The 121,896-nt window shown below is 38.2% G+C and overlaps 2 protein-coding genes across 3 annotated transcripts; one reads left to right on the top strand and one right to left on the bottom strand.

Moving 5' to 3' along the window:
• Positions 1–37,486: 37,486 nt before the first annotated feature.
• LOC146003853 (BTB/POZ domain-containing protein 6-B) lies at positions 37,487–63,724 on the bottom strand. The gene is made up of 5 exons (XM_083142323.1): positions 63,633–63,724; positions 58,508–58,638; positions 54,419–54,555; positions 50,218–50,422; positions 37,487–44,900 (listed from the first exon to the last, which is right to left on the bottom strand). The coding sequence occupies exons 2-5, from the start codon at positions 58,628–58,630 to the stop codon at positions 43,944–43,946; spliced, it is 1,422 nt and encodes a 473-aa protein (XP_082998449.1). The 5' UTR covers positions 58,631–58,638; positions 63,633–63,724; the 3' UTR covers positions 37,487–43,943.
• A 312-nt stretch (positions 63,725–64,036) lies between these two features.
• On the top strand, positions 64,037–119,082 carry PGAP5 (Per1-like protein PGAP5). Of its 2 annotated transcripts, none has more exons than XM_083142324.1 (10): positions 64,037–64,051; positions 69,511–69,639; positions 72,238–72,380; positions 87,297–87,367; positions 95,311–95,452; positions 98,638–98,804; positions 103,974–104,056; positions 109,898–110,020; positions 112,196–112,336; positions 116,277–119,082. In XM_083142324.1, exons 1-10 carry the CDS (start codon positions 64,049–64,051, stop codon positions 116,436–116,438), a joined length of 1,164 nt encoding a protein of 387 aa, XP_082998450.1. In that variant the 5' UTR covers positions 64,037–64,048; the 3' UTR covers positions 116,439–119,082. The 2 variants fall into 2 exon arrangements, with proteins under 2 accessions (XP_082998450.1, XP_082998451.1); XM_083142325.1 differs by lacking the exon at positions 64,037–64,051 and adding an exon at positions 64,119–64,187.
• The last annotated feature ends 2,814 nt before the right edge of the window (positions 119,083–121,896 follow it).

The following is a 121,896-nucleotide window of genomic DNA, read 5'->3' on the forward strand; positions in this document are numbered from 1 at the left end:
AGAATTGGTGTAGAATAATTCTAATACATCTGGCAACACTGGATCTGTCTGGCAAAGGCGATGTCTCTACCATGTACGGATAAGTCGAACTCAACGTACAGCGCAGCGAACGAAGTTCTCAACCCCGAAAGCACACACAAACAAGCTATGTACAAGTTTCACCCTCCTCCCCTCTTGAAACGGGAACAAGACCAATGAGCTAGCCGATTGCACTGAGTCACCTGCAAGGAACACGGAATACGGCACAAAACGAATCTGTCTTTTGTATGGGGGAGGTGGGTCGGAAAAATCCGTAAAGCAGAAAAAATTGACTGCTCGAAATTATTCGTAACCCATTCAACACATAACATTCAAACTCTTATATCTAAGAGTCACAATACAAAATTTGAAATACCCCACGGATCCCTGACGTCATAGGGTGCTGTGCTGTAGAGCGACCCGTTCGACTAGGGCCATAAGGAAGCATGATTCACTCTGTCCCTCCCCTCCAAGCGGGGGCGATCATACAGACAAACAACTAGAGTACGTGGAAACAGGACTGCATGCTCTTTTCCATGTGGTCCCATTATAACCACTCCGTCACGGAAGTCGGCTTTAACGCGCCCATTCCATTATTCATAGTTGCATTACAGCATTCGTGTAAAAAAAACTCCTAAACGGATCGGAGCGTGCTGTCAAAAGCACCACGCTCCGGAGCGGAGTGCTGTTGCCTCACGCTCCGCTCCGGATCGGAGCGTGCGTCTAAAAAATCTGAACCACTCCGCTCCGGAGCGGAGTACTGCTGTATCACGCTCCGCTCCGGATCGGAGCGTGCGTCTAAAAAATCTGAACCACTCCGCTCCGGAGCGGAGTACTGCTGTATCACGCTCCGCTCCGGATCGGAGCGTACGTCTCAAAAAGCTGAACCACTTCGCTCCGGAGCGGAGTGCTGTTGTATCACGCTCCGCTCCGGATCGGAGCGTGCGACTCAAAAAGTCGAACCACTCCGCTCCGGAGCGGAGCGTGTCTCTCAAAAAGCTGAACCACTCCGCTCCGGAGCGGAGTGCTGTTGTATCACGCTCCGCTCCGGATCGGAGCGTACGATTCAAAAAGTCGAACCACTCCGCTCCGGAGCGGAGCGTGTCTCTCAAGAAGTCGAACCACTCCGCTCCGGATCGGAGTGCTGTCGTACCACGCTCCGCTCCGGAGCGAGGAGCGGAGTAGAAATGACGCTTCGAAGTCGCTCCGGAGCGCTCCTTTAGTACGCTCCGCACTCCGCTCCGAAACCCTGCCTGAAAGACACATAAGTGATGTATTAGAAAATTATAAGCACAATATTACGTTCACATGAAAAGTATCAAACATTCTAAAATAAGAATTTGATCTTGCCTGAAAACCCGACTCAAACAGACATTTTCGGATGATAAGATAGGTATTAATTAACCTAACAGAACCTCATACTAGATAATCTTTATTCAGTATTTTAATTTTGTTTAAGCACACATTGCAATTCAAATTGTACTTTCAATTTTATACATCCCTCGTTGATAATACGTATTTACCAAAAAAATATATGTATATATGATACACGTGATTTACTCATTCACTATGTGTTGTATTTTGATCATTGGACATAGTAGCTATTTCTAACTTTTGGATGAATGATGAACTGATGAAATGGATGATGGGATGAAAGGAATAATATATCCATACTTCAACCAGGTTCGAAACTAGGAATCCTGACTTCGTAGCACGATATTCTGACCACTTCGTCATAGAGACCGGCTTCACAAATTTATTTACATACCAGTGGCGTGCATACAATGTAAGCTACCGGAGCATTGCTTCGGAATGCAATATGCAATAACGTAACAATATATTATGTCATTATAATCACACGATTATTCCATAATATCTAGATAAAACCGTTCCATTTCTTCGCTACACATAGAACAAATACCAGCCCAGGAAGGCCTTAACTGAGGTTGAGCCGAAGCGATCTCCCTCTCGCATCAGTTCAGCAGTGGCAGACAGTTGCGCGCGCACCTGAAGGTTACGGTCCGTGTATATCTGCTACAAACGAAGCTAGCATCGGACAGGGAGTTAGTTTACTCTATACAGAAACAGAGTGTGTGTCGGAGTGTTTCAACTCGTATTGTTTTTGGTTTTCCCCAGTTTATAAAATTCTGCTTATAGTAAAATTGATATTAGGTCTAATTATTTCAATATCTATTATTTTAATTTAATCTATTACCAGCTGTGATTTTTATCAAGGCAAGCCTGCCCCTTCATTTACTATTGTTTACATAAAAATTACATATTCAGTGCTTCGGCTATCTAAATGGTCACCGCACGCCACTGTTTCATACTAACCTCTCGCCCCACGTCACATCATGTCCTTAAGAAAGTGTTGAGAATTTGTAAACAACAGCTGGAAGCCAAGAGTTATTTTCGTTTATTATGTCGCCAGAGCTTCGTTATCCTACACAAAGGCTTGCGATGCCTGCCTCGGAAGGGAACTCGTTCTTGTAGAAAACTTTCTTAGACTGAAGATCGAAAGTAGATACTTCAGACTGCTTTATACATAACTCAGTTCTGCGCAATTCTATTTTATGCGTACGTTACGATAGGTACCGGCAAAACATAATTTAATAAACGTGTTAATTAAGCCTTATTTGTACGTAATGCATTTATACGTAATTCGGTGTTGTACGCACTAATTTTCATAAAATACAATTGATTTGAACGTAACCAAGCTACGACAATGTCACGGAAGTGACGGCCATGGACAACAGAAAGAGGAAAAGTTACACGCTTTACCAGCAAGTAAAATTTATACAGGAAGTGGATGTTAATCCACATAAAATTATGAACTTAAATAGCTGCAGATTTAGGCATCGCTTATTCCACACTCTGCACAATAATTAACAAAAGAAATGCTATTTTATACAATTTTTTTAAAATTTGGTATTAAAACTGTAAAAGTATAGTGTCTACTGTAGTATTTTAGTGTCAATGTGTTCACTAATAAAGTGGCAAATGTAATGTATTAAAGAATGAAACTTTTAGATTCGTTAATTTACCACTTTATAACAGAAATAACATGTATTATGTATATCTTGTTCCTCAAAATGGATAAAATCATATAGTCTCATTTTGTAGAGCAGAACGACAGCTATAAAAATGATATCATATAATCATTGCAGATTTAGGCTAATAGTTCCCAAGATAATGTACGAAAACCCGCGAGAGAAAACAAACTTCTGCATTGAATAAAGGCATTTTATCAGCACCTTATTTTTTACCCTTTCCAAACAACACAAATGAAGGACCAGAAGAAATCAATTTCGCTTCAATGACCCTGGCGATGTAAATTATGAGTCATTCCATGCCAAATCAACACAGATATGTGCAATTTCCAACCTGACCATCTCCGATTTTCATGAAATTTGGGGAGTTGAAACTATGCATGGAACTTAGTATCTATGAAAATTTTGAGTCTCGTGAGTCTTGTAATTGTTAAATTATTCAAGGTCAAAGTTCGCATAAATTGCCCTTTTTGAGCCCGCTTAACTATACTAAATGTGCTGTAACTCCGCCCCTATTTCGCCTAGGAAACTCAAATAAAGCTTATTGTACAGGGAATTGAATAAGCTTTCCAGTGATATATAACAAGCCTACAGTTGGATAAAAATATAATTTTGTCACGTGACCTTGACTTTTGACCTTGAATATCTCAAAACATGTCATCACCAAAAATCGTGAAAAAAATATATTTGGTCCCTCATGCCATACTCTAAAACATATCAAAAAAACATTCTGGGACTGCAATGCGATCAGAAGATACAAAATAATATGTGTAACTATGTGACTAATAAAAGCCCCATTATATGAACTATGACGAGTCAAAAGTCCTTTAACACCACCTACAAAATGTAAAGGAGTTATCCTGGTCATGAAAGAAATAGGTTAGGCACAGGGAGATGTGTCAAGCGCAGGTCCGGCATAGTGTTCACCGCCATATTGAATTCAACGTAAAAATTTCAAAGGAAAGGGGGTGATGTGATATATCAAATCAGACTAGAATTTCACGAGAAATGAAGCGGCGAAGGATTTTCCAACGTATCGTTAGCCAGCAAAAAGTTATGCGCCTATCTTTCACTTACGATATATGCACATTATAATATTGTCAATGTTTCTGTGAGCACACTCGTTGACGTTTCTCACACTCACATAGAACATTTGGCAATGCAGCAGGTGCAACAACATCGCAAGCAGCAACTATGCCTTCTCTCAGATAGTCAATATCAGGGACTTTTAGTGCATGCACCATTCTCTTCAAATGTTTCTGAAGGTAAAAGTCCTCCTAAGATGTTAGATCTGAGGAATGTGCAGGCCTTTTAATAGATCCCCGACTGCCCATCAATCTACCTAGAACTTTACCATGAAGAAATTTCCACAATGTGCACATAGTGTGGTCACACTCTGTCCTGTTTCAAAACTCTGGAAAAGTGCCATATCCCGTAAGCAAGGATGAAAAACCTGTTCACTTAACAAATCCAAGAAGCCCTCACCATTTAAGGTTCCGTTGTTGAATATAGACCAACCATTCCAGTTCTCCATACACTATACCACATCATTAGCTTACCAGCAACAACCATTCGGCTGGGCAAATCAAAGGTATTGCATATTATTTTTATTAACTTCACCGTGAACATAAAAATTAACCTCGTCCCTGAAGAATTTTTCATTCCAAAATATGTGTCACGTAATTGTTTGAGATACTTTTTTTTCCAATATTCTTCACTATACAACTATTTGGTGAATGTCGCTGATTAATATCATATGCAATGGTGCGTATACTTCTTTCTCTCCCAAGATGCCAGCGTGATCTCGATGAGTTCCTAACACGTTAGGAGCATTTTCTAATGCTTGTTTTTAACACCTCGAAAAGGAGAAAATGGTTACAAGCATGCAGTAATAACTTTTTGCTGGTTAAATATACGTTGAAAAAACCTTCACCGCTTCATTTCTTGTGAAATTCTAGCCTGATTTGATAGCTATATCACATCACCCCCTTTCCTTTGAAATTTTTACGTTGAATTCAATATGGCGGTCAACACTATGCCGGACCTGCGCTTGACACATCTCCCTGTGCCTAACCTATTTCTTTCATGACCAGGATAACTCCTTTACATTTTGTAGGGGGTGTTAAAGGACTTTTGACTCGTCATAGTTCGTATAATGGGGCTTTTATTAGTCACATAGTTACACATATTATTTTGTATCTTCTGATCGCATTGCAGTCCCAGAATGTTTTTTTGATATGTTTTAGAGTATGGTATGAGGGACCAAATATATTTTTTTTCACGATTTTTGGTGATGACATGTTTTGAGATATTCAAGGTCAAAAGTCAAGGTCACGTGACAAAATTATATTTTTATCCAACTGTAGGCTTGTTATATATCACTGGAAAGCTTATTCAATTCCCTGTACAATAAGCTTTATTTGAGTTTCCTAGGTGAAATAGGGGCGGAGTTACAGCACATTTAGTATAGCTAAGCGGGCTCAAAAAGGGCAATTTATGCGAACTTTGACCTTGAATAATTTAACAATTACAAGACTCACGAGACTCAAAATTTTCATATATACTAAGTTCCATGCATAGTTTCAACTCCCCAAATTTCATGAAAATCGGAATTGGTCAGGTTGTGGGCTGTGTTGATTTCATATTGAATGACTCTTATGTATTTTCAAAGCGACGAATTAACTCATGTGGCCGGATAGTGAAAGTCTGACATCTAGCGGACAAATGATGAACTATGAGGAAGCTTTCCTGCATTTAGTTCAGGATATTCTCCACAGATGGCAAGAAGTAAGAATGCGCATAACGCATGGACGTATTGACAATATTTCTGTTTCCGTACGTTACCTGTTGAATGAAACCTCAAAGATGATTAATGGTGTATTTTATTCTGCACTTTTTAAAATTACGTCACTTTTCTGCCTCGTTTGTTAAATCACGATAAGGGTGAATGATGAATTGATGACGTAGATGACGCAATGCATGTAATGAAACGTAAATACCTAAACCAAGCAATAATTAACTGCCAGAAGGATGAGCTCCACTCAGCGCAAAGCTCATCGACTGGATATTCACAATGTCAATTTCATATTCATGTATACTATGGATATTCACTGAACGTACAGTGACGAACAATTCTGAGTTGTAGAGACTAGACTCCATTGACAGTCAGTATGTTATTAAACCCAGATGTCCCCTTGACTGTACATGAGATATCCAGTCCAGTCTCTCTCTCTCTCTCTCTCTCTCTCTCTCTATATATATATATATATATATATATATATATATATATATATATATATATATATATATGGAAAGTGGGGGAATCGTGCGCACCACGTTTCCGAAGATACGAGCCAGAGAATGAGCTTTCGATTCATGCTATAACCCAGCGGGCGTCTCAGGAAATACTACTACATTGGGCTTTTCGCGCCAGTTGTATTGTGTTGTGTGTAGCGAGTGGATGTTTGTTTTTGTGTCCATGGTTGTTATTTTGCTGTTGACGAAAATAAGGAGGTATGTCTTAAATTTTTACTCTAGTGTTTTGAATTATGCTTGTTTCGATAGTGCATGATCATGTCTATACACGTGTCTACTTGTTATGAGATTAACATTTTTATATTTTTTTTCTAGAAAGTAAATTTTTGTAAGGTTGGTGTGGGGCAATGGTGCGCTTCGGAGAAAGGGTGCGCACGATTCCCCCGTATATGTAATTGAATGCGCACAATTTCCCCAAACGACATTAAAGGTGAAACAAGTAGTAATACCCAGGTTTTAATTTTGTTCACAGATGCCAAGAAATTAGAACAGAAAAACTGAGAAGAACTCCTACTCTCAGGGTAATCTGAAAAACGCTCTGCACGCTATCAAAAATGAAGGAAGAAAAATAAGGGAAGTTGGCAGATGGTTCAACATACCTGAGTCTACTTTACGGAAAAAGCTCGTAGAAAATCGTGATCTGCCTACTCCAACCCGGCTTGGAAGAAAATCAACGTTTTCTGGTGTTTTTGCTGTCAACGCTGCTGGATCTTATATTCCTCCAATGCTGATTTATCCGCGGAAACGTATGACACCTCAATTACAAAGAAATGGTCCTATCGGGTGTTCTTACAAGTGTTCGAAAAATTGTTGGACAAACGCAGAATTGTTCACTGAGTGGCTAGTTCACTTCCAGAAATCTGCAAAACCCACAGCAAGTGGCCCAGTGCTGCTTATTTTAGATAACCATGCAGGCCATATTTCAATTGAGAGTTATGAATTCTGCAGGAATAACCACATTCATATGGTATCTCTGCCACCGCACACATCACACCGGTTGCAGCCGCTCGACGTAACATTTTTCAGTCCATTGAAAAATGCATTGTACAGGGAATATGATCTTTATTTAACTACAACTGGTCATGAGAGGGTGACAGAATATGATTTGGCTGAACTCCTAAATCAAGCTTTCATAAAAGTTGCAACAATGGAGAAAGCTGTTTCAGGTTTCCGCTCTACAGGAATATTTCCCTTCATTCCCGACAAATTTCAGGATCATGATTTTGCTCCTGTTCAGGACGTTGCACTTGTTATCGCTGAAGATTCTTCCTCTCCTAAAGGTTCGAACAAATCATGTGGCATTCCGAACAGTGCAGATAAAGACTTAGTGGAAGAAATCATCCATCCAAATCCTGATAATAATGTGCCTTCAACATCTGCTGCAGGGACAAACTCTTTCCTTTCCTTTGTCCCAATGGGATTACGTCAAGGAAAAGGGAATAATACCAAAACTGTAAAGAATTCTCGGCGAGCAAAACAACATTCAGAAATTTTGACAAGTACGCCCATTAAACGCAAGTTAGAAGAGGCCCAAAAGAAGAAGCAAGAAGGAAGTAAGAAGAAGTTGGACAAAATAACGCGACACTATAAACGTCCGTGTGGAATGAAAAGCATCAAGAAGCTGATAAGGAAAAGGCAACTTTCAGAGTCGTCTGAGTCAGACACCGAGGATCAAGAAATTGTTTTTGATGACGATGAATTGGATGACGTAGACTTAGAACAGGGACAAGGCAGTGCTTTGATTGTACAAGACACTAATGAACGTTGCGGAATTTGCGGTGATTTTGGGAAAGACGATGAATTATGGTATCGATGAGTTTCTTGCTGTGAATGGAGCCATGCAGAGTATAGCTACTGGTGTCGATACAGCCAACAATTACGTGTGTGATTTTTGTAATCGAAAATAACATCGTCTTCCCCATTAATTTTATTTCAATTTTAAATATTGAAACAGCAATTCAATTGCCTTCTACAATTGTAAGGCAACAAGTGGCAGAAAAGGCGAAGTAAAATAAAGCATGTCAATGAATCAATCAATCAAATCTTATGCATCATTTCTCTCTGCAAACACATCAAATATGATAAGCAACATAGGTGTGTGCTATGATATCCATTTTATAAATTAAAAGTTAAGTTTTAACCCTGGCTGTTCGCATGATATCGTTTCCATAGCATGTTATATATAGCTCTAAGAATTTTAAACGGCAGTAAAAATAAATTACATTTGCAACTGCGAAGCTATCAAAGGGATTGTATACATTAAGGACAAAAGATGCCATATTTCGATTGCTTGTAACATCGAAAGAAGAATTAGACGAGCAAATAGTGACTGAGAAAAGTTGCTTGGCTTGATGTCCTGTACACACTGTGAAAGTTGTCGGCGTTCATCAGGCGGCACCCTATGAATATAGGTTCAAGAAACCGAATAGTAGAAAAAGGCTGCAGTCAAATAAATACCATTGAAAATCTCTCAAATTAAATTCTATTGATTTTCTTATATTATAATATTACATTGTGTCTGAAGCAGACGTTGTCTGTTAAAGTACCTCAGACACAACCTAATTTTTTGACAAATAATTTGTCAACTCTTCTGCTATGGAGTGGATTCTCCTAATTTATTCATATATCTTAAGCCATTCTGTGACTGGAAGAAATCAGTATCAGCAAGAAAAGAACTGATATTTGGGGTTTGTACGCTTCTGCTCAAAAAGTGATGGCGATAAGCGGCCCAGAGACCTTGTGCCGCGGAAATGGGGTAAGGTGAAGCAGGCCCCTTATATCGTTCGGTTTCGTACCATAGTCATTAAGGAAGGTATTTTTCATAATGTAAACAGGATACAACATTTCCCTCTATAAAACTTGATATTAAATATTAATGATGACACTGTAATCCAAGAAGTCATTGATCAATCAAGGGATTCCTATTTGTTTGTCGGGTGTCAAACACAGTATTTCAACAACACAAGACTTTGCAAAATGGTTAACGTAACCAGTAGGCAAACATTGTCTGTAATGATGCAAGAGTCTTTCATCTGAAGCAAATAGAATCCGTGGTGGTCTAAGGGACCCATGTTTTAACGTTTTAGCAGGTAGTCCTACAACAAATGTATTACAATTTTTTACACAATTAATCAAAGTGTAGATAATATGTAGTAGTTGTATTTGTACTATTATAAGCACCACTTACAAGTGTAGAAAGTATGAACCCCCCTCAAGCAGAATTGCCTACACTTAAACCTAGCTCAACATGCCCATATGAGCTTTTTGCTCAAGTGTGGAACCCCCTCTAATCCAAGATTTTTGTACAAATGCCCTCGGGAATTTCTCAGAAAGTATGACCCCCCTCAGATTGATTTGCCTATACTTATAAAAGGCACTTCTGTGAGATTGTTGTCCATAAACTTGTCAAAAATATGCCCCTCTTGATATTTTTTTTGCCTACACCTAAAAGTAGGCCACACACACCCATATTTACTTCCGGTCTATTTTTGGCTATTTCTGCTTATTTCTGGTCTATTTTTGGCTATTTCTACCCATTTCTGCCCACTTCCGGTCCACTTCCGGTCTATTTCCGGTCTATTTTTGGCCATTTCTACCTATTTTGCCCACTTCCGGTCCACTTCCGGTCCACTTCCGGTCTATTTGTGGCCAAGTTGTGGCCTATTTTTGGTTTATTTATATTGCATCATGCTGTGCAACAAATTATTATCCAATAAATTATTAGATACGTGTTGTTTTCTGATTGGTTGCTTATGACATAATGTGATTATGTGTTTTATTCTGATTGGCCTATTGTTTCAGATGTGTTGTTTTCTGATTGGTTGCTTATGACATAATTTGATGATGTGTTATATTCTGATTGGCTTATTGTTTCAATGCGGTCCGTGCTTAGGGTATATAAAGAGATTTTGCATTGCATATCAGCCAGTATTGTAAGAGCTGTTGAAGAGAAAGGGTGTGTTGTTGCAGTGCTGAACCCAACTGATATTTTTATCCAGCATAGAGTTTTGATTTGAACCCCAAGAAATTTTATATAAATACCAAAGCCAAAAATATTAACACACATATACACACACATATACACACACACACACAGTACAGTGCTGAACCCAACTGATATTTTTATCCAGCATAGAATTTTGATTTGGACCCCAGGAAATTGTATATAATAAACAACAACAAAAATGCCGAATCAAAAATATTGTAATCAATGCAATAAGAATATATCCAGCCCCAATTGGGCCAAGCACCAAAAGATTTGTGACCCAGACAAATACAGAGCTCCCACAAAAATATGCCCCAAATGCAATAGAAAATACAGCATGCAATACTTCACATATACACATAAAAATACTTGTTCTGTACAGTCATCAACATTGCCCCCACAACCATCCACATCTGGTCTGAAAAGGAAGCATGAAGCACCTGTTAATGCTGGAACAGCAAAGCAGCCACGCTATGAACCCATCCACAGCAGTTTTAATGCCCAACTTAGGGATTATCGGTTTGTATCAGAGCCAAGATGTGGTATTAAGAATTTTTTGAACAGTAAAAAACCTAATATGCAGGCAATTCTAAATGCACAAAATGGCTCTTATAAGCTGTCCCTCAAATTATTTACACAATATAAGAAACCAAATGGCACAAAATTTACACAGCCCCACATAACAGAAACTGTACCGGTATATTCAAATGCAAATTCAGACACAATAATAAGCAGTTTAATAGATCAATTAAATATTAAACACTCTGAATTTGCAGCAAAAGAGTCTGGATGGAGCCTATGCGGCTCTCCACACAAGTTATATGTTAATATTTCTGAATTCAGCCCATTACAAGGATCTACATATCTGCCATTACCTGCCAATATTAAAAACATAAAAGCCGTGGTTAATATTAAAAATAATGATGAGAAATGCTTTTTGTGGTGTATTTTAGCTGCTTTGTATCCAGTTTCAAGAAATCCTCAGAGAATAAGTTATTACTAGAGCTAGGAATTTTAGGTGCAAAAATTTGCCAATAAAGGTGCAAAAAAGGTGCCAATTTTTGTACAAAAAAGGTGCTAAAATAGGTGCTAATTTTCAGATGTAAAATTTATTTTGAGCAGTGGATATATATATATGATTCAACTTGTCTGGATAAACTCATAGAGTATTCTCTGGTTTTAAATCGTTTAATATAACTAATTTTTTTAATATAATGTATTTCTGATACATTAGAAAGCAACATAAAGGAAAACATGCTTCTTCTTACTTGCTTAGAATTAGTCATCTAGAAAACTGTTAAAATAGATTACATTCAAAATTTCTATGTTCTTCTGAGTGAGGCTACATCTGCGGTCACTAAGCAGATACTTGTAAGTTGAAAAAGAACATTCAACGTCAACAGACACAAGTGGTGCGTATTTTGTTTTCAACCGGTAATCCACATCCTTGTTGGTTGAGACTTCTTGAACATCAGGGTTTTTGGCTAAACTTTGTTCTAACTTCTCTTTCCCGACTCCTTGCAGCTTCCGTTGCACATTCATCAAAACAGCCCACTGTACTTCCTTTTCAGGACACTGCTCCTCCAGTTTTGATTGCAGTAGTAAGGAAAGAGAAGCCATGTACAATATAGAGTTCATCTTGCAATTCCTGTTTAAGTGCAAGCACGCTATAAATGTCCTTGCTGTCTCACTGAAAAATTCATTTGTATTTCTGAATTGTTGTCGCTTCCCATCTTTACCATCTCGTAGTTCTTTATTCCTGACGTGCTTCCCACTTTGTAGATGCTGCACAACCCGAGTGCGTTGGTGTTTGTCATCAACAGCAATAGAAATATCACACACATCACACCTCAGGACAGATACATCACTCTGAATGCCGTCACTGCTAAACTGTTTAACAATGTCCTGCAGTTTCCCAACATTTACTTTATGTTTTGGCATGGTGAACAAGCAAATCCGATGAATCGATCACAGACTGCAGTTACCTTGCTTGCTGAGACGGGAGAAGGAAACTAAAACAAAACAGCTTTCCTACAACAATTCGTAAACAATACAGCATAGGACAAAAAGAGCACAACTTCTAGCAATTGTAACACGTCATTGTTGGCACTGTTTAAAGTCTGCACGCTTACTACATTAACGTCCAAGAACTGAAGAAAGCAGATTCATTGTTGTGTGGTAAACAAGAATTGAGTGCCAAGAAGCCGTGCCTCGAATGTGGGTGGGTTTAAACAGCGTGCGAGTTGTATTAAAAAAATTATAAAGATGCAAAAAGGGCGAAAAGGTGCAAAAGGTTCTGAGATTGTGAAAAAGGTGGAAAAGGTTCTGAGATTGTGAAAAAGGTGCAAAAAGGTGCAACCGAAACACCATGAGTAGAGTTCAATACGTGCTTATTTTGGGGATGAGTCACTTTTTTACCCATTTTCACACAAAAAAATTTAAGGTGCAGCACCTAAAATTCCTAGCTCTGGTTATTACAAACAGCATGAACATGATTTTGATGAAGCAATGAAGGGTTTAGAATATCCAATGACTGTTCAGAATATTGATAAATTTGAAAAAAAGGCCAGGCACATCAATGGGAAACAATTATCTATTAATGTATTTATTTGTTCTACTGGCCGTGGCAATTGCTTGATAGAACCTCTCAGAATCAGTACATTTGATGATGATTCTGCTATTCCAATTGATTTGCTCTTAATTGAAGGGGATGGCACATATCATTACACTCTGATACATAATCTTGAAACTTTAGTGAGAACACAACTAGACAAATCCAATATAATATTCAAGTTGTGCAGAAGATGTTTAACTGTATTTGATGGCAGGAAAATGGTGAATGGGGTTCGGGAAGAGAATGCAGAAATTGCCAAAAACAAATTAATTGAGCATCTGAAATACTGTGGGAACCATAAACCTGTTCATATGGTGATGCCCAATCCAAGTGAAAAAGCAAAATTCAAAAAATTTGAAGCCTTGTTGGAACACCCAGCATATATTGTCTGTGATTTTGAATCAAATCTCAAATCTCTTGCATTTTGTAGCCCAGATCCTGAAGAATCTTCAATTACACCATACCAGCTACATGAACCTTCCAGTTTTTATTATGTGGTTGTACAGGATGGTGTTGTTAGTAAAAAAGATTCACACATGGGGCCAGATGCCATCAAAATATTTGCACATAGAATAGAAAATGAGTGCCATGACATAGCATCTAATATTTTATTAAAATCAAAACCCATGTTGCCTTTAACAGAGAAACAGATTGAAGATTTCAACAATGCAGAAAAATGCCCGGTATGTGATTCTGAATTTTCAGATACAAAAATCAAGGTGAAACACCATTCTCATACAGATGGTAAATTCAAAATGCACTGTGTAATAGCTGTAATATTAAGATCAAGAGACCAAAATTTGTCACCATATTTTGCCATGGAGCATCCAATTATGATTTCCATCATTTGATCAGATATGAGGGGTTTGACAAGCAGAATTTAAATATTTTAGCTGAAAATGATGAAAAATATATATCTATTAGCAAAATAATTAAAGTTAATGGTGTTCCTATTCACATAAGATTTCTTGATTCTTACAGAATTTTATCTGCTAGCCTGGCTACACTGGCCACTCAATTATCTGATGATCAATTCAAAATTACATGTGCATTGTTTCCAAATCAGGACCTGAAATTAATTAGGCGGAAGGGTGTATATCCATATGATTATGTTACAGATTTTTCTAAATTTGATGAATGTTCCCTGCCTCCACAAGAACAGTTTTACAGCAAAATCAGAGGATCTGGAATCACTGATGATGATTATCACCATGCCCAATTGATGTGGAACAATTTAAAATGCCAGACATTTGGTGATTATCACATGGCATATTTGAAACTTGATGTGACCCTCTTAGCAGATATATTGCAGGCATTCAGAAAATCATCAATGCAAAATTATGGACTGGACCCAGTGTATTTTTTCAGTGCCCCGGGCCTAGCATGGGATGCAATGTTTTTAAACACCAAAATGCCATTGGATCTGATCCAGGATCAAGATATGTATCTGTTTATGGAGGAAAATATAAAAGGAGGTATGGTGCAATGTTCTCAGAGATATGCCAGAGCAAATAACAAATATATGCCTGATTATGATCCAGCACGGCCATCAAATTATATAGTGTATGTAGATGCCAACAGCCTCTATGGTTATGCTATGATGGATAAACTGCCATATGCAGGGCTTGAGTGGGTTGAAAATTTCAATATTGAAGATCTTCAGCACTTTGATGACAGTAATTATGGCTTATTCTTAGAGGTTGATTTGACAATTCCAGATCATTTACATAACAAATTTTCTGATCTGCCCCCAATTCCTGAGGTTCAGTGCTCACCTGGCTCTAAACAGAGGAAATTGATGATGACACTGGATCCAAAACAGGGTTATGTCATATATTACAAAAACCTCCAGTTCCTGATGCATCATGGTGTTCAAGTGACCAAAATTAAAAAAGTTTTGAGGTTCAGGCACTCAAGATGGTTGAAATCATACATTGATACAAACACGGAGCTTCGAACATCTGCAAAGAGCCAATTTGATAAGGCCTTGTTTAAATTGATGGTTAATTCTGTGTATGGCAAAACAATTGAAAATGTCAGAAAACATACCGATGTTAAAATAATTACTGACCCCAGCCTGAGCAAAAAATTGGTTGCAAAGCCTAATTTCAATTATAGAAGAATTTATGATGAAAATATGGCACTTTTCAACATGAAAAAAACAAAGATTAAGTTTGATAAACCTATTTATGTAGGGGCTGCAATATTGGAATTGGCCAAATCACATATGTTAACATTGTATTATGATGTGCTGAAACCTTTTTATGGTGATAATATAAAATTGATGTACATGGACACGGATAGTTTTATTCTTGATATTAAAACAGAAGATGTTTATAAAGATATGACCCAGCCTGAATTGTTTAAATATTTTGATACCAGTGAATTGCCGGGCCATCTGAATATTCAACCCCACAACAAAAAAGTGCCTGGCAAGTTAAAAGATGAGACACTTGGTGATGTTATTGTAGAATTTGCTGGGTTAAGTGCCAAGATGTACAGTTTTAAAACATGTAGTGGTGTTGCTGCTAAAAAAGCCAAGGGTATTGGCAAAGTAGCTGTGGAAAAAGAGCTTGAATTTGAAGATTATAAAAATTGCCTCAAATCCCAGAGTTTAATCAGAACATCAGAATGCAGAATCCAGAGTGTGGATCACTTGTTGACTTCAAATGTTGTAAGAAAAGTGGCTCTGGACCCACATGACGATAAGAGATGCATTTTATCATGTGGCATACATACTTTACCATGGGGTCATTGTGATTTGAAAAATGGCAATCAATGCCCAATTACAGAGCATGACTTGAAATAAATAAACATGCCTATGAACTTATTTGGGTTCAAAAAACAAGGTATTATGGACCTGCCAACACCACAACCCTCTTCTGATATAATATCTAAACTGAGTGGTTTGTTAATTATTCATCTGAACAGCATATTTACAGATGTTGATGATGAAACAGGCAAAATATTGTACATATTTAACAATAATTTAAATCATTACCAATTACCTGTAGGTGGGCAATTCCAATTTATTACAACTCCTGAGGGTGATGTTAAAATTTCAGTAGGGAGAAATATTTATAGAATTAAGCACTCAAACATGATTTCTGGCACTGTTTATACTGTTTCTGCTGGTGACTGCTTATATATTGAGGTCCCTGGATCTTATGATAAGCTTATACCCTTTTTTATAGAATTAAGAATCAGGTATTCAATAATAAATAACTACTAAACAAAATGCCTAATGATATTTTTGGCCATACAAGACATGAAGATCACAGTGATGAGATTCTGATGCTTGATGTTAGAGTCAAGAAATTAAGAAGTGATTTACAAGCTTTACAAACCACACTCAATGCCAGTCTTCAATTAGAAATTACAAATTTGCAATCACAATGCATGGACCCTCTTCTTAAAATTAATTCTGAACTCAAATTGTTGCTTCAGAAATATACTGATTTGGCCACATTGGATAATTTTCAAAGTTTAGAAGAAGCTGTAGCAGCTCTTCAAGCCAAATTTAAGACCCAGGCTAACAACTCTGAGCAATTGAAACAACAATTAGAGGAGCAGATAAATAATGTCCAGACACAGCTCCAAACAATTGTCAAAAGCATAAAATCACAAGAAGATTTTGATCTCGTGATTTCCACTCTAAAGGAACAGATTCAGTCACTCCAAATACCTAATCTGGACCCTCTGAACAATGCCATAGCCGAGGTTAAAGAAAAAATTGAGACACTTGAAAATTTTATGAACAATTTGCCATCTTCTGATGCTTTGAATGCAATAACTCGGAGTGTTGCAAATATTAAGCTGCAACTTGAAACATATGAAGATTTTGGAAAAATTCAAAGTTCCATAACCCATCTTGAAGGTACAATAGCAGCAGTGCAAAGTGATTTGGCAAATGTACTTGAATCCCAATTGCCTGGGATTGTAGATACCCTTGTCAGTGTCCAGCAACAAATCACAAAGCTTGAAAATCTTAACACTGAATCTGAACTGTCTCATTTTCATCACTTGATAGATGATATCCAAACAAAACTTGAAATTTTACAACAATCCACACCCTCTCAGGCAGATATAGCCCTGCTCCAAAATGCTATGCAAAATGTGGCTGATGCTTCTGAATTACACAATGTAAAATTGGCACTTGAATCTTTGCAAAATACAGTATCAAATTTGCCTACATCACAGGAACTTAAAAATATTAAGAGGGCAGTGAATAGGATATTGAAATCAGAAGATATCAAAAATATCCAAGCAGAGATCAAACATCTCACACAGACAGTTGCCATTCTTCCAACCAATCAACATATTAATGAACTGCATGCCCTGTTTGAGGATATCAGAAGGCAAGTCCATGATCTTACAGCTCAAAATTCAAAATTGGCAGTTGTTGAAAATTTGCAACAAATTGTAGCTAATATCAAGCAAAAGCTAGGGACCATGGAATCCAATCAAGCAAATGCTCTGTCTGTTTTTGCCACCCAGCTACAAGAGATTGTGCAACAATACAAGAGACTTGCTGTGGACATAAAAATCAAGCCAGGCCATGATGATGTTGTTAGGACCATCAATGAGCACCTTGAATCTGTAACAAGCAGATTGCTCACAGCAGAAAAGGAAATAACAGGCATAATTGAAAATCCTAAACATACAGTAATTCTTGAATTGTACAGCATCCCCAACAAAGAATATGATTCTCCATTTACACCAGGTGGCAAAATATATATGCTGTCTCCTGCACAATTTTATTACCAGTTTTTTGTTGGGGGCACACTTAGACCAATCAAGATCAAATATTGGCTACAGCCACAGGCACACCACTACCCTACCTTATCAATAACAAATGCTGATAACAAAGTGAAAATCACCAAAGTAGAATTAGAGGATTTTACAGACCCCAATACATTAGAAACATCCTATGTTGAAGATGATGGCTCTCTGGAATTTAAAATACAAATAGGGGACAAATTATATTTAGAAAATCCTGCAGTATCAGCTGCTGAACACCCCATAGTTGCAATATTTTTGTTTACATATTATGTCTAGACAAATTATTGTTGATGAATTACACAGACAGGCCAGACATAATTTTAAGAGACTCCCAGTAGTCACAAAAAGCATAGATGATTTATGGCAGGGGGACTTGATTGAAATGTCAAGTGGGCAGTTGAAAAACTTAGACAAAATCAACAAGGGCTACAAGTATCTTCTCACTGTAATAGACACATTTTCAAAATTTGCCTGGGCTGTGCCACTCAAATCCAAGACTGGAAAATGTGTTACAGAAGCCATCAGGACAATCATCAATCAGAGTGGAAGATCACCGCGCTATTTGCAAACAGATAATGGCAAAGAATTTTATAATTCAGTGTTTCAACAATTTATTAAAAGCCAGGCAATAAAACATTATTCGAGTTACAGTGACCTCAAAGCCTCAATTGTAGAGAGATTCAACAGAACCTTAAAAAATCTTATGTATAAACAATTTACACTGCAGGGTAATTATAAATGGGTTAATATTCTTCCAGAACTTCTACAAAAATATAACAACTCGGTCCATTCCACAATCAACATGAAACCCTCTGAAGTAACTTCATCTGATGAGCAAAAATTGATCAGCACTGTTTATTATCCTAAATATCAGCCAACAACAAGAAAGGCCAAATACAAGATTGGGGATCAAGTAAGAATCAGCAAATATAAGCACTTATTCAAAAGGGGCTTTACAAGAAACTGGAGCAGTGAATTATTTACAGTGGTTCAAGTTAAACCCGGGACCCTTAACACATATATAATAAAGGATCACCGAGGAGAAATTCTCAAAGGCCGGTTCTATGAACAAGAGCTCAGCAAAACTAAACAGCCTGACACATATCTCATAGAAAAAATTATCCGCAGAAAAGGCAACAAGTTACTTGTCAAATGGCTAGGACTTCCAGAACACAGCTGGATCGATGCAAACAAAATAATAATATGAGCACCTGGGATGTTATAAAAAGGCTGCCAGAACCTGAACAACAAAATAAGAGAAATGGCAACTTGTTACCTGATAATATTAGGTGTCTTATTGTTGGGCCATCTGCTTGTGGTAAAACTACACTATTAGTTGATAATTTTTTATTGGCACCCAACTGGTTAGACTGGAAAAACAGGCACTTGTATATTTTTTCTAAGAGCTTGGAACAATTGAAATATCAGCAGCTGATGAAGCTATATGATGGATTGGATATTGCCACTTTTGAACCAGATGTTAAGCCACTTCATGAATGTCTCGATAATTCTGTTGTTGTGTTTGATGACATTATACTGGATAATCAAAACAAGGTTAGAAATTTCTTTACACAGGGCCGGCACAAAAACATTGATTGCTTCTACCTGGCACAGACTTTTTCAAAAATTCCGAAGCAACTGATCCGAGACAACAGCAATTTTATATGTGTGTTTCATCAAGACCATACCAACCTCAAACACATACATGATGAATATGTAGGTGGGGACTTGAGCTACAATGATTTTTCTAAGTTTTGCAGCAGGTGCTGGAACCAGGACAGTTATGGGTTTGTCACAATTGATATGACAAGAACACCCAATAGTGGCAAATACAGAAATAAAATCAACAATTTTCTAGACATTGAAACATAAATAAATAACCATGAAAAGGCCAATCATTGATGATCTTAAGTTAAGAGATTATCTTGTAAAAAGATTTAAGGGATGGAAATCAGAGAACCGTGGAATTTATGAAAAACACAAACAAACAGAACAGCCTGTAATTGATGCTATTAATAATTTAGGTAAGAATATCAAAACTGTTACAGAGCAAAATCAAAATTTGCTCACAGAGCTTGTACCTGTAGCTGCTAGGAACATATTAGATTATCCATTCACTCCACTTTCAAGTATTCATACACCTAGTCCTATTGCTCCTAGAAGAATTGAGGCTAGTCAGGATCCTATTGAATTGGGTCTTCTTGCTCAAAAATATTTAACCACACCTAAAGACAATAAAGATGAGGTTTTTGGCTTATATGCTGACACAGAGCTTGATGGCAGCATCATACATAGAATTGGCAATTTCAGAGTAACATTTATGGGAGATGATATAATTGTATATTCAGAATCTCGACTTGGAGAAAAAGGTGCTTTTGTTAAGTATCTCGGAACACCTGGATTATGGGAACTGATGACTAGGAAAAGGCCTGGCAGCTATACAGATCAAGACTATGAGGATTACAAAGAAATATTAATAAAATCAGATGCTCTATACCAGAACAATGATCCCACACAAAAAAGAGTCAAGTCTAGCAGTGGGGCAAAATACAACAATTTAATCAAGCCCATGTGGTCTCAGATCAAGACTGGCAGTGGAATCAAACAATACAACACCCTGCCTAAAGAATTTGTGTGGGTTGATGATGTCAGGAAACTTGTAGATAGGTTATTGGTGATAGCTGGGGAGGAAAATGCTGGGAACCACAATTTTTACAATGAAAAAGTTGGAATTATGGACATGATAAGCACAAAATTGTCTAATTTTATAGTGAATGACACTAAGGGGATTGGATATCTTATAAAAATTATTAATACTCTACCACCTAAATTTTGGAATATTTCTGAGGGTCGGGGCCTTGTTAATGACATTATAAACAAGCTGCCATTTGAACTACATATTCCAGGTTATCAGTATTGTGGTCCAGGCACAAAATTGGATCATAGATTAAACAGAGGTGATCCTGGTGTTAATCCCTTAGATGCTGCTTGTAGAGACCATGATATTGCATACAACACACATTCTGATCTTGACAAGAGACATGTTGCAGACAAGAAATTAGAAGAGGCTGCATTTGGCAGATTTGTAAGCAAAGATGCTTCTTTGAGTGAGAAAATAGCAGCATTGGGAACCACCATAGCTATGAGCACCAAACAAAAATTGGGGTGGGGGTTGTAAATATGTATATAATAAACCTACAATGAAGGCCAAGGGTGTTATGTATCAAATACCTTATGCTGGTCTCAAATCTCTTAAAACTATTGACAGTCTTTTAACCAAAAAGCAGCGCAAGAAAAAAAATTCTTGTATTGCCAAGGGCCATGGTATGAAATTGTTACTTAGTACCCCCCAATTAAAAAAATTACAGCAATCAAGAAAAAAATCACATGTGGGGGGATTTATATTTACCATCCCTGCCATCTTAGCTGCTCTCGGGGCTGTTGGGAGCTTGGCCGGGGGATCATCTGCCATAGCAAAAACAGTAATAGATGCCAAGAAAAATAGGGCAGAATTAGATGAGCAGAGGCGCCATAACCTGGCCATGGAGAAAAAAGGCAAGGGTGTTAAGAGAGCCATGAATAAGTTTAAAAAAAAACAAGAGAAGCTTACAAACCAAGATATTTAAGCTTTAATCAAGCCACTGGGCATCAAACATTTTAGAGGTGTGTACATGTCTGATTCTTTACCAGAACAACCACTCAACAAAGAGTGTGGCATTGTTAATTTGGATGAGTACAAAAATCAGGGCACTCACTGGATCTGTTATCTTAAATATTTAAAAGATGAGGCATTTGTGTTTGATTCATTTGGAGGTGTTCCACCTGAAAATTTAATAAAATATCTAAATTCAGCTAATCTTTATTACAATAATGCCCGTGTTCAAAACTTCAAAGATGTTAATTGCGGACATTTGTGTTTATCTGTTCTTAGATACATGTCTCAAATAAATAAACCATCAATTGAAGATTTTCAAAAAGCCTTGTGGTATCTGAAACATCATGGGGGTATTTCATCTCACCAGCCAAAATTCAATATTGAAACTCAAATTACATGATGACATAGTGTATCCAAAAACAATAGCTCTCAGGGCATTTTATGGCATGTACCTCATCCCCAATATTACACACCACAACAACACAATTGCAGTTGGGGATGAAAAAATTGTTATTACTCCAGGGCAGTATAATCTATCTACTCTAAATGCTCAATTACCCAGAGGTATAGTGTTAAGTCAAAATTCTGTCACTCACAGAGTAGAAATTGTATCTGCTACAGAAACAGTGGATCTGGGTACTATAGGAGAGCTGTTAGGATTTGAGAACAACACAAAACTTGAACCAGGCATCAAACACACTGCTATGAATATACCTAAATTCTTGGCCATAGAGACTCTGAATATTCACTGTAATGTAGCAGAGGGTATGATCACCAAATCAAATGGCATAGGCACTCACAAACAAACAGGCATCATTGCAACATTCAAACCTAATTCTGAATTTATGGAGCCTATTATCTACAATCCATCCCCAACATTATATTTTCCTGTGTGCCATAATAGAATAGATTATATTGAATTGATGCTCACTAATGAAAAAGAAGAATTAGTTGATTTTGCTGGAGCCACAACAACTGCAATCATAGAGATTAATATTTAAATAAAAATACATACAAGAAGAAAATGGAAAATATTGAGAGTTATGAGCTACAATCTTTCCCCCCAAACAGGAGGACATTTGCAAATTTAAATCAACCCAACACAGAGATTGAGGTTGATCTTGATGTGGGGGATGGATTTATACACCCCCACAGAGCAGATCTATACATCAAATTTGATGTTGTAAAGCTCGATGGAACAGATTATCCGGCAAATTCAAATATAAGATTGGTAGATAATTTTGTGCCACATCTATTCTCTGAAATTGAGATCAGAAAACATGGTGTTGTTATAAACAGAGTGGATTATCCCGGCATTACCTCCACAGCTTTGGCTACATTAAAATTATCCAAAACCGAGGCTTCATACTACAAAATAGGCGGATTTGAGGCTGGTGATAAGATATTATCTAAGAACCACACTGTGCTGTTCCCTATGCGCCTGTTGCCAGGATTCTTCTCAGATTACAAAGATATTATGTGGAAGGGTGGGTTAAGAATCACATTTAGAAGAGCTGCAAATGATAACAATGCTTTGATGAGGTACAGTGCAATAAACTCTACAGGAGAAGCTCTGCCTAATACCCTACCAGATGCAGGCAAATGTATTATTCAGACTATGGAGTTAAGAATCCCTGTTGTTGAGTATGAAGCCAGTTATGCTCTTAAATACAAAGCTGATATAATAAAAAATCCACAGATTTTTTTACAATTTTATACATATCAATGCGTACAGAAGCCCGCATCTGGTACATATTATGAGTTTGATGCTACAAATTCATTCTCCAGCATACAATATGACATGCCTGATTTTGTAGTGGTACTGTTTCAAACTGGGAGACACAATAATCAGGAAAAAAATTCAAGTAAATTTGATAACTGCAACATCAAGAACATATATTTTAAAAATGGCAGAAATGAGGTATTTCCTAGAGAGAATTACAATTTAGACATGTCCAAGGATGATTTCCTCAAAGATGGAAGAGAGAGAGAGAGAGAAACCCATAACAGGGGAAGAAAAGGAGGAGAGGGGGGAGGAGAGAGAGAGGGAGAGACGGAAGTGAGAGAGAGAGAGAGAGAGAGAGAGAGAGAGAGAGAGAGAACAGGCTGGGGTCAAGAGAAAAAGAAAGAGGAATTGAGAGAGAGAGAGGTGGAGGTGTTGAAGGGTTCCCGGGGCGGAAAGGAGGAAAAATGTTGGTGGGTGGGTGCGGAAGGTGGGAGGGCTCAGAGTCTCTCTCTCTCTCTCTCTCTCTCTCTCTCTCTCTCTTTTCCATTTCCCCTCTCCTCTCTTTCCCCTCCTCGCTGGTATGGGGTGCAAATGCCCCCCCCTGGCTCCCAGAGAGAGAGAGAAGGAGAGCGGGGGAGGGAGGAACCCCCCAGCCCCCCCTTCCCCTCGGGTGTTCATCTCTCTCTCTCTCTCTCTCTTTCCAAGAGACCCGTTCCGGTCCCGGGTTCATCATCCCCCCCCCCCAAGAAAAGGGGCGGAGGAGTGGTTTTCTTCGTCTTCCCTCCCTTCCTTTCCCCAATAGGGAGAGGAAAGAGGAGTTCGAGGGGGGAGGCGAAATGGAGGAGGAGAGAGAAGGCTTCCTTCCATTTTCTCGGTCCTGTGGCTGGGAGGCAGGGTGTTGATGAGGGTGGGTGTGGGTGTAGGTGTGGGTGGCCGCCCACCCCTGTCGCCATCCCTCTTTCTTCTCCTGATGTCCCCCCGCCTTCTTTTCTCCTTCTTTACAGAGAGAGAGAGAGAGAGAGAGAGAGAGAGAGCGAGTGCTAAAAGAGAGAGAGGGAGAGAGAGAGAGAGTCTTCTTTCTCTCTCACTCTCTCTCTCATTGGAGGGGTGGGGGCTTTCTCTCTCTCTCTCCCCACTCCCTAAGCCCCTTCCACTCTCTCAATGCAGGGGAGAAAGAGAGAGGTTGAACAGAAAGGGGAAGGTCGAAAGAAAGAAGAAAAAAAGAGAGAGAGATGGATGGATGGATGGATGGCAACTCAAGTGGCGGGTGGTGTTGTAACCCCCAATCCTTAGACAAGAAAGGAAAGCACTCTCCCCTCTCTCTCTTGTGTTTAAAAAGAGGAGAAAAAGAGAGAGAGGGAAGATGAAAAATAAAGAGAGAAGGTACCCTCTCTCCTTGAGCTCCCTCCTTCTTTCCTTCCGCATCTAAGTTTCTGGAAAGAAAGAAAGAAGAAGAAGAAGATGAAAGGAAGAAAGAAAAAAGATTCCCTGGATGGGGAGGAGGACCTCGTTCCCTTTTCAACTACAGTGGGTGTGGGTGGGTGTGGGTGGGTGTGGGTGGGTGTGGGTGTATGTGGGTCTTTCTACCCCCCCCACCCTCCCCGATGCGTGTCCACCCACCCCCCACCCACACCCACCCACACCCTCCCACACCCACCCACACACCCACACTACGCCTCTCTCTCTCTATCTCTCTCTCTCTGAGGGGTGATACTTGTGGGCAGGGCGGGCGGGGAGGTGGTTGCAGAGAGGGATACAGAGAGAGAGAGAGATACCAGGGAAGTTGCCCCGCCCCTGACCGCCTTTTACCCGACCAGAAGGAAAGAGAAGAAGGGGACGACCCTGGCAAAGAGAAGAAAGAAGGAGAAAGAGGAGAGCCTCTCCACCCCGAGCCCCCCCCCCAAACACTCTCTCTCTCTCTCTCTCTCTCTCTACCTCGCCCTTCTCTTTCTTCCAAGGATAGAGAGAGAGAGAGAGAGAGAGAGTGGAAGATAGGGAGAGAGATCAGAAGAAAATAAGAAGAAAAGAAGAGGAGGGAAGAAAAGAGAGGAGAGAGAGAGAGAGAGAGAGAGAGTTTCTTTCTCTTCTCTCTGCCTCCCGCCCAATAAAGAAGAAGAAAAAGAAGCCAGAAGAGAGGCATGTGGGGGTGGGTGTGTGTGGGGGTGGGTGGGTGTGTGTGTGTCGGAGATCGGTTGGGTGCAGGGAGGTGGCGGCATTTTCTCTCTCTCTCTCTCTCTCTCTCTCTCTCTCTCACCCGGTGGAGGCGATTAGGGGGCGTTGGAGAGGTTACCCCTTTTTTCACTCTCTCTCTCTCTCTCTCTCTCTCTCTCTCTAGAGGGGGATTGAAAAGAAAGTGTCCAGTAGCTTCTTCTTTCCTTCTCTCTCTCTCTCTCTGGGTGTAGGTGGGTGGGTGTGGGTGGGTAGGTAGCCATGGGGTCCAGGAAGGGGGGTCAAGGGGGGGGGCAGAAAGAAAGCAGAGAAAGAGAGAAAGAGAGAGAGAGAGAAAAGAGAGAGAGACTCTTTCTCTCTCTTTCCTCTCCCCTCTCCGCGGGGGGGGGCGAGGAGGCAAGGGGGGTAGTCGAGTGTGTCTTCTTCCCTTTTCTTCTCTATCTTTTTCTCTTTTCGTGGTTTACTCTCTCTCTCTCTCTCTCTCTCTCTCTCTGGAGGAGGCAGTGAGAGAGAGAGAGAACACACACTTAGGAACCTTTTTCTTTCCTCGAACCCGGGAGCGCGCCTCACTACGACCCCGATGCCTTTCTCTCTCTCTTGTCCCGACTGTCCCACTCAGCTGAGCACGGGGAAGTTCGACCCCGATGCCGGGGGGGCAACCCCCCCACCCCACCCCACCCCAGTCGGTACTGGCACCTCTTTCTCTTTTGGCGGGCGGGGCAAGTAGTGAGGCGCAAGGGGCACAGAGGGGCAATTTGTCCTTTCTTCCTTTCAAGCTTTCTTCTGTCTTTCTTTTTCTTCTTAGAGAGGTGGGTCCCGGATCCCCCCCCCCAAAGAGTGGAGAGAGAGAGAGAGAGAGGGGGGGGATAAAGAAGAGAGAAAGAAAGAGAAATCGAGGAGGTGTTCCACGGAGGGTGCCCCCCCTCCTGAACGGGGGGGGGGCACCTTGCCCCTCCCCGCCGAAGAAGAAGAAAGAGGAATGGGAGGGATAAGAACTCTTTCTCTCTTTTCCCCCAAACAGGAGGACAGGTCTTTCTCTATCTTATCCTCCGCCCACATTTTCTCTTCTTCTTTCTTGCCTTGTTTTTCTTTTCTTTTTCTCCTTTCTTTTCTCTTGTCCTCTTCCTCCCTCTCTCTCTCTCTTCCTATCTTTCTCAGGGAGGGAGGGAAGATTGGACGGACCTCAAAGGAAGAAAAGGAGAAAAAGAAAAAAAGGAGTGTTGTCAAATTATATGAGGCATTTTCGGCTTTCAAAAGGGTCACTACTGGCAATACTGACATAGACAATTTCTGAACCTCTTCCTAACGTCAAGTCTGTCAGTTCACACACTCTCTATTCGATTAAAACCTCCCTTGAAGAAGTAAAATCTCTCCTCTCCTCTTTACCGTTTCGCCGGTCATTAGCCCCTGATGAAATTCCGACAATTTTTCTTCGTAAAACTGCTGACTCCTTGGCTCACCCTCTGTGCCTCTTACTTAATAAGTGTTTTTCTACAGGTGTGTTTCCCGGCTTGTTCAAACGTGCCAATATTGTACCTATCTACAAATCTGGAAACAAAAATTCCACAAATTCGTACAGACCGATCTCTCTTTTGTCACCTCTCTCCATTGTCTGTGAGAAAATAATTAAAGACAGGTTGCTAAAGTTTACATCTCCCCTTATAAATACTGCTCAGCATGGTTTCCTTCCAGGCAGCTCTTGCTTGACCAATCTATCGGTATTACTTTCACATGCTACTCAATCTATCTCAAACAATTCCCAGCTTGACGTTATATATTTGGACATCTCAAAAGCCTTCGATAAAATAAATCATGATCTCCTTCTTCATAAATTACAATCCAGATTTAACATCCATGGAAAATTTCTATCCTTACTACGAGACTATCTGAGTGCACGAGAGCAGCGTGTTATCCTTCCTGGCACCTCTTCTAGCTTTCTTCCTGTTTTGTCTGGAGTTCCCCAAGGGAGCGTCTTAGGCCCACTTTTGTTTCTTCTTTACATGGATGATCTCCCCGACAGACTGTCCTCTCTCCCTATAAATATACTTCTTTTTGCCGATGACTGTAAACTCTTCACAGAAATCTCATCAGAACACGATGCTTTAATCTTACAGCAAGCTCTTACAGAACTGCTTGTGTGGTGTCGCCAGTGGAAACTTCAATTGAATCCTAAAAAATGCTCCTGCCTCACCATTTCCCTAAGAAGAAACAAACTCGATTCTGCTTACTATCTTGAAAACAATCCCATCAAAAAAGTTTCCTCTCAAAAAGATCTCGGAGTTATCATCGACGAAAAACTAAACTTTAATGAGCACATTACGAACACTACTAAAAGAGCAATGCGTCTTCTCGGTCTTCTGTACAGGTTCACTGAAATACAAAACCAATCATCAATCAGCATATTTTACAAATCCCTTATCTCCCCCATTCTTGAATACTGCTCTCCTATCTGGACCATGGCTTCAAAAACAAATCTTTCCCGGATTGATTCTGTTCTCAACTTTTTCCTCGCCATTGCTCGCCACAGAATACCTTCTCTGAGGCACCTTCAGAAAACAGACATTATGTCTGTCTTCAATATCCAACCACCACACACTCGTCGCGAATTAGCAGACATGAAATTCTTGCACAAAATCATGAATGGTAAAATTAAATCCGAATTTCTGCTCAACAAATTTCATCTACGTGTTCCCACACGGCCAACCCGCAACGTTAAGCTATTTCACAATCCCACCACAAGGCTCTCCCTTCTACAGCGGTCTCTTTTCTACAGGCTTCCTCACTCATATAATAACCTGCCTCCAAATGTGGACATATTCTTGCCAGAAAAAAGTTTTAGAAAATTGTTAATGACATATGTATAATTTTTATTTGTTTTCAGTGCCATCTTGTACTCTATTTTGTTGTTGTTATTATTGTTGTTTTCCTGTTGTTACTGTTTCAGTGTAAAATGGTCATTCAGTACTGTATCTGAAACTTTAGGTAAAATAAATAAAAAAAAATATTACACACCAGATGAATTCAAAGCACAGAGACCCATGTTTGTAATCAACACTTCAAAAAGAAAACAGGTTGTGGTGAATGACAGAACAAATATTAAAATTATCTGTGAATTCCATGAGGCATTACCTGATGACACCATATGTAGTGTTATTCTCATAGGTGAAAAATCATATGTTTATGATGTAAGAAATGAGAGAGTCACGGAGCAATTCTAGAGGGTCTCTGCATATTGCATTGTTTTAATATACAATTTGAACCTGGTATCCAATTGAACTTAAACCGGAAGTAAATATGTATGGGTAGGTGTGTATGTGTGGCCTACTTTTAGGTGTAGGCAAAAAAAATATCAAGAGGGGCATATTTTTGACAAATTTATGGACAACAATCTCACAGAAATGCCTTTTGTAAGTATGGGCAAATCAATCTGAGGGGGTTCATACTTTCTCATGGAATCCATGAGGGCTTTTTTACAAAAATCTTGGATTAGACAGGGTTCCACACTTGAGCAATAAGCTCATATGAGCATGTTGAGCTAGTTTTAAGTGTAGCCAAATCTGCTTGAGGGGGGTTCATACTTTCTACACTTGTAAGTGGTGCTGGTTATAGGTCAAATCCCACTACTATATGTAACCATTATTATTTAATTAATTCGATTTTTCTTGCATAACACAACACAATGGTGTTGTTGGATTCTCGTTAGATTCCTTTGTGCGTAAAAATCTTGCATACTGGAAACTAGAGGGAAACATTATGAAGCACGATTTATAAAGGACTTCCTTAATCAGTTCTGCAGAGAAGCCCAAAGCTGTTGGTACATATTAATCCTCTATTAACATTATTGACCTGTAAATAAAAAGTAGATACAGTCCCGATTAGGCTATTTATGCCAAACTTTATTTTTATATTTTTTGGTAGTCCGATAGGTCATTATCGAAATATTGTTATTTGATGTTGCTCGAACTTTTTTTTGTTCGTTGGAGTTTCAAGATATCACTCCTTTCCTGTTACTTATCACTTTTGGAAGATGGGGCAAGTGCCCTTCTGTACCTTGCTATATCTGCCAATGCAACACAATATATTACAAATTTGCCCCCTCTAGGATTGACTTCGCCCCCCCCCCCCACCACCCCTACTAAGAATTTCTGGCTACGGGCCTGTTTAGCTTACTGTTCCATAATCAGATTATCTTATCACATCATATTGACAAGGGTTAGGTGGCAGAGCAGCCCTTAACTGAACTGTAATAAAGTACATTTATTATTACCATAATACGACACAATGTTAAATAGTACAGAACATATTGAGTGAATGCAAAAGAATAAACCGTAGTAGAGTAAGAGTTTAGGATTAGAAATTCGTAGGTATCAGTCTTCGGGGATGCAGGACTGTGCCTATCACAGATTACATCAATTTGTCAAGTTGAAGATATTGTAGTATTCGAAAAAACGTTTTAATTTCCCGTCAGGGATTTTTTTTACACAATGTACAACATCTACCTTGTTTCTTGAATACATTGGGTAATTTATTGTGTAGTTTTAAACCTGTGGGGTCAATGCTGTGTTTTGTTAACTGTAATCTTATAGTTTCTAAATGAAAGTTGTTTCCTTTAAAGTACAGCGCCTTGAATAACGTAGTGTGGAAAACGACCCAAGAAACTAGTTCCCCAGACGGATGACAAGCATAGATGGCAGTGCGATCGAACCAGGTACTAATTTTGTTATGAAAGTAATGCGCCTTAAGCCCCTATCACACGGAACTGGATTTCTAGTTGGAATGCTCTAGTTGACGCTGGACTGGCTACCCATTTGCTAGTTTTCGCCTCACACGGTACTTGTTAATACCGTACTTGTAGATAGTCTTTCGTTCCCATAATGGCGGCCGCGCGAGATGTAAACAACGTATCACTTCACACTTTTAAAATACGGTAACTGTACAACCGAGAAAAATATCGCATCGCATTAAATAGTTTTAGGTAGAGAAGAACGGCGCTGATAAAATACATACTTTACAACGTTTACTATACACGTATGGAAGAATATTTTAGCTTTTTCAATTGTAAACATGCCTTTCGTGTTGTATGCACTCGGAAGCCACAGACAAAAAAAGGCTACTTTACAAACTCACAGATTATCTTCACATGGCCAAACTTTGCTCTGATTGGCTGTTCCACAGAATCTAGTCGAAAAAGTTAGTAGCAATTAGAACATGTCCTATTCCTCAAAACCAGTCAAGCAGTCAGCCAGGCGGCCATGATTCCTACCCAGAAAGTCAGTTCATCGCCAACTAGGGCATTGCAACTAGAAATCCAGTTCCGTGTGATAGGGGCTTTAGTTAGTTTTTGGAATATATTGTGTAGATTTGTTTGTCTAGAAAGGCGGTAAGTGAATTGATGGAAACAGTTATATTTGTGGAGTGATTTGCAGTCACGAAATGACATTAATTTGGAAAGAAAAGTAAAATAAAATTAATAAATAAATAGCATGCGTAACACAAGAAGAAATATCGTAAAGTGATTCCGGACGTCAGGTGTTGGATTGTGTACTAGAGTTTTATTTTTCTATGTTATTAGAATATAAATAGTATCCTGAGAGATATTTCATACCGAGGCGACAAACCACAAGTGTCGCTTGGAAGCGAGCAGTCCGTAATCAATGCAGCCTTTCCAACCGTAGGGACACAAGCTCTGACGGCACCGTTTCCTAAAGGAGATTTTACACCAAAGCGACACGCGACAAACGATACGAGGATTTCACAGCAAAGCGACACGCGAGAAACGATACGAGGATTTCACACCAAAGCAACACGGGTCCTTCGGTCCAAGGCAACTTTCATACCGAAGCGACACATGTTGCTTGGAAACGAGCCAATCAAGAGCAACATTTCACATCGTAGCGGCATGACGGGAAGCACAGGCCAGCGTTCGGTTGGTGAAATCCTCAAGCGATAAGTGTCGCGTTCCCCTTGTCGCTTTGGTGCGCAATCTCCCTAAAGCAAGACACTCATTGCATCGCACATGCGCGAACAACAAACCACGGCAACACGTTGCAAGCTATTGAGGAAATGGCCTAGTTTGAGCGACACGTGTGGCTTATCGTGTCGCCTAGATCTGTTGTTGTAATGTGCGGTTTGTCATGTCGCCATGGCCGTAGGCAAGAAAAATTTTCGGGGGGGTTCATTCATAATTGTTTCCATGGACGTCGCCAGAAATTTGAATAATAGAAATAATAACAATAATTATACAATAATAATTAAAATTTCATAATAATAAAACAATTTAATCCAAAATAATAATAATTATTATTATTATATCCTTAAGGGGGCTTACTCAATTCAGCAGATGAGTGAATATCGAGCACAAGTTTATTATTTTTTTTTTTTTTTACGTTTCGTACAGTGTGTACTGAAATGCACAATTATTATACTTTGTTATCAAATTTTAAGACACCTTCAAGAAAAAGCTCTAAAATTTAGATAGAAATTTTAGTCCTAAAGTTTTTGTTGTTTGACCTTATAACTTAATTTTTCGAATTTTGAAAAGTGTGGAACCAGTTACTTACTCTCTTTAAAAACTTAGCCTGGTGCATGGATTGTAACCTCAATCGCGAACGTAATGCGCTACGAAACTGGAGATCCTAGGTTTGAACTCCTATCAAGGGGGATTTTCAACTTTATCGGACAGGGAATTTAAAAGTTGGAAAGGGAACAATCATAAGGGAATTTTCAGTGTATATTCCTTGTGACGCAGGAACTAAACTGGAAAGAGGACAGCAGAAATGAAAATGGAGGGGTCACGGGTGGGCTTCGATTCCGAGAATAAATCCTGTTTCACTCAACTTTCAGAATTCCAAATATATGAAAATTTTAGCTCGATCGTTTCAACATTGTCTCCTTGTATTTTTGTGATGCTTCGAAAAAAAATTTTGAAGATAGTTACAGATTTTGGTTTCTGAACTTCCATTAATCCAACATGTCAGATGTTTCGGGGGGGGGGGTTTGAACCCTAGAAACCCCCCCCTCTAAATACGGCCATGCGTGTCGCCTATCTGTTGTTCGTACAATTAGCAGCGAACGCTTGCCAATAGACTGAAGGCACCATGTCGCTTGTCACTTAGTTGGGAACTCCCCCTGTAGCGCGTCGCTTCCGTCTGAGCACCCTTCCTTTAAGGAGCTTTCCGACCGAAGTAACAAGTAGCACGCGATTACGCAACATGAACGTGTCGTTTGCTGTTTGGACACTCATGTGCAATGAATGCTATTTTACAGTCTGGAAGTGTGTGTATTGTGAACATCCCGTGTCGCTTGTACCATTGGTTTGAAAGTTTCCTTACACTCATGTCGATGGCACTAAGAAAATTTTGTGGGGTTTCCCTTGTCGTTTCATGGAATCATCATTATCATCATCTCCGCGATTAGTTTAAAGCGGAAGAAAAGAGACAGTAAATATCCAAAATACAAATGCTTCAGTGTGTATATCTTGAAAAGAAATGATGATGATAATAATGAACCTAATTCATACACAAAAATTTAGTTGCCAAGAGCATTCCACGCGTATTTTTTCTCCCGTATTATTAATGAAAGTGTAACGATAACAGGAGGTGGTCGATTGTCTAGAATGTTCGTTAATATCTTCGCGACCACTGTACCAAATATCATAGCAATTATCACATTCATAGAAATGCTTCATGTAAAAGAATCAGACGTTGCAGCGAAAACTCCATTTACTTCCATTATAAGCAGACGAATACCAAGCACCGGGTCCAACACCAGCGCCTCTAGCGGATCATTTTCGAGTGGAACCAGCCAGAGAGCGCAGAACCGTGCCGTTTTCCACACTACGTTATTCAAGGCGCTGTACTTTGAAGTAACGGCACTATTACTGCTCCATCTAGTTCGACTGCCTTAATATTAATATTCTTGTGTGTGTGTATAGTATTTCCTCCAGAAATGAAATTTTCTACTGCTCTAACTTTCCAACCATACTAAGTTGAATATTCAAAATATATCCTCTACCTCTCTTAAACACATTTGGGAACTCTAATACAGGCACTGTAAGGCATGTGCAATATGCATAGTCCTTTGGGATTGAGTTCAAAATGCCAGTCACATTCTTCTGTATGGTCTCCACATCGTACAAATGTATTATACTACTATCTTCAATTTGGGGTACAGGAAAAAGTCAGCCGGAGCCAAATCGAGTGAGTAGGGTGAATGGTTAATCAATGTGATTGAGTTTCCAGCAAGAAACTGTGACACAGTGAGCAATTAATGTGCTGGAGCATTATCATGCAGGAATGGTTGGTGGACAGTGTAGCAAGAACATATTCAAGATTCTCCTCGGTGTTGCTTGTTGACTTCCCTGTCACATTGTCTTCCAGTGACTCACTACAGTTTTTAAAAAGTGCATAGCACTCGAACACCTTGTTATTGTTTAACCAGTTCAAGGTGGCTACTCACAAGGAATTTCTGGAATTATGCATGAATTATTGGCTCTGCGAATTATGTGTGCATTCTGATTGAATTTTTCTACGTTGACGTGAAAAGTTGCAACTTTTATTAATCCAAATCCCATTGAATTTATACATATTTATAAATGCCATGAGGCACGTTTTTCAGTTTAGCTTCTATTTTTATTGAAGAAGGAAAAGAAAGCTGCATGGGAAATAGAACAGAATTCTCTCAATATGTTAACTTTTCTAGTGTCCTTGGCAGAACAATCTATTTGAGAGACAGAAAATTATTGCAAAATAAGATACCTTGGAGTTGATTAGTTAAATTTGAGTGTGTAGGTTAGTATATCCCGTAACATTTGAGACGTGTTTTCGTAGATGTAGTTAGAGTCTATGTGAAATGGAAAATTTAAACTCCGCACCTTAAATTAAATGTTTTAAATATATATACAGTTTAATTGAATTGCATTAGATTTTTGAATTCATTGGAATCACACAAACCTTTCATATTTTTAATATATTTGTGTGTGTGTGTGTGTGTGTGTGTGTTTGTTTGGGTGGTGAGGCGAGATTGAAATAGAGAAAACATCTGCTTGTACCCTTCAATTTTTGGAAAATTCCCCTTGAAAACGGGGGATTATATTTGAATTTTATCATGGTCCTCCAGTGGCCACCCTGCAGTTGTTTTGGTATGTGATTTACATTGCATCATCAGAAACGTCTCTGTTACACTTTCTCCACATTTAAAATGAAATTTGATTGAGGCTTATTTTTTCCATTTTCACAATTGTGAGGACAAAAGAAAAAGCACACACTTTCAACTGTCGCAGTTCACTACTGAACGAGTCATATAGGATGTGCAGAAAGACTCATACTAATTAGCTCTAGCAGCGACACAGAGATAGCACCACCTGGACATTACAGTTCCAGAACACTTGAATGTGAGGTGTATAGTCTCCCTATCAAAGTAGAATATTTGAAGGGCTCTGGTGTAAAACATGATAATGAACTCTGAAATGACCAAAATGTCACTTAAGAAAAAAGATTATTAGAAGCTATACTGTAGATAAATTGTTTTCGTGTTGTGTTTACCAATTTCAGAAGGCTTCACCGAGTCCAATGCAAATTCTATCGGGTGTCCCACTTAAAAGTGGTACGACTCACTGACTGCTTTTCATACTAGTTGAATTGTTTTTTCATATGTAAATACTGCAGAGTTTCAAGACATGTGTCATCATATAATTACATTTTGACATCTTATGTTAGGTTAGGTACACTTACTGTGTAAAACTGTAAAACTGTCTGGTTTATAACAAATGCTGAAAGTGCCATCCACCAACATTCAGGCATCGCTGCGCTCGCAGTACAATGTTCTGAGAAACACGTCGTAATTCTTCAGGGGAGAAGTTATTTATCTCGTTTGTGATGTTCTCTTTCAGTTGGTCTATCGTATGAGGGTTATTAGCGTACACTTTTCCTTTCCGAGCTCCCCATAAATAAAAAACACAAGATGTTAAGTCCGGCGATTGCGGAGGCCAAAGGTTTTTGCTGACAAGCCTGTTTTCGGGAAACACTTCACTTATACGGGTCATACTCTAGTTGGAGGTGTGGGCAGTGGCACCATCTTGTTGAAAGACAAGTTAACTGTGCATAGAACGACTCAAATATCTGCAGATATCTTTCGCTGTTGATAGTCTCTTCAAAGAAAATTGGTTAGATAATGCGTGTTCCCGACACTGCACACCAAACGCCTATCTTCTCTGGGTGAAGAGGTTCCTCATGCACGACGTGTGGGTTATCCTGTGACCAAAATCTACAATTCTGTGAGTTGATGTAACCAGAAAGATGAAACCAAGCTTCATCTGTCATGAAGAAGAGCATAGGATCCAAGTAACCATCAGCAATCGAAGATAACATCCAGTTGCAATAAGTAACTCGTTTAGCTTTGTCTGGTTCTTTCAATTCATGCACTACGGTCATACGAAATGGTCGAAAATGGAGCTCTTTTAGTACACGATGGCATGTTGTGCGGGATACACCAACTTGTTGAGATATTCTTCGTATCGATTTCTTGGGGCTTCTCAATATGTTACTGCGAATTCTGTCCATTACCACCGGGCTCTTCACTGTGGGACGCTTCTTCTTCAAAACATTACTAACGGATCCTGTAGTCCTCCATTTGTTATACATCTTTTGAATTGCATTGGTTGTGGGAGGCTTCATACCGACGTATTTCGCCACAAACATTTCTTTAGTCTCTTTAATGGACCCTGTCTTTATGTAAAATTCAACAATATCTATCCGGTGATCAATTGCAAACTGCACCATTTCTCCGCAAACTTTTGCACAACAATCTCCGCAAACAATCACTTTTAAACTGTTGAACGCAACTCAACAATATTCAACAATTACGTGTGACTTCAAGTAATGCGATATTTCAGTGTAGGTAACTACATTAATCTGATTCCACCCATTTATTTGTGAACGCCAGAATGAATGTTAGGCGTACCACTTTTAAGTGGGACACCCAGTATAACATGGCCATTTCACTCGAAAATTGAAGGATGGCATATTTTACTTTGCAACTCGAAAATAACCAAAATGTAATTTACCATGTTTTACACCCGAGCCCTTCATTTGAAAATTTCTATTTACTTATAAAATTTACCAATTCTCTTATCCAGGAATGTTCTTTCCTTGTTCCTCTCCACAATACAAGCAATGAAAAGGTCTTGTATGCTGTAAAATGCAGACTATTCAGAAGTATTCTTCTCTATGAAACTTCCACACAGCTTCCAACCAATGTTGATATTTCATCATAAGAGTCCACCCATTAGTTCTTAGTTTTTTTGTTTTTTTTTTAAGTATGCAATCGTGAATTTACACTAACCACCCGCACCCCACCTTTTCTTTTATAGTATGTTCTGGATGGCTTCACCATGTGTACTGCTGTCACAGGGCAATTCTTGTGATACAGAAATACTGTTATTCTACAGCTCCATAATTTTTTTCATGAAAACACAACTCCTATATGATCACACTACTTTAAACTCATTGAATCAGCCACATTAACTGGATCTACAATATGAAATGCAATGTTGGAGATGACACATACATACAAACTACAGAATCACAGTCTACCACAAGGTTCAACCATTGGCAATATTCATATTCAATTAATAAGAAAGTTATTCAAAATACATACTGCTATGAGAATTATGTAATGAAATTAAATGTAACTGAATCTTACACACAATTTTCTAGTACTCGAAGTGGAAATTCCTAGCTGGGAGATGCCTGGTCGAGTTTCGGGATAGGTGGGGGATCCCTGTATGCATCAACATGGAGACAATGCAGTATGTGTGGATGGCGGAGATGATCCTTTATGAAAATTTTATTAACTGGGTGACAGTATCCTCCTCTCCCCCTTTGAGCACTGCTTTTCTATTAGCTATTGTGGTTTGAGACTAAAATTTTAAACTTCCCATAATTATATTAATTTTTGTCGAAAATTTTGATAGTCCAGTATGTTTTTTTTTTCAGTGCAATGAACTTGTGAATTCACCATTAATTTTCTGATAATATTCTATGCAATACTGCAAGTTCTGGTAATGCACAGAGAAATATAATAATGAGCAGGATATTTATCTTCTCATAATTCAATGACATATTTGCATCAAATATCAAACAATGAACACACAAAAATGTATATAAAACAAAGAAAATGTTAAAAGTTTTATTTGTACTTATTTTACTGTACATTCCAAATACATCTTAAAAACACTCATAAGGTTTCCACATGATAACATAAAACCAAATTTCAAATATATCTAGGAGTAACTAGCATCCAGTCTCCCACTTTTCAAACACACACACACACATGCGCACATAATTATTCTGAAATTAAAGAAAAGTTATGTTATTTCTAAATGGTGAATACTCTTAAGTGACTATGATGAATTGCATGATATATATGCTGTATGTATGTATGTACTATTCACAATATTCACATAAAATGTGTATGTTGTAATCAATAAGTGTGAACATCCCAACACAGGAAAGAAAATATGTTAAGACATATATCATATTGCTGTGCATTTTGTTTTATGGGTTTAAAAGATATGTTGCTCAGAAAGTCACAGGCTTAGGAGTCTAACATTACTACAGTAAAATGTACACTTAAATCCTATTATACACAAACACCTAATAAACTTCCAATCCCTTAAATAAATGAACTAGAAATGAACTAAAAAATTCAGTTCTGTTTCCCCATAGGTTGTGTGTTCTCTTTCTGGCACCAGTATCATTGAGCATATCGCCCACTGAGATGCAGGGGAACGGGATAACATAACTTCTCTTGTCAGATTCTATTGAAATCAAATGGTGTAATGCCCACATCAGCAAAATGCACGGAATTTTCATGCCAGAAGTCTGCAATTTTTTGTAGCCGAGCATGGAAGGTGTTCATCACGGTGGCGTGGTTCGGAGAAAGGTGGCATGCTACGTGTGTGACCTACCCTCGGAAAGGCACATGGAATTTTCCACTCAGAGGTTTGGGGTGGCATGTTTCCGGCATCTCAGTGGGTGTTAAGCTTTATTCTCCAGATCAGAATTGTGCTAATGAACCGGATGGTTTACACATGAGTTTTCCTCCATCCCTACTTGCAACTATATTTGAAGGGATTTTATTGTGACATTTTGCAAACAGGGATAAATTAGCACCAAGCTTCCTTGTTTTAATCACCAAACCACAACATACTGACTTAAAAACGTGGTTTCCTTTATTCTAAACTGAGTACTAATCCAATACCAAATAACATATTTTTGAATGATACTTAAAGTATTGCAGTTGTAAGTTATTTCAATGTGCAAAAAAGCCAGAAGTTGAGTATGTTCTCTCTAATATTACTTTAATATTAACTATACATTTATAAACAGCATATTGATTATTAGGAGCTGCAGTGGTCCGGTCGATAGGGTGTCTTGATTGTGACACAGGAGACCAGAATTAGGTTCTATGGATGAGTGATTTAAGGTCTGAATTTTTCTGGCCTTTTCTTTTCATAAAGGAGCTCTGTGGGTCCACCTAGCCTCAAATAAATGAGTATTTGGGGGAAACCCTGGAGGGATAAAGGTGGCAGAAGTATGGTGCTGATTGAGAATGTGTGAAGCTCTACCTCCACATCCCATTATGTGCCTTCACGGCATTGTGCAATTAGCATGGGGAACTTTAACATGTAATGTTTTGCAAACGTCTCATATGCATCAGACCCAATCGAGTAGGAAGAAAAACACTTGCATATTACATAGTTTGTTGCATGAAAGATTCTTGTATCAAATTATTATTAGTATTAATATTGGGGATGCAGAGCTCAGAACATGGAGGTGTGCAAGCTTACGACAAAAGTCATCTGAGGGTCAAGGTCTAAAAGGTGGATTTTGATTGCGTTTGACAAGGGGTCAGCGTTTTTAGTCCAGTTACCCTCAAGATGAAGGTTCAACGATGAAACTTTTCAATCAAGAATTGCTCACAGAGATATAGGAAGTGCTCTTTTGTCTTATAGCCACACATCAACCCATCAACAAGAATGATAATCACTACTCTCTGCATTCAGATTAATTTAACAAATCATCTCCTTACAAGATTAGCAGTATTGTACAGAGGAACCTGTTTTACAGGGCTTCTGCCACTCAAGAACTTATGATGTATGAGATGGGGACATAAAATAAGGGTTCCGCTGTGGTGTGTAACAACCCTCCCAGACTCATCACCTACTTCTTAATTTATGTACACATTTCATAGTAGCCTAATAGCCCGTTAACCCTTAGATGCTCAAGCTGTTTTCCCTGGTGTTTGCGTGAACACCCAAAATGTTTTCAGCAGGAAATTTAAAATTACGCAATTTTTTAAATATAATTTCATATGTTGGTAATTACGAACAGCACAGTTACAATTCATTCATCGTTTTGTTCAGCATGGATTGGGCTACAAGACTATGTTTACAAAAATTCTACATCAAGAACAAAAAATTGTCAAAAACTTTTCTTTAAAGGAAATGTCGAATCTGGTTGGCTCCCACAGAGGCATTGCTGCAACATAATAGTTAAAAATTTTACATGTTGCTATTGTAGATGGTAGGGAAAGAGTGGGGTAAACACGATCCTTGCTCAGCACTGTATACTGAGTTCCAACTTAACAGGAGCACTGCATCAACTAGGAAGTCGTGCGCCTCCAAGAGTAAAAGACATGCTCTCTTTCCTATAACGCTTGTCATTGGTTGTAAGTACAGGTAAGTGAACTATCAAGCTGAAGCCGACATAACAGAACCTAAGTCTGAGCAAGGTGAACGAGTATTGAAATTGCCTTCCCAATTTTACAATTCCTTGTAACTATCCTGTGTATCATTTAAATATGTGTGGAACGTTACAGCAGCCTTTTCTGTAACGAAATACCTATCTCCCAGTATGGTCTCTATCCTACAGAGATAATAGGTGTGAGGGAAGCTGGAGGCTGGAAACAAACACCTCTAGCCAGTGACTATATCTCAGGGGAACAAGAGACTAAACTATATATGTGTCTCGCTCACATTGCAATTGTCATTGAGACTTTCATAGAAAATTCACTATATGCACAATAAGGCTAATCGGGACTGAACCTACGGTTTAAAGTGGGATCTGAACCACTATGTTCCTCCACCGGGATCTAACCAGGACCCCTTGATTACAAGGCAGCAATGCACTCACTGTGCCATCAGGGAGGCCTAAGTTTAGACATAAGTCACATAATAGAAGGACTCTTTACATCCACTACAATATCTCCTTCTCACAATTTCTACAGCATCCACCGTACCCATTTTCCCCTCCAACTTGAATTCTTTTCAACACTTTCCCTAACTTTTCAAAACTTTTAACAATACAGATAATGAAAATTATGTATGCTTCTTCAACAATCAAAAATCTTACATGAAGTAGCATACTGAAAACGTACAGAACAACGGGATTGGAAGTTTACATTTGAACATGATTAAACAATGTGCTCCTAAGTCCTGTAGTCTCCCTTGAACCTTTTCTAACCATTAAAATATGCTTAGCTCATACACTTAATGCCATAAAGTGAACTATGAACTGAAACAAATACATCATTTTCACATCAGCATGAAAGTCATATTTGTAAGATATGTTGCTTTTTAAAAATTGTCCGTACTTCAAATACTGTCATGAAAAAGATTCTCAGTCATTTTTCACATAGTATTATGACCACATCCTCTGTAAAACAGTAATAACATTTTTATATTTTATACAGATCTACATCTTTGGTTTTTTTGTGAATTAAAACTAAGCTGTAAAGTAAACTCTCCATAAAAATCTCTCTATATATAGCAAATTAACAACAAAACACTAGAATATTACAACCTATGAGTATTAGTGACTGTTACAAAGCATTAATTGTGGGACATTGATAAAATCAAGGAAAACGGCAAATCAACAAAAATAAAAATTCAATGATTGGTACTTATGTATAATTAATTATACCCTAAGCATATCTTAAGGTGAACATCTTTATCTGACTTTACATAACAACAGAAGGGGCCATATTGAATTTTGAAGTATGTCTAACGTTAACCACTGCATATGTTACAAAAATAAAACATATTCTTTCCTCACATCACTGGTAATTCATGTATATTGTACAAGGCTTTATCTCTTAGTCAAATTTTAGCTTGCCTACAATTAAAATTCTAGTATTTGAATTTTCAATTCAAAACTTCATTTACCCAGAAATATTTTCAGCATTTCTCACTTGTAATCAGCTACATTGCCAATAAGAAGTACACAGAATTTAATAATTTGAGATTATGTACTCGATTGCACCACTAAGGAAAGGCAAATTTAATTGTCATGTTTGAGTAGGTATTAAGACATTGCTAATGTTGAGAAATAGGGGATATGTTTTTAATAATAATAAATAACTGTATGTGTTCCATTCATTATTTTGTAAGCAAGTTGTGACTTATTCACCGACTTCCTCTTGCATTAACAGTTAAAACACATGTACAATTCAACACAAAATATCTGTTGTTCATAACAGTAACCATAGATATTTCAAAGTGAACATTTAGTGATATCATTATGATACAACAAATATATTCATATCAACAAATGAAATGAATAAATCTGGACAATACAATCTCACAAAAGATCACAGAAATTAAAACCATTTGACATTGATATCTGTCATTAATTCTGTTAGGCCTCATTTTTCATTGAAATCGCGGAACATAATGCTATTGAATTAGCAGATTTGCTAGTAATTCATTCAATTATTCTCTGATCAACAATATGATTTACAGGAAATTTAGAGATCAGTACATTCATGTTATTTTCATAAGTCATTAATAGGTGGAATCAAGCTGTTATCTCAGAGTTGCTAGTAAGGGTTAAAAGCAATACTGATGCAAGCTGCTAGAGATACAGTTACTGATTTTAAAAAGTAACTCAGTTCCAGTTATTGGTACTTGAAAAGTAACTAAGTTACATTTACAGTTACTTTCTGCTGGAAATTTTCTTGCAAGGAAGTTACTCACAATCAGTGATCATTAGCACCTTCCTTGCGGTGATGTTGAAGGGAAGTGCTTCCAAAAAGAAAACACATAGATACAACCAAAAATTCGTTTCATCAAAAATAATAACTATAAAAAGACTTGCCGCAGAATGAAGCTAAGGAAAACAATCTATTTATAGGCTCAGCTTCAAATAAACATTCGCTATTAAGTAAGGTAAAAAGGTAAAGTTCCCCATGCATATAGCACCATGGCATAAAGCACATGTGAGGGTAGGGAGGGCCCCATACATTCTCGATCCCTGCCATTTTGGAGGTGATGTGATCAGCACCATACTCCAGTGCTTTATGCAGGGACAAGGCCAGAAAAATTCCAACCTTAGGTCACCCATCCTGAGAATCGAACCCTGGTCTCCCGCATGGCAGTCAGATGTCCTACTGATTAGACCACCAAGGCTCTAATTCTATATTGCAAAAAAATATTTTTCAGGAACCGACAAAGCATCAACAATAAGATTGTTTGATTGCCAATTGCCCATATAGACTTATAAAAGTCCGAAAAAGTGACTTATGAAGTGACTATAAAAATGACTTGCCCCAATACAACAACTGTTAATTTTGAAATATTCTCCATATATAGACACTTCGCAAAAAAGGACCACTTTTAAAGATTTTTATATGTAGATCCGCAACAGGTAATGGGTTAAATGTAATGAAAAAAAATATGAAGACTTACATGTATTTTGTGCATGTTTCTGCCATGTAATCTAAGTCTTCCTATATTTATATTGTTACACCAAAGGAAATGAGGAAACAAGGAATCAGTTTTCAGAGAAAGAGAGAGAGAGAGAGAAGGGGGGGGGGGAGAAAGAGTAAGAGAGCAAGTACTGTCAGATGTTGTAAAAACTCAAGATTAGCTTAATACATCATCCTACTAGATCACAGTGTCACAAAGGAAACAATCAACTGAGAAGAGAGAAATTGCAGGCTGCACCTAAAAAAAAGAATTCTAAAATCTTGTTGTTTAAAGTATTAAGAGTAAATATGAAATCATCCGAGAATACAGTGAAGTCTCAATTTTGCATTTTTCAGGAGACCGAATTTTAAAAATGCAGGAAAATGGAAAATCGACGAAAATTTATAACATTTTGCTATGTTGGTACCATAGAGATTGAATGCATAATGCAGGAAAATGTAAAATCCGGAAATGCAAACTCGAGGTTCCACTGTGTATGCATAATATTGTTCCTGTATCTGATGCTGGAGTTCACACTGGTGTCAGCAAGAAAATAAGAACAAATCCTGTGAATCAGGACAAAATCAAGGATACAGCCAGTATCCAGCTGCAGGATTCAGCAGCCAATGATGTAACACCAGTATGGAGACTGAAATTATGATATTATTTGTTCTACAGTAAGAAATTTAGCAATATTATGAAACCCGTTCATGTCATGTATTTCAGAATATCAATGTGAAATGCATTCTGTACCCTTGGTAAATTTTAAACTAATACTTCACACATTCGATGTTTTAGACACTGTAACACTCATCCTTTATGAGATTATTCACACATTAATACAACTACATGTAATCTTTCACACAAGTTCACGTATCGGTGATTAATAAGAGAAAACGATGGCTCTGATGATTCCATCTCGAACGGAATCACCTGGCTGTCCCACACAGAAAGTGAACAAAACATTATCACATGTCATACGGCGTGTGCATACACCCATCGGATACCAGCCAACTTTATTCAGAACGACACCTATGCGGTAGATCTTATTACGCTGGATATATATTGGCCTATTAAAATTTATTTCCACAAGGTCATTGTACTTGACTCGAGACGTCATGTGGGTGTAGGTCAAGCGGCTTGTGTCAGAATCTAACAAATGAGCATAGAGAAGCTCTGTATATCCGTTACTTTGTCCCAAGGGTGGAAGGCCCACTCCTGCAGCAGATTGGTCGTGAGGAATATCCGTGACTTGCGTTGGTACCTGGACCCCGAGAACGCATATGTTTCGATCGACAATGAACGTTAGCGAACAATCTAAGATGCTGGTGTTCAAACAATGCGGCTCCTGCATTATACTCCTGTAACAATAAAACTTATTTCCATCTTTGTACGTTCTGCTGGCAGGCAGAATTTGACCATCTTCCCGCAATGACGTTGAGGAGGAAGGGAAAACCCGTTCGCGAGATCTGATTTCTTGACAAATGCCTTCCGGGATAGGCCATTTACCAGGAGATGAAATGTTCATGAGAATGGCAAAACTCTCCTCTTGCGTGAGCAGAGATGAAAGAGCAGGCCCTTCGGCAAACTGAGTTGGAGAGAGAGAGAGGAATCGAATTTTGCTAAGAGCTGCTCCAAGAACAGTCCTCTGGTTGTTCCCATCCTTAGGAAGACCTTTCCTCTGGCATTCTTTTATGGCCCATCGTTGAGCAGCTTCGAAAAGCTCTAGTTCGGAGTTTATGTTCAAGCAGTTCTGTTCCAATACGATGTTTAGAGTTGAGAGTTCCACATCTTCAAAACTTGCTTCCTTCGTTACTGCCTCTGTTTTATGGCATATTATCTGAAACAAAGAGCCAATCATTAACATTTATAGATATATAATTAACCCATTAACCTTTTGAGTCCCAAGACCATTTTCACAAGTAACCCTCTCGGTCCCGAGCCGATTTTAAGCAAAATGCTGAGTTTCAATTAAATGAGTGTAGATCGGAGACTAATTGCCCTAGAGAGATGAGTGATATACCGTTGTAAGCGGAATGAACCAGAGATTCAGACTTTATGAAATTTATGCAAATGCGGCATATATGTGGCAGGGGGGAGGGGGCTAACTCTCAAAATTCCGAAATTTCGGGGGAAAAAAATTGGTTCCCCCACCCTCCTCCCTAGAAAAAAGTACATGACAGTGTCGACATGCACATGGAAATGATCGCTGACATGTAAGGAACACAAAAATATTTGCATTATTATCATATGACCAATGTAACTTGAGTTGTCCCCCAAAAGGAATGGTCGGTACGCCACGGATTCAAGCTTCAAAATGCAGCGGTACCTTGAAATGACTTTAGCTCAGAGACTATTTGCCCTGGAGATATGAACGATATACCGTTGGACGCAGAATGAATCACAGATTCAGACAATATATAATTTATGCACATTCGGCGTATATATGGAGGGGGAAAGGGGGGAAATCCCCTGAAAATACTTTTTTTTTTTAAAAAAAAAATGGGGTTTCTTTTAAAAATTATAAGGTGTACGTACTGGCAACATTGGGCAGTACGAGGTGTGGCTGACATCTGGTTATGTTATTCAGTCAATGGCCAGATGAAATAAAAGGTTTGAAATTTATTGAACAAAAAGATATGTACATTAGTTTTTTAAACAATAAATTTCAACTCGATAAATACCCATAGAGACCATCGACGCATCATCAAAAGTTATTGCAAGCAACTCCATGACTCTCTTTTATCTATGTTTCTTGTAACTTTTCCTGCATACTGAATGTTCATGTAGAGCATAATTCTTTTGTTTAATGTTTAAAAAATATCCACATAGAAAAAGTTAATATCCAGCAAGGTTCATGTTTCTAGCGCTATTTGTATGAAAGTTATGTGTGTGACTTTTCGGATATATCCTGTATATCCAATTTGGCAATTATTTTAAACATTTTCCTCACAAGTAAACTAGGTTTTCTAAGTATTTGTTGCATGAAATTACAAAAACACAAGCATTTATATTTTCTTGTCCTTGGATTGGTAGCCTCACAAGTTTGGTCATTGGTTAGTCTTGATTTTTCTTCCTTCTTTCCTATTTTATTATTAGTTTGAATATATTCAATGAATGTTTTCCCCTAATGGAAATCCATGTAAAAGCTCAAATGTAGCCTACACATTTTGTCTGTAAGAAAAATCACACCACAGCAAAGCAGAAATATAATACAGACTGTACCAAACCTTTTGTCCTGCAATAATGAATCATTGTTTAAGTATTAAAAACACATACAGGAGTTGGACAAAATAATATGAACACCCGATTAGATGGGCACCCTTTTCGGAGTTGTGTGCTGACTGCACTGGCATGCACGGAATGCATCTTTTGTCTGTGTTCTATGATCCCTCTGCTAGAGGTATGAGCCAACAGTAAGCCTGTTCATGGCTTCGTGTTGTGTTGTGCTACTATTATGTCTGACCTTACAGACTTCCAACGAGGGCATATTGTTGGTGCATCGATAACAACGGTCACAAAGTTAGTGGCAGACAGCATACAACGTGCAGGGGAAAACAACGTCTGCAAAACAGAATAGTGGCAGAAAGACGAAACTGACAGAGAGAGACAGGAGGGCATTAAGGAGGATTGTTGGCTCTCAGAGGAAGACCACCGCAATCAAAGTGACTGCTGAGCTGAATATGTGTGTCGAGAATGCAGTGTCAACAAAAACAGTGCGCCGAGTACTGCATAAACAGAATATCCATGGCAGAGCCGCTATTGCCAAACCTCTTGTAATGCAGGACAATGCCAAACGGAGACGTCAGTGGTGTCAGGAGCACAAAACCTGGACTACCGACCAATGGGGACATGTCATGTGGTCCGATGATTGGTCCGTAGTCCGACGAATCAATCTTCACAATATTCCCCACCAGTGAACGTGTTTACGTATGGCGAACACTGGCCGAAGCATACCATCCAGACTGCCTGGTGCCAACAGTGAAGCATGGTGGCAGTAGTGTAATGGTGTGGGCAGTCATTTCATGGCATTCACTGGGTCCTATTGTCACACTGAAAGGAAGAGTAACTGCCAAGGTGAATGAAGGCAGGGAATACCATCTTCCAGGATGATAATGCCCCCATTCATACTGCTACTATTGTAGCATACACTGTCCAAGTTTGGTTTGATGAGCACGATGACGCACTTACACATCTTCCCTGCCCTGCACAATCGCCTGATTTCTATATATTATCGAGCCATTGTGGTCAGTATTGAAAACCAGAGTATGGGCCCGTTTCGCTCCGCGAGCCAATCTCAAGGAATTGGAGCAGTTTCTTGTTGAGGAATGGTATAGCATCCCACTGAACTACCATCCAGGATTTGTATGCATCCGTTCCCAGGAGGATTGAGGCTGTTCTCAAAGTCAAAGGTGGCCCCACACCATATTAGGTGGGTGTTCATATTATTTTGTCCTACAAAATTGAATGACAGACCAAAAATTGATCAATGAGCCACCATGCCAGTATGATCTTGTTTAAATCGCCTGATGATGAGTAAAACTCCATTCAAACTACTGTCTAGATTTCTTGCACATTAACGTACAATGCTTCAATGTCTATAAGTCTGATGTAATCTCTCTGCAAACACAAATACATAGTTTTAACACAAGCAGCACATATTTATAGCACTTGGAGAAGAGCCAAGAAATTTCATATTAAAGGATGGGAAAACTAACAGTTAAAAAGTATGGAAATTATGCATATCCAGAATTTAAAATACATAAAGCTGATGTGAGGAAACATACTGATAATGTGCTGATTGCTCACAATTAAATACCAACTAAAGGTTAAAAGATTAAAAATCAGTAACTTACATGTGTGAGCATGAGATTAATCAAACTACGTTTCGAAGGTTATACTACCTCCTTCTTCAGGTTGAAACGATGTTTTCAGACACCTGACATGGTGCCTCGTTGAGAAAGTGATGGTTGAGGATTTAGGTTAAAATGGTATAGGAAAGACACTTTCTAAAAAAGAAATGTAAAATACACATACTAAAACCGCGCAATACTCTATAAAAACAAAAGAAAGTTCAAAGCTGATGAAGGCGAACTGCCGATTGGTGCTCGCGGTATGCAAATGCACGGTGTCAGCTCATACATGGAGAAGGAAAACTCCCCCCCCCCCCCCCCCCCCCGATCTTTCCTCAACTGGGGCTCGTGAGTCACCAATCCAAGGTGAATTCAACTTCCACCTCGGCGGCTTTCCTAACCTCAGGGGTAACATGGAAGCCCAACTCGTCTCTACTCCCGGCGGCTTTATCCCATTTTTTAAAAAAGTTTATCCAGCCATTTTCCAAATTCCCATCATCCCTATTGAGTTTATTTATTATCCGTGCATATATAGGCTGCCTCATACACATTCCTGTCCAATTTATTGTTAATCTTCCTAATGACTTCTCTTTTGGCGATCTTATGCTGGTTAACTAATACGTGTTCAGTTAATCCTGTCTTGGGTATACCCTCCTTTACATCTTTATCGTGCTCGCCCCACCTAATTTGCATACTCCTCCCGGTTTGTCCCACGTATTCCTTTCCGCATTCATATACTATCCTGTACACTCCCTTTTGCTCTTCAGGGTTATCGCGCCTATCTCCCCTCCCTTTCTTATAAGACGTGAAGTGTTTTTCAATGCTCCGAGGTACGCACACACCACATTTTATACCGTATCCCCTTACGGATTTTTCAATTTTCTCGGAAACACCCTTAAAATATGGAATCCCGACAAAATACGGGGTTACCCATGGCCAACCCTTCTTTTTGTCGGAAGATTTTATCGTTAACGTAGAAGTAATTGTACCCCCTAATGAGAAAGAACCACCTGACATATTCCCAGGCGACCAAGATTTCAACATTTTGGTCTATTAACCATCTATACAAGCAATCCCCGGCTTTGTCCTGGGGGACACTGGGATACAGATTAATAACATCGAAACTACAGATTGTGTCTCATTCCTCTATGGTAAGTTCAATGGTTTCTTTGACCATAAGACATCCGCGACATGGAAAAAAGTAGCTAGGAAAGCAAAAAAGATTGTTAGACAAGAACTATAACAAAAGGATAAAGATGAAGATGAAGATGAAGAAGAGGTTATTTGGATTTTGAATTGCAATTAATGTCATGTAAGCATACTAAACTAAACTTCGTATCTCTGTCATGTACGAACACAGAGGTTAATTTATGCATACACGTAGGTACTTCATAATAATAATGATTATCACGAGAATTTATAAAAACAACTATTTAATACTAAACCTACAAAACCATTTCTAAGATGGCTGAACTTACAATTTCGTAATCAACAACTTTACAAACTACTGAGTGTTGACTCAGATATTATGCACACTTAACAGGCGCAACAGCCTTTGAAGAGCCAGGGCTTGCCAGAGCGGCTTTTTCTTTTCGTGACTGTGTGGTCAGCGCAACGGGTTCCATTGCCGCTGTTATCTGGCTTTCGTGACTGGAGCTTTTTTTCTTTTCAAGTAGTTCCCCAATTGTCCTGACAACACAGGATCAATGCCAAAATCTGTTGCACCAAAGGTGAGAGTCCTAATCACTTGGGGCTACATGGGAGCCCCTTCACGTAAGCATAATGCATCTTACTTAACTCGGTGAACCGGCTGCTTAATGAAAATATATGTTTTTCATAATTGTAAGTCCATATGTAACTTCACTTTTGAACTGATTGAGTTTGAATTTTTGGGTGCATCAGCACTTAGGCTATTTTTCACCCATCAATTATATGGGTCCCAGCCCCTTACCATAACTAAAATATAACATAACTATAATGCCGGAGGACTAAAATATTCTCACCAGGGTTAGAAGTTGAGGCTGTAAAGGGACACTCAACACACACAAGGACAAAACAACACACACACAATCCTACAGAGGATTATACTGGCCATAGGTCCAGATGCCAGAGCCTCTATAGTGTGCAAAATGCAGTCCAGGGTGTACTACGTGGAAGTGAGGTTATCATTTGGGTGTATTGCATGGAAGGGTCACCCCCTACACCAGTTTCATTTATATATTTACATATATAACACTTCTTAGTACATATAAACCTGTTCCCTGGTTATCACCTGCTAAATAAACAAATATTCAGTTTTCTCACCTGTAAACATTTGTCCATCAAAATAGGTTCTTCAAACAATTTTGCAAATTCGTATGCTCTACAAGCATTCTTGGCATTGAGATCCTGCCAAAGAAACTCTGTGCATTCTTCCACCAAGTGGGGCAGCATATACTTCTTGGCAGCATAACACAATTCACATGCTTGATCAAATGACTGCAAGTTGATATTATCCGTATAAATATAACTGTAAAAAAAATAGTAGTGTTACACAATATTATTCTCCATATTGTTTATGATATGACATAACTACAGTGAGCATTAAATGGGAGAATGTTTTAGGATTTCCACTCTCTAATGTACAATAACCGTGTGTGTCTTATACAGAATTATTAACCAAGAGAGGAAATTATTACATCAGGTCACAAAATAATAAAGAAAAACATGGAGCAACAGCCCGTGAGGGCCAGGGAAGGGCCTACCTACCGACTGCCGGCCTCACTGTGAGATCATCCAAGTTATGGGGTGACATGTAGTCAGCACGACAAACTGCCAGTCGTTGTTGTAGATTTGGGTTATGCTACTCATTTGCAGCTCTCCAATTTCCTCATGATGGTGGGTGGCCATCGACCCTGTATATAGGTTGGAATCTCAAGAGAAAAGTTGTTACGCTTTCCCCAGGAGACTCGAACCTGCACGTGTCCCGTAGCCAGAGCCGAAAGCATGATGCCTTAGACTGTATGGCCACGGTGCGGGACATTATATCAGGTCATACCATAAATAATGTTGCTTTCCCCACACATGCTTAAAACAACCTAATATATTCCTGGAACACATTCTTCAATCATTAAAATAAGTTATTCCAGAATGTGCTACTTCTTGAAATCTTTCAACAAGGGTTTCCTTGAAGAAGTCTATGAATCTCAAACCCAAATAATTCAAGTAGTATCCTTTGCACTCTGCAGTACTCGGAAGGATCTTCACTGCAAGATGATGTTGGTGACAGAACAGATCTGATGATCTGATCTCGTCTGTCCAGTGTTTGCAACCATGTTCTCACAGCAGCTGGAGATTACATCAAGGTGGTCGGAGATCATGCAACCAGTTATGGGGTGACGGGTGGTCAGCATGACAAATTTCCAGTTGTTATAAGTTTCCATGACCAGGTTACACTACTCATTCATAGCTCCCAAAATTCCTCACAATAGTGGGTCGTCACCAGTCCCATATGCAAACCGAAATCTCAAGAGAAACGTTATGCTTCCCCCAGGAGACTCAAAACTGTGTGCATCATGTAGCTGGAGCACAAAGCTTGCACCTTAAACTGCATGGCCACGGTGTGAGACATCCTCATAGGTCAGATTCTTAACAGTATTGGACACAATATATTGGTAAAAATTACAGATAATTTTAATGATCTGATATATTCATAAATAGCCTCTAATTTATTGCAAAATTCTGCTATTTTGTGCAAATTTTAAAGTATAAGGGAGAATTCACACCGAAGAGACATGTGACAAACGATACAAATGTTTCACACCGAAGAGACAAGCTGCACACGACACTAGGCTAGTTTCTTTGCTCGGTTAGCTTGATGTAATTGCATTAATCAGTTTATTAGTCACCCAAAAAAACATAACAAGAGACACTGTTCTGTATAATTCACATTGTAAAATTTGTGCAAGTTATTGAAACTCGGGAGAGGCATGTTATGCATGAGAAAAGGGAGAAATCATATGCACTAATCTCAAATTGGTTACCCTAACTTTCCAGCCCCAATAAAGCAAAGACCTAAACACTAGAGAAATGGTTCTCAACCTTCGTGAAACCATGTCTCGGTGTTTCATAAAGGACTTTACAACTTTGTAATTATATATATACATTTATTCACACAACCAACCTACAGAGCTGGTTTTGGTGTCCTTTTGTAGCAAAATACATCAAGTTAGTAAGGTTCAATGTGACTTCTAATGGTAATTTGGCAGACACCCCACCTGAAGTCTATTTCTTGCCAAACACACTGCAGCATATCAGGCATAACTTCCTCAACTGTAGTGTAGATTCTTGCTCTCAGATCAGCGAGTGTAGCAGGTAGGGGTGGTCTGAAAACTTTATCCTTGATAAATCTACAGAAGTAAAAATCAAGAGGTGTCAGGAGGTCTGGTGAACAAGGTGACCATGGAATCAGCCCACCTCGACCTATCCACTGATTTGGAAAGCAGTTACTGAGGAAATCCCAGATGTCATTGAGGTAGTGCGCAATCTTGCTGGAAGTGAATATGGCGTTCTTGGTCATCCTCATCAATTTGTGGTATCAAAAAGTTTTCCAGCATATCTAGGTACACTATTCCATTAATTGTTCTCTCTTGGATAAGAAAGGGTCGAAAACTTTGCTCTTGCTTAAGACACCAAAAAAAGTTACATTTTGGGCTGTCACAGATATGTTCTATCGATTGTCATGGATTTTCACTGCACCAAATTCGACAATTGTGTGTATTCATCTTACCACTCAAATGAAAAGTGAACTCGTCACTGAAGATTATGTTGTCAATGAAATCCTCATCTTCATTCAACCAATGTAACATTTAAACGCAAAACTCCATACAAGCGATCCCATCTGAGTCTTTTAGTTCTTGCACCATTGTCAGTCTGTACGGTTTGAGATGCAAGTGTTTTTTCAACACACACACACCAAACAATTGTATGCGGAACACCCATCTCACGAGATGCATGCCGGGTCGATTTTGTAGGACTGCAAAGCATTACCTCACTTGCTCAACGACATCAGTAGTCACAGGTGGAAGCCCTGTAGATTTCTTATGGCATACATAACAACCAGTCTCAACAAAACACTTATGCCACTCATAAATGGTAGGCCTACTCTACCATACTTGGTACGAAAATTTCATTGGAACTGTTGTTGCAGACTTCCGATTCTTCAAACCCGAACAGACAGCAAGCACACTCGAGACCAGTGAAGGCAGCCATTTTGGTACAACTGTCGCTAGCACTAGCGGTGGTGTGATTCGGAACTAAGCTACTACATGAGTCAAAACTTGATGTATTTTGCTACAAAATGACAACAAAACTAGCTCTGTGAGGCGTGTGAATAAATTTATATATAATTACAAAGTTGTAAAGTCCTTTATGAAACGCCCTGTATTTTAAATCATTGCCCGGATCCCAAGAATTTTCCTCGTAAATACCTCCCCAGTATTTAAGACTTTATACATGAATTAACTAAAGGTCCAGCCCTGATTAGTCCATTTGTGCATAAAATGAACTAGAAAAAAACCTCACAACTCAAATATGAAATTGGGATTATGTTAGTTGTTAACCACTTTCAGCAGAATCTTTTCCAGCTCAGTATAGTTGATACGAGTTTCCGGTACTGGTCGGTCGCAGCCCGGCAGTTTAGAAACACTGCAATTGATTGCTTTACCATGTTGACTGGTGTATTATAGACTAACGCACCTCCATATGCTGGCTTTTTCAAATAAAAGCAGTCACTTAGTAAACAGCATCTCTGCACGATGTTAATGGTAAACTAAAGCCGGTAGCTGCATCAAAAAACCTGATAAAGTGAAATCTTAAAACATTGTACATATCGATACTTTATTACATCAACAAATTAGAGCTTCAAACATGTTGTAAGGCCTCCGATTGGGTTCTCTGAAAATAGCTCATTGGTGTGATGCATTTACTGCGCATACGTGAACAACAAACTCAGGCGACACGATGCACGGTATTGAGAAAACGGCACAATCCCAGTGACACACAAGCGACATGAGACATGTGCAGCTTGTCTTGTCACTTCAGTTCAAAAGGTTCAATTGAATACTGAGTGCTCGCATGCAAGCCACACGTGTCTCTTGCAGCATGTCCCTTGTCTCTTCGGTGTGAATTCTCCCTAACTCTTCATATGTCCTGTTTTTGTAAAGTAAATAACTAAATGTGTGGTTTTGTTTGCACATCAAAACCCATTGCAGTTACCTGGTAACTTATACAATAAATAAAGAGGTGAATTAACCATTAAGGGTATAGGTTTGCAATTTTATATAATATCTATCAAACATCAGTTATGAGTAAATTTTGTATTGCTCCATCTTCAATATATTTTTAATTTAATGATTTCCTTATGCAATCTGAGGTGAAATTAAGCTCATATAACAAATGCTGTTTTGTATCAAACAAATGTTTACAGGTACATACTAATAATAAAGTATAGATATACAACTCTTACTCAAGCAAAGCCTTAAAAGCATCTGGCTGAACATCCAATATTTGTATGGGCTCATTCTTCTCTGCCATTCCTCCATAAAACATAGCTTCAAAGACTGGGCTTGACATTGCCAGGAACAACTTATGTCCTCTAAAGGTCTGTAAGGGGAAAAAAAACTTGAAATATATACCAGAAAACCAGAATAATGTATCTAAGGTCATGTTTCTTGATGTGGGTGAAGAAACAAATCAATAATTTAAGGTAGATTCATTTAATTCTCCAATCAAAAAATTCTTCTCTTTTTATCTGGAGTAAAGTCAGGTAAGTTACTGTTTCATATTGTATATCTGTATCGCCTTGAATCAAGTTTTTATATGATCCTTGGGCATCTCCGATGGCATAATGTTAACATTGACACCTTGTAATCAATGTCCTGTGGAGGGACAAAGTCAGGGTTGCTACTCTAGGACCATGATAAAATTCAAGTATAATTCCCGGTTTTCAAGGTGAATTTTACAAAAATTCAAGGTTACAAGCAGATGTTCTATATATTTCAACCTTATTTATTATCGCCTCTCAACACCCACACACACAAATATAATAACAACATAAAGGGTCTGTGTGATTCAAACATATCCAAAAATTCTAATTCAATTTAATTAAACGGTATATTTAAAACATTTAATTTGAGGTCCGGGTTCGATCCCCGGCCAGTTCAAATCCGGAAACTTCTCTAACATTGGAAGCGGCCCCGGGTGCCCACCCAGCATCGAATGACATGGGTACCTGGGGGGAAACCCTGGGGGTAAAGGCAGTCAGGGGCATGATGCTGATCACATCACCCCACTCACGACCGGATCAAGAAAGTGTGGGGCGTTACCCCCATGCCCCTATACGCCTTCATGGCATGGTGCTAAGCACAGGGGAGCACTTTACTTTTTTTTTTAAGTTTACATTTGCCATTTCACATATCCAGACTCGAAGTACATCTGTCAAAAAGACACAAGTCAAAAATGTTATGGGTTACTCTAATCTGCGAAAACTTGTTAATTGTGTAAGAATTTCAAACTCAAATCTATCTAATCATCTTCAAGATATCTTGCAATAATCTTCAGTCCGTCAGATTACTCTACAAAGGACACTAACAAAGTAAACAGATTGAGAGAATTCTGTTTTATTTTTCGCACAGCATTCTTTTCCTTCCTCTGTCAAACTGTCAAAAACTTCCCTCAGGCCTCATTTATAGATATGTATAAATTCAATAGGATTTGGATTAATAAAATTTATAACTTTTCACGTCTACGGAGAAAAATTCAAACAGAATCCACGCATAATTCCCGGACTTTAAGGAATTCCCGGTGAGTAGCCACCCTGGTAGTGGATCAGAATCCACTATAAACTGTAGGTCCAGTCCCAATTAGCCTATCTGAGTGGAACAAAACCTCAAAAAAACTTTATATGCTCCTTAAAGCTAGAGACAGCACATTATATTGTTTTTTATTTTTAAATATATGTTTTTCCATGTTACGTTGATAAACACACAAAACTTTTTATGTATCATCATGTTCTTGAGTTTACACAGAGTAATAAAATCAATGTTTTTTTATGAAATATTGAAACTTTCAATTTGTGTAGTTCCTTACACACTCACACCCACACATACATTACTTTGGTCTGAGAGCAGAAAATGCCAAACCATCAATTCAGCCACCAGTAGCTCCAGCTTAGAGCAATTTTCAATGGTGATAAATGGTTGGTTGGCTGCTGTTGGTAATGATCTTTAGGCAAACGTTTGCAGCATAATGTCTTCATGTCATGCCGCAAACACCCCTACCATTTGCAGCGAACATCAAACTCAACTCTCATAAAAGTAATAAAAACAAATAATCCCTGAATACACTACCATCACTCTAACAGATTAGCTGAAAGTGGCAGAAATGTGAAGTAAAATAAACCAAATCAATCAATCATTTTCTCAGTGAACATTGACAATTATTACACCGGTCTGCATGGGTTTGGATGTCTCGCAGGTGACTGTTGTGTCTGAATAATTTCAGAATGCCGATTCCAAAAATGAAATCCATTTTTACCCATCACGTCTAGTTTTTCAGAAAACAGCAATATATTAACAGCCTTAATTTCACAATGAAATCTGTAGTTCCATCATATCCCCAATAGATGGCTCTGTTTAGGTGGTGGTAAAATATTGGTTTTCTACGTACAAATCCTCCAATTTTGAACAATAAATGCATTAGAATAGTAAGCATTTAATCCACCTTGTACTTTCACAAGACACATTGGCATGAAAATTGTAGGGAATTTGATTACATAAGTTTTATTTTTGAAATCCCTCATAAAAGTTGCATTCCAAAGTTGTAACATGGTGGGTTGATTGAACTTAGTAACATGTAGAAAAATCCTGACCGAGGGAAAAATTCTGACATGATGAAAAGACATTTATGTTATTTCCATGATCAGCATTCTAAATACCTCCAGAATCACCTTTTGGTTTGTAAAAAGCCAAAATTTTCCTTGCATAAATTTATTTTCTTGCATTCTGTAGTAAATGTAATGGAATGGCGAATATGAGAATTTTTTATTGTGGAATTGTGCAAAATCCTGACGTAATGGGTAAAAAATGGATGTCATTTCCGTGATCAGCATTCAAAATACTTCCAGATTCCAGATTTGTAAATATCCGAAATTTCATTTAAAAATGCAGGACCATGTTATCACTCATGTACCAATGGAAAAAAATGCTTATGCATCGTTGGTCATGTCAGCCTGTCCTGTCCAACTATATCTCAGCAAATACGAGAGCTATGAATATAAATTTCGGGGAATTGATAAACCTAGCAAATAGTAGCTCAAGGAAAGATTAATTATCACGATTGCCCTCTGCCTGTGAGAGACAAAAATCAATCTAAAGTGTGTTGTCGATATTTCACAAACAATTAAAATTGAAAAATTACCTAGAGGTCTTGTAAATATACATATTGTACTTTTGTTAAATGTTATTATGTATTTTTGCAACTCATTCGCCTGTTTATTTAAAAAAATAATTTCATTACATTTAGTTTCTTGAACCAGGAATTTATAATAAAAAAAATCAGCCCATTATTGCAATAAATCTCAAATTTGGGAAGTAGCTCTGTGACTGAGGTAAGTTGGGAAATCTCTGGCCTTGGGCCTACCTGATGGCACAGCAGTAACTGTTATTGTGTATTCAACGAAGCCCTGGATTTGATTCCCTGTGAAGGCACATTGTGCTCTGAATCAAATTCCACATTGTAAATCCAATTCAGATTAAGCTATCTGAGCATAAAGTACACTTGCAGCAACAAACATCTTTGGCTAATCATAAATGTCAATCAGCATCCCAATTTGAAGCGTCTTCCTGATCTGATCGAAGATAAAACATTCTTCCGTTGCAAGTGGTAGGAAACGTTAGGCAAACGTTTCGTTACAAATCGACACTTTGCGCACACAATTTGATTGCCGGTTTTTGTGTTTTCTACTTAATTTGATGATATTTCACGGTTATTTCGCGAAAAAGCGTTCATTTTGTGGAAAAGCACACATTTTGCATTACTTCGCGAATAAAACTCGTGCATATTTCATCATTCGGGGTATAGTTACGTCCAGAATGTTCAAATGTTGCATCTTTTTTTCACATTTCGCGCATTGCGAAAATTCAATGACCCTAATTATTAGTAACAAGAATAGCCTTTATTATCATGAAAACAAAAAAGAATATGCATTTTCGCACTGCATTATGGAAATTAATGTGTAAGGCATGCAGTTACAAAAGTATCTTTATTACTTGACAAACCTGGAAAATAAAACTATATTAATTGAGTGTCTCAGGAGTAGAACTTGATAACCCACAAAAGTATGAAACGGAGAGAAACGCAGGTGAAAGTTTGTCTATAACATTCTCTCTTATGGGTTAACCATATGTTTTCGCATGTGTTTCTGGCTATAGGCGGTTACTGAAGGAACTTCATTCACTATTGTACAGCAACTGCACCTAATAACTCAATTTTGAACTGAGTGTGGATTATCAGGTTTTACTCCCAAGCTGCTCAATTAAGAGTAAGTGAAACTTACCATCTGATGTGGCTCAGTGCCAACGACAAATTCACAATCACTCCATTGGCCTTTCTCTAGCAGGTAAAACCCCCTCTCTGCCACTTTCTGCTTCGTGACCTGCCAGTCACAGGGGCTGCCCATCCTGAAATCTTTGAAACACAAACATATTAATGCTACACAGTACACAAAACAAAAATAATACATGAAGCAACTATCTAACATTTGTGTTCCAAAATCAAAATATCTCATTACAATCACATTTATGTAAACATTATTTGACATTATCTGGCACCTATTAAAATTTCAGCTCAAAATCTCCAAATTTGCTGCAGTTACTGATGCCTTTGCTCCATGTCCATCCTAAACAGTGCATTATTTATTTCAAAGTTTTAGTGATATATTGGACTACCAATTCTTTGTGCTGTTCCCAAAGCTCTAAAATTGTAGTTAACAGAGAATTCTGAAAATGTAAAAAATGGGCAAAAGATGGAAATATACAGCCCTTTTTTTTTGAGGACTTGTCTAGTATTGCATATAAGTTAAATCTTGTGAAGTGTTTCAATATGGAAGATGAAAAATTGAATTTTCCTTGTTGCTCAATCAATATTTTCAAATATCTGTATAGTCCATATTTTTGAAGATTAGCATACAAAACTTTCAAAAATGTTGGGGAATCCCTTGACATAAAATTTGTTAATAAAACTTTGTATTACATGCTTCATGCAGGTGGGAACATCAACATTTCAATTACAAAATTGCCATGATGAATTAAAACATTTTTAAAATAAGAGGGATCAAATGGGAAGGTAGGATCCTGCTAAATTTCAAAGTTAGGCCAACCATGGTATGAGGCCTTCTCAGTGATAAACATAATCTTATGCTTTTAACAGGATTCTAACGTGAGTGTGGCGCTCACCCTGGGATATAAATGTAAGTTTTTTAGGCCCAGATAATGATATCACTTTCTGGTCTTGTGTAGCTGTAATTTGTAATGTCTTAAGGCCAGATGATACCAGTTATGTTGTGGCATTATTCTCAATCTATGCAGACATGTCATTTTGATGACAGTCTGTTTTGTGAGCACCGCGCTCATGCGTATCCCAAACGCATAAAAATTTCTTGCAAACATATTTTATTTGTACTGACTGAATTTGTGTTGAGTCACTGCTTTCTGTTTTGATTCTTCAGTAACTATTTTATTTCACTCCATTCACTTAAGACATCTACTATTTCTGGCTAAATGAAATTTGAAATCTGATATTCGTAACGAATGAAAAACAGCAGTTCCAAGCATGGCTTGCTGAATCAGATGATGAGAAAAGAAAAAACCTGTGTAGATTGTACATCTTGTCACCAACTACTATATTATTGAATTTATTACTAATGTTGTGCAAATTAGTAAACATCAAAAGTAAATTCTTAACAAAATTTGAACATTCTTATGTTTCTCCTGATAATTTGTCTCTCGTGATAGGTAATCGGTAATAGTGCAATATATTTTTTTTATTATACCTAGTCATATCATAAATTCTGTTACAAAGTTAATAATGAACTACAGGCACAGTGAGCAAGCTAATGTATCAATATTTGGATCTTACAAAGATACAGGTCTAGCCAACACAGAGCACCAATCACTGTTCAAAATGGCCACCTCTGGCCTTCATACAGGCCTGAAGTCTCCGATCAATTGCAGCACGCACGGTCTCGAGGGCAAAGTCTGCCACTGCCTTCACAAGATAATGCTTGACACTCACAAGATTTGGATGCCTCTTCCTATGCCCTCCAAAACGGACCACAACCTGTAGTCCAATTGGCTGAGGTCGGGGCTGCTGAAGGGCCAATCAATCAGACCAATGAAATCAGGCACATTCCTTTGAAGCCACTCCTGTGTGGTCTTTGCCTTGTGGGTTGGTGCTGAGTCCTGCTGGAAGCTCCATGGCTCATTGTTGAACATGGTGCAGGTCAACGATTTCACAAGTGGCTCCAACACTGTCGCTTGGTACACTTTTGCATATGTTTTCACACCATGTTCACAGAAGTGGAGGTCAGTTGTACCATCGTATGAAACCTCCCCACCAAACCATCACTGAGGTGGGATAATGGCCTCTGAGGATCCGTGACGCGTTTTCACGAGCTTCCTGGGATGTTGAGGCATAAACATGGTCGTTTTAACGATTGTACGACCCTTCAATCGTGAAGATTTTTTCATCCGTGAAAAGGATCCTCCTGTGGCCACCACTTGCATAATGCTGAAGGAGTCTTTTTTGTTTTCTGCTCTCTCTCTGGACCTTAAGCTGTGGAGTGAGGAAGTGACCAGTACTTCAACGATAAGCGCGCCACTGCTTTCACAAGCTTCTGACTCCTCACGCTGCAAGATCTACCTTTGTTGGGCCGGTCCTCAATTGTCCCTGTGTCACAGTATCTGTTGATGGTCCGATGTAAGAACATCCTGCTGATATTCAGCTTTTTCAGTGTGTTGAAAATGGCCAATGGTGATATGCCAACTTTGTGCAGTGCATTACTGCCACATGGTTCTCGTATACGTACACCCCACTCCATTCGTCTTGCAGTGAAATTCACCTTTTTGCTACCACAGCCAAACACACAATGATACTAGTTGTTGTTTGATCCAACATTGCGGGGTTACCTTGACAACCAGTGTTGCCATCCCTGTCTAAACTTTGCAACAGAATTTATGGTATGACTATGTATGCAAAAATTAGATAAATTTTAACGGTAAAATCCAGAAAACAGATTTCTTCAAATTTGCAGGAGAAATTACTTACCGAATGCAGTTTCTTTATAGTTGTGGAACTTCGGTGAAGTGTTTTCTCGCATCGTTAATTGAATTTTACTGGTAAATCATCTATTTTTCGATATAAATGTGTGACCGATGCACAAAAGCTGTTGCATCCATTTCCTTCCAGCCGAATGTTGCCTGTGTGTGATGACGTAATCACGGTCAATGCCGTCAGGGTTTCCAAACATGTGTTTTTGTAACTGAAGAAGGTACGTTTCCGCAAAAGGTTTGTGGGGCTATGTGTCAATGGTTCGTGAGGCTATGCGAGAATGGTGTGTGGGGCTATGCATTTTTTTTCTAAACAAATTTTTAACAATTCTAACCTAAACGTGACCCAACCTAACCTAACCTTACCGGAAATGGTTCGTGGGGCTACATAGGTATTTTTGGGTGGAGTGGCGTGGAAACACTGCATGTCGAGTACGGTAGTGAAACTGTGACCGCCATTTTGCGTGTTACCGAAGGCAAAGAGAAACTAAGAAAACTTACTCGATATGTCGCAAATAGAGTTGGCAACACTTTAATATACGCGAGACGGATTTCTTCAAATTTACAGGATAAAGTACTTACGCAAATTATTTTCTGTAGCGTTGTTGAAGTTCGGGAATGTAGTTTTGATCCATTTTAATGTGAATGCATGTGGTTTTCTATGAAAATCTCTTTCCTACGTGCTATTGCTGCTGCCGCCATTTGCTTTCTGCATGAGAGCACAATGCTCCGTGTGTTAGATTACGTAAAAACCCGTAGTCAGTGTTTCAACCCATGCCAGGTTTTTGCTATAAGATGCCGTGGAATTCAACACGGAATCTTGAAGAAAGAAGTGGAATGCAGGACATGGAAAGTTAAAATTAAAAGAATTCTGTGTATTTTCATTCATTGAGAAAAACCGATGTCTGTGTATGCTAAATTGAATGAAAGGAGTGCTAATGGAACCTAACCTAACAGGACTAACCTAACCTAGTAGGCATACCTCATCCCAGTGATGGTTCGTGGGGTTATCGTGAATTTTTGGGCTAATGTCAATGGTTTTTGGTGCTACCCGTGGATGGTTTTTGGGGCTAACGTCAATGGTTTAATAATTACTCTTTATGTCAAAAATTGAACTTTTCTTTATGAAAAAATTTCGTGAAGTGTTTTTCATTTTGGTACTAGTTTACTATCCTTCGGACACATTTCTTTATTTTTACAGAAGAAACTACTTACCCTAATAAGTTCCTGTAGCATTGTCGAACATCGAGAAGGTGTTTTGTGTGATGTGGGAATGTTTCATAGCTGAAATTCATGTTGTTCGTTGAAAATTAATTATCCGACGAAGAATAGCTAGCCCCACGAGCCATTGGCGCGTGGATAGGTTAGTTCTGTTAGGTTAGGAAACATAGTTAAAATTTGGTGTCGTGTTAGTATCAGGATCTAGAAATTGGAAATAATTGCGAACCATTGGCATTAGCCCCACGAACCATTGGCGATAGCCCCACGAACCATTGGCGCGTGGTTAGGTTAGATCTGTTAGGTTAGGAAACATAGTTCAAATTTCATCAAAACAACGTTGATACACCTTCAGGAATGTTCCGCGAAGCAGATACATAAGTACGAATGTCAAAAATTGACGAAACGAAAAAATTAGAGGTGTCCGAAGGATAGTAAATTTTTACCAAGGGTTAAATGTTTCCATTTCTAGATTCCCTGATGAGGGATCCAGATAAATTTGAACCACTGTACACAAGGAGGAAAGCATCACTTGTAAGTATAACTTTGTAAAACCTTTTTTTTTAAATAAAATTATTTCCAGTGATAATGTGAACATTCAAGAAAGGCATCAACACTTTCTGTGACAACCACAAATAAGGAAAATGTCATCTCACGGACATCCAAAGCGCGAAAGGAAATCGAAGCATCAGAGCGTATGTGCTTGATGTTGCCACGTTGCAGTTGAATCATCATTTAGTCTTATTAAAGATGATTATTTGACAAAGGTTTCACGGTAGTGATAAATATGTTCTACATTTGAGCATTCCCATGTAGGTTACTCATGAATCAATCAGTTTGGCAAAGGTTTTATGGTAGCAATAAATGTATTTTACATTCGTGCATTCTCGTGTAGCTTACTCATGAATCAATCAGTGAAAAACACAAGGATCGCTCATGCATCGTAACCTCTGAAAATTTCGGAAATCAGCTACATTACTGAGAAGTGCATGTGATCAGCTGGTCAAAGAAGTCATTTTCCATTACTTGGTTTCTTACACTGACATATCCATTAAGGTATAAAAGCTTATCATTGTTCTACTATCTTCCACCTTGTAATATTGTCATTATGCATTAAGGTTATATTCTTATACATACCTACTGCAAAACAAAAATTGCAGTAATGCCAAGGATGTACGCAAATTTTATGAAGCGAAAAATAGACAAATACAAGCAGCTTTCGTGAAAACACAGTTTATTCCTTCTTGTTCTTCACAGTTTATTCCGTCAGTGGAAAGTTTCCCATATAATCTGTGGCGGTTTCCCTATCAAACTACTTGTTTAAATTGTTTATATTCCACAAGAAATTTGATCGTACCTCTTCAAATGACTAAATTGCATCTCTGTTCCAAATATTTTGTTCCCTTATGAGTCCCTAGGTCAATATTCTTTCATTTAAAGTGTCAACAAAATTATCTATACATTTTTAATTTTTTTGGCGTTAAATAAATCGCATTTTCCCCGGTTTTTTTTCGTTACGGAGTTAGCAACGCTGGAAAGGAACAGCAGCCGACATGGTTTGTATTTTGTATTTGAGACTATCTAATTTAACAATTTATTTAATCGTATTATTGTAGTATAACTGGAGGTTTTACGTGCAGGAAACGTACTCTATGTACATGAACGTGTTTAATATCACTGAATGTAAAAATGGTACTGTCAAATATTTTTTCATACACTCATGTAAAATTCAGACGTTTATTCGGCGACCAAATGTTATTGTTTGGTAGTAAATTGGCCTGTTTTTTTTTAATTGGTACTTAAAGTACAATGGATCATAAATGATTTAATTACTATGTGATTTTATGCATGCTAAAAAAATTCATATAAAAAAGTCGTAACTGACGGAAGTTTTGGGCAGGTGTCAAGAAATCGCTACATTTGAAAATCTTGGGATCATGTTGGGATACAAGTCTCATTCTTTTGTTGGACTGATTTCACATTTCTGATTTTATAAAAACAAAACTTGTATGTGTACTATAGAAAAAGTACTAGTGTATCGTTAAATAATGGTATAATATTATGGGCGGTGGCCGATTCCATTGAGGGTAACAGTTTCATACATCGGAGAAACATTTCTTCAATTTTACACAAGAAACAACTTACGAAAATGAGTTTCTCCAAGGTTTACAACGTTCGTCGAGGTATTTTCTTTCATCGTGGAATATTTTTGACCGGGAAATCATGTATTTTTCAAAAGAAATATCTCACTACACAACTGCTTGCCCTACGACAACTGGATGCTGCGTACGTTTGATGAGTTAAGCCCCTGTCAGTGTTTCAACCCCCCCCCCCCCTTTTTTACTATGCTTGCCTAACGTAACCTAACCTTATCGGAAATGGTTCGTGGGGTAATCCATGAATGGTTCGTGGAGCTATCAGTCAGCTACCGTGCATAATGGTTCGTGGGGCTATCTGTGAATGGTTCGTGTGGCTATCCGTGTATGGTTCGTGGGGCTACCCATCAGCTACCCGGGCAATACGTCAGCTACCCATGCATAATGTATAATTTCCACCGGTGACGAACACGATAGTTTGTATTTTTCAGTGCATAAAGTTGAAACATTGCATACCCACAACGTGAGTCAAGATGTGCCCGCTTATTGTGTGTTCCGGAAGCGAAGAAAGGAATAAAAAAAGCACTCAGAATGTGAAAAATTTTGTTTGTTTTCGTGTCAAAAGCATAATGACACCTTGAACTATGTTCCGCAATACAAAATTGGGTACTACTTTACTATACCGGAGACACCTATCAATGATTTATTTCATAATTTTTTACATTGCTAACGTACTATTCTGCATTGCGGAAAATTTCTTTAGGTGAAATAATGAATTTCTAACGAAAATAATGTCTATTTCTTACATTAACGAGTACTTACTGTTGTTCTTTATTTCCAACAAACCATCCACGGGTAGCCCCAAAAATCATTGACGTTGGCCCAAAAATTCACAATAGCCCCAGGAACCATCACGGGGACGAGGTATGCCTACTAGGTTAGGTTAGGCCTGTTAGGTTAGGTTCCATTAGCACTCCTTTCGTTCAATTTAGCATATGCGGACAATACAAGAGCGTATTGTGTTCTCGTACAGAAAGCAAATGGCGGCAGCAGCAATAGCGTGTCGGAAATAGATTTTCGTAAAAAACCACATGCATTCGAATTAAAATGGATCAAAACTACATTCATGAACATCAACAACGCTACAGAAAATAATTTGCGGAAGTACTTTCTCCTGTAAATTTGAAGAAATTCGTCTCCGGTATAGTAAAGTGTTACCCAAAATTGGTAAGTAAGAAAGATGCAAAACACAAAATTTCCGATTTTAATGTGTCTCCGATCTATGAAACTGTTACACCATTGAGTACGACTTACGATCTCACCACAGTCCTGGGTTCGAGTCCTGAACTGGGCATGATTGTTTCTGTGTAAGTATCCTTTCACCAATGCCATACAATCTTCATTCACCAATTCCATACAATCTTCATTCATCATTGTCGAGATTAGCCTAAAAAGACAGAGAAGCCACACAGACCAAAAGAATAGATTTAAATGTGCTATGTACAGTGTTCGAAAAATCTTCTTCGAAGCCAGGTGCCAGATCTGAAAATCAGACGCCAGGACACAACCTAGTAGCAATTGTGCATACTATAAGAAGCTGAGGGCCTCCCCCATGGCGCAGTGGTTGCGTCATTGCCTTGTAATCAAGGGGTCCCGGGTTCGATACCCAGTGGAGGCACAAGTGGTTCGGATCCCACTTTAAACTGTAGGTCCAGTCCCGATTAGCCTTACTGTGCATAAAGTGGACTTAAAACACCAACTCAAACCAAACTACAAGAAGCTGAGCCGGCCCCCGTGGCAGAGTGGTTAGCATATCACGGTATGATGCCAGGGGTCCCAGGTTTAAATTCCGGCATGGGCATGGATATTTGTGAGTGTTCATTAATCAATTTTATCATATTATCTCTCATCCCCATCTTCGCAAATTAGCCTAAAGTGGCAAAAAAAGCGAAGTAAAATAAAGCAAATCAATCAATCTATAAGAAGCTGAGCATCACCATATTCAAAACATCGCTAAATCATGTGAGAAAGTGGGAAATGGGAGGGGGTTGGGGACTGGGAAACAAAGAGTAAGAAATTGTTACTGATTCTATGGAATGTTCACAACGTTGTAAAAATAATCATTTTCTAACTTACGCTGTACTGCAATTTGAACATAGAATTTTCAAAATTTCGTACATGCAATATTACAGTAACAGATCACAGTCGCCAGGCTGAAATTTTTAGTCACCATGGCGACAGGGATTTTTCGAGCCCTGGCTATGTAACATATAATGTATTCCAAGAAGTCGAAACCACAAAAGCAGGCCATATATCTGGTTCCAAAATGTAACCCATGTATTACCTCCCATTTCTTTTTTGTGATATCATCCATTGAGAATGTAAATGTTCTTACTCCAAATTGTAAACAAATCAAGATATTATGACTGTGGTCTATTTAGGATGCAATTGTTTCATTTCTGCCAACGTCTGATGCCTACATACAACCAATATTGATATATTGAGAGTGTTTTTGGTTCATCTTCAAAATTTGGAAGCAGCCATGAGAAAGCAAACCCCAACAGCCAATGAAACCTTACACTTTCCATCAACCAACCACAAGCGCCATCTGAGTATGAGATAAATCACTTGCAGAAGCTGCTTAGAAGTAATAGTGGACTTCGGTTCTTACTTTTGTTGTTAGCAGACAAACATTTTGAATAATAGTGTAACAAAAGTAGTTGATTGATTGAATTTGTTTATTTCACTTTGCAGCCAAATGACAAATTTATAACTAAATTGTTTCATCTCCATTACAGAACAACTACCTGAATTCATGTCTAAAGTGCAGTGTTCTATCTGGTAGATACCAAATCAAAGTTAGTGTTGCATGCAATTGTTCCATTTCAAATTTCAATAATTAATTACAGCATAAATACCTAACCAAACAACTACTTCTTTTTAGAGAGGCTTCAATATATCTGTCTCGGCAATGATACAAATTTTCAGTGCAATGACAGAGGTTCAATAAATATACCATGTCAAACTTTAGAGGTCTCCCCTGAAAAAATGAAATTACACTCAAGTGGATTATACAGCGTGTCCACAAAAACATTTCGTGATTATAAAATTTTAATTATGTATATTACGAAATTTATACACATACCATTCGAAAGAACAGCTCAAAGAATTTTAGCGAATGTGTAATTGTTGGCGTTAACTACAACAATAGATGGCATAACAATAAAAGAATGAAAGAAAGGAAAAAAATTAACCAAAAGTAGCAGAAAAACACATTTTAGGATGCAAGAGAAAATTAATGAAAATAGTCATAAACAATTTGCATGGTAATACTCATGGATCCCACTGTACAATGCTGTATGAATGAGTGTTGCAAAAAAACTTCAAATAATAAGAAGAAGAAACGTAATGGTGGACAAGAGAGAACACACCAAAGATCTTTCGATTGTTAATGTGATATTGCAAATGGCATTGTTGTTAGAAGCAAATTGTGTTACTGTTGATGTTTACTGGATGTTTAGGTTTGTACAGTGGGATCCATGAGTATTACCGTGCAAATTGTCCATGACTATTTTCATTAATTTTCACAATAATATATAATTAATTAATTATTTTCAGACTTCCATGTATTCCTTATGGAGAAATAACTTCACATTTCTTCAAATTTGCAGGAGAAACTACTTATGGAACTGAGTTTCTGTAGACTTTTGAAATCTCGTGAAAGTTTTTTTCTCCCTTCGTTCAACTTATTCGGCCGGTAAATCATGAATTTTTCGATATTAATGTCTGTCCGATGCACAAACGCTCTTGCCTCCATTACATTCGACTACGTGAACAACATTTTTCCGTGCGTTCTATGACGTAACCCCCGGTCAGTGTTTCCAAACTCGCCATTGTTTTGCCAGAACATGACAATTTTAACTATATTTGCCTAATCTAACCTTGTGTGCATGGTTCGTGGGGCTATCCGTGAATGGTTTATGGGATCTGTGAATGGTGTGTGGGGCTACGCATGCATGGTTCATGGGGCTATTTATGAATAGTTTGAGGGGCTATCCGTACATGGTTCGTGGGGCTATCTGTCAATGGTGTGTGGGGCTACACATGCATGGTTTGTGGGGCTATCTGTGCATGGGGTTTTCGAACCCGGAAAAAAAATACAAAATGAGTAGCACGAAAGTAGGTATTTTTCGGTGAAGAAGGTTGCAACACTGCAAACCCACTGATCATTGACAACGCTAGTCAAGATTTCTCCACCATTTGTGTGTGAGAGGAACGAACAATAATTACTTGATATGTGTAAAATTGAAGCTATTTTCGTGAAAGAAGCGAAATCCCACCTTAAAAAATGTTTCAAAATGCATAATAGGTAAGTACGAATGTAAAAAATGACTAAATGAACGAGTGAAATGTGTTTTACCTATACCATACTGTTACCGTTATTTTTTATGCAAAACAGAGATCCCATGTAGATGAATAGTTAATGTCAATACTCTTGATTTCAGTCAGGAATCCCAGGTTTGAATCCCAGCTTGGACATGGGCATTCTTTGTGAGCGGCCCTTCATCAATTTCATCATGTCATCACTCATCCTGATCTTCACAATTAGCGAAAGTGTCAGAAAAGCAAAGCAAAACAAACCAAATCAGTCAGTCTTGATTTTAATGCAACTAAGTTCAAAAATACAAAATCAAATTCCAATGGAAGCATAACAGATAAGCAATATAGTATCTATGCAGTCCCAGTGAAACATATCAGACTCATATCTGAACCCATGTATAGCTTACATAATGAAATTTGGGATTTTTAGTATTCTCCACATCAGAAATCAGTGATTGCTTGCTTAGATTGATTTCAGATCAATTATTAGTAAAGTTTTCTTTTTGTTATGCTAAATATAGCTTTTTTTTTCTTTTCAGATGGGTAAAAAAGTTCCACGATATTACAAGTTGGGAGTTAGGTCAGGGTACATTGGAAAATTCATTTTTGCTGTTCTAGCGCTGTTGATCTACTGTGAATACATCATCTATTATGTTGTCATTATGCAGGTAAGACTTGTTATGAAGGAAAGAGAAAGTATTATATCTTATTACACGTATACAGTATATTTATTTTATGTCATGTAACCATAGTTATAATATTGAGACCCACAGCGGTGTAGTCGGAACGGCATTTGACTACCACGTGGGAGACCCAGGTTCGATTCCCAGTACGTATTCCATAATGTTGGAATTTTTCTGGCCTTGTCCCTGTGTAAAGCGGCTCTGGGCAGCTTCAAAACAGTGGGTACCTGAGGGGTAATGGTGGTCAGAGTGTGGTGCTGATGACATTACCTCCAAAATGGCCAAGATTGAGAATGTGTGGGGCCGTACCCCCACATCCCTTAATGTGTCTTCATGGCACGGGGAGCTTTTTTGCTTTGCCTTACCTAGTTTATAAAATTGAAATAATTAGTAATCATTTAATATTTGTATCAAATAGCTTGCTTTCTTTATTTACTTTTTAGCCACTTGATTTTCATCGGCACAATTCTGAATTTGCGTTATTTAAAAGCTCTTGGCTTTGAGTTAAAAAGTTGAACAACATTCCTTGTTTATAGTTTTTCTTGTATGTACGCTTTGCTTGCATTGTAGAATTATTTTCCTGTAGTTTACGGTTATTACAAGCATAAGAAAACAGTTTTTCTTTGTGACGTTTCAGGAGAACACACGCTCCCTTCATCACACATTTACTTTCATTTTGAGTAAAGATACAGTTATAACAATGGTTAGTAATTTTTTAAACAAAAAGAGTCCGTTATATAATGGATGTTGTCATTGTGCAGGTAAGACTTGTTATGAAGGATTTGGTTTTATGAATATGAATTTCTTATGCTTGTAATGACCGTAAACTACAGGAAAATAATTCCTTATTTAGCCTATTTACTTTGAAAACCCTGAATGTAGAAGAAATCCATTTTGTACCATTATATCAAAAAGACATGTGAAATGTATTGTACCCAGAATTTAACATTTTCAATGCAACATTTGAATTTGTAGATTTGTTTCTACTCCACTGTTCCTATTGTTATTATTAGTGCTCGGATAATTATGCATATTGCATATGCAAATGCATATTTAAGGATTTTTAACTAAAAATGCATGTTTCATATGCAGGTGCATGTTTGTATAAAAATAAGTTGATGTGCATGTTACGACCGAGGTCTAGTTGCTTGTACCGATGCTGCTCCATATATGTGTAAAGCAATGGCCGGTCTTAAAATATTGTATCCGAAACTTATTCATGTTACATGCGCTGCATCATGTGTCTGAATTAGTTCGAGCAAACTTTCATAAGGTCAATGAACTAATTTCAAATGTGAAAAAGGTGTTTTTCAAAGCATCTTAGCCGTGTAAGAGTTTTCCAAGAAGTAGCGCTTGACATGCCACTTCCACCATCTCCTGTGGTTACTAGATGGGCACGTGGATTGAGGCTGCTGCATATTACGCCGACAATTTTGAAATGGTGAAACATTTTGTTGATAGACTTGATGCCCAGTGTGCATCGGGGAGGCCCAGCGAATACTTTCCACAGAGGGAATTCGTGAGGATCTTGCCTACATCTGAGCTAATTTCTCTTGCCTGAAATATTCCATTCGTTGATTAGAAACCAAAGGGTTACAACTTCAAACAAGCATCAAAATTATAGAAGACGTTAAAGAGGCCCTCGCCCAGGTTGAAAATCCTGTGTATGTACAGAAATTGGATGCAGTATTGAAAAAGAACAGTGGGTATACAACAATGGTGAAAGTTTGCAAAATTCTGCATACAAATGGACATCGTATGGATGATCTGGAACTTGATGTGTCCGACTTTATTGCCGTAAAATACAGTACACTTGTATCTTGTGAAGTTTAACGTCTGTTTTCTGAATATAAGACTATTCTAGCTGAAAACAGAAGGAGCTTCAAGTTCAAAAATTTGAGACATCATGTTATCAAATGCAATTATGATCTTGATCTGTAATGTATTGTTTTTCATTTAACGCAGAACCATATTAATTTATAAAAATCTGTGTAGCGAATGAGCATTCAGAATAACGCATATTCATTGCCTGGCATGTAATCTTTCATAGTTTGTAATATACAGCATTTATAAATGAAACTGGTTTTTAAATTGCATATTTTACACTTTTTAATGCATATTTGCATGCATATTTTGTATTTTTTTAGTGCATAACTATCTGAGCCCTAGTTATTATTAATATTGAATAATTAATCCATGTGTGGATACTATAATAACATGTGAATATTGAATATTTTTTTATTTGAAAATGATGTGGCCCATGCAAATTTTTATCAGAGATAAGAGCAGCTCACCGAGACCAGAAAGTCTGACAGTGCTACTGCATGTGCTCACCCCGGGGTGCTGTGCTGATTGGCATGGAGATTTCCTAAAACAAAATGAATTTGATTTTATTCACTGATAATTCAATGTAAAGGCAAAATCATGTATCAGTTTTTATGGAATACATTTCTAATTGTATCGTAGTTATAGTTCCATGTGTTTATTAAGCAAGGGAATGTATTTTTATTAATGTTTGCATTTTTATATCGTCACCATATCCGTATTTATAAATATTCAACTCTGCTAAAATTTTCATTCTAGTGCTGGTGGCCAAAGTTGGATCCAGGAGCAGCAGATAAGTCTATTCCAATAAAAGGTGATTATCATCCTGTGAAGGCTCTCATCCTTGCAGACACACACCTTCTTGGTTCTAGACATGGTCATTGGTTTGATAAGCTCAGAAGGTAATTGTAAGTTATTTTTGTTAATATCAACAAAAAAGCACATTGTGCTATTCTCGTGTTATATATTCATGGTTTTGAATGCACTCAGCAATATAATACATGATGCTGCAAGGGTACAGGATATAGTAGCTTCGTAGAGAGCATTTACATGGACAAAATGTGCTGTGTGCTCTCTGCTTGTTGAAAGGTAATGGCAATGGCCCATTCTAAAGATACCCAATTGTCAGCCTCACTTCCATGTAGTACACCCTGGACTACATTTTGCAGACAAATGAGGCTTTGCGTCTGGAAACGTGGCCAGTGTAATTCTCTGTGGAACTTGTGTTGTGTTGGTTTTATATGTTTGTGATTGTTCCTTCATCTTATGACAATTGAAGCCTTGACATGGAAAAGGATGTAAGTGCCAAACTGGTCAAAAATCCAACTTCGCGTGGACAACAATCTATGTTTCATTGCCAATGGCCTGGAGAGAGATGGAAGTGCCGAGTACATGCATGTAGTACTCACTGATGCTGTAAGATGGCATCGGATGCAACTGCAGGGTCGTTGGCATGGAGAAGAATGTTTCTCCTGAAAAATTTACTTTTTGGTACTTACATCCTTTTCCGTGTCAACTTCAACTCTTCAATTCATCCTCATCTTCACAATTTGCCAAAACAACGCTTCCTGCAGTAGCTCGCCCCACTCCAAGGAAACCAGCAATCACTACTCGCTCCACAGAAAAGAAGTTCAAGCAGTTATATACAAGAGAATATTTTTTGAAGTCCAGTAGCTCTGCTGAAAGCACTTGCCACCACCCCCCTCCCACCCCCTTTCCATCCTGTTTGCCCTCTGTGTCCTTACCAGAGGACATAATAGAGGACAATGCTGCGGATGAGGAATTTACAAAGGTGACAGGGATATCGAATAGAGTACACGTTAGAAGGCCACACTAAACCTTACATCATAGCCTCTTGTCTGCAGTGGAACCTTAACGGTTTCCGCGCACATCTCGAGGAACTTCAAATTTTAATATCCGAATTTGACCCTGCCATTATATGTCTCTAAGAGACATATTTTCACCCAAATGAATCAGTGATTCTCGACGGATACATGCTTTACCGCACCAACAAGCTTCCTGACGGTAGTCGTGCACACGGTGGTGTAGCAATCGGTGTTCGAGATTCCATCCACTTAACACCACTCTTTCTCACCACCCCCCTCCAAGTTGTCACTGTGCGGGTCCATCTACCACAGCCAATATCTGTGTGTTGTGTATATATCACAAGGGAGGAGCGCTTCTCACTTGAGGACCTCCTTTTTATATTCAAACAACTTCCGTCACCTGTTGTTCTTTTGGGCAATTTTAATTCTTACCATTGTTTGTGGGGCTCCGTTTGTATAGAGCCCTGGGGTCAAATTGTAGATCAATTCCGTGAGGCATTAGATTTAACGTTGCTGAATGATGGAACTCCCACATATTTCAGTCCATCCTCAGGCACATACTCTGCATTGGACTTGTCCCTTTGCAGTCCCAGCCTTGCTCCTACCACATCTTGAAGAGTTCACACTGATCTTTGTGGGAGTGATCACTTCCCACTCTTTCTCACTTTCGAACATCTTCAGCACTCACGTGAACAACTCCCTCACTGGCATCTCAGTCGGGCTGACTGGGGTGCGTTTGAGCGTACAGTGGACCCTGAAGTTGATATTGCGTTGACTTTGTCAGCCATCAACGCCCTAGATGTCTTCGTGTCACGAGTCCTTTATGCTGCACACGCCTCCATTCCACATCCCAGTGGACCTGCGAGGCGACGTCCGCCTATTGCCTTAACTAGCTGTGTGTGCAAGTTGATGCAGCGCATGGTCAACAAGCGTCTCACCTGATTTTTGGAGGAAAATTCTTTGATAAGCAATTTTCAATGTGGTTCTCACTCCAACCGTTCCATGCTGGACCATCTGGTTCAGCTGAAAACACGCATTCAGGACGCTTACTTGAAGAAGGGACAATTACTAGCAGTTTTCTTTTACCTCCAAAAGGCCTATGGTACAACGTGGCACTTTGGTATCCTCAAGCAGCTCCATGCTTGGGGTGTCCATGGCCATATGGCGTACTTTATTCAAACATTTTAAAATTTTTATCCAATCATTCTTTCCGCGTACGTATTGGGAACTCCTTTTCAGATCTTCATGAACAAGAGGACGGTGTCCTGCAGGACAGTATGCTTAGTGTGTCTCTGTTTGCCATAGCAGTGAATAGTGTCATGGCAAACATTCGTGCCCCTGTACATGGTCTCCTCTATGTAGACGACCTCACGATCTTTTGTCGCTCACGGAATCTCTCGTCAACTCCAACTGACAATAAACCGTTTGGTTGAGTGGTTCTCCCAAACAGGTTTAACCTTCTCATCCGAGAAATCCATCTGCGTCTACTTTTGTCGTCAGTGTACATGTCATTTCGACCCTGACCTGAACATGGGGAAGTCACCCCTGTGCTTCGTAAATGAGGTCCAATTACGACAAGAAATTAACATGGCAACCTCACCTTTGCCAGTTAAAGTTCTCTTGTCTGAGGGTTCTCAACCTCCTAAGCTTTTTATCTCATTCTTCTTGGGGTGCTGATAGGGCGGTACTGCTCTGCCTTCACCATTCACTCATCAGGTCGAAGCTAGATTATGGATGTGTTGTGTATTCGTCCGCCTGCCCATCTAGGTTACGCATCCTAGACACTATCCACCATGCTGGTATTCGTATATGTTCTGGTGCTTTCCGTACCAGTCCAGTCACCAGTTTGTATGTGGAGGCATCTGAGCTGTCGCTGTCCCTACGAATGCAGCGGCTGGTATTGATCTACTTCCTCCATGTTCGCTCGATGCCCTCACATCCTTCATATCACCCCGTCTCAGACGAGAGTAGGCTGGAAAGGTATCAGCTCCACCCTAGTGTCACTAGACCATTTGGTGTTCGTGCAGACGAGATCCTGTCAGCACTTGTTGTTGACATGATCTTCCTGGCGTCTCTCCACTCATTCCGCCTCTCCCGACCTGGGAGTTTCCTGCCCCTTCTATCGATTTTTCTCTGACTGCCCTTCCAAAGGCAGAAACACCAATGGTTGTATACCAGCAGCAGTTTTTAGAGCTTCGTGTCAATTACCCCAATTTAATGTATTTTATACGGATGGGTCCAAGACAGTCGAATCAGTCGGTTGCGCCTTCATCCTAGACTCTCAAAGTTCCAGTTGCTACATCCTGCTTGTTCCATCTATACATCAGGGTTGCCATTCTAAAGGCACTGGACTTTGCAGACGTCAATGGTCTGAAGAGAGTCCTTGTGTGCAGTGATTCGACCAGCGTGTTGCAGACTGGATTCGCCGAATTCTCGGCATCCAGTACTGCAACTCATCTTCAGACGGCTTGTGTCTTTATCTGCCAGTGCTGATGTCTGCTTCTGTTGGGTCCCTAGCCATGTGGGCATACAAGAGAACGAAGCAGCTGATGCTGCCGCAAAGTCTGCTGATGCAGACGGCAACGTTCTCGTCCACCTTCTGCCAACTACCGACCTGCAGAATGTTTTTCATGGTTGCCTTCTTGACACTTGACAGGAAGAGTGGGATGCGGAAACAGGGAACAAAAGCTTCACGCTATCAAACCCACCGTTGGTGCTTGGGGTTCCTCGTCCCATCCCTCTCGTCAAAAAGAATTTACTCTTACCTGCCTGGGTATAGGACACAGCCATCTAACGCATGGTCACTTGCTACAAGGGCTGGACCCTCCGATGTGTTGTGTTCGTAACGTTGTTTTAAGTGTTCAGCTTATTCTATATAACTTTGTTATTCTCAGACAGACTTTTAATCTTCCCAGCTGTTTGTCATTCCTGTTGAGTGATGACAACAGTGTTTTATCAAATGTTTTTAGATTTTTGCGAAGAGCTGGTCTCTTCCACCGTCTGTGAGGAAGCTTTTAGTTTTTTCTGACTTTTTAATGTGTTGTGTTTGTCTTGTGCAGGTCTTTTTACAACCTTGCACTTTTAATTTTTCCCAAGGGGCTTTTTACACCAAACTAACTAACTAACTCTCTAGCCTTCTTAAACCCGAAGGTTCATGGCTGCAGCAACACAGGCCTTCCATCTGTCCCTATCTTGAGCAAGATCTATATATTCTTTTCCATCCCTACCGATTTCCCTTAGGTCCATCTCGACGTTGTCCCTCCATCTTCGTCTTGGCCTTCCTACTGGTCTCTTACCATCAGGTTTCCCAACAAGAATCCTGTAAACTCCTCTTTCCTCTCCCATTCGTGCCACATGGCCTGCCCACCTAAGTCTTCTTGATTTAATTATTCTAATAATATCTGGACATGAATACAAATTATGTAGTTCTAAATTATGTAACCTTCTCCACTCACCTGTCTCCTCATCCCTTTTAGGTCCAAAGATTTTCCTAAGGATCCTATTTTCAAATACTCTCAATTTATGTTCCTCTTTCAATGTAAGGGACCAAGTTTCACACCCATATAATACTACAGGCAAAATTACGGTTTTGTATATTTTAACTTTTAGTTTCTTAGATATTAAACGAGAAGACAAAAGTTTATGAAGAGAGAAGTAACATGCATTTCCTGAATTAAGCCTACTTTTTATTTCCTCTTTAATATAATTTTCATTTGTTAATATCACTCCTAAGTATTTGAATTTGGAAACTGTTTCAAACGAATTGTTATCAATAATTAGATTTTGATTATTACCTAACACTTGGTTTCGGCCTGTAAGCATATATTTAGTTTTCTCTTTGTTAACTTCCAAACCTATCTCTTTAGCAGTTTTGAAAAATATTTTAGCATTATTCTTAATTGTATTTATATCATCCCCTAATAAGTCTACATCATCTGCATATGCTAACAACTGAGTCACACCATTTAATTTTAGTCCTTCTTTAGTTTCGTTTACCTTCCTAACAGCATATTCTAAGGCAAAATTAAAGAGCAATGGAGATAATGCATCTCCTTGTTTTAACCCATCATGAATTGTAAATTTGTCAGACATATTAATACCCACACGAATTTTACTTTCTGTTTCACTGGTGCATATTTTTATCATACTAACAAGCTTCTTAGGTATTCCAAACTCTACTAATATATTATATAATTTATCTCTTTTGACCGAATCATATGCTTTTTTGAAATCAATGAATAGCTGATGGACATTTTGATTATATTCCCACTTTTTTTCAAGTGTCTGTCTGATGTGAAAAATTTGATCTGTAGTTGATCTGTTGCGTTTAAATCCACATTGATAATCACCTATAATTTCATTAGCATATGGGGTTAGTCTTGTTAAAAGAATGTTAGATAATATTTTATATGTTGTTGAGAGTAGAGAAATTCCACGGTAATTATTGCAGTTCATTTTATCACCTTTTTTAAACACAGGAACAATTATGGATTCTTTCCACTGTTGAGGGATTTCTTCTTTATTCCATATTAAACAAATTAATTTATGAATTTGACATATTAATGAATTTCCACCATATTTAATTAACTCAGCTGGTATTAAATCAATGCCAGGTGCTTTGTTATTCTTTAGCCTTTTAATAGCATCTTTAACTTCAGTCAAGTTAGGTTCTGGAACTAAAGGTTCTGCTGTGTGAACTTCATTCACTTCTGATTTATCTCCTACATGGACATTTAAAAGGTCATTAAAGTAGTTCTTCCATCTATTTAGAATATCGCTTGGGTCAGCAAGAAAATCACCGTCTTTATCTTTTATCAAGTTTACTTTAGGTTGCCACCCCTTTCTAAACTCATTTACACCTTTATATAAATCTCTGATATTTTTATTTTTGCTGTTTGTTTCAATTTCGTTAATTTTGCTTTTCAAGTAATCTCTTTTTTTACTTCTAAATGCGCGGTTAACTTCTCGCTTTATTCTGTTATAATTGTTTAGATTTGTATCATCAGAGTTATTTAACCACCTAAGTCTAGCCTGATTTCTTATTTCTATTAGATTATGACATTCATTATCAAACCATGGCTTACTTTTTCTCGGTTTATGGTATCCTATACTTTCTTTAGCTGCTGATTCTATTGCATTACGTATGTGCTCCCAATTCTTATTTACGTCTGTTTCATTTATATTTTCATCATCATTTAAATCCTGCAAAACATCAAATCTATTTGACAGTTTAATTTGGTAATCTTTCTTAATTCTTTCATCAGTAAACTTTCCTGTATCAAATTTTAGAGCTTTTAGATTTTGTTCCTTATGATTTATCACTGAGAGTCTTTCTCTTAATTTAGCAATTACTAAATAATGGTCACTGGCACAGTCAGCACCTCTATGTGTACGAACGTCAATTATACTAGTATGCCTTCTCTTATCAATGAGAATATGATCTATCTGATTATGAGTTTTACCATCTGGAGAAGACCAGGTATATTTATGGATATCTTTATGTTTAAAAGTGGTACTTTTCACAATTAAATTCTTTGAGGTTGCAAAAGTAATCAATCTTATACCATTATCATTACTTAATTCATGAAGACTTTCTTTACCAATCGTGGGTTTAAATGTCTCTTCTTTGCCAATCTGTGCATTACAGTCACCTAACAGAATTTTCATATCATACTGAGAAAATTTATCAAAGACCTGTTCTAACTCTGTATAAAAATCATCTTTAGTATTATCATCTTTATCTTCCGTTGGTGCATGTATGTTTATTAAAATAATTTTACACCACCTACCCTGTAAAACTGCATATGATATCCTATCATTAATAAATTCTACTGTTTTAAGAGCTGAGATAATTCTATTATTTATGAAAAAGCCTGTTCCAAAATTATGATTTTCAGTACCACCATAGAAAAAAGTATAATTTTTAGTTTTAGAATTCCCTTCTCCTGGCCACCTAACTTCCTGGACAGCTACTACATCTAATTTATACTTAACTATCTCATTAACTGTACACTGAAATGCCCCAGGCCGGTAAAGGCTCAGAACATTCCAGGTGCCTAATTTAATATTTTTCCTAACGTAGATCTTATCCTTAGTCCAGGGACCTCCCAAAGTAGTCCCCACCCGGAGATCCGAACGGGGGACTATTTTACCTCCGGAATATTTTACCTTGGGAACATCCATGGCCTTATATTGCTGATTCTTGACATGGCTTTTTACAGTGCAGAGTTGTCAGCTCTACGCCTAACCCCCAATATGAATGGAGGAACTACTACAGAAGACAAACACAAACACATTAGACAGCACAACTACTACACAAGACACACACAAACACATCACAACTATAACACAATATAAACACAAACACACCACAACTACTACACAAGACAGACACAAACAAATTAGACAGCACAACTACTATGCAAAACAAACATACTAGACAGCACAACTACTACACAAACATACTAGACAGCAGAACTACAACACAAGACACATACATACAAAAAAAAAAAAAAAAAAAAAAAATAATCTGAAATTAGGATCGAAAAATTCTGAACTAGATCCTAAAAAAAAATTGTTGGCTTTTTACACCTCTTGTTTTAATCTCTTAGGTCAGAATTTTAGATAAGGGGATGTGCAGGAAGCAACCTTGAAGCTACAAGAAGCTGACTACAGAACCCCAGGTCACTCATAGTTAGTCTGTGAGAAGTGCTTGAAGCTGGAGATCTGCAATTGTGTTGCCGTAAAATGGCAAATATGAAACTCTTGCACCTCATTAACCTTACATTCCTGGTGAAATTGAAGAAGTAACTGTGTGAGTGTGTGAAACTGTTGCAGGAGGCGTATGTGATGTGTTGCGCACGTGTGTTTGAATGGCAGAAATGCTTCGCCGTGGGATGCAAGCTCGTTGAAGACAACAAGAGACCGGGTTGCCCTGTCATGGCATCAACAAAAGAAAATGTGGCAAAAATTAATGACATTGTTCGGAACAATATCTGGGTCAGCATTCAAATTATAGCAGACATAGTGGGCATCGACAAAGAGTTGTTGGGCACTCACTCGGTGATTTCTTCAATTTCACCAGGAATTTGAGGTTAATGCGGTGCTCGAGTTTCATATTTGCTATTTTATGGCACAGCACGATAGCATAAAGCACTTTTCCACTTCTCACAGACTAACTACGAGTGGCAGCGAGCCAGGGTTATGTCGTCAGCTTCTTTAAACTTCAAGGTTACTTCCCGTGCATGCACTCCCCACTGCTTCACATATACTTCCGACAGGGTTGTCAGTCTCGTTCTTTTTTAGCCAGACCTCGTGCATGCTACTTATATTTTATTGTGTACATAATTTCAGCAATCCAACAACAGTTTTAATGTATATGTGACATGCAAATTATAGAACAAGATAAATGTATGTGGGAATTTCGAGGGAGGTTTTCCGACGTAGGTAAAGAAAGCAGAAATTAATGTAAATGTTGAATCTGCAAAGTTGCCAGGCCCAGAGTAAAATTGGCACAGGAAAACGTGGATATCTCACCAGGCTTGTCAAAATGTAGGGGTGGTAGGGGCTAATATGAGGGTGAAGGTAGAGGGTTGAGAATGGGAATGAGGTGGAGATGGGATTTTAGTTGGAAAGTTACTGTATGACCTTACTCAGACCAGGGGGTTGTGGTTGCACACATGTCTGATATGTAGGCCCTCTCCCAGCATTTTCATGCTGAGGAGTTGGTGGATTTGGATGATTGCTACCCGTAAACAGTCGTTGAAAGATGTATTAAACGGTATTGTGAGTTTGGTATGGACAGTAGTAGTTGAGTCCAGGTTTTGGGTGGAAGAGCTGTAGTTTTTGATCATGTACTAATGTTTCGGCCATCTTTTACATAGGATGTTTTCTATTTCTTTCTAATTTCTTATATTAGCCCTTCTGGCTCTCCTTCCTTTCATCCAATATAGTGATGTTATAATCTCCTTTACGACATTGTCTTTCTGCCATACAGCAGAACAGTTCTGTGATGTACCTAGTCATATCATAAATTCTGTTACAAAGTAAATAATGACCTACAGGCACAGTGCTCAAGCTATTGTAATAATATTTGGATGTTACAAAGGTACAGGTTTTGCCAACAGAGCACCAATCAATGTTCAAAATGGCCACCTCTGGCCTTCACACAGGCCTGAAGTATCTGAGGCCAGTCGTAAGAACATGATTATTGAAAGTTTGATTTGGTTTATTTTACTTCGCTTTTCTGCTACTTTTGTCTAATCACACATACTAGAATGAGTGATAATATGATGAAATTGATGAAGGGTGATCGCAGCATGCACGGTCCCGAGGGGGAAAGTCCACTCACAAGAGAACGCTTGAGACTCGCAAGGTTTGGATGCCTCTTCCTACAGACCATGCCCTCCAAAACGGACCACAACCTGTAGTACAATGGGCTGAGGTCGGACCTATTGGAGGGCCAATTAATCGGAGCAATGAAATCAGGCACATTCCTCTGAAGCCACTCCTGTGTGGTCTTTGCCTTGTGGGCCGGTGCTGAGTCCTGCTGGAAGCTCCACGGCTCATTGTTGAACATTGTGCGGGTCAACGATTTCATAAGGGGCTCCAAAACTGTCGCTTGGTACACTTTTGCAAATGTTTTCGCACCATGTTCACAGAAGTGGAAGTCAGTTGTACCATCGTACGAAACCCCACACCAAACTATCACTGAGGTGGGATGATGGCCTCTGAGGATCCGTGACGTGTTTTCACGAGCTTCCTGGGATGTCGAGGCATAAACACGGTCATTTTGACGATTGTAAGACTCTTCAATCATGAAGATTTTTTTGTCCGTGAAAAGGACCCTCCTGTGGCCACCATTTGCGTAACGCTGAAGGAGTCTTTTTGATTTCTGCTCCCTCTGGACCTTAAGGTGTGGAGTGAGGAAGTGACCAGTACTTCGCCGATAAGCGCGGAGTCCTAGGTCACTTCGGAACACATGCGACATCGACATTTTCGAAATGTTCAGCTCTCGAGCCATCACTGCTTGTTTCCAGAAAGGATTTCGTCGAATCCGCGCTGCCACTGCTTTCACAAACTTCTGGCTCCTCACGCTGCGAGGTCTACCTTTCCTGGTGCGGTCCTTATTGTCCCTGTGTCACAGTATCTGTTGTGGTCCGATGCACGAACATCCTGCATCAGATGGTGATTTGCCAACTTTGTGCAGTGCGATTACTATAGACAAACTACTAGGAGAGACTTGTTAACTCAATGTTATAATCTGTGGTCTTAATACGTCACGGGCGAAACTAGCGACACCTATTGGCAGTGCACCCAACTACGTTGATTTGCTTCTCTGTGGGCACGCTAGATGGCAGGCTGTGTAGAGGAGAGGGAGGGGAGGGGGTTGAACCGGTTGTACCAACAAATATATTTCAAATATTTTCTAAGTGTCTCCTTTTTACCTTTTAAATATCCTACTGTTAATTTCATCGTCTCTTCAATGAAAGCATGAGCGAAATAACTAATTTTGCAACTATAGGTTACAATAACAGTGCATTAAACTGCATCCACCCACTGCGCATAACTTGGGTGCACTGCCAATAGATGTCGCTAACATCGCTGACGTCATGAAGTCCACAGCTCGCGGCATTAGAGTTTCACCCCCCTGGCAATTACTGCCACACGGTTCTCGTATACACCCGACTCCATTCGACTTGCTGTGAAATTCACCTTTCCGCTACCACAGCCAAACACACAATGATACTGGTAGTTGTTTGATCCAACATTGGGGGGGTTACCTTGCCAACCAGTGTTGCCATCATTAAAAGTTCATTAAAAGTTCCAAGAAAAGATCCAGTTATTTGGGGGCTCGAGAATTTTGTGTAAAATGCCCTCAAATTAATCTGGGCAACTGATTCATGAGTAGAAATCTAATTTGCAAGGGTAAGAAATGGAAGATGTTAACAGTAATCTTGTATAATTTTGGGAAATTGTAAGTACCAGTTTAACAGTTAAACAAATTGTTTTAAAACAATACTAGAATGTAGTGATCGGTTCAGAAGGTTATTTTGGCTGGCACGAGGGGAGACCTGGGTCTAATTCCTAGGTGGAAATTTTGCCAACATTTTTTCCTGTTCAAATGGCTCGGTCTCCATTCTGAACCTTCAAGGGTGCAAGTTGATAATGGAGTGGTACTGGTCGATTGTCGTGACCCTGATGTAGGGTTTTTCCTAAGGAGCCATTTTGTATTCTGAAATAAGATTTTCCGTTGTTTATACTTTTTCATGCACAACGGAATGACCATTTAGGTACACCTTAAATGGTCATAATTCAATCTCGCAAAGAATATCCATGCCCAGATCAGTATTCGAACCTAGGAATTTTGGTGACAAGATAGAAAGTTAACCACTTAACATGCTCAGTCACTGAGCCAGTGCACAGTGTATCAGATGTTTGTTAGAATAAAAATGAATTTTAAGGAAAATAATACTGAAACGTTGAAGTAAAGATCATCTATTTTAGGAGGTAGAAACTTTAAAACTTGGAACCCTGACAATAAGCAAACTTCATTCATAACAAACACTGTATCATCTGGAATTATGCAAATTAATTTTGCTGGAAACTTTGGACTAGATGAGGTATGAAGATTTTATTATTTCAATTATTCTTTAATTTAATTTATAATGTTATTACATTTTCCCTGATGAAAAGAAGAAAATATGGATGATAGATGGATTTTGTCAAGCTCAGGGAAATAAAAATACAGGGTGTCCGAAAAGTCTTTCTCTGATTACAAACTTTATTCATATCCACCATATGCAAGATAGAGATGTGAAAGTGGTGCCAAAATGTTGGAAAACTAACCAAGTTTTTTTGTTGCAGGTTTGAGTATCGTGGCTGTAGTGTATCAGTGTCGGTGCCCAGAAAACCGGAAATGTTCACAAATCAGGAATAAGGTCAGCGTGTCCGGTATCTTGAGACCCAGTCACCAATAACAGTGCAGAGGAACATTCAAATGTACAGAATCCTTTCATCTAGAATGTCTGCCATCAATAAGTTGGTATTAAAAAATGGAATTTATCTTCCATCCCAAATCCTGTCAAGTCAAAAAACACTGTATGGAAATATGCCACCCGATGTCAAGAGCGTTAATTCCGGATTCCTGGGCACTGACACTGCTACACTACAGCCACATTACTGAAACCTGCAACCAAAAAAAACTTGGTTAGTTTTCCAACATTTTGGCACCATTTTCACATCTCTACCTTGCATATAGCGGATATGAATAAAGTTTGTAATCAGGAAAATACTTTTTGGACACCCTGTATGTGTATGTATATCTTTTGCAAAAAAGTGGCATTTAACATACATATTACAACCATTCTTATTGCTATGATTGACATCGTAAATCTGTTACATAAAAGTGTATTGAATGTTCACCTGATGCACTTCACTAGATAAACAGGTTCAAGCTAATATACATAACTTGCAGTATATGACTTTAGGCATATCAGTGTTTTGCCTATTTTATATATAAAGATGTCAAGAAAGTATTATATTAAATTATATTAATTGAAGTATTCTAATTTGAATAATTACTGCCTCACTGCAATCTGGTTGTTGTGTGATACACTACACAGCACCTGTACGTGACATTTGATTTGCCACCAGTACACAGCAAGTCACTCTTGTAGCACCTCTAGATCTCGGTTAGGCTTTTGACACTGTGCAGCATTAGGCTATTGACACTGTGCAGCATCGTGTGTTACTACAGTATGGCCGGAAATGAAGTACAGTAAAACCTCGTTAATCCAAACTAATGGGGGGAGGGATAAGTTGACCAGATTAACTGAAATAACCTAAAAGAACAGTAGAAAGTGCATTAAAACGCTGTTTTTAGCAACAAAACATGTTTTTTATGGTGTATTTAAAGGGCATAGGCCTAAGTAAACTATACAGTACAGTAAAATGTAAAACAATACAATGTAGTACGTACATACGTGATACCCATATTATGATGATGTGCCCAACAGACCTGGCTCTGCATCACTCGAAATTCTTTCTGTGGAAGTTGGTTTGAAGTTCATGTCTAGATTCTGTTGGGACAGTTTGGAATGTATTTCCTTCACTAATAATTCACGGAGGTGTCTCAAGTGGTCATAGTACACATATATGTTTTCATGTAGACTTGAGCATTGCAATTTTTTTTGCTCCAACTTTAAGTTGGTTTCAATCATATTTGTTCGTTGACAGCAAAGGGTCATATCACAAAATTATCCATATTCTGTGTGTTGGCCTGTAATGCTTAAAGCAGGTTTACCACACCCTTTACACTGCTGATTTGCAATAAGTCATTAATTTTTTTACTCCTAATTTTTACATAGGCGATTCTCAGTTATACTTGTCACATATGCAACATTGAACTAGAATCTTAAGTCACTGTACTTTAGGATCAATGACTGGTGTGCATCTGAAATCAATCCAGAAAATTTCACTCTATCATTGGCTCCAACTATTCGAGATCAATAATAAAAATCTCATTTGCCTATTTTCAGGAATAACACTGCTTATTTATCTTACCTCTTAGAAAGCAGCAAAACAAAATAAAATGTTGCACACATGTGATGAACATGTTCTACTCAGCACACAGTGTTAGAAGCTATTTGTGTTAAAGAGCTTTTCTTGTAGTGCCCTCTCTGATGGTGTAGTGGTAACGTTGTTGCTTTGCAATCAAGGTGCCCTGGGTTCGATGCCCGGTGAAGGCACATTTCACAGTGGTTCGGATCTCACTTTAAACTATGTGTGCGTAAAATGGGCTTAAAACAAAAACAAAAAAAAAACTTGTTTTTAATAAAATATGAATTGGGTAGAACATTTTGAGATGCAATGTACGAAATCTCATGGAACATTCTGTGGAATGCAAGCAAAGGCTCATCCATGCATTAAGTTATCTGTTTTTCACTATTATAAAACTACTCCCAATTCTCGCAAAAGCTAATTAAAAAAGTACAAATTGTACATTTCCTCCTTCCCATTCTCCATAGTGAACCTCCAAACCAGAAACATCTTTCCTGAAAGCCCTGAGTTGTTTTCAAATGCCCACCTATCCCCCTACCTCCAAAACATCCTGGTCCGCAATACACTTTACCTCATAATCAATACAACCCTGCCCATAAATGAAATCACCTAAGGTGCAAAACCTGCCTAATTTTCATATCACATTCACACTGCCACTGCAAATGAACCTGCCACACCCTGAACGTCATCTATATACATACCTGCAACATCTGTTATGACTTTCACATGGGTAAAACAGCCACAGCCCCCAACCTGAGGATCTACAATGACAGCTCATCCACCCAAAACCTGGACTTCACACTACATACCAACAACCACAATATGTCCTTCAATGACTGCTTCCACGTAGCAATCATCCACCCCTTACCCCAATCCACCAACTCATCAGTACTGAAAGTATAGGAGAGGGCCTACATATCAGCCATGTGTACAACCATATTCCATAGCCTGAGTAAGGACCTTCCCAACCAACCCCATCTCTACAACCTCATTCCCATTCTCCTTTGTTTGCCTCATACTGCCCTCGTCCCCTCACATTGCACCCTAGTACTTGCAATTTTCGACAAGCCTGACAGGAAAACCACATTTTTCCATACTGACTATAACTTCGTACTCTACCTGGCAGTGTTTCAGATTGAACACTCACTTCTACTTACAACATATTTGACATTTTGTTTTCTAGAACTAAAGATGAGGCTGCGAAAATTTAGTTTTCCAGTGTGTACTGAGTGTTACTTATTTCCTTTTCATTTGTTATTTAGCACTTCTGGTCCTCCTTCCTTTCATTCACTGTGTGTGTGTTTATGTGCTTGCATTTATGTGTGTATAACAGTATAAACTTGTCAAGTGTGCACCTTATTTATTGTTCATAGTAGTAAAATATCTAAATATCTTGCATTTTAAAAAGTAACTTACTACATTTCTTTTTAGGGAATGGCAAATGTACCGAGCTTTCCAAACAGCCATCACAATCCATAGACCCGATGTTGTATTTGTATTAGGTAAGCCTTGTTTTGATAATTCATGTATGTATAATCACTTAACTTACATTTTAACAAATTGGATTGAATTTGCTGTTCTGTTATTGGCCCCTTGTTTAACAGATGTTCATGTCAGTGGTCCTGCTAGATCCACAAATCTGCCCTCAAAGATAGATACATACACGAACACATATATATATATATATATACACAGTGGTCAGAAGTAGCGAGCTACTTGTAGCGTCGCTACAGTAGCTAGCTACAAAATTTGTAGCTGTAGCGATGCTACATTTTGAAAATTGTAGTTGTAGCGGTAGCGAAGCTACAAAATTCCTGTAGTTGTAGCGAAAATTTCGCTACAGCTACTTTTTTCCTCGGCATTTTGGGGTGAATTTTGAATGTGGCAACAGCGTCAGAGAAAATCGACAATAACCCTTAATTTTGCAGGAGGTTCATAAAGACAGTCTATTACATGGACATACAGATTATCTAGATTGTAGATTATAGATATCTACGTAATTTATTTAATTAGTATCTGAAGAATTCAGATATCCAGATAACTAAGTGACATATATGAATATTTCCTGCTAACAGCTATGTTTTTTTAGCTGCATCGCTATTTTGGGGAGAAACATGCCTCGTTTGCTGCACCACTGGAAAAAAGTGCCTCGTTTGCATCACCCCCGGAACAAATCCTGTGGATATTCATGGTGTAAGAGACACCAAAATGTCATTAATTGCTGTGTAAGACACAACTTGCAGTGCAAAAACGAGCGATGGATTTTCTACTGCAAGGGAATAGTGCCAGCAATAAATGGCTCAGTACGTTAACAGCATTGATCATAGTCAGATTATAGGATCTCACCAGCAACAAATTATTGTTACAAGAATGATAGAGTTTCTGGAATCACAATTATTTTCGCGATAGTATTTGTTCACAAATTTTAAAATTACAATACATTTAGAACACTCAGGTTTACACGACAGTTTCCTCAATAATTTTATCATATTGCAAAAGGTATGTACGAATTATTGACTTTCCTGCAGAAACGACAATTTTCTTTAGTTAATATACATAGTTTTCAAATTTATGTATTTCTCCTACTTTTGCGTCACGTTTCTGTAACTTTTGCTAATCATGACATCATCATCCTTTGCCGTTTCCTGCCTCTGGCATGGTCGGCATAGAAGTCAAACCTCTCCATTTTTTCCTGGTTTTTCACCACTCCTCTCTTTCCAAGGTGTTCCAATCTTGTCTCCTAACACTCTCCACTATTGGTCTTTCCACCAACATCTTGGTCTCCCCCTTGCCCTTATTCCCATTCCTTGTGCATTGTAAGCTCTTACTGGTAGTCTTTCTGCATCCATCCTCTTCATGTGTCCGAACCATCTCATCTGTGCCTGATCTATTCTGTTCTTTCGGCTAGTTGTGAGAATGAGAAAGAATGATGAATGATGAGCAGTGTGGGGAATGGAGGAGCAGAAGGATCTCATCCTCCCAACTTGGCGTCTTTCCTAGTTTTTGTTTTGAGTCCATTTTATGCATAGATAATCTGATCGAGACTGGATCCTAACCACTATGTGCCTCCGCTGGGTATCAAACCTGGGGCCCTTTTGTAGTCAAAGGGCTCCAGGTACTTTTCATTCAAAATACCAGTCTATAAAAAATGAAATATTTATTCTCAAGAAAAATATGTTGATGTGAACATAAATACGTAATCCTACCAAATTTTATTTGTGTATAGTTGTAATAATTAATTTGGGTAACACCCTAATTGCAATATTCATATATCAAATTTGAATTGATATGCCACTTGCATAAGTATGGTATTCTCAAAAACTATAGTAAAAATAAGTAACTGAAGTAACACTGCTATCAAAATTATCGAATGACTGGAATCATGATAATAAATAATCTATTTACCAATAGTAGGGGATTTTTTTAATACCTATATGGTTGTTTTTATTTTTTTATGCAGAAGTAGCGTAAAAAGGAGCGAAGTAGCGAGTAGCGAACAGGAGTAGCGTAGCGAGCTACTTTTAGATAAATGTAGCTGTAGCTGTAGCGAAGCTACTTTTAAGATGTAACGTTCTGATCACTGTATATATATATATATATAATGGATAAAAGCAAGGAGGGCCAAAAGGGCTAAGTAAAAATCAAATAAGGTAAAAGGAAACACTCACCGGACAGTAGGAAAATTCAAAATTTTCGCTAATTTATAGCATCATCGGTGTGAGAAGAAACAGAAGACGGAACCGGAAGTTGGGGTCCTGCAGAGTTGCCAGGTCCCCATTGAAGAAGAAGCGGTGCGTAGAACGAAAAAAACACTGTTTCGTCACCAGGCTCGTCGTAAACTGTGAGTGGGGAGGATGAGTTGGGAGGGAGGGCGGGAGGGTGCGTGAGGGTTGGGCATTACTGGGTGGCCTTGTTCAGGCCAGGTGGAGTGGTTGCACTCATGGCCGATATATAGGCTCTCTCCCATCTTTTGCGAACAGAGGTGTTGGCTGGTTGGGGTAGGAGGTGGATGATCGCTACCCGGAAGCAGTCGTTGAAACTGATGTTGTGGTGGTTGGTGTGGACGGCGACAGTGAAGTCCAGGTTGTGGGTGGAGGAGCGGTGGTTATTGATGCGGAGGTTGAGGGCCGTTGATGTTTCCCCCAGGTAAAAATCACCACAGATGTTGCAGGTGAGGATGTAGATAAGGTTTGAGGCATGGCAGGTCCCTTTGGGATGGAGGGTAAATTTGCCAGTGGCCGTGTGCACCTGGAGGGCCTGAAATGCCCGCTTATTTTTATGGACATATGCAGACATTTATATAAATATTGCAAAACGAGCACTAACCTGTGTTATAAGAGTATGGTTTTAATTTTAGTAGCTTAGTGACTGTATGTGCCGATGATTTTGACACGCCCACCTCTTGTGAAACACAGCGTAGAGGTTTGTTTGGAGAACGTTCTAACGCTGCACCAATATCATCGAGTTTTGCTTCGGTTAGAATCCGTCGTTTTTGCTTAGGTGTTTTAAAATTTAACGATACAGTTTCTCGTAATTTAAGGACAAGATGTCTAACCGTATCTCTGTGTGGAGTTGAAACGCATGGGAATTTCTGTACAAATTACCTACACACGTCTCGACACGAGTTTGTTTTCACGTAGGTACGTGTCATACATAAAAAAATCTTTGTTCTAACATGAATCTTGCGGCTGGCATTCCAATCGTCTCACTGACACGTCACACATACACACTACAATAACACAAACAAGTAACTGCAAGTAATCAAGAATAACACTCTTGCGCACAGTACGAAATTAACACGCTCTTGGTTTACATTGCTCGCCACTATATTTACAACTCTGTCTTCATCTAGTCGCGAAGGAACAAAAAACTCGAGCTCGGAGATTTCGGATTGCAAGGAAGCTCACGAACACTATTGACTTTTAACGGTTTCTTCTACAGCGTAATCTTGATACAGTGTTGCACATTCAAAACCTCCAAACGATCCCCATCGGCACAAAACTCTTTCAAGGATATAAACTTAAGCAGGACGTTACTGGTCAAAACTATGATTAAAATGTTTTATTATCTGTGGCTCTTAACATCGTTTCTAAAGCGTATTTTTTTGTGTATATAAGAGCAGAACTTGGATGAATTACAGAAGAACTTTTGCGTGTTATAACACAGGTTAGTGATCGTTTTGCAATATTTATATAAATGTCTGCATATGTCTATAAAAATAAGTGGGCATTACAGGCCGCAAATGTCGGCATCTCCGTCAGCGCCGCCCGCCACGCTTCTCCCGATCTCTCGGCTGCAGATCGAAATGAACGCACGGTATATATATATATATATATATATATATATATATATATATATATAATATATATATATATATATATATATATATATATATAAACACAGGAATAGGATCAGAAAGGTGCCAGAAGGGCGGATAAACACTAATGATGAAGGAGACACTCCGATTTCACTGTTGCCATCCACACCAACAGCCATAACACCACCTTCAATAACTGCTTCCGTGTTGCCATCATCCATCTTTTACCCCCCCTCCCCCCCCCCACTCTGACACATCTTTCCGCAGGCACTGGAAAGGGCCTACATAACAGGCACGCATGCCACTATACCCCCCGGACTCAACCTAGCCAACCAGTAACCCTTTCCTCTCCTCCCCAAAATTACCCACCCACCTTACAGTAAACACTGGTGAAAGTACTTCTCGTCATCTATCAACTGTTTCTGGCAACACTGATCGTAGAGACGCTACAGTCAGTATTCTGTGCCTCTTCTCTTAGTAACACCGATCTTTCTTCTTCAACTTGACAATGCGACATAGATCGCGAAATATAGAATAATTTCTCTTCGTGTGGTAAGTGTTTACTGTCTCCTTCATCATTAGTATATATATATACCAGGTGGTTATAATTAAAGTGACGGTGTCCAGAGTGGTACAGCACGGGCTGTAATGAGAGTAGCAGTCTGAAACTTCGTAGATATGCTAATGAAGCATTGCGCTCGCAAATTATGCAAAAAAAAAAAAAAAAGTTCCAATTCTCGCCACCAGGGTAAAAAATGGCGCTGTAAGCAGTCAAAACGTGGAATTTTCCGTAACTCTGACGTCAAAGTCGGTGACATTGCCTAACCATTGTGTGAGCTCCCTGGTTGTTGTCGGTGACGCTTGTTGCTTTTTCCTTTGGTAATGTTCATGTAATTCGAATAGTGAAATTGTAGCGATATTTTATTACAAAGAGTATTGTTTTCTGCGATTTCTAGTGTTTTTCCTGTAACTATACCAAATTTTGACTGCTTACAGCGCCATTTTTTACCCTGGTGGCGAGAATTGGAACTAATTTTTTTGGGGGCATAATTCGCGAGCGCATTGCTTCATTAGCATATCTACGAAGTTTCAGACTGCTACTCTCATTACAGCCCGTGCTGTACCACTCTGAACACCGTCACTTTAATTATAACCACCTGGTATATATATATGTAAAACGTAATTATAATCAAGGGATCCTGGGTTCGATACCCAGTGAAGGTACATAGTGATTTGGACCCCACTTTACATTGTAGGTCCAGTTCTGAGTAGCCTATCTGTGCATAATAATAATAATAATTCGTAGCGCACCAGTTCATGAGGCCAGTGCCTACCTACCGACTGCGGGCCTCACTTCCACCAGAGGTGGGCGATCATCCAAACTAGTTTTGAATTGGCATGTTGTCAGCATGACGAACCCCCAGTCATTGATGTAGGTATTCTATGACCAGGCTATGCTACTCATTCGTAGCTCCCCTATTTCCTCACAATGGTGGGTGGCCACCGGTCCCATAAACTTGCCAAAATCTCAGGAGAAAAGTTGTTACGCTTCCCCCAGGAGACCCGAACCTGCGTATGTCACATAGCCAGAGCCCAAAGTTCGCATCTTAGACTGCACGGCAATGGTTGAGGAGTACAAATTACAAATTCAAAAGTGGCAGTGGTAACCTTTAAAGTAACAAATTTCTGTTCTGTGTTATTTCCCAAATTGTAAAGCTTATGTGCTACAGAAACAAAATGTAATAATACAAGCTCATTAATTTTCCTAAGGTTTAAAAAAAAGGTTAGTCACTTACATTACATAGCATTGGTCACTTACAGCAGCTTCTTGATGCATATTTTGGTCTCTCCGATGGTGTAGTGGTAATCAAGGAGTTCCTGGGTTTGAACCCCAGTGGAGACACATTGCACAGTGATTTGGATCCCACTTTAAACTGTAGGTCCAGCCCCGATTAGCTTATCTGTGCATAAAGTGGACTCAAAACAAAAACTCGAACAACAAAAATCTTTGGACATGTTCCCTAGGTTGCCATCTTGGTAATCATCTTCACAGAGAAATTCTGTTCTTTCATCACAGTTTGTTATGTATTGAATGTAGGGGTGTGCGGGACAGGAAATTTTTGTAATCGCGACATTCAGGATGGAAATGTTCGAAATTTCCCGACAATGTGGAAGTCTCGAATTCTACATGCCATTTTCCCATAAGTGATTGTTTTTTGCATTTCTGGAATAAAAACTAACAAACTGAGAAGTTTCATAACTTGAAATGCAGAAAACTAGAGAATTAACTATTTTTAAACATGACCATTTGGAATTTCCTGACTGTTTAGGATTCAAAAGGTTGGGAAATCATTTTTCAAAGTCGGGATTGGGATGGGAAATGTTGATCCTGATCCTGGTACCAACTTATCGGGATCCCGCACATCCCTAATTGAATATGTATGTACTGTTACCAACCTCTAAATCTGGCCCCTGTGGCGAAGTGGTTATCACATCGCGTTACAAGACCAAGGGTCCCGGGTTTGAATCCCGGCCTGGGAATGGACATTTGTGAGTGTCCATTCATCAGTTTCATCATGTCATCACTCATCCCCATCTTCGTAAATTAGCCAAATGTGGCACAAAAAGCAAAGTAGAATAAAGCAAATCAATCAAAAACAAACCTCCAAATCAGTTTTCCTAAATAATGATGTTTTGGCCTGGTTTTTTTAGAATTTCCCATTACCTTTTACTTATTGAGAGTGGTTGCATACACAGTCAAACATTTTATGATGCAATAAAACCTAAGAAGTTTATCTGTCAACTTGTTCAAGATAAAGTTTTCAATTTAACCTTATTAAAACTTGACATGTTTCATGAATGTTCCTTATCTTAAATGGCATGTAGGCATGGTATTTCACATACAAGATGCTCCAAACTATGACTTCCTGGTATTAAAGGTATTATTTACATTTCTTATGTTTATAACGTTGTATAATATGTATAACCTTGACATATTTTTAACTTTTACGTAGAGTTTATTCCTTTCCCACATTTGAAAATTTTGGAAATTAGAAATTAGACAATAGTTTTTTACCATTTGTAAAAATATTAGTTTATTAGCAGGTAAATAACTAGGCATGAATAGGGTACATCATAGATATGCATTTCCATGGCAATTTTTCTCAAGTAGCAACTGGCAACATATTGAAATTCAACAAATCTTTACGAATGTTACCACACCAAAAGATATACTACACTAGACTGCACAGTGTTTTATTTACGAACATTAGCTCTTACTTGCATGATGTCCACTGACTGGAAATTTTGTACTTTTCATGTAATCACAGAACTTCAATTGTATCTTTTTCCAACATTATACATTTAATTTTCCAGATCCTACTACAACAAAATTTTGAAATATCTTCAAGATTTTATATATTTCACACATTTTAAGTTCTTTACAGGCCTCTGAAGAACATATCATCGAAGTTTCTGTGTGTTACTTCAATTCTATATGGCTTTTGTTCAACACAAACAGAGCCAATATAAACCAAACAATTTTTTTTTCAATCTGAATCTGACGTGCCACCAACCTGTTATAACAAAAGCAGTAGGCACAAGAAATCATCTGCATCTAGATATTTCATTCATTCATAATTGGGAAAAGAGAGACGCGGTAGTATATAAATACGGAGAAACTAGTACTCACTTTTATCCATGAAGCTGTTTTTTTCTTTTTTGATTAATTTCAGTGGCCACTGCGACCATCCTCGTTGGAACTTGCTGTACTGTTGCTTGGCGTGCGTCTTTTGTTTGTAGTTCTCTGGCTGCTGCTAGCTGCGCTGTTGTTAACTGTGCGTCTAGGTCTGTGTCGTCTGCTATTTCCAGGCAATACTGTTGTAGTAGGGGAATCCAAGTATGGTGTGCTTGCTCGCTATCGACGTTTACTGAAATTAAACGAAAAAGAAAAACAGCTTCGTGGATAAAAGTGAGTTCTAATTTCTCCGTATTTAGATATTTCAATTGTAGTTTCAGTGCTACGTAATGCAATGTAATATATTTCGACAAAATTATGAATATCATAGAATGATATTGCTGTGTTATATAACACCTAACACACTGTATTTTTCCTCCATGTTTCCTTAGGTGATTTATTCGATGAAGGTCTATGGTGCAGTGAGAAAGAATTCACCTACTATGTAAATCGCTTCCACAGCCTCTTCCATGTACCAGAAAACACTCAACTGTTTGTGGTTGTTGGCAACCATGATATTGGATTTCATTATAGGTAAGTTTCTGTTCAGAATATAAATAGATTAAAGCTTTTTGTAATAGTGAAACTGGTATTTGAAGAAGATAATATTTCTTGCGCATTAGGTACCAATGCAACAATTTATGTGTTCTGCTTCCAGTTAAAATTTATACAATTAGTATATTTTAGGGATGGACCAATAGCAATAAAGTACCAATATACTACCAATAATGCAGTATAAAATTGCAAATGTTCCTTGAAGAACATGAATTTTTCGTAACCTCCTTATAACTAGGTGACTGTAATGGGTTTCGTTTTGAAAAAAGAAACGGGGTATTTAGACATTCAATTCACATAACTAGGGCAAATGAATTATATATTTATATATTCATTAAAATAATAACAAAATGACAGAATTTTGCCCTAAATTATGGGCTATTTGTAGATATTTTACTGAAACCAATAGAGTACCAGCTGATTTGTTCCATCTCTGATATATTTAATTCTGTGAAAACACATGATGGACAAAATAAGGTCATCGTGGCACCTTCCAGTGCTGTTTTAGTGTGCTATCATGCCAAGTGATAAGGTAACAAAACGAGATAACAATCGACCAGTGCAGCTGGTAGCTCTGAATTAGGTGAAGAGATAGTAGGAAGAAAATGCGGTAATAGGAAAAATATATCAATAGTTACACACATGGACGTCCGCAGGATTTTTTCCAGGGAGGGGCAAGGAAGGTATTTTTTTTCCAGGGGGGGCCAACAAGTCACATTTTCCCCCAAAAGAGTGTTGTTACCTAAAAAAACATTGCTTAAATTTGAATTTATGGTGTTCATGCAATAATTAACACATATTATTGTGGCTAAAATGAAATTGTATGTGTGAAATACATAATTTTTGGTTGACTTTCATTTTCCAGGGGGGCCACGGCCCCCCTTGCCCCCCCTTCCAGACGCCCATGGTTACACATACTTGTTAGAAAATGGGGTTTCTAACAAAACACGCACTAATTTTCTGTATTACCCCATTTTCTTCGTACCAGCCCTTCACCTAATTCAGAGCCATCAGCCGCTGCTGGAATCGACATTCTTATTTTGTTAGATGATTGTTTTTCTTTCATATGAGAATTAAATAATATCGTACATGGGGATCTGTGCTGAATTAGTGTGCTCAGGATGCCTCTAAATCTACAGGAGAGAATAGAATTTCCTGATTATGTATGTGCTAGATTGATGACCATATTCGAGCTAATCAATCATGTACAAACAACTATTTTCAAACCAATACCACAGTGGAGTTTGTAATGAAGCAGGATGACCTTGGCATATATAATTGAAAGATTGATTTGATTTATTTTGCTTTGCTTTTCTGACACTTTTAGGTAATCGCGATGATGAGGATGAGTGATGATAACACCATTATGCCTTGTTTCCATCATATGAAAAACTAAATATGCTGACCAAGGCAGTAATTTATTTTATTAAGAACATAAACTAAACGTAACGTTTCAACCTTCTAGCAAGGTCTTCTTCAGACTCTGTATCAAGTACAAATGTAACAAGATACAAAAACAGAGCATTGTATGTACACAAACATTACTCCCTCCAGACTATTAGAAAGTTGTACTGGAACTTTCTAGCAGGGGGCTTTCCCTTGTCAACTGTACTTTCACCTAAAAAGCTAAATATATTTACTTCCATATAGAATGTGGTTGGACTTTTTATCTCACACTCTTTTTCCTTCATTTTTCTTCCTTCTCCTCTCCTCTTTCTCTCTTGTCCTTTCGACTCTTTCTAACACCTTCTTCCAGGAAGGGAGGGAGAAGCATCTTAGGAATAGCGAAGAATGTAAACAAGAAAAAGGAAAATAGAGAAGAGGAAGAGGAAGGGATTATCTACGAAGTGAAATGTAAAGAATGTCAGAGTGTGTACATAGAAGAAACGAAAAAGAGGCTGAAAGACAGGTTGAAACAACATAGGGATGATGTACGACTTAAGAGAGAGAGAAATGCGATATTTAAACACACGAGAGAAACAGGACATGACATAGAGTGGGATGAAGCTAAGCAGATAGGAAGGGAGAAGAGAATACTAGTGAGAAAATGGAAGGAGGCCAAGGAAATAGAGAAAAAAGGTGAAGAAGACACAATGAACTGGAATAGGGGACTGAAATTAAACCAAAAATGGAAGAAGGTGTTTGAAAGAGTGGAAAGGACAAGAGAGAAAGAGGAGAAGGAAGAAAAATGAAGGAAAAAGAGCGTGAGATAAAAAGTTCAACCACATTCTATATGGAAGTAAATATATTTAGCCTTTTAGGTGAAAGTACAGTTGACAAGGGAAAGCCACCTGCTAGAAAGTTCCAGTACAACTTTCTAATAGTCTGGAGGGCGTAATGTTTGTGTATATATAATGCCCTGTTTTTGTATCTTGTTACATTTGTACTGGGTACAGAGTCTGAAGAAGACCTTGCTAGAAGGTTGAAACGTTACGTTTAGTTTATGTTTTTAATAAAATAAATTACTGCCTTGGTCAGCATATTTAGTTTTTCATGAGTGATGGTAATATAAAATTAATGAAGGGACACTAACAAAGAACATCTATGCCCAGGCTGGTATTTGAACCAGGGACTCGTGATATTGTAGCATACTCTGGTAACCACTCTGCCATGAGGGTTGGCGCAAAGAGGAAATATCCAATATTTAACATTGAAGAAACATGAAGAAATACAGTGGAATGTTGATCATACATTTTTCAGTTGACTGCTGCTAAAGAATGTATAATTTTGGAAAATACAGGAAAACTTTATAACATTTTCCTCATAGGGACCAGAAGATTGAAAATTATGAAGCAGGAAACTGTAATAATATCTGGGAACCTAAATGTCAGGTTGTACAGTAGTCTGTGTATCACACATTAATTTTTCAACAAGTTAATGCTATTATTCCTCATTGTACTAGTAATGTATTCTAATATCTAATTCAGTTCAAAATAGTGCCCTCAATTATGGGTAGATGGCACTAATAGCTGCAGCAAGTTATGTTGCAGAATATCGGGAAGAGATAACATTCACTGTGGTTCAGTGGTAGAGCACTGAACCAGGTTTGATCTCTGGTTCAGCATCAAATTTTCACAAGTTTTTCACTAAGTTAATATATTTATTTGCCCTAAGCTCCAGATGTTACTTAATTGATGGAGCTTTGCCATCCTTCTCTTCTGCAGCATAAGTCCATACTTGCAGGAGAGATTCACTGCAGCATTCAATGCTCCATCTGTTCGAATGGTGACCATCCAAGGAAACCACTTTGTACTGATAAGTAGCATGGCAATGGAAGGAGATGGCTGTTTCCTCTGTCGACCAGCAGAACTTCAGTTGCACAAGATATCAGGTTAGTTTGCTTTCTGTATTCCTTGTGTATGCGATGTAATGAAAGACATTGGATCATCAGAAGAGGGTGGTACAAAATAAATCATCTCTTTAGACAGAATTAATGTCATCTTAGGAGAGACTGCAGTGTGAAATATATATCAGAAAATATGTCAAGCTAGCTTATGTGTTCTTTCATGTCATTTAATTTCTCTGCTTCCCAGGTTTGATACCCAGTGGAGGCACATAGTGGTTCGGATCCCACTTTAAACTGTAGGTCCAGTCCTGATGAGCCTTACTGTGCATAAAGTGGACTTAAAACACTAAATCAATCAATCAATCAAATCAGTTTCTCTGCTGATATCAGTAGAATATCAGTTCTAGGGATTGCCAAATTGGGATAACATTTATTATTCAGGTATCAAATAATATTTAATATGGATTTTGGTAATCTATAGAGCGTCTCAACCTTAAAAGTCAGTATGGAAGTAAATGGAGTACTTCCCTCTCTCTCTAATACATGAGTTTTGCCAATAGCTCTGTCCTTCTCTACTACCGCTGCGTTGCCAGATGTTACAAAATTTACAAAATGTAAAAGTGAAATCATTATCCTGTAGAGTTTTTTATGCTCTATTTAATGACGGCATTATATAACCTATCATAAATTAATGTGATCTGAAATTTCCATAATTATGCAATTTTGCAAAATGCTTATTTTTTTTGGTAGTAAATACTTCAAAAGCCATAAATATCAAACCGTTTGAATAACTTCGCCAGTTTTTTTTCTATGGGATCTATATAATATTCTTCGCCTGAGTGAATTAATTTGCTTACAAGGAGTGTTATATATGTATACATTGGATATTTTGTATAAATCATCAGACCGTAATATGAAAAGTTGGTTAGCGAGAAACTTTTCGGTTTGTCGCGATACACGTGTAGAACAAGTGAGAAAAGTGTTGACCACTGTTTTAAGTTATTTTTAGAATACATTGTTACTCCACAGCACCTTTAGTTATTTCACAATCGTAGTTTGTTTACACAGGCTGTCTCGCGTATCTATTTCATTGCGTGCCACCGAGGTTACAATTCAGTTGCAGGCAGGTGTCCCGGTTCGTATGAAGTGCAGTGTGCTGTGTGATAATTGTGGATTGCATGTAAGTTACATATTTCGTTTGATAATGCATAGAGAAGCTGGAAAAGATGCAGTGTTGGTAAACTTTGAGGTAAAGAACTCATAATAGTTATGCACGTGCTAAATCACGTTTTAAAGTCAATGAATATCATCAAGGTGGTTAAGACAATGGCTGATGTTATGGAGTGTTCTGAACATCTTATATACATAATACGAAAGAAAGAAACCGAAGGTCCTCTCGGAACACCGGCAAAAAAGAAGTCTAAAAGAATGGGGAAACAGAATAATGTCAGAATGAAAAAATACAATGGAATCGGGTCCATCATGATAAACATTGTTATTGCTTTATTTTCCATCAAAAATATATCTTAATGTTTGTTTTTGCATTTATATAATTCTGTTTATGTAAAGCATACAGCATTCAACGAAAAAGTAACAATAGTTGCGTGTATTACACATATAATGCAAATGTAAAATAGTAAATAGTTACGTCGAAATATAAACATTTACATGCAAATCTTGAGATAACTATCATTTTTCCCAAAATACATCAAATACATAGATTTTGAAGATTTCCTATATGATATTAAGGAAGTAAATTGGTTGGAAATCATTAGCGATTAACAGTGACTCGATGTGCCTTCGTTTGTTGATCTGGCAACGTCGCGCTCCATTTAATCCATGCTGACTTTTAAGGTTGAGATGCTCTATAGATATAGGGTACTCACATTTTTCAGATAATATGAAAACCGAATACTAGGGCTCAGCCAATAACACTTTCAACTGATTCCAGTACTGATGCCGATATTGTCACAGATTCTAAAAAATACCGATGCTTGAAAAATTGTAATAATTAAAATTTGTTAGTGTGTAAGTTTTTCACTCAAATTATAGGCATTAATTTACCAAGATTTTTGCTTTTAAAATATTTGAGAATTACAACAGAATACTAAATTACATTTTCCGTTATCACAAAATTCAGCTTTTAACACAAAACTGGTGCAAAATGAAAAGAAACTTTGAATTTCGCACAATATCCAGCATAATTAGACACTGAAAAAGTGTTGCACAGCAATTTTTCTGCATATGTGAGTTATTGAAAGTCCAAAATTCTGGAAAAGTATTGGAAGGTATCTTTAAATACATTCCAACCGATACTTTCAGATACTTCTATTATAATTCATAGTTTTTGGCTACCTCAACACTAAAGCTCGAGCCTAGTGATTTTTTCAACTGGGGTGCACATGTATCCCTGGTGAGTTCACAGAAAAATAGTGAAGGGTTAAAATGCTTCTCGTATTCAGAATATTATTTTAATTTCCTTCAGTAACAGTACTCGAAGTGGGGGATGCAGGTGATGCTGTTCCCTCAAGTTAAGAAAATTTGCATCAAGCATCCTCAGTTAGGATAATTTGCGTTAGCATCCTCCCGCCTGGTTCTTTGTGTGTGTATTGAAGCACCAAGCACTGACCTACAGTCCATACCAGCTAACTGTAGAGCAGGGGCGCACATATCGGCAGAGGAGGAAGAGGAAAATCGAATTGTGAAAGCACAGTGTTGCCAACCGTACGGTCTTCATCGTAAGTGTACGGACGTACGGTCCAGACCTTAGTCCGTACGCTAAATGCACGGCTTGTCAAAATTTGCACTTGCAGTTTTATCCCTAATATTTCCCTAAGAAATTCTTAAACCAATTGTACGGACCTGAAGACAAAAATATGGTCCGTTTGCCATGTGCGTTCGGTATTATCCTTTTCAAAAGTTTGCAACGCTTACAGATTTCCTCAGAGAAGTCGGGTAACTCCCATCGTCCATTTCACAATCCCATTTCTCTCAATCTTAATTGGTGGGACCGTCTCGCGTCAGTACTTGCGCAGAGACTTGTTCTCGTTCGCCTGGGCTACAGTTAGCTGGTATGGACTGTATGTGGCAGAGTATTTAGCACACCATGCTACAATGCTAAGGTCCTGGGTTCGAATCCCAGCCTGGGCACGGGTGTTCCTTGTGGGTGTCTTTTCATCATATCATCACTCATCCTTATCTTTGCAATTTCCCAAAAGTTGCAGAAAAAATAAACCAAATCAATCAATCAATGAAGCATACAAGCATCCCTTTACTTATCCCCAAACTTGACTAAGCATCCCTTTGAGCACTGTTAATTATTTATTATCAACTTCAACGATTGTTATTTTTCTTCACATTTACTATGTTACATTTTATTTAAAATGAATTAATCTTGGAAGTTCAAGAACTTTCCACTTGTAATATTTATTATCTCAGAAATGTTCCCTTCACATATGGTCTTCCAGACAGTGTTAACAGCCAAATCCATTACAATCAATATTACTAGCATATGCATGGGTGATGGTTTTCTTGAAAATCCTTGCCTTGGGTTTACAGACTGTGAGGATTGTCTAAACTATCTGAATAATTGGTTAATCTAGGTATCTAACAATTTAAAATCCTGGTATCTGTCATCCAAATTTTGTCCTCTTTTCTAATCGATACAAGAAAATATTGACACCAATGCCAGTAATTTTTACAAGGAAGAAAACCCAAGTCTTGTGCAATTCTGATTCCCATGTAGTGTGTTTCATGAAATATACATGCCACAAAATTTAGAGCTACTATGAACAGTAATCATCCCGCATCGTGGCCATGTGGTCTGACCAAGCTTTGGACCCCAGCTACAGGACGCGTGCAGGTTCGAGTCATGTGGGGGAAGTGTAACAACTTTTGCTGAGATTTCGGCCTGTGTATGGGACTTGTGGTCACCCACAATTGTGAGGAAGTTGGGGAGCTGCGAATGAGTAGTGTAACCTGGTCATAGAAAACCAACAACCACCACTGGGGGTTCATTGTGCTGACCACACATCAACCCGTAACTTGTTAGTGATGCTGGCAGTTGGTGGGTAGGCACTGGCCCTCATGGGCTCCAACACCACTGGTTATTTATGAACAATAATCATAGGAGTTTTGAAACTTGAAATTTAGAAACAAGAAAAGAATGTGCCTACATTGATCAGGCTATCAGCTGAAAATTTTATGTTCTCACATGAATGGCTGCAGATTTTGTAAGAGTGAGCCAAGTACCCTTCAGGGAAATTTTTTCTCTCCTGTTTTGGTGGGGAGAGAGCATGCAAAGAACTACTTCTTTTACAAGGGTCGTTCAAGGTTGACCAAGACTTTTATTTCTAGACAGGAAATATGCATACATAGAAGCACCAAACTATGTCAGTTTTTCAAAGTATTCCCCCTGAACATCCAATCACCGTTGCCATCGTTGTGGAAGTTCCTTGATGCATTTAGCATAGAAATAAGTAGATTGGTGTTGTAACCACTGCAGGACAGTGTTCTTGAGTTCCTCATCTGTCTGGAAATGCATCTCGCCCCAATGCTCTTTAAGAGCCCCAAATAAGTGTAAATCACTGCGGGCTAAATCTGGACTGTAAGGACTGTGTGGCAAAACCTCCCAGTGCAAGTTGGCCAGTGTTGTTTGAATCAAATGGGCCGTGTGTGGCCTGGCATTGTCATGGAGAAGAATGCCATGTTTCGACAACATTCCAGGTCTTTTCTTCCGAACGGCCCCATACAGTACTGATATTGACTGTATGTGCTATGTCACGCACTGTTACTCGCCGGTCTTCAAGGATAACTTGCTCAACATACACAGTATTCACCGGAGTGACTGCAGTTGGGCGAACGTGTCCGTGCCGTTCATTTGCTACCAACTCCTGCCCTTCACTGAACTGTTGACACCGTGACAGTGTTTGTTCACCATAATGTGCTTGCAGTCTAAGCCAAATTTCATCAGGTTTCACCTTCTCCTTCACAAGAAATTTCATTATACATCGCTGTTCCACAGCAGCAGATACGATACTTGCCGCCATCTTTGTTTACACTACTGTGCATGCGTTGTACAAGATAATGCAGTAATGAAGTAATGCAGCACTACATTAATTCATTCATATTTTACGCATGAAAGTCTTGATCAACCTTGAACAACCCTTGTACATTATTAAAATTAAATTATTTAAATTAACGTTTTAATTGTAGGAAGACTGAAGTGCACCAAAGGTATTACAAAGTGTGAGAAGAACATGGAATTGCCTCAGTACAGTCGTCCCATCTTATTACAGGTTAGTCCAACACTTTTTTTTTTTTTATAGACTTTTGTTTATATTCCTTTGAGGAAGAGGGAGGGAGGGGCACTGGTGTATATTTATCCAGAATGACAATTATAAGTTATGAAGTACCAAAAGTATTAAAAATTAATCCTGTGCATTCCTGGGTGTGTTCAACACACCAGCGACTCAGTGTGCCCGATTGCCAAGTTAGTGAAAAACTTGTTTCATCTGCTAATGAAATGGATGACATGAGTGGGATACTAAAATTTGCAAAGAAACTTTGATGACTATTAGATTTTTTATACTGAAAAGTAAAGTATGCTATTCAATTTATAACTACACAGGATGGTATCAGATTATAGTTTATGCACAGACTTTTATTAGTGATTGATAAAACATAAACAATTAGAATGCTTCTGTGTTACATCTAGAAGTAAGTGTACCTGTGGAACTTCGTATGACAAATAAAGTTTAGTTTCCAATTAAATTTAGAAAATAAACTTGAAAGGGCTCGCCACTTTTTATTCTGTAGATGGCTTTGAAAGCATTATATTGGTGTTGGGTGTGAATGCATTTATTTTCTTGTTGCATTTCAATGTTGTCCAGGATGATACTGATCAGGTTCACTACAGTGAGTATGTTTCACATAGGCCCAGCCACTTCGTGAGGTTTCGCTATGATTATGCAGTTCAAAGAAGCAAATCACACAACCACGCAGGAACAGCTCAGCGTGTCTAATGCACCCAGTATAATGCACTATTTTTAATTATTCTTCCTTTCTTTGACACAAGCATTTTGACATTTATACCTATTTTATATTTACCTTAGAATTAGAGTACTAAATCTTTGAAGATTGTATACATACTTACAGACATAATAAATGTTGTGTAATTTTAGTGATCTCTTAACTATATATAAGATAAAGCCATCCCTATGCCATGAAACACACAGGAGGTGTGAATGTACAGACAGCCCCTTACATTCTTGATCTCACCGACAATGAAGGTAATGTAATCAGCATCACACTCTTTCAGCCTTAACTCTTGTAGGTTTACTAATAGATGCCTATTGATTAGAGTCTGGGTAAAATGCAGATCTGCTTTGGGGAGGAACACTATCGGGGAGAAAATCTACTTCATTTTGTTTTTTAACTCCACTTTATGCACGGAAAGGCTAATTTGGACTGAACCTAGAATTTAAAGTGGGATCTGAATCACTATGTGCCTCCACTGGGTATTTAATCCGAGGCCCCTTGATTACAAGACGACAAGGATAGGCCCTAAAATTGCCTCTTGAGATGACCTACCCTGGGAATCAAATCTGGATCTCCAAATTCACAGGCAGATGTTTTCATGTTGTGAAGACTGGACAGGTGTTGTACAGATTGGTAGAGCTTTTTTTTTTTTTTTTCATAATTCAAATCAAAACTAATTTCAAATCGCGTTAGCTAGTATAATTTTTGGTAGCCAGGTATGTGTTCATTAATGAGGCAAAATTCAATATATTCCTGCAATGGAGAGATTGTAATACCGTATTTACTCATGTATAATGTGCACTTTTTCCCAAATTTTTGCACCCAAAAACTTTGGTGTGTATTATGCTCGAAATATTTTTTTTCATTTTTAGGGAACCCTATCCTGTTATATATCGTTGTAAAGCTTGAATTCTGTAGTTTCTGAATATGGCAACAATATTCCATTCAAGATGGCAACACCAATGTGAAAGCAGTTGAAATAAACTCATCACAAAATGAAGGAACATTCAGATTTTTGCGGATTTTTGTGGTACTTTGTATGAAAGAAAAGATAAGGGGAAAGAAAATAATAATTAAAATGTATTACTGGCCAAATACCTATAATATGACATATATGTAGTGTGTAAATGCCTTAATGAAAGCAAACTTGTTCTGCTAACTGCTAGTTTGAGGGTCCTGAATGGGACTCTTATAAATGTTACGTCAGTCATGGAAAAAGTATATATTTTGATTTTTTTTTTTTGATTTTTTTATTTTTTGAAAAAGTAAAGAGAAAATGAGCAAAACCATGCATAAATGTTTAAAAGCCCATTTTCCACGATTTTTCTGCGACACAAGAAAAGCAGTGCCGTTCTGGCAGACTTCGAGCATGAAGAGTGAAAGCTTTGGGATGCTAAACACAGTCGAGGGAGAGGGGGGGGGAAGTGGCTTGGGTTGGTGACTTACTGTTTACACAAGCAGATATTCTCCTCTTGGTCCACATAGCAACAGGTGACTCATTGATTAGGTATGATGTCATGTGCTCTTGATCACTATAGCAACAGCTTCACGACCTACAACTAAGAAAGCCATGTCTTGAACCTGCATTGTGCTGTGTATTATACACAAGATATAATTGTTTGGCACTTTTTACCTTAAAAAAAAAACAGGGTGCACATTAGAGTACTGCATCAGACCACTTTCGTTCGCTCAAACTCATTCGAATCTTCCACGCTCGAACGTACCACAGTCATAGTGGAATGATTGACAACATCCCGTATTTCAGAATCTAATAAGCATCTGTCAACCTAAAACCCATATATGGAAGGAAACCACTGTATGGAATTACAATTTTCTAAATAATAATTTTGTATATTATGTAAGACTCAAATACAGCACATATGAAAGTATGCAATATCTACAGTCCGAAACGTAAAATGGATACACATGCCGAGAGAGCTGCCTAAGCAATTACAAATATCATATCACAGTGCAAGAAGTAGGTGTACATCATTGTTCACTTACGAAAAGGATAATAATAATCTGTGAAATAATAAAATGCAGTTATAACATTCATTCGAACATCATTTTAATGTGAAAATAATCGTAGGAACATAAAATGTCAGTCTAGGTAGTTTCAGCCCATAATCATCTATTTCATTTTCACACATCTCGGTAAGATACACAAAACTGCATTTTAACATGGAGATGCCTATGTTAACTTATCTTCCAATTTCACTTGGTCTTTTACTCCACGATCCATATTTAAGGGCCCACTACCATAGACAAATAACGGAAATACGTATACTAAACCTGCCGCAAAATTAGTTTGGTATTGAGAGCTCAAGGAACACGCATCACGGTGTTGCCATATCATGCGGTACGGTACGCAGTGCAGCCGTCTGACGCTGTGTCGAGGAAAACGTGTTATGAAAAGGAACAACAATGATGAAATGTGTTATTGTTTTTCGAGGAAAACGGAATAACAATGATGAATGTGTTATTGTTTTCTCTCTTCATTTCCATCTCCCGTACAACATGAACGAATTAACGAAACGAGCGTTGTTTACAGGTTACCTTTTCAATCCATTCTGTATATACACTTTCAATAATCATTTCTTTCCGAAGTCCCTGTTAAAGTCTGCCCGTCTTTCAATTATACCTCAACTGAAGTGCACAAAGTCCAGTTGGTGGGGCGTTTGACTTTCACATATGAGACCCGCGATGGTTTGTGGAACTTTTTCAAATATCCCGAGCTGCTCCGGGGTCGACTCAGCCCAAGTGAGTACCTGGGGCAAACCTGCGGTAAAGGCGGTTGGTGAGCCACATCACCTCCATAATATGGCCTAGGTCGAGGTCGAGAATGTGTGGAGCTTTACCTCCACATCCCCATATGCCTCCATACTTTACTTTATTTTGCGTCCATTATTTTTTTTTTTTTGTATAAGAATCCCAGATATTTTATGACTGTCCTTAAAGATGTTTCCCCAACTTGAAAAAATGCCGAATCTTTGAACGAAACGCGCAGTTTCCCAACAATGGGATGATCTTTCCTCCTATAATAAGAGTAAATATGGCGACGAATAGCATCTTGCTGAAAGGTATCTAAATTTGTCACGCGTTTACTGATATTCCTCTTCTTCCTGGGGTTTCCAATTTTGAAGCCTCGCATTTTTTTTTTCTACCACATTATATTTTTCTTTCCCAATGGTAACAATAGTGTTCGTAGACACGCCGAAAGCAGCAGCAGTCCTGTCCAGAACTGTATTTACAAAAATGATTCGACCCCCCCCCTCCATTGTTTTTCTCTTGCTCAAATTATTTGCGCTCAGAACAAACCATCTTCCGCGTTTGTCCTTTGAGAAGAATTCCTTTTTCTTTTAGTGCATGGCCTCTTTGGTACATTGCCATCTCGAGTATTGCCTTCTGTGCTTGACATTCTTACACAAGCTCATGACACACTCAAGAACACAGAAAATTATGTACACACTAAAACAACATGCTATATACAACAAAGAATACTCTAAATTCAATAAACACTAAACAAATGGGCCGGTTAAAATATCACAGCAATGCAACAAACAACACGTCCTCTCCCAACAACATGAAAACTGATCCCAAGAACAATCGCCCGATAAGCGGCAACACCGAGATAAACATTTTCTGTTGCTAGGTAACCAGGGCTTGAGTGAAGCACTGGGAAGATTTTGATTCGCTCGCATGCCAGCAACCCACCCTCCCACAGTGAAGTTGACCCGATTTCAACACGTGCTTCCCAAGCATCAATACCAAACTAATTTTGCGGCAGGTATAATAGGGGTCGAGAGTTCGAGTGTATTTCGCTTGTTTGGTCGTTTTTCACTCGAGCGGAAGAACTATCAATTCTGTATGCCATCTAGTGTTGCCCGTGCAAACTATTTGCCACTCGAGTGAAAAACGCTCATTGCAGCACTGTAGTGCACATTATACACACGGTAAATACTGTATAGAAATTACTGCAAAATTTGAAGTTGTCGGACTTCTATTTTTGTTGTATTTCAGGGTGTCTATCAGTCAAGAATATGAAGGAAGTCAAGAAATCAACAGGTAGGTCAAGAAAAAAGTCAAGAAATTATGCTTGTGGTCAAGAATTTTTGCTATATTGTGCACCTGTACTGGAATTTGATAAAATTGAGTATTTGGAACCATTGTATGGAGTTGTGGTTAAGATTTTTTCACTTTGTTTCTTAAGAATTACATTCTTATGTGCGTGAAGTTTTGTAAAAAATCTTACATAAAATAATGTGGCCATTCCCCTTCCAGGATCAAGTATGAAGCATTAATATTTACAGCAAGTCTAATTCTCCTCTTAAATACAGCTTCAGTTTTCACCTTAACCAGCCTTGTCGTAGGGGTTTTTCATTGAATGAAAATATCTATTTTTCTTAATTTCCAACTATACCTAAGCCTCCCTGATGGTGCAGTGGTAGCGTCATCGCCTTGTCCGATACCTGGTGGAGGCACATGGTGGTTCGGATCCCACTTTAAACTGTAGGTCCAGTCCCGATTAGCCTTACTGTGCATAAAGTGGACTTAAAACACCAAGTCAATCAATCAATCAACCAACTATACCTAAGTAGGGTGCGATTAAATACATGTTAAGAAAAATGGGGGGAATAGGTCAGAAAAAGGAAAGACAGGCCAAGAAAAAGTCAAGAATTTTTTATTTGTTATTATTTGCATGCCTGCGTTGGTGTAATTAATGTGTAATAAATATATACAATAAATAAGAATTGTTACTGTAAACCAGGTCAAATTTTCAGAATACCACACTGGAGTATGGTGCAGATAACACTGCTTCCACATTGACTGGGGTTGGGAATGCACAGACCTCCACATCCCAGACACCCCTTCCTGGCCGAGTGCATTTGCCTGCATAGATGTAGAGATGCATGTAGGAATTATTTTATATTTAGTCAGAGACAGAAGTGAATATAATGGTGAAGAGTGTTTGAATACATTTGAAGATTTTTGTTTGCCAAAATTCCTTCTTTAGCTGTTGGAAGAGGGTTACAATTTCTTTCTAACAAATTACCACTGTAGCATTTTAATTTATGTGTTTTTATTTATGTATTGTGCAGCACTTCCCCATGTATCGTGAATCGGATGCAGATTGTTCTGAGCCCGATGAAGCTCCAGAAGATGAAAAGTTTCAGAAGTTCAGAGAAAGATGGGAATGTCTGTCGAAGGAATCATCTGATATGGTAAATTTTTAATTGTCATTTGTCTTGGTTGTTGCTGGAAAAAAAATCTACTTTTCAACCCAGAAGTAGGAACCTTGAATTTTCACATTTACAATAATACCAAATATAACCTACCTAAAGTGCACCTTTTTTCTTTAAAAATAGACCTGAAAAACAGGGTGCATCTTGTACACTGATACTCAGTTTTTGATTACTGTACCTTCATATCTGGAAATCTTATTTGTTCTGATTTAGACAATTTCGTTCTTTATTTCTTGTGGTTTTTGAAAGCTCTAGGGAGTGTAGAGTTCGTATGCATGTATGAGCACTCAGATTCTGATTTAAAAGAGGTTTCAAGTGACTCTTCATGTAGCTCTGGAGATGACTGTCTTGGTTTTGAGGAAGAAGATTAAAATGTATTCTTTCCTAGTTAGATTAGGTAAGTTATTTGTTGAATGTAGACCTACATATTACTTTATCAGAGTTGGTACGCATCTGGAAAACAGGGAATTTGGGTTGTCAGGGGATTTTGCAGATTATCTGGAATTTACGTGAATTTTGGAGTCTGCAAGAGAAAAAGGTGCAAAATGAACAAGAAGTTCACTTCCACTTCGGGATATGGTTCTTGTGATTCCACTCTCAAAAAAGATTCAGTTTAGAAACTTGTTTCTTTCCTTTTTATGATTCTCAGGGATGTGCAAAATTATGATTCCTTCGAATTTCTGTAATAAATTTTCACTTTTATAATACTAGATAGTAGAAAGATTATCAAAGTAAAATTTGCAGTTCAGATATCTGATTGATAACTAAAATACATTGACAATATCATCATAATTATCGGAAAGTTTGGTGAAGATGAGGTTATCGTCTATTATTTTATAGATCATCGTCTTGTTGGCATTTCCTATAGAATTCCTATATGCAACAAAAATTTCTCCAGATGCTGTGTACTTATAACACCATTAAGCCTTGTTTCCATGATTATGAAAAACTAAATATGCTGACCAAGGCAGAAATTTATTTTATTAAAAACATAAACTAAAACATAACGTTTCAACCTTCTAGCAAGGTCTTCATCAGACTCTGTATCAACTACAAAAGTGTACTTATAAATGTAAGCAGAAAGCATAATTTTCTATGACACTATAAATCCGCCAGAAAATGAAAAATTGTGTTTTTGAACTTTTTCTGTTCTTTTTATATTGTGGTGAAATAATGTACCTCTGTTACCTTAGCCTGAAGGCTAGATTCAAGTGATTGTAGCACCCAATACATTTGATGCCGATTGTAATTTTACATTTTACTCTTCGAATTTTCACATGTTCTTGTGTGTGTAGAACGAAATTTGCTAAAGAAAAAAGTTGTGAAAGTGAATATTCATAATAATTAATGGATAATATATTTAATTGAAAAATACAGGGTTCAAAAGCAAAAATCATGATGATAAACATGTCTGGAAAAATTTCATTTTTGGACTGGAAAACCAGGGAATTTCATAATCAAAAAATTGTAGTAACCCTGTTTGTATTTGAAATTCTGTAAATGAATTATAATATTCAGTGATAAAACTCTTTCCTCAAAAATGTGTATAAAAAGGCAGATTTGTGTTAAATGCCTGTGAATCTTATACACCAGCAAATACAGTAATTAGTAATCATGCTTTACTTACTTTAGTTAAATATCATGTAAATATGTATGTACATTTAGACACAAAAAACAAACACCACAAAAATATGAAAAAAATGTGTTATGATTAGATGGACCATGCCCCAGGCTGGGACTCGAACCAGGGAACTTCAGTACCAAGATCTAAAATTCAACCACTTAATGCACTTGACTAATGCATCCATGGAAGATTAAAATCTGAAAGAACAACATGTATGTGACATCACATGCTGAAAAAGATGAAGATTAGAATGCCATTTGATGGTAGAAGCATTTGTCGTTCTCTGGTAACTGCAGGAAACTGGCTTTTCCTCCAAACAATATCATAGGATCAAGTGTTTGTACTTTATAATACATTTGAAGTCATTTTAGCCATGTTTTTGTCTTGTTCTCGTCTTCCTTTCCTGAAGAAGGAACAAGGCTGATCTGAAAATTCGAAACAAAACAAAGGAAAAAGTACATGTTGTGACTTTGTTGCAGGGATTTGCAAACACAGTGTATCAATTTCCATAAAATGTATTTGTCTTTTAGTTGTACGATATGCTGAATCCACGAGTCATAGTCACTGGGCACACACACCATGGTTGCCACCAACATCACAGAAAAGACATCCATGAATGGACAATCCCGTCATTTAGTTGGAGAAATAAAAACAATCCAAGCTTCATGTTGGTAAGTTTCAAAGTAATATGGCCATCATTACTATAAGCAAAAGTTAATTTCAGTTTTTTTTCCAGGGTTACATCCAAGTAACCACAACCGTTGAGCCAACGTCAGTTTTTACGTGGGAAAAGTTGGCTTTATGTTGGTTAGCAAATTGACGTTGGTCTTACGTTCGTTGGGCTAATGGTGGTTGCCAATGTTTGCCCAACCATCGAAAAGTGAGTCGAAATCAGTTTTAAAATCAACTTTTTCATGCTAAGACAACTTTCAAGAGTATGCTGTAAATTATAGAGTGTAAAATAAGTGACATGTAACATTGCTTCTTTTCGAATATTTCAGTCACAGCACATACTGGAAATATAATATATTTTTAATGAAAGAAGATGCTATTTTTAACTTGCAGTCACTTACCAGTCCTTTGTCAGCTGCCATGGAAGAAATATGTTTGTAATTGTTTATTGTGTGTCTCTTTTGCTGTAGTAGAACAAGAACATTCTTACAGGTATTCTTGTGAAGGTGGTTAAGCAATGTTATGTGCAGACTAAATTCCATGAAAGGTGAAAAACTAATAAACTCTAGAAAGTTTTTGTGCTACCACTTGAAAGTACGGTGCCTTGAAAACAATGATACCATGTGATTGAGAAAGTGCTGTGTATTTTTTTTTTTTTTCATAAATAATTTGTACCAGGTGGTTATAATTAAAGTGATGGTGTTCAGAGTGGTACATCACGGGCTGTAATGAGAGTAGCAGTCTGAAACTTCGTAGATATGCTAATGAAGCAATGCGCTCGCGAAAAAAAAAAAAAAAAAAAAAAAAGTTCCAATTCTCGCCACCAGGGTAACAAATGGCACTGTAAGCAGTCAAAACGTCGTATAGTTACAAGAAAATGGCAGGAAAGATCAAACACATGAGAACAATAGTTCTGGCATGTTTATTACGTATTATGGTTACAAGAACTGTTCAATATGGCCTCCCAATTCAGCAACATGCTGTATTCGTAACTCGGCATGGTCGACGGTTGCTCGCAGCATGTCTGGTGAAATCTGAGCGACATGTTGTTTTATGCTAGCCTTCAGATCAGGCAGAGACCGGACATGTCCCTGATAGACACTTTCTTTTAATCCCCACAGCCAGAAGTCACATGGATTAAGGTCGGGGGATCTGGAAGGCCATGCATCTGGAAACTGCCTAGAGATGATGCAGTCATTAGTGAATGTTTCTCACAGCAAATCTTTCACCTGGCAAGCGACATGTGGTGTTGCCCCATCTTACATGAAAATGGTGGTGTTCACAGTTCCCGTTCTTGCAAAGCTGGAATCACGTGTTGCACAAGGAGGTCCCTATAAAGTGCAGATGTCACTGTACACCTAACAGGCCCTCAAGGTGTCATCTCCTCAAAGAAAAACGGACCAAGAATGAAGGAGCTAGTGAACCCACACCAAGCAGTAACGTAAACTGGGTGCAATGGTTGTTCCTGCACAACATGTGGACGAGTGGAACCCCCATATGCGACAGTTCTGAGTATTCACTGCACCGTCCAGAGTAAGATGTGCCTCGTCAGTCCACAGAATATTCCCCGGCCACATGTCATCCACTTCCATGCATGCCAAAAACCAATGGGCAAACTCACGGCATTGTGGAATATCTTGGGGTTTCAATTGGTGCACAGTTTGAATCTTGTAAGGATACCAGTGTAAAATGCACAAAAACCTTGCGAACGGTTGACCAGGGGAGTGACAATTCACATGCCACAGCTCTAGCACTGGTTGCAGAAGTTGAGGCATGTGCTGCACGGTCAGCTACAGCTACAGCAACTTCGTCCACAACTTCCACGGGGATGGGCCGCCTTCCTCTCCCTGGTGCAACACCCAATTCACCTGTTTCCTCGAATTTCTTCATCATCTTCAGCCCATTAATTGACATGGGCCCTCTTCTCAGCCCTTTGTGTTGGCGATATTTCCACAGTGCAGCGTTGCTATTGCTCCCATTCTGGTAAAACAACTTCACTAGCAGTGCACGGTTTTTCTTCGCAATAGCCATTGCTTTTTACATGGAAACATTTAAACTTTTTAATGTTTGGTGAACATTCACATCACTAAAGGTAAAAAGGAACAAGCGTCACCAACAACAACCAGGGAGCTCACACAATGGTTAGGCAATATCACAGACTTTGACGTCAAAGTTACGGAAAATTCCACGTTTTGACTGCTTACAGCACCATTTTTTACCCTGCTGGCAAGGATTGGAACTTTTTTTTCTTTTTTTCATAATTTGCAAGTGCATTGCTTCATTGGCATATCTACGAAGTTTCAGACTGCTACTCTCATTACAGCCCATGCTGTACCACTCTGAACACCGTCACTTTAATTATAACCACCTGGTACTATTGTTTACATTTGGCCTCACAATAAATTATGTAGCTATATATCAAAACCCAGACCTATCCATTCTCACTCATGAACCGGACGTGTAAAGGGTGATGTTCTGGTATAAGGCACTCATATGTCAATCTCACTTCCACTTAGTACACCCTGGACTGCATTTTTCAGACTAACTAGACTCTAGTGGCTGGACTATGGCCAGTATAATGCTCTGTAGGGCTGTGTGTATGTTGTACTGTGTTTTGTCCTTCTGTGTGCTGAGTGCCCCTTTACAGCCTCAGCTTTTAACCTAGGTAAGGATATTTTAGTCCAGAAAATGGCTGTTTTGGTTATGGTAAGGGGCTGGGCACCATATTATGTGACGGGTGCAAAATAGCCTAAGTGCTGATGCAACCACAATTTCCAATTGAATTAATCAACTAGTCTGTTAACCTTCGTAACTGTGTTTTTCATCCTCCTTCTTTTGCTTCCCCAATGGTATTGTAGTAAAGCTGTCACCTTGTAATCAAGAGGTCCCAGGTTCAATACCCAATGAAGGCACGTAGTGTTTTGGGTCCCATTTAAAACTGTAGTAGGTCCAGTCTGATTAGCCTATCTAGAATTAAATAAAATTAGAATAAAAGAAACCATTTTGGTTCTTGACAATGCAGATAGATAACCCACTAAACACTTGTAATTTTAATATGTTTTGTTTATAAATCTGTCTCTGGTTATCAACAGGTAAGAGCATTGGTTGTAAGAAGATATTTTATTAAATATTTACCACTTCTACACAGTCTTTATGTAATTATAAAAATTATGACTTTGTATGTAACTCCTGTTGATCAGAAAATTGGTTTGTAAGTTGCTTGTTATGTATCATAGTTCAGTAGAAGATTGTTCACGATATTTTACACTTGCCTCAAGTAATTTAATATTAACTGTGAAACTACTTCCATAGACAGGAATCATTAATCATCTCAAAATGGAGTAAAAATTAACATCCGTGCAGTCTCTGTTTGAATCTATGTGGAAAGTTGATTTTGTAATTTTTAATGAGAAGCTGAAAAAGTTTTTCCGTGATTTCCAGTTCAAACATGTATATCCCATTGAAAACTGGAATCTTCTTTTAATCCATATGATACCGATCCCTTTTTAATATCCTGGGTGGACATAATTAAAATTGTCCTAATTAGAGTACACATGATTCTGTTTGAAGCAAAGCCTGCTATAGAGGCTGTGGAGACCATGGGGAAGGTAATGCTGATAAAAATAATATAGTTCAAATTTTCACCACCAGGTGGAAATATGGTGCTGAAATAACGAAAAGTCAGACATGTGATACTTTATTTTTAGTTTATGTCCGTACAGCAATATTCCATATTCGTGCTGTCAATATGAATGACCCTGTGGATATGTACGACAGTGTGATCACTGGTCGCATGGAGCATTTCCTGGGATGTTGTTCACTCTGCACCAAATTTTAGCACCACATTTCCACCTGGTGGTGAGAATTTTAACTAATATTTCCTGCATGAAAATATAGTATACATATTTATTCTAACATGACCATTTGTTTTTCTTTCAGGGTATTTTCTACCCAAATAATTATGCTGTTTCAAAATGTTACATGCCTCAGGAAACAACGCTTTACCTAATATACTGCATAGGGTGCGCAGTACTTATTCTGTGGATTGCCTTCTCATCTGGAAGAGCTTGCAGACCATCTCGATACATGAAGAAGAGCTAGGACTAGATGTATCATACTCTTTGCATGTTTAAAAAATTGTCTCGGGAACATTCTAATCATGTAATAGTTTTTGTACGTAAACCAGTATGTGTATGAAGCATTGTTCCTTGAGCAGTTAACATCTGTGTTGCTGCTTTTTGTGCCATTACATTATGAATTGTTCATTCCATATTGAGAGCGGTTCCATATTTCTAAGTGTTTTTAGAAGCTTTTGTGCATCTGTGTGCATATGTGTATGATGCGTAATTCATAATTCTTGAGTTTTTTAAAAGTAAAAACCAAAATGCATAATCTTACCAAATAGTTCTAGGTTCTCTGTTATGGAAGGAGGGTAGAGGGGGTGTAGCCTCATTCAGTGAGCTAGACAACTTGAAGATATATATGCATCAGAGGAAATATGCCTAACTTCCAGCTTACACAATCTTGCTGAACAGACAAATGATAAATCAAGTGTCATGTGGTCTTCGGAAGCAACTTGTCAATACAACTACCCTAAATAACCTGTGGCACAACAGCACTTGAGGGGCAAGGCCTACCTACTAGTGTTGGGTGATATATCGGAAAAAATATCATCCAGGCAATATCAACTAGACGATATATCATCATGATATTTTGGTGATATATATCATGTCGGCGATATATCATCATGATTAGAGCCCGGAAGTTTGGCAAAATGCCTCTTTTTATCTACTGCATATATTGATAAAAATTTTCCGGATATACGTTTTTTATGTTGTTTCGAATGTTTTAGAAGCCTCTTCATTTTGCCTATTTGGGACCCCACTGCCTATTTTTAATTATAATGCCTTTCTTTTCCTTTTTCAATGAAATTTGACCATTTTTTAAAAAAAAAATATGTTGGCATTCATTTTTCTTCCGTTTATTATGTGAATAATTTTCTCCTTATTTAAGTAATGTTGAACTTACGCATGTTTCAACATTGCTGAAGGAGAAAAGTGTGAGAAAATAGTATTTCATGATGAGTTCGGATATTGCCTCTCGGTTAACATTTCCTTGTGCATGATTGACTGCTGAAGTGGACAGGTTGATTTCGAACACAAAGAAGATATTTCTGAAATCTCCCTCTCGAACCCGAAAATTTCGGGAAGTTGCGCCTGAGCTTAGTTTACCTCCGCAACCAGTCTTGACGAGATGGGGAACCTGGATATCAGCAGCTATATATTATGCTAACAACCTTGAAAAAATCAGTGAGGTGATCGATGCTCTTCCAGAAAATGAAGCGGCTTCAATTCGTGAAGTGAAAAAACTCCTGTGCTATTCAGAACTGAAGAATGAACTGTCGTTTATTTTTGCACATTATGGTGCATTGCCAGAGACAATTACAAAGGTAGAAAAAAGAGATGAGACTCTTATAGCATCCATGAAAATCTTCGAGGAATCTATGCAGCAGATGATGGAAGTGCCAGGAGAAAAGGGGTCAGCACTTGCGGAAAAGTGCAAACGGGTAGTGAGTGGAAATGAGGACTTGAAACAATTGAAAACAATTTGTGATATTCTAAAAGGTGAAAATGCTGTTAACAAAATGAGTCCAGCTACATTAGCTTGTTTTATGTATGCTCCAATAACTTCTGTCGAAGTAGAAAGATCATTTTATATTATGAAAAACATTCTCTCTGACAGACGACTATCAATGAATTGAGTTGTTGATTTGGTGTTTTAAGTCCACTTTATGCACAGTAAGGCTAATCGGGACTGGACCTACAGTTTAAAGTGGGATCCGAACCACTTGTGCCACCACCGGGTATCGAACCTGGGACCCCTTGATTGCAAGGCGACGACGCTACCACTACGCCATCGTGGAGGCCCCGACTATCAATGAATGTTGACAACTTTAAAAAAAACAACCTTGTAGTTATGTGTAATCAAGACGGAGAAAATTGAAATGTTCTTCCCAATGTAGATTTTAACATGTTGCCAGAAATTATATATAAAAGTAAGTGACTTCCAAATGTGCCTTTTTTCGGTTTATTTTGCTTTTTTTTCATTTTTAGTGCCTATTTTACACATTATAAATGCCTTTTTGCCTGCCTATTTTAACGAAAATAAATGCCTGAACTTCCGGGCTCTAATCATGATATTCTGGTGAAATATATTGTGTCGGCAATATATATCATCATTATATTTTAGTTATATATATCAGGTCAGTGATATATCATCATGATATCTTACTGATATATATCATATCAGCGATATATCATCACAATATTTGGTGATAAATATCATGGAGATGATATATCACCGATATGATACAGAAAAAATATCGTATTGTATCATCTGTGACAATATTTTCCTGACGATATATCGCAATATCAAATTTCCGATATTGCCCATACCTACTGCCTACCGATTGCCCGCCTAACTCTCACATGCCTCACCAGAGGTGGGTCATCCAACTAGTTACAGGTTGATGTGTAGTCAGCATTACAAACCCCCAGTCATTGTTGTAGGTTTCCGTGACCGGTTTACGCTACTCATTCATAGCTCCCCAATTACCTCACGATAATGGGTGGCCACCAGTCCCATATGCTCGCCAAAATCTGAAGAGAAACATTGTGACACTTCCCCCAGGAGACTTGAACCCAGTGTGTGTTCTGTGGGCCAAGCCCAAAGCAGGATGCAACAACTACCCTACAAGCTAAAAAAATTGAAAATTACCCAAAGTCAATGTAGTTTGGAAAAAATGGATAATGTCATTATGTTTAATTGCATTCAGCTAAATAGCATGGGATTTGAATATTAGGATGTTGGGAACCTGCTCTGGTTCATTTTCATGTTCAGCTTCTTAATATTCTTTGTTCCATTAAAATATTTATTTGAATTCAGAAAAAAAAGTGCTATAATGTACAGCATCATGAAAAATATATTAATGCAGTGCATATTATAGAAATTGTGCATGGTTTAGTTAAACTCACACTCCCCATTGTTTAAATGCAGATGAGATATTCAACACATGCAGTCTTGATACATAACAATGAACTCATCTCTTGTTAAAACTATTCAACCTTGAATACACACTGTTTCCAAATACCATGGTAATTATTCCCACAATAACTTCCTTATACCTCAAACATTTCCACAGGCCCCAACATCTGGCAAGCTCATGGCAGACCAAACCAAGGCAATTTCGCTGAATGCAAGATGACTTCAATCTTTCTGAACTGCCGGATGCTCTTTGGACTACTGAATGTTAAACATGCACTACCCTAAAGACAAGTTCAAGTTGTCTGGCTTGCCAAATGCAGCTCTTTAATAAGGCAATACATGTGTTGGAAATATTTTATTACAAGCTCATAATTACAAGTATTGGAAGAAAAAAAATATAGCTGAGCCAATGCAGTCTAATTGTCCTGGAAGTTATGCAAAGATTGAACTTTTTCATTTACGTGCCCCAATATTCTATGTGATTACATAAGTATTTTAATATTCTGATGTAATTCTTGAATATTTGAATTCTGGTAAATTGTTGCTTATAACTTGGAGTGGAATACTAACCGAGTAATATTAATTAATATTTTGAACAATCGATAAGTGTATCTGTTCGAAGTATTATCTGCTCAGCCCTTAAAAAATCTCCACATAAAGAATTAAAGGTTAAATTTTTTAAGAAGAAACACCACAGCTCACATGGTATTTTTTATATCTACAATAGATAAGTAGTACAAATTAAATGTATAAATGTTTTCCATTATTGCTACCTCTTTCAAGAAAAACTGTATATGTGTGTGTGTGTACTTGAAAGGAAATGAAAATATGGGTTCTTTCCATGTGAAATTATACATAAGTACATGTAAAATAGTTGCAGTGTGTTGTAGTGAGCGTGTACTCTAAGTAAGTAATGTCCATAGTCTTCTAATTTTTCAATTCTTGTTTCTTCAACTCATATCCACATATTCATTTTGATTATATCACTTCACACTCCCTTCAAAGTTATTTCCTAAGATGTATTGTTCTGGTTTTTGTTTCCATTGGAGTGGAAAATGGTCAGTAAAATCAGTTTTTTCATCATGGTCGGTATAGTTAGTGGTTTTGTGTTTGCGCTGCTGCCATTTGTGATTTTTTAAACATTTTGTTACTCCTTCACAACTTCCCAGTGAGGTTACCTTTTTTTCTGACTAAAGGTAAAGCATATTTTGTACTATTTCTCCTACCAGTGATGAAAGCATTTCTTGAGAATTAGCTTTTTTCAGTTTCTGAAAAGTTATAACATTAATGCCTGATGGCCACATGTCCTACTGTTAATTTATGCTTGCATATATGAGCTCAAGGTATACCTTGTTAATATCACAAAGAGCTCTTACAGATGACAAGAGCTGCTCACATTCATTACAATCAATGTTGTGATGAACAGTGTGCTATTAAAGACAAGGAACAAGGGAGAAGAAATTGAAGGAAAGGGAAAAAGCATAGTAATTGGAAAGGCTGATAGGCAATGAAATGAAGCAAAACTGGAGAAGCTGAGATAAGAACAGAATGAGAGACTATGATTGCTCAAACATTGTTAATTGAAGAAGGTTCCTGAGGAAAAAGCACATGGTGAGAACAGAATGAGAGACTATGATTGCTCAAACATTGTTAATTTTAGAAGGCTCCTGAGGAAAAAGCACATTGTGGGAGTCAACATATGGCAGCTTGTGCTAGGAGTGGGGAAAGCAATAGAAGAAGAAAAGGAAGCATGCTGATGAAATGCAGAAAAATATAGAGAAGCAAAAAGAGCTTAATTATAATTATTTATCAGTAAAATACCAAAGACAGACTTTAACTAAAGCAGCATATGTGCTACACACTATTTTTATTTTTAGAAAATGGTTCTTTTATTACCTTACATAATTTTGTACAATAATGAAATCATTGTCTGGTAGTCAATAAAATGTGTGATGGCTGTCTGTGAGGATGGTGAAGGCTAGAAAATAATGTTTAACGAATTAAATAATTTTAGGATGAAAATTTATTGTGATGTAAATAAATAGTTCAGTAAGTGGTCAGTCTTTTTTGTTAATTAGGTCAGTTAATCAATAATTTTAATTTAATTTTAACAACTTGACTAGTTTTCACCCACTGTAGATGAAATCCTGTTAATTATGCATTTTCAGGGGCCTATGACTGAAAAACATGAAGCAAATGTAAAATCAAGGGAAACTATAACATTTTACGTCATTATCACAGGAAAATTTCCACGGTTTTCCAGTGAAACCTTCGCAGTCAAGTTGCAGGTTGATGTGCAGTATGAGGATGTGCAATATCGTAAAAAATTATCACTCCACTCCATAGAAAACCTGGCCATTTCCTTGTGATGGCCATCATGACATTTCTTGAATATTACATTCATATGTCAAATAAAAACCTTAATTTGTTTTTGTTTCTTATCTAGTAGATTTCTGTATGTAGGGTTGCACAAGTTTGCTGCATTTTAGTACAGACCCATTGATGATGCTACATA

The sequence above is a fragment of the Lepisma saccharinum genome, chromosome 20 (genome assembly GCF_977018435.1).
Source record: "Lepisma saccharinum chromosome 20, izLepSacc3.1, whole genome shotgun sequence".
NCBI classification, from domain to species: domain Eukaryota; kingdom Metazoa; phylum Arthropoda; class Insecta; order Zygentoma; family Lepismatidae; genus Lepisma; species Lepisma saccharinum.

What these genes read in the sequence shown, in the direction of transcription:
- PGAP5 (XM_083142324.1), top strand. An exon ending in CGATGTTGTATTTGTATTAG is followed by an intron (nt 87,368 to 95,310) that starts GTAAGCCTTGTT and finishes ATGTTTCCTTAG; the next exon opens with GTGATTTATTCGATGAAGGT. An exon ending in CGAAGGAATCATCTGATATG is followed by an intron (nt 110,021 to 112,195) that starts GTAAATTTTTAA and finishes TTTGTCTTTTAG; the next exon opens with TTGTACGATATGCTGAATCC.
- LOC146003853 (XM_083142323.1), bottom strand. Translation starts at nt 58,630, where the DNA reads ATGGGCAGCCCCTGTGACTGGCAGGTCACGAAGCAGAAAGTGGCAGAG. An exon ending in GCACTGAGCCACATCAGATG is followed by an intron (nt 54,556 to 58,507) that starts GTAAGTTTCACT and finishes TTCCCCTTACAG; the next exon opens with ACCTTTAGAGGACATAAGTT. An exon ending in TGATGGACAAATGTTTACAG is followed by an intron (nt 44,901 to 50,217) that starts GTGAGAAAACTG and finishes TCTTTGTTTCAG; the next exon opens with ATAATATGCCATAAAACAGA.